At 45.3% G+C, this 144,179-nt stretch overlaps 1 protein-coding gene across 1 annotated transcript; it reads left to right on the top strand.

The window, feature by feature from the left end:
• Positions 1-5,321: 5,321 nt before the first annotated feature.
• Positions 5,322-80,573, top strand: ALDH8A1 (aldehyde dehydrogenase 8 family member A1). Its single transcript, XM_077292820.1, has 7 exons — positions 5,322-5,508; positions 26,748-26,895; positions 28,339-28,494; positions 28,574-28,723; positions 46,077-46,333; positions 79,444-79,605; positions 80,054-80,573. Exons 1-7 carry the CDS (start codon positions 5,371-5,373, stop codon positions 80,504-80,506), a joined length of 1,464 nt encoding a protein of 487 aa, XP_077148935.1. The 5' UTR covers positions 5,322-5,370; the 3' UTR covers positions 80,507-80,573.
• Positions 80,574-144,179: the final 63,606 nt, after the last annotated feature.

The following is a 144,179-nucleotide window of genomic DNA, read 5'->3' on the forward strand; positions in this document are numbered from 1 at the left end:
GGGTATTTGTTGCTGGAAGGGGGCACTTGGGATATTATATCCTTCAAAGGCCCATACATATCGTTGTACAGTAGGGGCATTACTACTTTCTGTGGGATACTTTAATTTTGGGGGGGTGGGAGTAATCCTAGTAATGACACAATTGATTAAATATTGGGGTCAGGGGTCCACACTGCAGGTGCACACAGAGTGGGGAGTTTTTGTAGGTTGGGAATAGATGGGGACGGCGCTAGAAATGTGAGAAGTCAAAAGTACCTTTGTTGTAATCTGTGCAGACGAGTCCCGGATGGAGAAGTTGTCATGTCGGTCTGGGCCAGATAGAAATGTGAACAATCCGAATCAGAAAGAACCTCATGTGTAAGTTACTATATATAACTGTACTGTATTCACTTGTTCTGCGGAACTGGTATCTACCAATATACGGTTACTGTTAGGTTGTAATATTGCTCTTTTTAGGTAACTTTTTGTTTTAAATTTAGTAGCAGCTAAGTGTAATTCAGTCATAGTAAAGGGTGTATGGTGGTATCATTGGTCTTTGTATAGAATGTAGTTTCATATAGAGGTAATGGTGATATTATAATAATATGTATTCGCTGTGTAGTGGTGACAGTAGCAGGCACTGCCGTATTGTATGTATGTTTGTAAGTAAGCTCCGTTATGGCACCATATCTAAGCAGTAAACTTGGTTCTAGTACTGTATCAATGTAGTAATCTAGATTATGGTACCATATGTATGCCGTAATCTCGGTTCTGCTCCAGTTTCTATGTAGCAGGCTTGGTTCCATGTATTAGACTTATTAAGCTTGGTTCTGTTCCCTTATCTCTGTAGTAAGCTCTGTTCTGCTCCCATATTTCTGTAGTAAGCTCCGTTTTGCTCCCATATCTCTGTAGTAAGCTCTGTTTTGCTCCCATATCTCTGTGGTAAGCTCGGTCCTGCTCCCATATCTCTGTAGTAAGCTCGGTTCTGCTCCCTTATCTCTGTAGTAAGCTCTGTTCTGCTCCCATATCTCTGTAGTAAGCTCGGTTCTGCTCCCTTATCTCTGCAGTAAGCTCCGCTCTGCTCCCATATGTCTGTAGTAAGCTTGGTTCTGCTCCCTTATCTCTGTAGTAAGCTCTGTTTTGCTCCCATATGTCTGTAGTAAGCTCCGTTCTGCTCCCATATCTCTGTAGTAAACTCGGTTCTGCTCCCTTATCTCTGCAGTAAGCTCTGCTCTGCTCCCATATGTCTGTAGTAAGCTTAGTTCTGCTCCCATATTTCTGTAGTAAGCTCTGTTTTGCTCCCATATCTCTGTAGTAAGCTCGGTCCTGCTCCCATATCTCTGTAGTAAGCTCGATTCTGCTCCCTTATCTCTGTAGTAAGCTCTGTTCTTCTCAAAAAATTTCTGTAGTAAGCTCTGTTCTGCTCCCATATCTCTGTAGTAAGCTCTGTTCTGCTCCCATATCTCTGGAGTAAGCTCGGTTCTGCTACCATATCTCTGCAGTAAGCTCCGTTCTGCTCCCATATCTCCGGAGTAAGCTCGGTTCTGCTCCCATATCTCTGTAGTAAGCTCGGTTCTGCTACCATATCTCTGGAGTAAGCTCGGTTCTGCTCCCATATCTCAGTAGTAAGCTCGGTTCTGCTGCCATATCTCCGGAGTAAGCTCGGTTCTGCTCCCATATCTCTGGAGTAAGCTTGGTTCTGCTACCATATCTATGCAGCAAGCTCCATTCTGTTCCTATATCTATGAACCAGCCTGTTTTTAAAGCCTGTTATCTCTGCTACTTATATGCAGTGGCCAGAGATTATTAGGGAAAAGGAGGGCCACCGCAACTGAAGGGCCACTGCCTCATGATTGCCCCCCAGGCTGAAAAATGCTAGCCAGCCCCTGGTGGTCAGATACAAGTCAAAGAAGTTGGAGCCAGTCGTGAGCGGAGATGCCAGAGACGCAAGACAGAGAAACAGGTCAGAGGACAAGTGTAATAATTAGTGTTGAGCATTCCGATACCGCAAGTATCGGGTATCGGCCGATACTTGCGGGTATCGGAATTCCGATACCGAGATCCGATACTTTTGTGGTATCGGGTATCGGTATCGAAACAACATTAATGTGTAAAATAAAGAATTAAAATAAAAAAATATTGCTATACTCACCTCTCCGACGCAGCCTGGACCTCACCGAGGGAACCGGCAGCGTTGTTTGCTTAAAATGCGCGCTTTTCCTTCCTTCCGTGACGTCACGGCTTCTGATTGGTCGCGTGCCGCCCATGTGGCCGCGACGCGACCAATCACAGCAAGCCGTGACATAATTTTCAGGTCCTTCTAGGCATTCAGTATTTTAAAATTACGTTCCGGCTGACCGCGACGCGACCAATCACAAAGCCGGAACGTAATTTTAAAATACTGAAGGACCTGAAATTACGTCACGGCTTGCTGTGATTGGTTGCGTCGTGGCCACATGGGCGACGCGACCAATCACAAGCCGTGACGTCACGGGAGGCTGGACACGCGCGCATTTTATTTTTATTTTAATTCTTTATTTTACACATTAATATGGTTCCCAGGGCCTGAAGGAGAGTTTCCTCTCCTTCAGACCCTGGGAACCATCAGGGATACCGTCCGATACTTGAGTCCCATTGACTTGTATTGGTATCGGGTATCGTATCGGATTGGATCCGATACTTTGCCGGTATCGGCCGATACTTTCCGATACCGATACTTTCAAGTATCGGACGGTATCGCTCAACACTAGTAATAATTATAGGGGATAACTCAGGAGACGTTTGCGTGGAACAAGACAACTACAGGACACAGTTTTATGAGTGGTAAAGTCTATATTTTCACACGGTGATTCAAACAGGTGCAGAGAGAAACTCAAGTCCACAACACTTGGTGCAAATAATAAATGCAGCTTAGCAGTCTATAGGAAACTTCAGAGGAAAATGCAAACAAACAGAAAGTCTATGAAGCACAGTTATTCTTGAGGAAACTTGAGACGAATCAATCCTTGTCTTAGTCCAAACACAGATAAATATGCTTATAAGGCAGTTCAAATCATATCTTAGCTCAACCAGGGAGGCCTGGTTAATAGTCTCAGGTTATTGCAAAGCAGCAGCAGCTTACATGTCCAGCAAATGCAGATGGAAGTAAACACGAGCAGCAGATGAAGAAGGATTACTGGAAACTTGTGTGTGCAGCAGGAACTCAGAGCAGAGTAGCAGGATCACCACACAGGTTCACAGGAGCAGGTGTATAGCCAGGGAGTAATCAGAGGTCAGGAGCTGGATGCAAGGCAGAATACTCTAGCGCAGACTGAAGGCTGGGGTGGAGTTTTATAGCAGGAAGACACAGTGCACATGAGACCAAAGACGCCATCTTGGAAAAGGGCAGTAATGCACAAAAGGTAAAAAATGTTCAGAGTTCTGACAACAAGCCGGGTCAGATACCAAGGTCACAGCACGGGGCACATACAGCAAGACGAACTGGAAAGCAGGAATGGATAGGCAGGGGAATAGAGTAAATGGGCAGAGGACAAATCAGGGTGTAACAGGGTCAGTCACTCAAGCCAGGGTCAAGAACTATAGCTGACATTGCCTGCAGACAGACGTGGACTGAAATAGCAAACAGATGCCAAAATGAGGCAAAGAAGGTTAACCACGCATGACCAGACCAGGGAGAGAATAGCAAGAAACAAACCCAGGCTGGATCATGACAATTTGTATGCTAGCTTTCTGACTGAGCACTCCGCCCTTCACCATGACGTGATTTTAATTACAGCTGGTTCCTGCCAATCCATAAATGTAGGCTTTACTGAGAGAGGTGTCCACATTCACCCATGCATTCAGACATTAGCCTTAGAGAGGTGTTCACACTGGTCAGGGACCCATCAGACTCATGAGGCCACCTTGACGTTGGTTGATGGGCAGACATTATTTGGCCAAATTTTGTGCATAGCGTCTCTGTATTTTTCATGTATTTTTCCTATTATTCAAAAGCCATTTTTGCTGTTCACATTTCATATATTTCACATAGATATGCTTTAACACGATTGAGTGCAACCATTTTCGTATATTGTAATATGTGATCTGTTCATGATGTGGCAGTATTTGTTCCTTGTATGTGGTATTATTCAGTCACTATGTGGTGGTAATATGTGGTCTGATCATGTCGTGGTGGTATTTGTTCCTTGTAAATGGTATAATTGGTCACAATGTGGTGTTATATGTGATTCAGTCAAGGTGCGATAGTATTTGTCCCATGTATGTATTATTATTGGTCATTTAAAAATGGAAAAATAAAACTTTACCTAAAATTGTATTGGATATTTTAACGAATATTTAATAAGTTACAGTAGAGTAGAGAACGGCCAAAAGAGTCTACCTTGTCATGGTAGCTGATTAAAAAATCTATTGGCCAAAACAAAAGCTGCTGGCTTTTTATGTGATCTGGTGATGGGAACTGTTAATGTGTGATTGGTGAGGACATGGTGCAGAAGTGGCGTTTTTTCAAGAGAGGGTGGTGGGACTGTGGAAGGTTTGAGGGGTGGAGGCAGGGCTAGGGTGGAGCCTGGGTGGAGTTTCAAAGGGGCCCCGAAAATTTTGCCAATGTGGGGCCCCAAAATTCCTAGTGGCAGCCCTGATAATGTCACTGGTGATCACTGTATTACCTGTACATTGACACTATATATACAAAGCTCCTGTGTATAATGTCCCTGGTGATCACTGAATTACCTGTACACTGACACTATACACTGCATACTATGTACAGATCTCCTGTGTATAATGGCACTTATGGTAATATTAGTATGGTGGGTTTTTTATTAGTGATCAGTATTGTAGTATTCGGTCACTATGTGGTGGTAATATGTGATCTGGTCATGGGTGTGACAGTATTTGTCTTTTGTATGTGGTATTATTGGTCATTTTAAAAATGAATGTGACACATTCCCTTAAAGAAAAATAAATAAAATCCACCTAAAAAAGTATTTACCTTGTCGTATTAGCGGCTTAAAAATTATTTTAGCCAAAACAAAAACTGATGGCTATGTATGTGATATGGTGTTTGGTGTGAACTGTTAATGTGTGACTGGTGAGGACATGGTGCAGAAGTGGAGTTTTTCCAAGAGTGGGAGGTGGCACTGTGGAAGGTTGGAGGGATGGAGGCTGAGGTGGGGTGGAGCTTGGGCAGATTCTCAAATGTTGCCAGTATGGGGCCCTGAAATTACTATTGGCAGCCCTGGTTACGTCTGGAATAGGTGAAAGTGCAACTGATATTTCCCAGTTGTTTATTTGCAGAGTTAGGAGGAGTTTCTCCTGATGAACTTTACAGTCCAAATTCCAGAGTAATTTATCTGTATTCTATAGCTTGGGACAGTACATAACTTTCCTGCTATCATGGAAACGAAAAAGACTTTTCTGCAGCTACAAAATTATATTGGTGGGAAATTTGTCCCAAGTAAATTGTACATAAATTCATATGATCCTTCTACAGGCGAAGTCTACTGCAAAGTGCCAGATAGTGACGAGGAGGAGGTGAGCAGACCGACCAGAAATCTATTTCATGTCTATTTAAAGTGATGCAACCTTACATACCAGCAAATACACTGGGCCAAAGCTCTAATTATGTTTAAGCGCCTTTTTCTGCCGTCTGTAGATCATATATAATTATATTTTGTTGACTTTCCTAACTACATGCACATCAAGTCAACTCTACAGACCATGTGTGAAGAGATTATTTAATAGGTGTATCCCTTATGTTTATATAGTACCATAATCCATAGCACAGTGAGGTTCATATGCTAAGTGACAACCAACCATTGCTAAATTTGTTTGTTGGTCCTAGTGCACACAGAATAAGACTAGATTATACAATGATCGTCTGGTGGGCTTCTCTATGGGCCTTGACACGAAAGTCACTAGATTTGTTCACTTGCTGCTAGAACTTGTTTTTTTGGGATTATCAAATAATCTTCTAGTCCTCATTAATACATTTTCTGTGCAATGATAACCACATAGAATTTCAAGTAATAACATTTCATAAGCTGCTGTTCTGCTAGCTGGAAGGGGTGTGTGCATCTTGTTTTATGATTCAGGGGTGGACATTTAATTGGTGCAACCTGTGTGGACCACAAGGGTCCAAGGGGTAAGGGGGCCCACTTCTACCTCCTAAACAGCTGGAATTGTGCAGCATTATGATGAGATATTGGACTGCAAAGGGCAGTTATTTTCTGTCTGTATCCCCCAGTGGTATGGTTGAATGTAACTTACGATTCTCACGTATTACAAGACCACCGTTTCACAAGCTGAAATTACGCATTCTCCAATTGGGAAGCAAAAAAAAAGCGGCTGCCCCAATGATAACTAATGGAAAGGTATCTTCAGGATTATACCCTGGTCATTGATGTTTGATCAGGGGAAGGTCCGATCTCCAGGCTCTTGCGAGTGCGGCTGTATCTGTAGGAGTGGCTGTGACTGGTAATATATTTCATCCCATTCATGTGAATGCACAGAAGACCCAATGTGACAACTCACAATGAAGTGGCTGTAGTACCTAAAAGAGTACACAGCACTTTATTTTTACTTATATAGCAGCATCATATTCCACAGCACTTAATACACATATTATCATAAATGTCTAGATTGGGGTTCAAAATCGAAACTCATTATTATTGCCTGGATTCATTAAGACTTGCATCACATATGCCTGTCTAATTGAGGGGCAAGCAGGAATAAGATGTGATGAATTCATTAAGATATACACATCACTCAATTAATATGGTGCATCTTCTCAGTGATGTGCATCTCTTTGTGCCTCACTGGAGCTGGAGTAATATTTGTGCTGTAAGAAACGCTGCCACTTTCCACGAACTTGATGGACAGGTGTAACCACACACCATCCCATCCCTGCTTTTTTCCAGCCCCACTCATTTTGTTTGAGCGTCTTGAAACTTGTGAGAAAATTACAGAAGTCACAATTTTTTTCACAACTTCTTGCAGCTATTCAAAATGTTTTATGTCGGTTTTCTGGCGAAAATACTTAAGTATTGGATTCAAAGACTTTGGGCTCATACTTATCACCGTTAAAAAAAATTAAATATAAATATGTGAGATGTAATCAGTGCATTGCGTGTGTAGCTTAATGTACATGTATTTAATTAAATATCTGGAAAAAAAATGGCGTGGGATACCCCGAAATTTTATTAATCATTAGAAGGAAAGCGGGCAATTGGAGGATGATGCTTAAAGTCTGGGAAGGGGGTAATAGACATGGAGCTTCCCAGGCTATTAATATCAGCTCACATCTGGATACTTAGCCTTTACTGGTCTAAAAATGGGGGACCCCCCAAAAAAAAGATGTAGGGTCCCTCTATAATTAATAACCAGCAAAGGCTCGGCAGACATCTGTGGACTGATATTGATAGGCTAGGAAAGGGCAATGGATATTGGCCCCCTCCCAAACTAAAAACATCAGCTCTCAGCCGCCCCAGAAAAGGCACAGTCCATAAGATGTGGCAATTCTGGCACTTAGCTTCATACTTCCCACTTGAGTTTATGTCAGTAGTAGTGTTGAGCGATACCTTCCGATATTTGAAAGTATCGGTATCGGATTGGATCGGCCGATATCCCAAAAATATCGGATATCGCCGATACCGATACCCGATACCAATACAAGTCAATGGGACACAAATATCGGAAGTGATCCTGGATGGTTCCCAGGGTCTGAAGGAGAGGAAACTCTCCTTCAGGCCCTGGGATCCATATTCATGTAAAAAATAAAGAATAAAAATAAAAAATATGGATATACTCACCCTCAGACGAGCCCTGGCTGTCACCGCTGCAAGCGTCTGCCTCCGTTCCTAAGAATGCAGAGTGAAGGACCTTCGATGACGTCGCGGCTTGTGATTGGTCGCATGACCGCTCATGTGACCGCTCACATGACCAATCACAAGCCGCGACGTCATATCAGGTCCTACACTCACTGCATTCTTAGGAACGGAGGCTGCCGGTTGCCCTGCTGAGGTCCAGGAGCCGTCCGAGGGTGAGTATATCCATATTTTTTTATTTTTATTTATTTTTATTCTTTATTTTTTACATGAATATGGCTCTCAGGGCCTGAAGGAGAGTCTCCTCTCCTCCAGACCCTGGGAACCATACGCACAGCACACGCCTGGGAGCTTATAGGAACTTCCGATTCCGATTTCCGATATCACAAAAATATCAGAACTCGGTATCGGAATTCCAATACAGCGAATATCGGCCGATACCCGATATTTGCAGTATCGGAATGCTCAACACTAGTCAGTAGTAATTCTAACCCCATAGTCATATTGTAAATAACAAACACCCTGAATAAAGTACTTTATTTGAAATAAAGACACTAAAAAATTTTTTTTATTTACAAATACAAAAGCAAAGTTATACTCACCTTGACACTTAATCCACTGAATCCCAACTGTAAAAGAATTAAATTAATAAACAACTGTATATCTCACCTGTCCCCGACGTGAAGATAATCCTCCGATGCCCATGTTCCCTGTAAAAGAGTAAAAAAAAACCCCACCAGCCATATTAGTCACCTCTCCGACGAGAGGAAAATCCATTGGTGAGTCTAGCTCTACTACATTTACTTGGGACGCTTAACTTTGGCATGATGTGAGCGTTCAGCGAGTCAGTCAGGAGAGACAGTGAGCTGCGTGGTGACATCAGGACGAGCTATGTGGGAAAGTTCTCACGCTCATGCTGGTGAGGTGAACAGAGTTCATTGGGTATGAACTCTGCTCAACTTTCTCATATCACCTTGAGGCACTCAACTATGCTGAAATGCGCAGCACACTGTTTCTGCTGGATGGCATGCTGAATGCGCACATCACGCCAGTGTTCAGCATGCCAAGTAGATGTAGCAGGGCTATACTCTTCAAGGGACAAATGGATTATCATCTTATTTTCGTAGAGGTGAGGAATATGGTTGTTTATTTTTTTACTCGTTTACTCGTTGGGTGAAGCCATTTATTGTCAAACTACTGGGTTTTCTCTTTTTAAATAATAATGACAACCCAAAATATTCAAATGACCCTGGCCAAAAGTTCACATACCCTGGTGATTTTGGCCTGATAACATGCACAGAAGTTGACACAAATGGGTTTGAATGGCTACTAAAGGTAACATCCTCACCTGTAACCTGTTTGCTTGTAATCAGTGTGTGTGCATAAAAGCAGAGTTTCTTGGATCCAGACAGACTCTTGCATCTTTCATCCAGCCACTGACATTTCTGGATTGTGAGTCATGGGGAAAGCAAAAACATTGGCGAGGGATCTATGGGAAAAGGTAGTTGAACTGTATAAAACAGGAAAGGGATACAAAAAGATATCCAAGGATTTGATAATTCCAGTCAGCAGCATCCAAACTGTGATTAACAAATGGAAAATCAGGGGCTCTGTAAAAACAAAACCACAATCAGGTAGACTAACAAAAATGTTGTCCACAACTGCAAGGAAAATTGTTCGGGATGCAAAGAGAAACCCACAAATGGCATCAGCTGAAATACAGGACTCTCTGAAAACTAGTGGTGTGGATGTTTCAAGATGCACAATAAGGAGGCACTTGATGAAAAATGGGCTGCATGGTCAAGTCGCTAGAAGAAAGCCATTGCTGCGCAAATGCCACAAAGTATCTTGCCTACAATACACAAAACAGCACAGAGACAAGCCTCAAAATGTCTGGAACAAGGTAATTTGGAGTGATGAGACCAAAATAGAACTTTTTGGCCACAACCATAAACGTTACCTTTGGAGAGAGGTCAACAAGGTCTATGATGAAAGGAACACCATTCCTACTGTAAAGCACGTAGGTGCATCGCTGATGTTTTGGGGATGAGCGACCTACAAAGGCACAGGAAACGTGGTCAAAGTTGAAGGAAAGATGAATGCGGCACGTTATCAGCGAAAACTAGAGGCAAATTTGCACTTATCAGCCCAGAAGCTGTGCATGGGACACACTTGGACGTTCCAACATGACAATGATCCAAAACACAAGGCCAAGTTGATCTGTCATTGGCTACAACAGAACAAAATGAAGGTTCTGTAGTTTTCATCTTAGTCTCCTGACCTCAATATCATTGAGCCACTCTGGGGAGATCTCAAGTGTGCAGTTCATACTAGACAGCCCAGGAATTTACAGGAACTGGAGGTTTTTTGCCAAGAAGAGTGGGCAGCTTTGCCATCTGAGAAACTAAAGAACCTCATCCACAACTATCACAAAAGTCTTCAAGCTGTCATTGATGTTAGAGGGGGCAATACACGGTATTAAGAAATGGGGTATGTGCACTTTTGATCAGGGGTATTTGGATGTTTTGGTTTGTCTTCATGGTTTAGAAATAGAAAACACAGTAGTTTGACAATAAATGGCTTCACCCAACCACTAACCATGAGTGGAGAAAAAGTTTTGGTGTTATCATTCATATTCTCTGAAAAAAGGGCAAGAAAGCCAACATTTTGCCGGGGTATGTAAACTTTTGAGCACAGCTGATATATATATATATATATATATATATATATATATATATATATATATATATATATATATATATATCCAGTGCGTATGGAAAATATTCAGACCCCTTTACTTTTTTCACTCTTTGTTTCATTGCAGCCATTTGGTAATTTCAAAAAAGTTAATTTTTTTTCTCATTAATGTACATTCTGCACCCCATCTTGACTGAAAAAAACTGAAATGTACACATTTTTGCAAATTTATTACAAAAGAAAAACTGAAGTATTCAGACCCTTTGCTCAGTATTGAGTAGAAGCACCCTTTTGAGCTAGTACAGCCATGAGTCTTCTTGGGAATGATGCAACAAGTTTTTCACACCTGGATTTGGGGATCCTCTGTCATTCTTCCTTGCAGATCCTCTCCAGTTCCATCAGGTTGGATGGTGAACGTTGATGGACAGCCATTTTCAGGTCTCTCCAGAGAAGTTCAATTGGGCTTAGGTCAGGTCTCTGGCTGGGCCAGTCAAGAATGGTCACAGAGTTGTTCTGAAGCCACTCCTTTGTTATTTTAGCTGTGTGCTTAGGGTAATTGTCTTGTTGGAAGACCTTCGGCCAAGTCTGAGGTCCAGAGCACTCTGGGAGAGGTTTTCATCCAGGATATCTGTGTTCATGGCTCATTCATGTTTCCTTCAATGACAACCAGTCGTCTTGTCCTTACAGCTTAAAAACACCCCCATAGCATGATGCTGCCACCACCATGTTTCACTGTTGGAGCTGTATTGGGTAGGTGATGATCAGTGCCTGGTTTTCTCCACACATACCGCTTAGAATTATCACCAAAAGGTCTATCTTCATCTCATCAGCCCAGAGAATCTTATTTCTCATAGTCCGGAGTCCTTCATGTGTTTTTTTAGCAAACGCAATGCGGGCTTTTACTCTCACCAAGGCTCTTCTCCCACGATTGCTCAGTTTGGCTGGACGGCTAGGTCTAGGAAGACTTCTGGTTGTCTCAAAAACGTTTTCCATTCCATTTAAGGATTATGGAGGCCACTGTGCTCTTAGGAACCTTAAGCACTGCAGAAATTCTGTTGTAACCTTGGCCAGATCTGTGCCTTGCCAATTCTGTCTCTGAGCTCCTTGGCCAGTTCCTTTGACCTCATGATTCTCATTTGGTCTGACATGCACTATGAGCTGTGAAGTCTTATATAGACAGGTGTGTGCTGGAACACCCACCAGGGCCGTGGGGGATACTTAAAGGGGATGTGTCATGGTGGCGGCGACCCGGTCGGTGGCCGTGGGCCCCCAAGTAAAAGGGAATGTCTTTAAAAGGATTTTGTGAAAAAAGTTTGTTCGTGACGCCACCTGTGGTATTCGGTCAGGGATGACCGACGCTGCTTAAAGGGGTCCTCTGGGGTGATGTTGTGGCAGCAGGGATGGCATGGATTCCCATAGGTGAAGTTGGATCCCCAGGGCTCCCGGTGTATAAATAAAGATGGTGAATGATGTACCAAGAAATGGAGGACACAGGGTTGCAGTCGCTCTACTTCTTTACTGTCAAATTCAGGCAGCCACAGTCCAGGGTACCAGATCATGGATGCAGGTGTGGTACGGCCGGCTTGGAAGCAAGTTGGGAGTCCCCCTTACCAGGTGGGGTTAGACGCCTTCCCTCTAGTGCTGTGGTGTATTCCCTCTCTGCCTTAAGCCTCTCACAAGGTCCTCACGTTTGTTCTGTCCTCCAAGTTGGTAGGACACTAGCCGTACGACAGGTAGCTCGAGCCTTTTTACAGAGTCTCTATCATAACCCGGGCACTATGCACTATTGTGTCCTCGGGTGTAAGGGTGGACAGGTGACTTGTAATCCAGCTGTCCTGCCGGTTTCTGCTGTGAAACGTGGAGTCCTTCACAACCCCGGTCTTCCGGCTACCGGTGTCTGCACTCAGTGGGGAGTTACCTCAGTCACAGCTAACCCCCCAGTTCTTCACTCTCCTGCGCTCCACTTCCCCTACATGCTCACTACAATCTGTTCGGCTTTATCTTCTGTCTCTTGCCAGGAGTTGCAGCACCTTCGTGGCTGCATGGCCCCTCTCGTCTCTTCTCCTCTGTCTCTCTGACAGACTGACGAACTCACTTTCCCTCCAGACCAGAATATATATAGGGGTGCCACCCACAAGCTGGATCAGAGCTTACCCTTCTGGCCTGGAGTACGAACATGTATGATTGTGAATACCTGATAAGAAAGATCGATCCTTGCTTATAAGCGTGACATCACTCTCCCCATGAGGAAAGCAATGCCACTGTAACAACCAGGAACCTGGGGTGTTACAGTGCCTTTCCAAATCAAGTCCTATGAGTTTAATTAAACACAGCTGGACTCCAATGAAGGAGTAGAACCATTTCAAGGAGGATCACAAGGAAATGGACAGTATGTGACTTAAATATGAGTGTCTGAGCAAAGGTTCTCAATACTTATGACCATGTGATATTTCAGTTTTTATTTTTTACTAAATTTGAAAAAAAAATTACATTTCTGTTTTTTTTCCAGTCAAGATGGGATGCTGAGTGTACATTAATGAGAAAAATAAATTAACTTTTTTTGAAATAACAAAATGGCTAAGGGATCTGAATACTTTCCGTACCCACTGTGTATATACATATATATATATATATATATATATATATATATATATATATATATATATATATATGTATATATATATATATATATATATATATATATATATATATATATATATATATATATATATATATATATATATATATATATATACAGTGCCTTGCGAAAGTATTCGACCCCCTGGAACTTTTCAACCTTTTCCCACATATCATGCTTCAAACATAATGATACCAGATGTAAATTTTTGGTGAAGAATCAACAACAAGTGGAACACAATTGTGAAGTTTACCGAACTGTATTGGTTATTTCAAATTTTTGTGGAAATTCAAAAACTGAAAAGTGGGGCGTGCAGTATTATTCGGCCCCTTTAACTTAATACTTTGTTGCGCCAACTTTTGCTGCGCTTACAGCTGCAAGTCGCTTGGTGTATGTCTCTATCAGTTTTGTACATCGAGAGACTGAAATTCTTGCCCATTCCTCCTTGGCAAACAGCTCGAGGCCTGGACTTTGACTTGGCCATTCTAACACCTGGATACATTTATTTGTGAATCATTCCATTGTAGATTTTGCTTTATGTTTGGGATCATTGCCTTGTTGGAAGACAAATCTGGTTCCCGGTCTTCGGTCTTTTGCAGACTCCAACAGGTTTTCTTCAAGAATGGTCCTGTATTTGGCTTCATCCATCTTCCCATCAATTTTAACCATCTTCCCTGTCCCTGCTGAAGAAAAGCAGGCGCAAACCATGATGCTGCCGTCACCATGTTCGACAGTGGGGATGGTGTGTTCGGGGTGATGAGCTGTGTTGCCTTTACGCCAAACATATCGCTTGGCATTTTTGCCAAACAGTTAGATTTTGGTTTCTTCCACGTTTGGTGTGTCTTCCAGGTGGCTTGTTGCACACTTTAAATGACACTTTTTATGGATATCTTTGAGAAATTGCTTTCTTCTTGCCACTCTTCCATAGAGGCCAGATTTGTGCAGTGTACGACTGATTGTTGTCTTGGAGACAGACTGTCCCACCTCGGCTGTAGACCTCTGCAGTTCATCCAGAGTGACCATGGGCCTCTTAGCTGCATCTCTGATCAGTCTTCTCCTTGTTTGAGATGAAAGTTTAGAGGGACGGCCAGGTCTAGGTAGATTTGCAGTGGTATGATACTCCTTGCATTTCAATATGATCGTTTCCACAGTGCTCCTTGGGATGTTGAAAGTTTTGGAAATCATTTTGTAGCCAAATCTGGCTTTAAACTTCTCCACAACAGTATCACGGACCTGCCTGTTGTGTTCCTTGGTCTTCATGATGCTCTCTGTGCTTCAAACAGAACCCTGAGACTATCACAGAGCAGGTGCATTTAAACGGAGACTTGATTACACACAGGTGGATTATATTTATCATCATTAGGCATTTAGGACAACATTGGATCATTCAGAGATTCACAATGAACTTCTGGAGTGAGTTTGCTGCACTGAAAGTAAAGGGGTCAAACAATATTGCACGCCCCACTTTTCTGTTTTTGAATTTCCACAAAAGACCTGAGACTGGGACGCAGATTTGTCTTCCAACGAGACAATGATCCCAAACATACAGCAAAATCTACAATGGAGGTGTTCACAAATAAATGTATCCAGGTGTTTGAATGGCCAAGTCAAAGTCCAGACTTCAATCCAATTGAGAATCTGTGGAAAGAGCTGAAAACTGCTGTTCACAAATGATCTCCATCAAACCTCACTGAGCTTGAGCTGTTTGCCAAGGAAAAATGGGCAAGAATTTCAGTCTCTTGGTGCACAAAACTGATAGAGACATACCGCAAGCGACTTGCAGCTTTTCAGTTTTTGAATTTCCACAAAAATGTAAAATAAGCAATAAATTTCGTTCAACTTAACAATTGTGTTCCACTTGTTGTTGATTCTTCACCAAAAATTTACATTTGGTATCTTTATGTTTGAAGCATGATATGTGGGAAAAGGTTGAAAAATTCCAGGGGGCCGAATACTCTCGCAAGGCACTGTGTGTGTATATATATATATATATATATATATATATATATATATATATATATATATATATACACACACACACTGCTCAAAAAAAATAAGGGGAACACTTCACCCTGTCACGACATGCGCCGTACTAGCATGTCATGTCTCCCCCTCTGATGTGGGCCCCGGTGGTGAGCTGTCAGGACTCTGAACATTTTTTACCTTTTGTGCATTACTGCCCTTTTCCAAGATGGCGTCTTTGGTCTCATGTGCACTGTGTGCACCTGCTCCTGTTAACCTGTTTTAGAACACCTCATGAAGGGAAACATCACAGTAAAAATAACATGAAATCTAATATTAAAATACTGTGATATATACGGACATAACTGCAAAATGTCGCAAGAATCAATAACAAACAAAGAAAAAAACGCGACAAAAGATTCACATAGCCAGAATGTATAAATATAATATAAATTTTAATTAACATTACCAAATACAGTTAACACCAGGAGGAGAGGGGTAAAGAGGACACCCACTCGCACATGTCCAGAACCGGAAGCCCACAGGAATAACAGTAAGAAAGCAAGTAGGTATTATCAAGATATCATCATTAGTCTATTGCATACCTGCCCATTTGGTCAAATACTAGCACATCCCAAAGAGAAATATACAAATATACAAACAATATTATATAAAGCAGCTAAAACAGAGCTGACAATATTACCAATGTGGATGGGAATCCTGTGGGCTGAGTTCCTGCTGCACACACAAGTTTCCAGTAATCCTCCTTCATCTGCTGCTCGTGTTTACTTCCATCTGCATTTGCTGGACATGTAAGCTGTTGCTGCTTTGCAATAACCTGAGACTATTAACCAGGCCTCCCTGTTTGAGCTAAGATATGATTTGAACTGTCTTATAGCATATCTATCTGTGTCTGGACTAAGACAAGGATTTATTCTTGTCAAGTATCCTCAAGAATAATTGTGCTTCATAGACTTTCTGCGTGATTGCATTTTCCTCTGAAGTTTCCTAAAGACTGCTAAGCTGCGTTTATTATTTGCACCAAGTGTTGTGGACTTGAGTTTCTCTCTGCACCTGTTTGAATCACCGTGTGATAATATAGACTTTACCACTTATAAAACTGTGTCCTGTAGTTGTCTTGTTCCACGCAAAGAGTCTCCTGAGTTATCCCCTATAATTATTACATGAGCCCACATCAAAGTCGCAACATGTCAGCTGTTTTGTACAGCTGACATGTGCACGCAATAGCGGTGGATGAAATTGCGATGGAGGCTATTGAATCGTGCCAAAAGTAAAAAAAAAATGTTTTTAAAAATATGAAAAAAATAAAATAAATATAAAAGTTTAAATCACCCCCCTTTTGCCCCATCCAAAATAAAACAATAAAAAAATCAAACCTATACATATTTGGTATCGCCGTGTTCAGAATCGCCCGATCTATCATTAAAAAAAGCACTAACCTGATTGCTAAACGGCGTAGCGAGAAAAAAAATTTGAAACCCCAGAATTACGTTTTTTGGTCACCGTGACATTGCATTAAAATGTAATAACGGGCGATCAGAAGAATGTATCTGCACAAAAGTGGTATCATTAAAAACGTCATCTCGGCACGCAAAAAATAAGCCCTCACCCGACCCCAGATCACAAATAAAGGAGACGCTACGGGTATCGGAAAATGGCACTTTTTTTTTTTTTTTAGCAAAGTTTTGAATTTTTTTTCACCACTTAGATAAAAAATAACCTAGACATGTTAGGTGTCTATGAACTCGTAATTGCATGTAGAAAAGCCGCGGAGACACCATTTCTCAATGCAAGCAATGAATGAACCGTGTCTCCGCGGTGTTGGATGTTTTGATCTCCACGAGGTCGTTCATCCTTACATTTATAGCCTTTTCACTAGGCACTGCTCCTAATAGCCAGTTTCCTACTCCACACTGATGAGGGGCAAATACCCCGAAACAGCTGTCTGTGGATGGATACCATGTTTTGGCATAGGTGGTTTTCCTTTATTGGATGCTGCCCTTCCCGTGGTTATTCCTTCCCGGTGAAAGACCTGGCTATTCATTGCTTGCATTGAGAAACACGTGATGGTGTCTCCGCGGCTTTTCTACATGCATTTGCATATTTCCCATAAGGGATGGGGGCAGTGTTCTGGATCACTGCGTTGAGAAACACGTGATGGTATCTCCGCGGGGTTGGATGTTTTGATCTCCACGAGGTCATTCATCCTTACGTTTATAGCCTTTTCACTAGGCACTGCTCCTTATAGCCAGTTTCCTACTCCACACTAATGAGGGGCAAATACCCCGAAACAGCTGTCTGTGGATGGATACCATGTTTTGGCATAGGTGGTTTTCTTTTATTGGATGCTGCCCTTCCCGTGGTTGTTCCTTCTCGGTGAAAGACCTGGCTATTCATTGCTTGCGTTGAGAAACACGTGATGGTGTCTCCATGGCTTTTCTACATGCATTTGCATATTTCCCATAAGGGATGGGGCCGTGTTCTGGATCACTGCATTGAGAAATATGTGATGGTGTCTCCGCGGTGTTGGATGTTTTGATCTCTACGAGGTCATTCATCCTTACGTTTATGAACTCCAATTAGGCAAGACAAGAAAGAAACAGGCTAGATCTATAATATAAAGGATCACCACACACCAATATAGCTATAATAATGAAAACACAACTTTATTCAAGTACCAATAAATATACAGCAAACCACATACATGTTTTAAAAACAATTAAAAAGGCATAAACTTAGCCATTTAACAAATACCCACAATAGGGTTAATAGCCCACACTATAGTAACCAAAATGTCTGTGTACATATATATATATAGTGATTGTCTTAATAGATGCTAAACTGCATGGACAGCATAACCCTTTTTAGCAAATAGCCAATGGTATTGCACAATAACTGCAAACCCCTATGAGCGAATATACCTAATTGGGGGTAAGAAAATACCTACACCCCAATAGCCACATGGTTTAAGAAAAAGCAGGTGTAGATAATAAAGAAACCACAAGGGCTACGCAAATCCCTGGTCTACTAAGCAGTACAGCATGCCTAGATGAAGACAAGGCCAAATAACAACCAAATAACAAATCCACTTAATAGTGCACTGATATACAATTACCAATATGTCCAGCAAACCCCTAATACATGGTTGAATCCTGCGGCTGGACTGGCTCTAAGTGTGGGCTACACAAACACCCAACGCGTGTCGCCACCTGCTGGTGGCTTCGTCAGGGGTAATGTGAATGCATACAGTCTGCTGTTTAAATATTAACACCGTAAAGGTTATTACCTGAGTCAGCTGTGTAGCTGAAGGTTCCACCGCGTGGAGCTACAGGCGGCAGCCATTACAAACAGGAGCGCATGCTCCAACGTATCATGGGCGTAAACATGATGAGGCAGAGTTGCCAAGGCTGCATGACGCTCCAAGCAAGAACGCCTATTCAGGCGTGTTGCAGGCGTCGTCATACTGAAGCAGAGTAGCCAAGGCTACAAGACGCTACAAGCAGAAACGCCTATTCAGGCGTGTTATGGGCGTCGGCATATTGAGGCAGAGTTGCCAAGGCTACAAGACGCTATAGGCAAGAACGCCCAGTTAAGCGTGTTTGTGAGCGTCGTCATACCAAGGCAAAGTAGTCAAGGCAACATGACGCTACAAACACAACCACCTATTGGGGCGTGTTATAGGCGTCGACATACCCAGGCAGAGATGCCAAAGTTACAAACATACCGCTACAGACTGAAGCGCGTGCCCCAGCATATCGTCCGCGTCAGCCTATGAAACTGACTGTCTAGAGGGCTACTTGAAACATGTTATCAAATGGCAACGCTACATTGATGATGTTGTATTTCTCTGGACAGGCACCCTGGAGGAATGTCAAGGGTTTGTCGAGATACTAAATGACAATCCATGGAACATCAGACTGACCTCGCAATACTCACAAACAAAGATGGAATTCTTGGACTTGGAACTGTCTATAAAAGGCAACAGGATTGTGACCTCGCTGTATAGAAAACCTACGGCTTCTAACAGCCTTTTACATTTCACCAGTTTTCACCCCAACCATCTAAAGAGAGGAATCCCTAAAGGCCAGTTTTATAGAGTGAGAAGGAACTGCACTCGGCAGGGGGACTTCCTGGAGCACTCTCGGGATCTTACTTCGCGGTTTCGTGAGAGAGGCTACCCGCATAAGGTAATAGCACGGGCCTTTGGGGCAGCCAGAGATAGCAGTAGGATGGGCCTTTTACAGCCTAGGACTAAAGCGACTGAAAAGCCGCTTGGGATTATCACATCCTATAATAATCAGTGGCAGGACGTGAGACAGATTTTGTCTAAATATTGGGGTATTTTATTGAGCGAATCTAGGCTTAATCCCCACATTGCCACCCAGCCTAGTTTGATAGCCAGAAGAGCAAGGAACCTTAGGGACCGCCTGAGTCATAGTCACTTCCAGCGCCCCACTAGAAAATTGAACAGGGGAACGAGACTCAATGGCACATTTCCATGTGGGACTTGTAATATCTGTCCGTTTGTCCTGGGTGATGTATCTGTTTTGTCCTCTTTATCTCTACAGATCCCTACTAAATCCTACTTCAATTGCAAATCACGCAATTTGATTTACGCTTTGATTTGCCCCTGCCTTAAAATCTACGTGGGCCAAACAACTCAGGAATTAAGAAAACGTATTCAGCAGCATTTTTCAAATATTACTACAGCCAAAAAAGACAAGACGAAGGGGAAGAATATTACTTCGGTGGCTTCACATTATTTGGTGGAACACAATTCTCAGTGGAAGGGCACCAGGATATTGGGACTGGAGGAAGTCTTATCGAACATTAGGGGTGGGGATATCTCTTCGGAGCTCCTGAGACGAGAGTCTAGATGGATCTTCAACTTGAACTGTCTCACCCCTTTTGGCCTCAATGAAGACCTTCTATTTACTGGTTTTTATAAATAGACTACTTCATTCTACAACCTATATTGGCCAGTCATTGTGTATTTTTTGATATTTTGGTAGCTCTTCTGGTTTGGAATCCATTTTTGATTTGATTATTATTGGGATTTTGGGCTCTGTATGTATATACAAATGTTATTGTATTTCATATAATGATAGTTTACTGTATGTGCATATGCCTTTTTTTTTTTTTTTTTTTTTTTTTTTTCTCTTGCATGGACAGCATAACCTTCCATTAGGACCCTGGATACATTGTACAATTGGTTTTTGTGTTAGGGGTTGCCTCATTAATGAACAGCTTACCATTTTATATGGACACAGAGTGCCAGTGGGTTGTCCGGACAACCTGTGGGTTTGGTCTATTTGGCCATCTGTACTTTTTTATTAACATTTATTCTCTATATAAAAACAATATAAATAATTTTATATATGCCCAGGTTTCGTCTATACTTTGCCCTATTGGTTTGGATTTACATCAGTGCTGTAGTTTTAGGTGTTCGTCATCTTTCATTTGAGAGGTATTGGTCTGACTTCTTTTTTTGTTCATCCAGGTATAAGATGTGTCCGTTATAGGTACTTAGTTTACCCCTTTTCTGGTACTTAAATGACGGTCCAGGATATAATGTGCTATTGCATGATTTATATATATTCTTTATAATCTTTGCATTTTAGCTCAGCTTGGCATTGTCCTTGTTGAGCATTACTTGGTCCAGGGTTATCAACGTCAAGAACCATGTTTGGCTATCAGCGTTCTATTGTAAACACCGCGCATGCGCATATTATATACGTTGTGAAAATAACGATTGGTGTTAGGGGCTTCTAATGTACTATATCTTGCTCTGCTACCAGCGTACGCTGGAGCACTGCACCTTTAAATTGTTGTTTGCCTACAAAAATTATGTATGAACAGTTCAGAGAGTCAGGATCAAGCTCTCCTATATCACTAGTAAAAAAAGGATACGGAACTGTCTGCCGGTTTATGCGCGCGTGCGCCTGAGTACTAGCGTCATGTAACCTTGGCAACTGTATGCTTAATAGGCTAGCACCTTCGATATGTGTGAGCATGCGCTCTAGTCTGCAGCGCTATATGTATATCCTGGGCAAACTCAGTCTCAGTATACCTATGCCCATAATACGCCTGAATAGGCGTTTGTGCCTTCAGTAGTGCCATGGTAACTTTATGTTTCATAGGCTGACGCGGACGATATGCTGGGGCACGCGCTTCAGTCTGTAGCGGTATGTTTGTAACTTTGGCATCTCTGCCTGGGTATGTCGACGCCTATAACACGCCCCAATAGGTGGTTGTGTTTGTAGCGTCATGTTGCCTTGACTACTTTGCCTTGGTATGACGACGCTCACAAACACGCTTAACTGGGCGTTCTTGCCTATAGCGTCTTGTAGCCTTGGCAACTCTGCCTCAATATGCCGACGCCCATAACACGCCTGAATAGGCGTTTCTGCTTGTAGCGTCTTGTAGCCTTGGCTACTCTGCTTCAGTATGACGACGCCTGCAACACGCCTGAATAGGCGTTCTTGCTTGGAGCGTCATGCAGCCTTGGCAACTCTGCCTCATCATGTTTACGCCCATGATACGTTGGAGCATGCGCTCCTGTTTGTAATGGCTGCCGCCTGTAGCTCCACGCGGTGGAACCTTCAGCTACACAGCTGACTCAGGTAATAACCTTTACGGTGTTAATATTTAAACAGCAGACTGTATGCATTCACATTACCCCTGACGAAGCCACCAGCAGGTGGCGACACGCGTTGGGTGTTTGTGTAGCCCACACTTAGAGCCAGTCCAGCCGCAGGATTCAACCATGTATTAGGGGTTTGCTGGACATATTGGTAATTGTATATCAGTGCACTATTAAGTGGATTTGTTATTTGGTTGTTATTTGGCCTTGTCTTCATCTAGGCATGCTGTACTGCTTAGTAGACCAGGGATTTGCGTAGCCCTTGTGGTTTCTTTATTATCTACACCTGCTTTTTCTTAAACCATGTGGCTATTGGGGTGTAGGTATTTTCTTACCCCCAATTAGGTATATTCGCTCATAGGGGTTTGCAGTTATTGTGCAATACCATTGGCTATTTGCTAAAAAGGGTTATGCTGTCCATGCAGTTTAGCATCTATTAAGACAATCACTATATATATATATGTACACAGACATTTTGGTTACTATAGTGTGGGCTATTAACCCTATTGTGGGTATTTGTTAAATGGCTAAGTTTATGCCTTTTTAATTGTTTTTAAAACATGTATGTGGTTTGCTGTATATTTATTGGTACTTGAATAAAGTTGTGTTTTCATTATTATAGCTATATTGGTGTGTGGTGATCCTTTATATTATAGATCTAGCCTGTTTCTTTCTTGTCTTGCCTAATTGGTGTTTGTCAGGTCTATATGTGATCCCATGAACCGTGGTGCCCCCTTTACTTTATTTATATACGTTTATGAACTCGTAATGACCTGGAGAATCATAATATCAGGTCAGTTTTAGCATTTAGTGAAGCTAGCAAAAAAGCCAAACAAGTGTGGGATTGCACTTTTTTTTGCAATTTCACCGCACTTGGGATTTTTTTCCCATTTTCTGGTACAAGACATGGTAAAACTAATGATGTTGTTCAAAAGTACAACTCCTTCTGCAAAAAATAAGCCCTCACATAACCATATTGATAGAAAAATAAAAAAGTTATGGCTCTGGGAAGGAGGGGAGCGAAAAACGAAAACACAAAAATGAAAAAGGGCCACGGCGGGAAAAGTAAATTAAACTTCTGTGAAATCAAACTGTCCACTTAGGAAGCAACACTGTTTGACAATCAATTTCACATGCTATTGTGCAAATGGAATAGACAGCAGATGGAAATTATTGCCACTTATCAAGACATACTCCATAAAGGAGTGGTTCTGCAGGTGAGGACCATAGACCACATCTCAGTACCAATGCTTTCTGGCTGATGTTTTTGTCACTTTTGAATGCTGGTTGTGCTTTCACACTCGTGGTAGCATGAGATGGACTCTACAACCCACAAAAGTGGCTCAGGTAGTGCAGCTCATCCAGGATGGTACATCAATGCGAGCTGTGGCCAGAAGGTTTGCTGTGTCTGTCACCGTAGTGTCCACAGGCTGTAGGCACCACCAGGAGACAGGCCAGTACACCAGGAGATGTGGAGAGGGCCGTAGGAGGGCAACAACCCAGCAGCAAGACCGCTAACTCAGCCTTTGCGCAAGGAGGATCAGGAGGAGCACTGCCAGTGCCCTGCAAAATGACCTACAGCAGGCCACAAATGTGCATGTGTCAGCACAAACAGTTAGAAACCGACTCCATGAGGATTCCACAGATGGGGGTTGTGCTCACAGCCCAAAACCACTCAGGACGATTGGCATTTACCACAGAACACCAGGATGGGCAAATTCGCCACTGGCGCCCTGTGCTCTTCACAGATGAAAGCAGGTTCACACTGAGCACATGTGACAGATGTGACAGAGTCTGGAGACAACGTGGAGAGCGATCTGCTGCCTGCAACATCCTTCAGTATGACCGGTTTGACAGTGGGTCAGTAATGGTATGGGGTGGCATTTCTTTGGAGGGCCGCACAGCCCTCCATGTGCTCATCAGAGATAGCCTGACTGCCATTAGTTACCGAGATGAGATCCTCAGACCCCTTGTGAGACCATATGCTGGTGCGGTTGGCCCTGGATTCTTCCTAATGACTTCATGTGGTTGGAGTGTGTCAGCAGTTCCTGCAAGATGAAGGCATTGAAGCTATGGACTGGCCCACCTGTTCCCCAGACCTGAATTCGATTGAACACATCTGGGACATCATGTCTCGCACCATCCACCAACATCACGTTGCACCACAGACTGTCCGGGAGTTGGCGGATGCTTTAGTCCAGGTCTGGGAGGAGATCCCTCAAAAGACCATCCGCCTCCTCATCGGGAGCATGTCCAGGCATTGTAGTGAGGTCATACAGGCACAAGGAGGCATCACACACACAACTGAACATCATTTCCTTGTCTTTGAGGCATTTCCACGGAAGTTGGATCAGCCTGTAATTTGATTTTCCACTTTGATTTTGAGTATCATTCCAAATCCAGACCTCCATGGTATATTCATTTTGATTTTGATTTACATTGATCATTTTTATGTTTTATTGTTCTCAACACATTCCACTATGCAATGAATAAAGATTTGCAACTGAAATATTTATTTTGGTGATATCTAGGATGTGGTATTTTAGTGTTCCCTTTATTTTTTTGAGCAGTATATATATATATATATATATATATATATATATATATATATATATATATATATATATATATATATATATATAGTGCCTTGCGAAAGTAACAAACTCACTCCACAAGTCCATTGTGGATCTCTGAATGATCCAATGTTGTCCTAAATGCCTATTGATGATAAATATAATCCACCTGTGTGTAATCCAGTCTCCGTATAAATGCACCTGCAAATGCAGAGAGCATCATGAAGACCAAGAAACACAACAGGCAGGTCCGTGATACTGTTGTGGAGAAGATGAAAGCCGGATTTGGATACAAAATGATTTCCAAAACTTTAAACATCCCAAGGAGCACTGTGCAAGCGATCATATTGAAATGGAAGTAGCATCATACCACTGCTTGCAAATCTACCAAGACCCGGCCGTCCCTCTAAACTTTCATCTCAAACAAGGAGAAGACTGATCAGAGATGCAGCCAAGAGGCCCATGATCACTCTGGATGAAGTGCAGAGATCTACAGCTGAGGTGGGACAGTCTGTCCATAGGATAACAATCAGTCGTATACTGCACAAATCTGGCCTTTATGGAAAAGTGGCAAGAAGAAAGCCATTTCTCAAAGATATCCATAAAAAGTGTTGTTTAAAGTTTGCAACAAGCCACCTGGGAGACACACCAAACATCTGGTCTGGTCAGATGCAACCAAAATCGAACTTTTTGGCAGTAATGCCAAACCATATGTTTGGCATAAAGGCAACACAGCTCATCACCCTGAACACACCATCCCCACTGTCAGACATGGTGGTGGGAGCATCATGGTTTGGGCCTGCTTTTCTTCAGCAGGGACAGGGAAGATGGTTAAAATTGATGGGAAAATGGATGGAGCCAAATACTGGACCATTCTTGAAGAAAACCTGTTGGAGTCTGCAAAAGACCTGAGACAGGGATGGAGATTTGTCTTCCAACAAGACAATGATCCCAAACATAAAGCAAAATCTACAATGGAATGGTTCACAAATAAACGTATCCAGGTGTTAGAATGGCCAAGTCAGAGTACAGACATCAATCCAATCGAGAATCTGTGGAAAGAGCTGAAAACTGCTGTTCACAAATGATCTCCATCAAACCTCACTGAGCTCAAGCTGTTTGCCAAGGAAGAATGGACAAGAATTTCAGTCTCTCGATGTACAAAACTGATAGAGGCATACCCCAAGCAACTTGCAGCTGTAATCGCAGCTGATGAAATGTCAGGTTTTCAAGGAGATGGGTGCGTAAAAATCGGACAGCACATGCTTGATCCACGTGTTGTGTGATTTTTCCCTCACACCTATTGACTTGCATTGGCGAGTCTTGTCCGATACATGAGGACAATCACAGCATGCTGAAATTTTTTTCTCAGTCCAATCTGAGCTGAGAAAAATATTGCATATGAGCAGGGACTAATAGAATAATGGTCAGAGTTCAATCCATATTTTTATCTGATTACACTCTTCAATTTTTCTCGCAAAAGAGTATGAGCCCTTTGGGGAAAATTGGTTTAGCCAAAGGAAACCCATACAAACCCATTGCATATATTGTCCACAATGGGATTTGAACCCAGGACCCCAGCGACACAACGCAACAGTGCTATCTATTGTGCTTCCCAGAAATGTTTCACTGGGTATCTGAGGTCAGTCTCTCCGCTGATCACAAATTGATAACCTATTCTAATAAAATCTGTAATTATAGGATTTATTATTATTAATTTTAGAGCACCATTGATTCCATGGTGCTGTGCATGAGAAGATGGTACTGTATATACAAAATACAAATATAAATTACAATTAACAAGCTAACAATGACAGACTGGTACAGGGGGGAGAGGGCCCTGCCCATGTGGGCTTACAGTCTGCAGGATAATAGGGAAGAAGACAGTAGGTTGGGGGAGCTGTGGCAGCTTCAGTGGTGGAGAGGTGGGTTATTGCAGGCTGTAAGCTTTCCTGAAGTGATGGTTTTCAAGTACCATCTGAAAGTTCCAAATTTGGAGGATAGTCGTAAGTGTTGGAGAACAGAATTTCAGAGGATGGGGATACTCGGGAGAAGTCTAGCAGGCAATTGGGGGAGGAACATATGAGTGTGGAGGAGAGAAGGGGGAGGACCAGAGATTACGTATGGAGAGATTAGTTTGGAAATACATGGAGAAGATCAATTATATACTGCTTTATAGGTCAATGTCAATAGTTTGAACTGGATACGTTGGAGAATTGGGAGCCAATGGAAGAATTTGCAGAGGGGAGAAGTGGATTAGTCAGGTAGCAGAGTTAAGGATGGACTGGAGTCTTAGCAGGGAAGCCACAGAGCAGGATGTTGCAGTAGTTGAGGTGGGAGATGATGAGGGCATGCACTAACACGTTTCTAAGAAATACGCTGACAATAACGTATGGGTAATTCATCCTGAACAGGTTGGTGCTGCCGTCAATGCTGCCAAGGCTGCGTTTCCCTTATGGTCTTCTTGGAGCCCCCAGGACAGATCAAGAGTTATGAATAAGCTAGCAGACCTTATTGAAAACCAATTGGAGGAGTTTGCACAAGCAGAATCTAAAGACCAAGGTGACAAAGGATGTTTCTTTTGTATAGACCTGTAGTTTTTAATAAGCTTTACCGGTCTGTAGTCATATAAACTCTCCATGTATGATGAATGCCAGTGTTAGGACTCCATGTGCAAGCTGATAGTCTGTTCATTGCGCCGAAGAAAAAAATAAAGCATATATTCCTATCCTGACCAATAAGGCCTGTCCAAGAAAATACTGTATATGATTGCCTAGATGATTATGGCATTGAACGAGCACTACCAACATCTCATGTGGGGACAATAGGAGAAAATGAATCTGTAGCACATGTACACTCGGAGTATTTGCTTTGTATACCAGCAGCACTGTCCCATGTGATGGCGAGATCGGAGTTCCCCTTTAAGACAAATCACATACAAACATTATGTTATGCTTTACTGGAATTGAGCATTGAACTAAGAAGTGCATTTATCACTATATATCGTGTTTAATGAAACTATGCTGCATGATTAAGCCCCATCACATAAGGTAAAACACTTCTCTTGCAAATACATTTTAAGGTATTGTAATGGGTCACAAATGAGTCACACAAGAATTCTTTATGCCTGCAAAATCCCAAACAGGGAAAGTTAGCTTGTATGCTAAAGGAAATGAGTTTGCATAAAAACTGAGTTGGTTTGCACTAAATCTACTAAATTGAAAAGTGCATGGGTATTTCCTAAAGAAGCAGTTTACACGCCTCTGCCTGTACTGTACAACAGCCATTTCCTCTCAGAGGTACCTGCACCAAATGCAGAGAGTGCTTTTCTATGCTTCACCCATCCATCTACGAAAAGATAGAAAATTCTAGGTGGCCCCATTTCCCAGAAACCACATCATAAAAAAGGCAACTGTCAAAAATATCAAGAGGCAATAAGCAAAAACTTAGATATTCTACTTGGTACATTGTTTCACTGGTTAGAAGAATATAAAGTTCTCGTTTATTACTGAAATGTACAAATTATTTTCTGACTGAATAGTCTTAGCCTTTTTCAAAAAGATGTTCTGCAGCAGCTGAGCTGATGTACCTGAAGTAGTTGTCCTAAAATCTCAGCCTATTTCGTATCCAAATCCAAATAATGCTGCCTGTGGCTCCATTCCAAGCCTATGGGACATGCTGCTCGGCACACATACTCAACCGCAGGATGTCACTCGGGGATCAGTGGGTGTGATTACATCGCTCTCATAGTGTAGACGGCAGGGACTGTCCACTAACCCCAATGCCCCCCAGATGCCTGAAAACGAGTAGCTGCAAGGATAATAGACTTAATTTTCTCACGACAGGTTCCCTTTATATGGTATCCCATGTTGTCCCTTGTGTGGTCATTACACTTCAGACTTTATGGTGGCATCTTATGGTCATAAAAATAATCCTACTGGACCTCAAATTGTAACATTTTCTACTGGTCCTTATAAAAAGTGAATTCCTTTTCTTACTTTTCAGGTAAAACTATTACATTTGCACGTACAGTGGACATACCACGTTCTGTGTACAACTTCCGGTTCTTTGCCTCATCCATCCAGCATCACACCACAGAATGCACACAAATGGACCACCTGAACTGCATGAATTACACTGTGCGCACCCCCATTGGAGTTGGTAATATCTACAAACCATTGGTTGGCTTGGATCTCAATCATTTCATGCTGTCATTCCTAACTGCATTTCTTCCTATCAGCTGCCCTCATCAGTCCTTGGAACCTACCCTTATACTTACTGACCTGGAAGATTGCCCCCGCTATAGCGTGTGGAAATACTGTTGTGGCCAAGCCGAGTGAGATGACCTCAGTTACAGCATGGATGATGTGCAAACTCCTGAGTGAAGCAGGTACTGTTGGTATTGGAATATGAAGAATTGTACCTTTACCATAACAACTGTGATAAAGTTGTACACTCTCAAAATGACCTTATGCATAGCAGAAAGCAGGGACAAGGACAAATTGCAAAATGGAAGGTGAGGGGTTTCATTAAAACAAGTCTTTCGGTCTCAGATAACCAGTTTCCTAGCTGCAGTTTGCTTTAAAAAAACAAAACGGTTCTTTACTCAACCTCCCCAGGTCCTTTGCCATTCAACAGATACCCATAATAGGGTTAATAGCCCACACTGTATTAACCAAACAAATGTATATATATGTAAAGTGGTTTAATACATCCTAAACTGCATAGACAGCATATCCTTATTTTGCAAATGGCCAATTGTAATGCAAAATAACTGCAAACCCCATAAGCACATGTGCAGAAATGGGGGTAGATAAAGTGCTTAATGCATACACCCTAATAGCAAAATAGCTATGAGAACAGTAATAAGTATAAATAAAGCAGAAGCCACAAAGGGCTACTCAGATAACTAGTCTACTAAGCAGTTTAGCATACCTAAACAAGGATAATGCCAAATGGCAACCAAATAACCTAACCACTTGATGGTAAACTAATATACAATTACCAAGATGTCCAGCAATCCCTAATACGCGGTTAAATCCTGCAGCTGGACTGGCTCTAAGTGTGGGCTACACAAAAGCCCAACGCATGTCGCCACCTGCTCGTGGCTTCGACCCCTGACGAAGGGAGGAATGCATTTAAGGGAGGACACAATGACTGTCTGAAAAAAGTCCGAAGAAATGAGGCTATGAATGAGCACGTAGAGGGCCCCCTCATATATTCGGTGACCGGCTTCTGATTACAAGCTGTGACCTAAAGGACGCACCATTGGGTGAGATTGTTCCTATTTATTTTTAAAAAAATACCTGAAGGTATTATTGGTAATGGTTTGAGCCCTTATGAAAAAAAAGGGATATAGTGGCTCACCGTTATAGTTATTTGGCTGCGCGGATAGCGCTATTTGCAGTAGTTTGCACAGTGTGATTTCTAAATATATATTTTTTGTTTTTTGTTTGGTGTTTTTGAGCCAGTAGGCTCTTTTAAAGGATTATATTAAAAGTTAAATTTTATTTTTTAACTACTATTCCGCCTTGCTTATGGACATACTTTATTGATTGGTGGTACCAGACTAACGAGAGAACAAGCTGAACCACTAACCATGTCCACAATGTTCACACTAAATTTATTCAGATTATTCTACCTAAAAGTGAAGTAATAGCTGGCGACAGTCCTAGTTTTCTGATGTCAGAGGGGCATCAATACCAGAGTTGTGCGAATTTTTCAAAATTCGGTTTCGATTATGATCGGCGGCGAATATTATTCTTGCAATATTCACTGAACACAGCCGAACATCATTGCAGTCAATGGTTGTAGATATGAACGAATATGTTCAGAATCGATCATCTAACATAAATTCAGCACGAATAGGGTACCAATATGACGTGAATATGGCAAATTCAGATTAGGTGACAATTCTGAACATATTTGCTCAACTCTAATCAATACGCTGAATGTATCTTATCCCCTTTAAAGGAAAACCTAGGCATGACACTTATTAAAGGATATTGTGTAAAGGATATACGGTCTTATTCGAGCATGCTCGTGTGTTATCTGAGGATCTTAGGCGTGCTCTTATATTATATTCGAGTCTGTGCAGCTGCATGATTTGCGGCTGTTAGCTTCAACACATGTAGGGATTGCGCCTTCCTCGCATGTGTAGACAGCCACAAATCATGCAGTCCCAGGGACTCAAACATAATATACGATGTTGGATTTTTTGTGGAGTTCAATCGTTAAAAAGTCAATCAGGCCAAACAACAGATGTACATTCCATCAATAGAAGCCCATGGCAGGTTGCAGTTAATTACAGACCAGGCAGAGATCAATTTATTGACTTGTCTTCTTAGGGTATTTTCACACTTCCGTCTTTTTTGGTCCATCGCAATCTGTTGTTATGGGCAAAAAAACGGATCCTGCAAATGTGCTTGCAGGATGCGTTTTTTGCCCATAGACGTGAATAAGCGACGGATCACGACGGATGGGCACACGTCGCATCCGTTATGCGACGGATGCGTCATGTTTTGGAGGACGCAACGCACAAAAAAAGTTCGCCCCCACCTCCCTGCTCATCACACTGGGCAGCGGATGCTTGTAAAACTGAATCCGCTGCCCACATGCTGACTTTAGCGCAACGTCCGTCGGTACGTCAGGCCGACGATTTGCGACGGCCCCGTACCGACGGAAGTGTGAAAGTAGCCTTAGCTTGGTGTTCACAGAACAGTGACTGGCATGTTGCTCAGGAAATGACCAACAAGTGCATAATTGGGGACTGTGCATTGTGCTATATGGAACATGATTCCTTCCTTCAGCAAATAATCTAAAACCTAATCTAAAAATAGTTCACCCGTCTATAGTGACATGGAGACTGAAAGAGTCAAATGTTTCCACTTCTTGTTCACTCATACATAGCTACTAGAGATGAGCAAATATTTCAATGTTCGGGTCAAATTACGATCGACAAATTTGCAATATCCGTCGATTTATTTGTTGAATATTCGCCGAACATAACCGAATGCCATTCAAGTTAATAGGAGGCAAAAACAAATGGATGCAGAACAACTAATAACAGCCCAAAAAGCTGCCAAAACTCATCAAATTATGGGGAGACACCAGGAAAGTGTCCTCAATTCACCCACAGTACAAATTGTAGCCTGGCACTGCAGCAATCAGCCATGCATAAGGTATCGGGGTCTGGGACAGCATTTACAGCTTTCAATTGAATATCACAGTATAACGAGGTGGGTGAGGGATCAGTGTAGGCCTCCTTTGCTGGGAGCCCTGATACCACATGGAACAACTCAACCTGCATTCATGCTCAGCCACACTCAGGTGGCACAAATATCATATAAATTTCGTAGACTACTATTGTCAGAAAAATCTACGTACTGTAACACGGGCAGTTGACTCCAAGGAAGAGGAAGCCTGATGGTCTCGGTGGCCTACTACTACAGGCATTACAAAAATTATTGGCAGACACCACCAAAGTGGCATTAATTTCACCACAGTGTAGATAGTATAATATGGACTGACAGATCTTCCACTAAGCCCAGTCTAGCAGCTGGACACCCAACCAGGAGTGTTCACATTTCCTTAAAATATTGGCATACACTACCAAAGTGGCATCAATTTCACCACAGTATAGATAGTATAATAGGGACTGACAGGTCTTCCACTACACCCAACCCAGCAGGTGGACATCTAACCAAGAGTGTTTACATTTAAACAGATGAGGGCCTGACATCACTGAAGTGGCATAAATTTCACAAGAATAGAATTAGTATAATTGGGACCGATATGTTTTCAGTCAACCCAGCAGATGTAGACCAACCATGACTGTTCACATTTCCACAAATTTGTATTAACATCTGCAGCAGCAGCAACAGCAGGCATAGGAGCCACACTAAAGATATCACAGAGTGCAGTTATGCAACACTAATGCAGCATACTAAAAAATGCAATATCACCTATTCTGTACAGTCTGAAATTGGGGTGCAAAAGTCATTGGAGATCCATCACTTGTTCATCTTGATAAAAGTTAGGCTGTCTACACTTTCAGGGGACAGCCTGCTGCTCTTATCCATCAGGATACCACCAGCAGCGCTGAAGACACGTTCTGAGAGAACGCTGGCTGCTGTTATAATAAAACCTCCAATGTGTGTGAGGCGAGCTCAGGCCACTCATCCCTTTTGGAAGACCAAAATGTGAAAGGGTCCAAACCCTCCCTGATGGTATTGATATTCAGTTCTAGATACTCCTGAACCATTCTCTCCATTCGTTCACTACGTGTAAGACTTGGACTCTGTTGTGCTGGTGCACGAGATGGTCTTAAAAAAGTGTCAAAGGACTCACAGAAATTGCTTCTTCCACTTACACTACTGCTGCTTCTGCTAATTTTTTGTCATTGACGAATTGACATGCTGGAGGTTGGAAGTCTAGAGCTGTGATGCGAACTGTGTCTTGGGGAAAAGCTCTCTTAAGGTTGTGTAAAAAAGTGTTTCGATACTCCAGCATTCGCGGGTCCCTTTCCAGGGCGGAAAGCACCTGGCAAAATTTTGTTTTATAATGTGGATCTAACAGAGTGGCAACCCAGTAGTCAGCACTATTTCTAATCATAGATTGTGCAGCAAGAAGGCACTCATATGTCGGGCTCTACCATGAGGTCCAAACCCATGCTGTGTAACACTGATGTTTGTTTCCTCCATCCCCTCTCGCAAACCACGAACAACAGAGAGGGGAGGATTATTCTCTTCATCTCCTGACAGTTGCTCGTCCATCACCTCTTCCTCCTCAATTTGTTCCTTGGATCATGCACCTTCACTAACAGTTTGTCTGTTATCACCAGCCCCCCTCGATTGCAGTCATCCACCCTCCCTTGGCACCAGCCTGTGTGACGACAGTCTGGAACTTAGAGACAATGTTATCCCTTCTGCATTCTTCTCTGCTTCCTTCTCTTCTTCTGGGACCTCCAGCTCAGGCTATTTAAAGTCTGCTCCAGCATATAGATGACCGCAATAGTGATGCTGATGACAGCGTCATCAGCGCTAACCATCTTAGAAGTCAGAAACGATGCAGAAGGGTGCAGTGTTCCTTGATCTGTGCCCTCTCTGTAAACTGGATATGCTGTCATGTCGGACGCTGTTCAGACCAGGTCGTCCGACAGACAGCGGTAATTCCGCTTTTGACCACTATTTACTCATTGGCGTCTGCTAGATTTTGTCTAGCTGTTCCGGGGTTAATTTACCTGATCCTCGGATTGGAAGCTGGGCCATTTCCATGGCCTTTAAATAGTTCTGATCATTGGGCGTCGACGATTATAGCTTCTGTCTTGCGTTGTTATCTCGGTCTGGAGTGGAGAGCTGGTGGTTGGAGATTCGTTCCTGGTGGTGTATATTCCTTCATCTTATTTACTCCTTCCTATATTTGTGTTTATTTTGCCCTGCACATTTATAGTGTATTCCTGAGTGTCTGCGGCGTGGTGTATATTTTCCTTTATCCTTGTCTGTGCTAACTGTGGGTATTTAAGTATTACCTCTTCACTGGGTGGTGGGTGGAGGTTTCAGCCTAGGGCTGAGCTCAGGAGTTAGGCCGGGGTCACACTAGACCGTAATACGGACGAGTGCTATGCGATAAAAAATCGCATAGCACTCGGCCCAATGTTAATCTATGGTGCAGCTCCCATCATCCGATATTTTCTCCACCGTATTTCGGATCCGAGGGAACTCGCATCAGGCTGCGATTGTCAGCGTATCTCGGACGAAACTCGCCAATGCAAGTCTATGGGTGCGAGAAAAAATCGGATTACACACGGACCATGCGTGTGCATTGCGAGAAATACGCAGTGGTGTTCTATAGAAAAGCCGGTAATTCAATTGCCGGCTTTGCATTTCTCCTTCACAAACCCAACAGGATATGAGACATGGTTTACATACAGTAAACCATCTCATATCCCCCTTTTTTTGCATATTCCACACTACTAATGTTAGTAGTGTGTATGTGCAAAATTTCAGCGCTGTAGCTGCTCAAATAAAGGGTTAAATGGTGGAAAAAATTGGCGTGGGCTCCCGCGCAATTTTCTCCGCCAGAGTGGTAAAGCCAGTGACTGAGGGCAGATATTAATAGCCTAGAGAGGGTCCATGGTTATTGGCCCCCCCTGGCTACAAACATCTGCCCCCAGCCACCCCAGAAAAGGCACATCTGGAAGATGCGCCTATTCTGGCACTTGGCCACTCTCTTCCCACTCCCTGTAGCGGTGGGATATGGGGTAATGAAGGGTTAATGCCACCTTGCTATTGTAAGGTGACATTAAGCCAGGTTAATAATGGAGAGGCGTCAATTATGACACCTATCCATTATTAATCCAATTGTATGAAAGGGTTAAAAAACACACACACACATGATTTAAAAGTATTTTAATGAAATAAACACAGCGGTTGTTTTAATAATTTATTGCTTTCTCAATCCATCAGCAACACCCTCGCTTGGCAAAATAATAAACGCACAAGATACATACCTTCTGATGTCCTATCACGTCCAACGAGGTAATCCATCTGAAGGGGTTAACTAATATTACAGGCACTGTATGTAAACCATGTCTCATATCCTGTCGGGTTTAGGCAGGAGAAATGCAAAGCCGGCAATTGAATTACTGACTTTTCACAGATATCGCGCTGAATGAAATATAAATACAGAATATATATATATGTGTCTCAATGACATATCTCTATATATATATACTGTATATATGTTTTCCAGAACATTTGAGCACATAAATCCATTAGATGTCGGTTTTGCAAGCTTGCGAGAAAATCTCGGCATACGGATGCCATACGGATGTCACACGGATCATTTGATGCGAGGAAATCGCATCCTCGCACTGCACACGGATCACTGTTTTTGAAACATTTGTGCGATTCTCGGCCGTGAAAAACGGACCGTTTTTTTATACGTTAAGTGTGTCCCCGGCCTTAGGGTGAGGTTCGAGGCCTGAACATGCACACCATCAGTGTAAACTTCAGGTAGAGGGTCAGTCAGGATTTCCCTAGTCTTAGGGAAATTGCAGGAGCCCGGGTTATTAGCTCTCGCTCACCAAGTCTCTCCCTGACATTATAATCAGCCCAACAACAACAACAACAAAAAAAAAGAGGGGTTTCTTTTTTTTTTTTTGTCATGGATCCCATGACTTCCATAACCCGCCAGTTGGAGGCGCTGTCCCTACAGGTCACTGAGTTGAGGGGGGCAGTGCAGCAACAGGGACTAGCAGTGTCCAATGTGCAAGCTGGAGCGACAGGAAGAGTTACTGAGCCTAAATTTCCATTGCCTGAAAAATTTGCTGGGGAACGCAGTAAATTTGTTTCTTTTCGTGAAGCTTGCAAACTATATTTCCGTATGCGCCCGATATCTTCGGGTAATGAGGCTCAGCGTGTGGGCCTGGTGTTGTCATTGTTAAGTGGGGATCCCCAAGCGTGGGCGTTTTCTTTGCCATCTGATTCTGCGGCATTTGTCTCTGTGGAGAGTTTTTTTTCTTCTCTTGGGAAAATCTACGATGAACCTGACAGAATGGCTCTGGCAGAATCTAAGATACGCTCTATTCGCCAGGGGGAGCGAGTAGCAGAGGATTACTGTTCTGAATTCCGCCGCTGGGCGATCGATACCCAATGGAATGATCCAGCATTGCGGAGTCAGTTTATACATGGGATTTCTGGAAGGGTTAAAAAAGCCCTTCTGATGTACGAGACTCCTACTTCTCTGGATTCCGCTATGAGTCTGGTTGTCCGCATTGATCGCCGTTTGCGTCAGGGGGAGCATGAGACACCGCCTATGGGAGAGGGTTTAGGTTCACGTGAGGTTGCTGCAGGTGAGCCCACGGAGCCTATGCAAATCGCAGGGGTGTCACATGTCAAGCATCGAGCCCCTGAGCTCAGGAAGCAGGGATCCTGCTTTTACTGTGGTAAAACTGGTCATTTTATTAACATCTGTCCTCTGCTGCCTAAGAAAAACGCAACGGCGGAAAACTTCTGAGCTCAGAGGGTGTGGAGGAGACCAGTCTGAGCTTATGTATATCCTCCATGGTGGTTTCTCAGTGCATGCTCCCTGCTAAGGTTTTTGTTGCTGGCAGTGAGCTGCCAATTACTGTTTTTGTGGATAGTGGTTCAGCCACAAATCTCATTGATGAGGGGTTTGCGCGCACAGCAGGTTTTAGGATTGAAAAACTGTCTCATCCTACCCGCGTGGTCACCATCAATGCTGCTCCTCTCTCTCAGGGGGAGATTACTGAATTTGTGGCTGAGGTGAAACTCCACATTGGAGTTCTACATTCTGAGCGGGTTACATGTAAGGTGCTCAGGAATCTTCCTGCTCAGGTGGTTTTGGGTTTTCCTTGGTTGTCTATGCACAACCCGGTAATTGACTGGAAAACTCAGGACATAATTCGGTGGAGCGAGTTCTGCCAGGAGAATTATGTGTGGCTGCGGTGACTTCAAGTGTTCCGGAGTCACTTCAGGATTTTGTGGATGTGTTCTCTGAGAAGGGTTGTTCAGAGTTGCCGCCACATCGTCCTTATGACTGTTCTATCAGGTTTAAACAAGAGGCCAAATTACCTAAAGCAAGGATGTTTAACATCTCTGGTCCGGAGAGACAAGCGTTAAAAGATTACATTGCGGAAAGCTTGAGCAAAGGGCACATCAGGCCGTCATCCTCGCCGGTGGCAGCAGGGTTCTTCTTTGTGAAGAAGAAAGATGGCGGATTACGCCCGTGTTTGGATTTCAGGGAGTTGAACCAGATTACGGTTCGTGATCCATACCCTATGCCTCTGATACCAGATTTGTTCAACCAGGTGGCAGGTGCTAAGTGGTTCACCAAGCTTGACCTCAGGGGGGCGTACAACCTCATAAGAGTCCGTCAAGGTGATGAGTGGAAGACGGCTTTTAATACCCCTGAGGGTCATTTTGAAAATTTGGTGATGCCGTTTGGGTTGACTAACGCACCTGCAGTGTTCCAACATTTCATCAATGATGTGTTCTCGCCTGTTTTGGGGAAATTCGTTATCGTGTACCTAGATGACATTCTCATATATTCTTGCGACCGTGAGGCTCATTTAGATCATGTCAGGCAGGTGTTACAGCTTCTCAGAGAGAATAAGCTGTATGCTAAACTTGAGAAATGTGTATTTTCTGTTCAAGAGTTGCCTTTCTTGGGTTATATTGTGTCTGCTTCTGGTTTTAAAATGGACGCCGCTAAGGTGCAGGCGGTGCTGCATTGGGAACGTCTTGATAACCTGAAAGCACTTCAGCGGTTCCTTGGGTTTTCTAACTACTATAAGAAATTTATCAAGGATTTTTCCATCATTGCTAAACCGCTAACTGACATGATTAAAATAAAATGGGTACCAATTTCTCTGTTTGGCCTGGGGCTGCTGTGCCCGCATTTGAATTTCTTAAGAACAGTTTTGTTTCAGCCCCCATTCTTGTGCAGCCAGACGTATCTAAACCATTTGTAGTGGAAGTCGATACGTCTGAGGTTGGTGTGGGGGCGGTACTATCTCAAGGCTCATCTTTGAGTGGTTTACGTCCGTGCGCCTATTTCTCCAAGAAACTGTCGTCCGCCGAACGTAACTACGATATCGGCAACAGGGAGTTGTTGGCAATTAAGTTGGCCTTTGAGGAATGGCGACACTTCTTGGAGGGGTCGGTCCATCAGGTAACTGTTATTACCGATCATAAGAATCTGCTGTATTTGGAGTCAGCCAAGCGTCTGTCCCCCAGGCAGGCTCGCTGGGCATTGTTTTTTACGCGGTTCAATTTTGTGGTCACTTACAGACCGGGGTCTAAAAACACTAAGGCGGATGCTCTGTCCAGGTGTTTTCCGGGGGGAGAACCTCGGGAGGATCCAGTACCCATCCTCCAAAAGGGTGTTGTGGTTTCGGCTCTCACTACCGAGGTTGAGGCTGAGATTGCCGAGGCTCAGGAGGAGGTACCATCTGAGCTTCCTGTCAACAAATCTTTTGTTCTGCTTCATCTCCGCCTAAAGGTTTTGGCGGAGCATCATGATGCCGTCCTGGCTGGTCACCCAGGGGTTAGAAGTACCTTGGAGTTGGTGTCATGTCAGTTCTGGTGGCCCAAGATCCGACAGGACGTGGTCTCATACGTGTCAGCTTGTACCACGTGCGCTAGGGCTAAGACGCCCCGCTCCCGTCCTGTTGGCACACTACTTCCTCTTGAGGTACCTAGTAAGCCATGGACGGAAATCTCCATGGATTTCATCACTGATTTGCCCTCATCAGCTGGAAACACGGTCATCTTGGTGATTGTTGATCGTTTTTCTAAAATGTCGCACTTTGTGTCTTTGCCTTCATTGCCTAACGCTAAGACTCTGGCTCAGGTATTTGTGCAGGAGGTGGTCAGACTTCATGGGGTTCCGTCTGACATCATGTCTGATAGGGGGTCTCAGTTTGTGGCAACATTTTGGAGAGCGTTTTGCTCACGGCTGGGAATCAAGTTATCTCATTCTTCGGCGTTTCATCCTCAGTCAAATGGTCAGACTGAGTGTATGAACCAAAATTTGGAACAGTACTTACGCTGCTTTGTCTCTGATAACCAGGAGGAGTGGTCTACCTTTCTTCCTTTGGCTGAGTTTTCCATCAATAATCACCGCAAGGAGTCATCTGAGGAGTCTCCCTTTTTTTGTGTTTACGGGCTACATCCTCAATTTTGTACCTTGAGTCAGAGGGGCTCTTCCGGCGTTCCGGAGGAGGACCAGTTAGGAACACAATTGTCATCAGTCTGGAGGAGAGTTAAACAGCGCCTGTTGAGTGTGGGTGCTAGGTACAAACGTGTGGCTGACAGTAGGCGTGTGCCAGGTCCGGACCTGAGTGTGGATGACTGGGTGTGGTTATCCACAAAAAACATAACACTCAAAATACCGTCCCTTAAATTGGGTCCACGGTTTATTGGTCCATTTGGGGTCACTGCCGTCATTAACCCAGTTGCGTACCGATTAGAGCTCCCTATGGTGTATAAGATACACAACGTGTTCCACAGGTCTCTTCTAAAGAAGGTGGTGGGTTCTGTGGACGCGGCGCCTATGCCACCTCCAGTCTTGGTGGATGGTAATTTGGAGTTTGAAGTCTCCAAGGTGGTTGACTCTCGTGTAGTGCGTCGCACTTTACAGTACTTGGATCACTGCCGTGGTTATGGGCCTGAGGAGAGGTCCTGGGTACCAGCCTCGGACGTTCATGCTGACCGGCTGGTCAGGTTGTTTCACCGCCGTCATCCGGACAAGCCGTGAGGGCCCTGGGGTCCCTCGTAGAAGGCGGGGTACTGTCATGTCGGACGCTGTTCAGACCAGGTCGTCCGACAGACAGCGGTAATTCCGCTTTTGACCACTATTTACTCATTGGCGTCTGCTAGATTTTGTCTAGCTGTTCTGGGGTTAATTTACCTGATCCTCGGATTGGAAGCTGGGCCATTTCCATGGCCTTTAAATAGTTCTCCTGATCATTGGGCGTCGCCGATTATAGCTTCTGTCTTGTGTTGTTATCTCGGTCTGGAGTGGAGAGCTGGTGGTTGGAGATTTGTTCCTGGTGGTGTGTATTCCTTTGTCTTATTTACTCCTTCCTATATTTGTGTTTATTTTGCCCTGCACATTTATAGTGTATTCCTGAGTGTCTGCGGCGTGGTGTATATTTTCCTTTATCCTTGTCTGTGCTAACTGTGGGTATTTAAGTATTACCTCTTCACTGGGTGGTGGGTGGAGGTTTCAGCCTAGGGCTGAGCTCAGGAGTTAGGGTGAGGTTCGAGGACTGAACATGCACACCATCAGTGTAAACTTCAGGTAGAGGGTCAGTCAGGATTTCACTAGTCTTAGGGAAATTGCAGGAGCCCGGGTTATTAGCTCTCGCTCACCAAGTCTCTCCCTGACATATGCGTTAAGTCCGTGCTGCATTGGCCCAGGCTGTTCAACATGACATACTGCCTCAGGGCTCGTTGCTGCCACAGTCACTGCAACATGTGTAGAGTGGAATTTCACCGTGCTGGCACATCGCATATAAACCTGCTAACTGGCATGGAAAATGCAAGTCGATGACCTGAGGGGTATGAACGGCTGAAATGAGCACACAGCTTCTGTGCTTGCTTAAGCAGCTCACCCAGGCCAGGATAGTGGTAGAGAAAACGCTGTATAACCAGGTTGAGGACGTGAGCCATGCAAGGCACGTGTGTGAGCTTGCCTCGCCGTAGGGCAGCCACCACCTTTGCACCTTTGCAGGTTCAGCAGAGACAGGCATTGATCAAACTCAGCCTGGAGAGCTGTCCACAACTCTTCAGCTGTATGACTATGATCTCCAAGGCATATCAATTTTAACACTGCCTGATTGTGGTGAGCCCTGGCTGGGAAGTACGGAGGTGGTGGGAATTTGCTCTTCACTGTTGGAACGCGCATCACATTAAGGCAGAGATTGAGGGCGCTGGTGGAGGTGGAGGAGATAGAGAAGGAGGCAGAAGCAGTGGAGGAAGTGTTCAATGTAGAGGTTTGTCCTGCAAGCCTTGAGGATTCCAAGACTTGTGGAGCAGCGCCTGCCTCCACAGCCACCAGAGTCACCTAGTGCCCAGTCAGCGAGATGTAATGCCCTTGACCATGCTTACTCGTCCAAGTGTCTGTGGTGAAATGCACCCTGGCAGATATAGATTTAGTCAAAGAACAGGTGATATTGTCTGTGAAATGCTGGTGTAGCACAGGCACAGCTTTCTTAGAAAAGTAATGGAGACTGGGCAATTGGTACTGGGGGACTGCGACGGCCATCAGCTTTCGGAAACTGTTTGTATCTACCAGGCGTAAAGGTAGCATTTCCGTGACCAACAGATTGGAGATGGTGGAGTTCAACCTCTTAGCTTTGTCATGCATAGGAGGAAATAATCTTTTACGTGACCACAATTGTGAGGGTGGAGTATGGTGAACCGGACAAAGTACTGGACCATGAGAGAGGTGCAGGCAGAGATGATATGGTGGATTGAGAAAGTTGTGGTGTGCTCGTTCTCTGAGATCGGTCAAAAACAGCAGGTGTGTCCACTTCCGTTACAGCTGACAGCAGGCTTTCAGTAAGCGTTACAGGAGTGGGTAAAGAAAACAAGATTCTGTGGTCGATGACATGCATCTCAATAGTTGGCTCGGTAACAGAGGAAGAAGCAGCAGATGCAATTGATGGGGCGATTGATGGTTGTTGAGGTTCGCTGGTCCGCATTTTAGTGCAGTGGGATTCACTGAGTAACGCATGTGAAGGTTCATATGTAGCGCCCCCACTGCCGCAGGGCCGAGGGGTACCCGGTACCAGGCCTCTAAGTCTCTGCTCTGGGGTTGTCACGGTGGCTAGGCCCCGGTCCGTGACCCTGCCGAGGGGCGCACAGTCCAATGATAGAAGTGGATGGTGGTAGTGCGGTGTTGCGGTGCAGTGCCGGTCGCAGTAAATAACAAGGACACAGGGGTGCAGTCTCTTTTACCTTTACTGAAGATCTCTGGGTCCTCAGTCCGGATTCCGGATAACCAGGCTGCGCAAGTCCAGCCGGTCCAATGGCACCTCCAGAGTTCTCTTTGCAGGTGGAAATCTGTGCCTACCTGCTAGCGCTATGTGTTGCGGTCCTTCCCTGCTGTGCTTACGGAAAGTCCCCACAACTGTTGTGTCTGTTTCTTAAGTTCCCTCACAACTCGATTAGATGATGTTCTGCTAATCCTCCGTCCCTCCCTGATGTTACGGTTAGGACGGCACCCGTTTGACGGGTAGGCTCGGAGCTCTTCCGGGACCCTAGAGTCGCCCCTCTCCACAAGTTGCCCCCCAAGACTGCATAGGTGATTTAGGTGAGACAGCCCGCCTGAGACTGACTGTCCTGCCGTTGGTTTGAAGTATTGCTTGAAGCTGAATTTATAAATACTTCCTCGGCGTTCCGGCCGCCGGTTGTGCGCCTCAGTAGGATGTTGCCTCAGTCTTACAGCACGACTCCTACTGGTATTCTCCTTGTTGCTTTGATCTCGTTTCTCACTCAGCACAATCTATCTCGCTTCTAATCCTTCCTTGGGTACCGCCGCTATACTGAGCAGGCACGGTCCCGTTACGTTCTCTCAAGTTGCCAGGCCTCTGTCAGGATCCCACCCCTGACAGGGACCCTACCGAATCTTCCCCTACAACACCCTCTGCCACAAGGTGTTGCCTGGTTCCAACCCAGTCAGCTTTCTCTCTAACTTCCTGCCTGACCCCCAGTTTTACCAGTATGTGAGGAGTGGCCTAATGAATAGAACCCTTAGCTCCCCCTGGAGGCCCGGCTGTGAAATGTATTGGTGTCTGTGATACCTGGTTAGATGAACTCCTTCAGTGCCATCAGACGTACCATGGCTCCCCTTAGTGGCGGAGCCACAGTACTGCAACGACCAGGACTCTGGGGCGCTGCACTTACATGTAGTAGTCAAATTATTACACTTTTTACCTCTACTCAGTTTTTTTTCAAAGTTGGCAGATTACGTGCGTTGGCTCATCCATTGCAGTGTCAAAAAAGGCCCAGGCTAGGCAACACTTGCCACTCCTGAGAGCTGCAGACCCGTGGACGCTGCTGGTCACAGCTATAGTTGTGGCTGAGGATGCATTGCTCATTGTGGCTGCATGATTACATGTCTGCAATGTACAGCACAATATAACCTCCACATCTTCCTCCTCTGATGAACTACCCAGCTGTGTGCCTCTATGTTCACGCCAACTGGGATCTAACACCTCCTCATCATCATCCTCTGTGTTATCACATTTCTCGCCCTTGAAGTCGCCCTCCTTTTCTTCCTGCCCTGACAGCACAATACAGTCCGCGTGAGCCTCAGATATCTGAATTTCAACAGGATCACCTCCCACCCCCAGGGGTTAACGTCTGATGATGAGGGTGAGGTTGCTGCTCGGACCCTACTTCATCCTGTCCTGGATTCAAGCTAAAAACAATTTGGGTATCGGTGCAGATTTCCTCCTCTTGACTCTGTGAAGCTGTAGGGTACACTTCACACTCACCCATATGTGGTTCCGTACAGTAAGTTGTATGGTTGGAGAGTTGGGATGTGGGGGAGCAAGGGGAATTTGGGTGCAACCTCTGTGGACTGAACTGGGTGTGAAGTTGAGGTGGAGGAAGAGGAGGAGAGACCACTTGAAGCTGCGTTGCCATCCACTCGAGCACATGCTCTTTCTGGGCCTCATCAACAAGGCGTTCCGCTGTACATCTGGCAAAGAAAAGTAGTGGAGTATCCCATCAAGTAACAGAAGTTATCAGATGTCTTTGCATAGGACGTGACATTGTTGGTTCACTAGTGTTTACACAAATGTTACCCCTACCCCACGTATACCTTGAACACCAAGCCTAATTGCCCTTCCATCAAGGCCTCGCTTTTTCCTAGTCATGTTGCTCAGATAGTGTGGTAGGAGCACAGTATTAACAACAAAAAAATTAGATTTTTAACTCTGCAACAGCTCTGCAAACAGCTGAATTTCATCGGCGGTAAATTACAAGTTGAAATATGGCGTGCTGAATCGCAGTCACAGAAGAAAGAATTGTTTGAGTGTGGATGAAGCCTGTATGACAAAGGAGATATTCTACAGACAATTTGAAAGTGAGATGTTGTCTAGTGTGTGAAGTTAGTAACAGAAGAATTTTTGGTGGCCTCTGGATAAGGCCTCCGTAACACACTAGATGCTGCAAACAATTTGAAAGTGAGATGTCCCTTACTGTATGACGTTAGTAATAGAAGAATTTTTCTGAGGCCTTTGGATCAGGCCTCTATAACACACTAGATGCTCTAAATAATTTGAAATTGAGATGTCCCCTACTGTATGATGTTAGTAACAGAATAATTTTTGGTGGCCTCTGGATCAGGCCTCTATAACATGCTAGATGCTGCAAACAATTTGAAAGTGAGCTGTCCCCTGCTGTTTGATATTAGAAACAGAACAATATTTTGGTGGCCTATGGATCAGACCTCTAACACACTAGATGCTACAAACAATTTGAAAGTGAGATGTCCCCTACTGTATGAATATAGTAACAGAAGAATTTATACACACACACAGCAGGGAGTATAAACGGAGTAGTAACATTTCGACCCTGCCTCGGGTCTTTCTCAAACTGCGTTTTCTAGATAGTGTGCAAAATAAGAAGTGTGGTCCCTTTAAGGGCTCCTATTGTTGTGTTGTCAGGACGTCCTGCTTCTGTGGGCGTGTGAACATCTGCAGGACAGCATAGAGGGTGGCAGGACTCTATGTCCATCTTTTCTAGCATATAGGCACTCCTTCCCCGCACACAAGCATGTCCCCTGAAGATTTTGCTTGGATGAAACGCGTTGGGACGAAATAATAGGGAGAGTGCAGGGCATTTCTATACACAGGGGTAGTTGTGGACTGCCCTTGTAAGGGCAGGAGCATTGGGGATAGTCTATTGGTAGCCCCATAGGGATTGACATAGGGACTGTCTTCTCTTCGCCTTCTGGATATCTGCTTAACAAGGGAATATCCGGTGTTTCGTTGCCCTTCCTGTGGAATTGGTGAGACCGTTCCTTTATTATGCTTACAAGTATCAGCAGGCATTTCTTACAGTGTATGCCACAACTGTTCTATTGTTCTTAAATGCAACTGAGTGTATGGTAACTGCTATTGTTGTAACAAACAAACAGTTTCACAGTCTTTTTATATACCATACCTCAGTAATATGTATCTCGTCAGCATTTTTGTAGTCGGGATCCTTTTAATCCTGTGAGGGGCTTATCAGTCTCTAAGGACCATTATACCTTATGGTTGAGACTTTGCCCCAATTTGTGTGTTTGTTCACTTGGGTGATTTGTTTTTTATGGTACTTTGAAATATTAAAAGTTATGTTTTATATTATCCCTTTATGCTGAATTACGGTATATTGCACTTTACAATTAAGCGGGGACATGTACAAACAATAAATTCGGTACGAGTTAAGACAATTTAAACAGTGACATTAAGAGTGAGGTCCCTGCTCGCAAGCTTACAAACTACAATCGAAAGATGAGAAAAAGAGGTTAGATTATACTCACCCAGGGGCGGTCCTGGTACGATGTGCGTCGCGGTCCGGTCTGGGGCCTCTCATCTTCTTACGATGATGTCCTCTTCTTGTAGTCATGCTCCGGCGCAGGTGTACTTTATCTGCCCTGTTGAGGGCAGAGCAAAGTACTGCAGTGCGCAGGCGCCGGGAAAGGTCAGCGAGGCCCGGCGCCTGCGCACTGCAGTACTTTGCTCTGCCCTCAACAGGGCAGACAAAGTAAGCCTGCTCTGGAACCGCAGCATGAATACAAGAAGAGGCGTCATCGTAAGAAGATGGGAGGCCCCGGACCACCCCTGGGTGAGTATAATCTAACCTCTTTTTCTCATCTTTTAGGATACATTGGGGGCTTATCTACAGCATTCCAGAATGCTGTAGATAAGCCCCTGATGCTGGTGGGCTTAGCTCACCTTCGATTTTGGGGGTGACAGGTTCTCTTTAAAGGGAATCTGTCAGATGATTTTTGTGTAGTATAGTAATAGTATCCTGAAATACTGCTTGGGCAGCTCTTTCAGGATATGTAACTTATTTCAAAATTGCTACTTTCTCATGATGCAAACCCCAGCACTTGGGCAAGCGATACAGCTATGAGCAGTGCTGTTCCAGGTGGAAGTTTTTCCTTGTGCTTCCTGGTGATTACATTACATTTAGCATTGTACATTTGTATTACAGGTGTCCCACCAGGAGTTGTTAATATAGTGTTTGGAACAGGCCCAAGTGCAGGGGAGGCTCTGGTCTGTCATCCTGATGTACCCATTATCTCCTTTACTGGTAGTACTGTGACTGCTCAGCGCATAATAGAAAAGAGCGCCCCCTTCTGCAAAAAGCTGTCATTAGAACTCGGAGGGAAGAACCCAGCTATTGTGTTTGATGATGCAAACCTAGAAGAATGTGTTCCTATTACCGTTAGTTCAAGTTTCTCCAATCAGGTAAGTAACATGTATAGTTAGTTATAAATGAAAATTCATCATCTCTGTCAATATAAAACATATATATTTATTTATAAGCGAACATAAATAAGTATATGCATATATAAATTTTTACCTGAACAATGAAACGTTCAGTGCATTGAGAGCCCTAGAGAAGTTTAATATGAGATCTTTAATAAATAATATGCTTCCTCACCAATAAAAATTTCTAAGGAGGCTTTTGAATCCAACCAGGTTAAAAATCTAAAGTACAAAAAAATAAAATAATAATAATAATAATTCACCACATGGCAGAGAACCAACATTATTGAATGAGTACAAGAGTACCCTCAAAGCATGGAAGAGAACCCCTGCTGTGGTGATATCACAAGATTTCACGATGGAGCAAAAATTTGGTGCGTTTTTAGACGTTTTTAAAAAAGTCGGGTAAAGTTATTTTTATAGACTTTTTTTTTTTTGCTCCAAAATCTTGGCACATCTTAAAAAAGCCATTCCATTATTTTTTTTTACTCCCTTAACCCCCTGTAAATGTTAGTTCAGTTTCAGTATGTTAATATACTAACCCCTCGCCATTCTGCTCCACTTCTGGGTCACAGTACAACAATTCAGACTCTCTTGACTTATGGCCCCAAATCATTAAACCAGTATGAATGTCAGTCTTGATGAGGTTTGGTGGAGTCAGATACTCCTGATTCTTCAAGAGACAAAAATGAATCAGGAGCATTTGACAAGTGGTGTGTGCCTCCGTGCACCTTGGACAAATCTTACTCCAGTCAGGGACAGGGACTCCAGTCAGGGACTGGAGTTAGATTTCTAGGGTAGGATATGCCATAACTTGTTATGATCCAAGAGAGAGAAACTGGAGATGAGACAAAGAGAAAATAGAGTCTTATCTGTGTAATAATGTAGAAATAAATGGACGATTACACTTACCTAGGTGGGTTGTGTTCACACAACCATCTTAAGGCTTAAAGCTGCTGCAGACCCGCGAGGAGATAAATACATATAACTGGAGAAAGTCGCCAACTTTTTGCTCAATCTTGAGTTCCGTAAAAGTTTTACAACTTATGAAAGTGATTCACTTCAGATTTCTGAAAAAAAACACTTTTGATGAATCGGGGCGTGTGTGTGAGGCAGAAGTCTCTTTTATTATGTAACCCAATTGAATCTTGTTCAGATGCCTCATTGACTTACATTGTAAAAGCCAATTCTGGGTCACACAGAGCGCAGTATGACCCTGAGAGTCTAAACTACCATGATGTGACTCAGAGGAGGAGCGGATTGGTGCTGGATACTGGAGAAGTCAGCGATCAGTGAGTATATTTACACTTGGACACTACACTAACATTTACACAGTTTTAGGGAGTAAAAAAATGCATGTAAGTGTTTCTTAAGAGAAGCCCTCCTATTAACTTTTGTTTTTGTACATGTACGTGTAGTATAGTGTGTATCTTAATATAATCACCTACCACCGTCTCCTCTGGTATCCAGCGCCATTCCTGACCTTCTCTGCGCTCTGCGTGACATGGAAGTGGCTTTTACAGTAATCCAGATAGTCTGAAGTGTGGTGACGTCACTCAGAAGAGGACCAGAATGGTGCTCGATCCTGGAGAAGACCAAAATAGGTGGGAATGTTAACACACATGCAAGACTACATACACATATACACAGATTTAGGGGAAAAAAAAGGGCAATGGGAGTGCATCTCTAAGGCCGGAGTCACACTAGAGAGAAATACGGACGAGTGCTATGCGTGAAAAAAAATCGCTCAGACCAATGATAATCTATGGGGCAGCTCCTATCATCAGTTTTTTATCGCCCGTATTATACGTATGTGCGAGAGAAATCGCAGCATGCTGCGATTTGCACCGTGTATCGGCCGAGACTTGCCAATAAAAGTCTATGAGTGCGAGAAACTTGCACACCACACGGACCATCAGTGTGACTTGCGAGAAATACGCACCGGTGTCCTTTCGAAGAGCCGATAATTCAGTGTGGTGTACAGTAAGATCACACTGACAGGTTAGAATAGAATAGATAAAATAAATGTCTACACATAGTATAGGAATATATATATATATGTCATTGACACACATATATTTATATTTCATAGAGAGTTAGGTAGCAGAATAGTCGATAATTCAATTGTCGGCATCTGTAAAATCATTGTAGAACCCAACAGGATATGAGACATGGTTTACATACAGTAAACCATTGCATATCCGTTAGATTTATACATATGTCACTGACTTATAGTGTTAGTAGTGTGTGTGTGTAAAATTGTGGAGCTGTAGGTGTAAGTGTAGGTTTTCCATCTTTATTGCACTCTCAATCCAAGCGAAGCCCTCATTCTTCTGTAAAAAATTTTAAAAAAGCAACAGTATCCCATACCTGTCCGCCGTACAGTCAAGTCCCACGCTGCAATCCATCTCAAGGGGTTAAATAACATATAGAGTGCTCTCAGTGGGAGAGACAAAATAGGAATCTTGTGGGTGTGATACCTTTTTATGGCTAACAATTAGCCATTAAACAGTTAGCCGTTAAGAGTCGTTAACATTAACAGTTAGCCATTAAAAGGTATCACACCCACAAGATTCCTATTTTGTCTCTCCTACTGAGAGCTAGGGTTGAGCGACTTTCATTTTTTTAAGATCGAGTCGGGTTTTGGGAAACCCGATTTTGTCCAGAGTCGAGTCGAGTGCAGTCGGCCGATTATCGCTAAAAGTCGGGGATCGACCGAAACACGAAACCCAATGCAAGTCAATGGGGAAGCATAGTCGGCAGTGAGTGGAGGCCAGGAAAACACCTACAGTGCCCATTTTAATGCCAAAAACATCCATTCTTGTTTCTGAAGCTTGTCAATCTTAATTAACTTTATAATAATAGTTGGGCATTGGAAATTGGGGGTCATTTGGCCAAAGTTGTGGGGGGAGTAGGGCTGGCTCAAGTTTTTCGTGGGCCCAGGAAACGCGGACTACGTCACGGCGGTGGAGCAGGGAGAGGTAAGTATTTCAACGTTGCAAGTGCTGTGATCCTGAGCAAGCAGGGGGGGCCCACTCGTTCGCATTGGCACTGGCACAGGGCCCCTCAAAGTACGGCGGTGTGTTTGCATGGCGGGGGCGCCTCCCACCAGCAGCGACACTTTTGCGTACTCTGAGGGGCCCTGTGCAAGTGACGTCGCCAACGAGTATGCCCCCCCCACCTGATGAAGGAACCTGCACTTTCATCTGCACCTTCCTCTTTGTCCCTGTGTAAGGTGGTATAACATGCAGGAAGGGGAACCTTACTTTCAGCAGGGTCAGATTCTGGCTGTGTAGAGTGCAAGGGGAATGTAGTGGTCTAGGTCAATGTACCAGCAGACTCATCTAGCAGTGGCTGGGCAATGGGCAGGATGAAGAGGAAACAGATATAGGGCCAAAGAATAAAGTAGGCTAAATGCAGTTCAAAATTGGTAACAGGACTAAACAGGCGGCATTGCTTTGTTCAGTGGAGTAGCAAACCCAAGAGCAGCAGACACTGTTTCAAGGGCCCAACCACACTAGTAGGCCAAATGCAGTTTAATATCTGATAGTATAGGCCGAAAGCCAGAAGGTAGAAGCTCAGCTTTATTCAGTTGAGGACAACACCAGGCAGGGGCAGACACTGTTAGTAGGCCGGAACCACCAATTTTTAAAAAAACAGCAGTTAATCAGAGCCAGAAGGTAGAAGCTCAGCTTTATTCAGTTGAGGACAACACCAGGCAGGGGCAGACACCGTTAGTAGGCCGGAACCACCAATTTTTTAAAAACAGCAGTTAATCAGAGCCAGAAGGTAGAAGCTCAGCTTTATTCAGTTGAGGACAAACACCAGGGAGCAGCAAACAGAGGTATTAGGCCCCATCCAGCAATTTAAAAAAAAAAAAAAAAAAACTTAATCAGAGCCAGAAGGTAGAAGCTCAGCTTTATTCAGTTGAGGACAACACCAGGCAGGGGCAGACACCGTTAGTAGGCCGGAACCACCAATTTTTAAAAAAACAGCAGTTAATCAGAGCCAGAAGGTAGAAGCTCAGCTTTATTCAGTTGAGGACAACACCAGGCAGGGGCAGACACCGTTAGTAGGCCGGAACCACCAATTTTTTAAAAAACAGCAGTTAATCAGAGCCAGAAGGTAGAAGCTCAGCTTTATTCAGTTGAGGACAACACCAGGCAGGGGCAGACACCGTTAGTAGGCCGGAACCACCAATTTTTTAAAAACAGCAGTTAATCAGAGCCAGAAGGTAGAAGCTCAGCTTTATTCAGTTGAGGACAAACACCAGGGAGCAGCAAACAGAGGTATTAGGCCCCATCCAGCAATGTAAAAAAAAAAACAAACAAAAAAAAAACTTAATCAGAGCCAGAAGGTAGAAGCTCAGCTTTATTCAGTTGAGGACAACACCAGACAGGGGCAGACACCGTTAGTAGGCCGGAACCACCAATTTTTAAAAAAACAGCAGTTAATCAGAGCCAGAAGGTAGAAGCTCAGCTTTATTCAGTTGAGGACAACACCAGGCAGGGGCAGACACCGTTAGTAGGCCGGAACCACCAATTTTTTAAAAAACAGCAGTTAATCAGAGCCAGAAGGTAGAAGCTCAGCTTTATTCAGTTGAGGACAACACCAGGCAGGGGCAGACACCGTTAGTAGGCTGGAACCACCAATTTTTTAAAAACAGCAGTTAATCAGAGCCAGAAGGTAGAAGCTCAGCTTTATTCAGTTGAGGACAAACACCAGGGAGCAGCAAACAGAGGTATTAGGCCCCATCCAGCAATTTAAAAAAAAAAAAAAAAAAAAAAAAAAACTTAATCAGAGCCAGAAGGTAGAAGCTCAGCTTTATTCAGTTGAGGACAACACCAGGCAGGGGCATACACCGTTAGTAGGCCGGAACCACCAATTTTTTAAAAACAGCAGTTAATCAGAGCCAGAAGGTAGAAGCTCAGCTTTATTCAGTTGAGGACAACACCAGGCAGGGGCAGACACCGTTAGTAGGCCGGAACCACCAATTTTTTAAAAAACAGCAGTTAATCAGAGCCAGAAGGTAGAAGCTCAGCTTTATTCAGTTGAGGACAACACCAGGCAGGGGCAGACACCGTTAGTAGGCCGGAACCACCAATTTTTTAAAAAACAGCAGTTAATCAGAGCCAGAAGGTAGAAGCTCAGCTGTATTCAGTTGAGGACAACTTGAATTAGGGACTGCAGACAGACTTAGCAGGCTGTCCCCTGTGTGGACCATGCATCCAATACATTAACCCATTGCGCCACAAAGGACACGTAACCTTCCGTGGCCATGCCTACAGGTCCATGTGTCTGTTGTCAGGTGTACCTTTGGACTCACAGATTGACAGAATGCAAGGACAATGCGGTCTTTAACATGCTGGTGGAGGGGTGGGATGGCTTTTCTCGCAAAAGAATTGTCAACTGGGTAGCTCATAGCGTGGTACAGCGTAGTCCATCATGGCTTTATTAATATTAAAAAAAATAAAAAAATAGGCTCTATGCACTGTAAATTAGGTTCCAGGGGTACACGAGCAGCAGTGGTCTGGTCAGTGGAGGCCTAGTGGAAGGAGGGACCGCAGACAGGCTTCGAAGGCCTAACACAAAAAAATGGGCTGGCTGTAGGCACTTTATAATTGTTTCCAGGGGTACACGGGCAGCAGTGGTCTGGTCAGTGGAGGCCTAGTGGAAGGAGGGACCGCAGACAGGCTTCGAAGGCCTAACACAATAAAATGGGCTGGCTGTAGGCACTTTATAATTGTTTCCAGGGGTACACGGGCAGCAGTGGTCTGGTCAGTGGAGGCCTAGTGGAAGGAGGGACCGCAGACAGGCTTCGAAGGCCTAACACAATAAAATGGGCTGGCTGTAGGCACTTTATAATTGTTTCCAGGGGTACACGGGCAGCAGTGGTCTGGTCAACGGAGGCCGATTGTAATGAGTGTCTGCCAGTTAGTAGTCAAAAACAACAATTAAATGTGAATGTCTCGCATTAAAACAAAACAAAAACACTAAAGGGTGCAATCATTAGGTTCAGGGGTGGGATCCTCTGCGTTGTTTCAGACCTACTAATTTAGCGCAAAGTATTTACTGTGGTAAATAGAGGACACTGCCCTTGACTATGTTAAGTACCATCATACATGTCAACACAATGGTATTGTCAGTGGCAGGTATGGAAGGATGTCAGCGCATAGACTAAACATTGGTGGAAGTGTGAGAGATAACTGTGGAAGTGGTAGAGCAATGTTTGACCTGGGGGTGGGTGAACTCTCTTGTGGCCGGCGGTACAGGCCCAGGGCCCCTCATGTTACAACAGTGTGTCTGACGTTGGGTGCGCACCACCACCGCCAGAGACACTTTATTGTACTATGAGGGACCCAGTAGCAATGCCGTCGACCAAAAGCAAGCACACCCACCTCTTCAGACAAACAGCAGTCTCACGGGTGCTTGCGCCAAGTCGCGATACCACGGCCCCGTGTGGGGAGTTTGGCTGTTGTGAAATTGGATTCTGGGCTCCCCCGGTGGCCACTTGTGGAATTTAACTTGTGTGCATCATCCCCTCTGTTCACCTGCTCCTATCAGGATGTGGGAGTCGCTATATAACCTTGCTCCTCTGTCAGTTTCATGCCGGTCATCAATGTAATCAGTAGCCTTTCTGTGCATGTTCCTGCTACTAGACAACTCCCAGCTAAGTTGGACTTTTGTCCTTGTGTGTTTTTGCATTTTGTTCCTGTTCACAGCTGCTGTTTCGTTACTGTGTCTGGAAAGCTCTTGTGAGCGGAAATTGCCACTCTGGTGTTATGAGTTAATGCTAGAGTCTTAAAGTAATTTCTGGATGGTGTTTTGATAGGGTTTTCTGCTGACCATGAAAGTGCCCTTTCTGTCTTCATGCTATCTAGTAAGCGGACCTCGATTTTGCTAAACCTATTTTCATACTACGTTTGTCATTTCATCTAAAATCACCGCCAATATATGTGGGGGCCTCTGTCTGCCTTTTGGGAAAATTTCTCTAGAGGTGAGCCAGGACTGTCTTTTCCTCTGCTAGGATTAGGTAGTTCTCCGGCTGGCGCTGGGCATCTAGGGATAAAAAAACGTAGGCATGCTACCCGGCCACTTCTAGTTGTGCGGCAGGTTTAGTTCATGGTCAGTATAGTTTCCATCTTCCAAGAGCTAGTTCTCGTATATGCTGGGCTATGTTCTCTCGCCATTGAGAATCATGACAGTTTGACCGGCCAAAAAAAAGGGTTAAATTACTGGCTGAGAAAGGAGAGAAAAAAAAAGTCTGCTACAATTTTTTTTTTTTTTTTTTTTCCCTCTAGTTCTGAGTGTGCTCTTAATTGAATCACTTTCTAGTCTGCCTATACTGCAGCCTTCCTCTCTTCCTCTCCTTCTAATCCTTGAATGGCTCTGTGTTCACCTGTTTCAAATGGATCTTCAGAGTGTAGCTACAGGTTTGAATAATCTCGCCACAAAGGTACAAAATTTGCAAGATTTTGTTGTTCATGCACCTATGTCTGAGCCTAGAATTCCTTTGCCTGAATTCTTCTCGGGGAATAGATCTCACTTTCAAAATTTTAAAAATAATTGCAAATTGTTTTTGTCCCTGAAGTCTCGCTCTGCCGGAGACCCTGCACAGCAGGTCAGGATTGTAATTTCCTTGCTCCGGGGCGACCCTCAAGACTGGGCTTTTGCATTGGCACCAGGGGATCCTGTGTTGCTCAATGTGGATGCGTTTTTTCTGGCCTTGGGGTTGCTTTATGAGGAACCTCATTTAGAGCTTCAGGCGGAAAAGGCCTTGATGTCCTTGTCTCAGGGGCAAGATGAAGCTGAAATATACTGCCAAAAATTCCGCAAATGGTCTGTGCTTACTCAGTGGAATGAGTGCGCCCTGGCGGCGATTTTCAGAGAAGGTCTCTCTGATGCCATTAAGGATGTTATGGTGGGGTTCCCTGTGCCTGCGAGTCTGAATGAGTCCATGACGATGGCTATTCAGATCGATAGGCGTCTGCGGGAGCGCAAACCTGTGCACCATTTGGCGGTGTCTACTGAGAAAACGCCAGAAAATATGCAATGTGATAGAATTCTGTCCAGAAGCGAGCGGCAGAATTTTAGACGAAAAAATGGGTTGTGCTTCTATTGTGGTGATTCAACTCATGTTATATCAGCATGCTTTAAGCGTACTAAGAAGCCTGACAAGTCTGTTTCAATTAGCACTTTACAGTCTAAGTTTATTCTATCTGTGACCCTGATTTGTTCTTTGTCATCTATTACCGCGGACGCCTATGTCGACTCTGGCGCTGCTTTGAGTCTTATGGATTGGTCCTTTGCCAAACGCTGTGGGTATGATTTGGAGCCATTGGAGGCTCCGATACCTCTGAAAGGGATTGACTCCACCCCATTGGCTAGTAATAAACCACAATACTGGACACAAGTGACTATGCGTGTTAATCCGGATCACCAGGAGGTTATTCGCTTTCTGGTGCTGTATAATCTACATGATGTTTTGGTGCTGGGATTGCCATGGCTGCAATCTCATAACCCAGTCCTCGACTGGAGAGCTATGTCTGTGTTAAGCTGGGGATGTAAAGGAACTCATGGGGACGTACCTTTGGTTTCCATTTCATCATCTATTCCCTCTGAGATTCCTGAATTCTTGTCTGACTTTCGTGACGTTTTTGAAGAACCCAAGGTTGGTTCACTGCCTCCGCACCGGGAGTGCGATTGTGCCATAGACTTGATCCCGGGTAGTAAATACCCTAAGGGTCGTTTATTTAATCTGTCTGGGCCTGAACACGCTGCTATGCGAGAATATATAAAGGAGTCCTTGGAAAAGGGACATATTCGTCCTTCGTCATCTCCCTTAGGAGCCGGTTTTTTCTTTGTGTCTAAGAAAGACGGCTCTTTGAGGCCGTGTATTGATTATCGACTTTTGAATAAAATCACGGTTAAATATCAATATCCGTTACCACTGCTTACTGATTTGTTTGCTCGTATAAAGGGGGCCAAGTGGTTCTCTAAGATTGATCTCCGTGGGGCGTATAATTTGGTGCGAATCAAGCAGGGGGATGAGTGGAAAACCGCATTTAATACGCCCGAGGGCCATTTTGAGTATTTGGTGATGCCTTTTGGTCTTTCAAATGCCCCTTCAGTCTTCCAGTCCTTTATGCATGACATTTTCCGCGATTATTTGGATAAATTTATGATTGTGTATCTGGATGATATTCAGATTTTTTCGGATGACTGGGACTCTCATGTCCAGCAGGTCAGGAGGGTTTTTCAGGTTTTGCGGTCTAATTCCTTGTGTGTGAAGGGTTCTAAGTGTGTTTTTGGGGTTCAGAAGATTTCCTTCTTGGGATACATTTTTTCCCCCTCTTCCATCGAGATGGATCCTGTCAAGGTTCAGGCTATTGGTGATTGGACGCAACCCTCTTCTCTTAAGAGTCTTCAGAAATTTTTGGGCTTTGCTAACTTTTATCGTCGATTTATTGCTGGTTTTTCTGATGTTGTAAAACCATTGACTGATTTGACTAAGAAGGTTGCTGATGTTGCTGATTGGTCCCCTGATGCTGTGGAGGCCTTTCGGGAGCTCAAGCGCCGCTTTTCTTCCGCCCCGGTGTTGCGTCAGCCTGATGTTGCTCTTCCTTTTCAGGTTGAGGTCGACGCTTCTGAAATCGGAGCTGGGGTGGTGTTGTCGCAGAGAAGTTCCGACTGCTCCGTGATGAGACCTTGTGCTTTTTTTTCCCGTAAATTTTCACCCGCCGAGCGGAATTATGATATTGGGAATCGGGAGCTTTTGGCCATGAAGTGGGCTTTTGAGGAGTGGCGTCACTGGCTTGAGGGGGCCAGACATCAGGTGGTGGTATTGACTGACCACAAAAATTTAATTTACCTTGAGTCTGCCAGGCGCCTGAATCCTAGACAAGCGCGCTGGTCGTTGTTTTTCTCTCGGTTTAATTTTGTGGTGTCTTACCTACCGGGTTCTAAGAATGTTAAGGCGGATGCCCTTTCTAGGAGTTTTGAGCCTGACTCCCCTGGTAATTCTGAGCCCACAGGTATCCTTAAAGATGGAGTGATATTGTCTGCCGTTTCTCCAGACCTGCGGCGGGCCTTGCAGGAGTTTCAGGCGGATAGACCTGATCGTTGCCCACCTGGTAGACTGTTTGTTCCTGATGATTGGACCAGTAGAGTCATCTCTGAGGTTCATTCTTCTGCGTTGGCAGGTCATCCTGGAATCTTTGGTACCAGGGATTTGGTGGCAAGGTCCTTCTGGTGGCCTTCCCTGTCACGAGATGTGCGAGGCTTTGTGCAGTCTTGTGACGTTTGTGCTCGGGCCAAGCCTTGTTGTTCTCGGGCTAGTGGATTGTTGTTACCCTTGCCTATCCCGAAGAGGCCTTGGACGCACATCTCGATGGATTTTATTTCGGATCTGCCTGTTTTTCAGAAGATGTCTGTCATCTGGGTGGTGTGTGACCGTTTCTCTAAGATGGTCCATCTGGTTCCCTTGCCTAAGTTGCCTTCTTCTTCCGAGTTGGTTCCTCTGTTTTTTCAAAATGTTGTTCGTTTGCATGGTATTCCGGAGAATATCGTTTCTGACAGAGGGACCCAGTTCGTGTCTAGATTTTGGCGGGCATTCTGTGCTAGGATGGGCATAGATTTGTCTTTTTCGTCTGCTTTCCATCCTCAGACTAATGGCCAGACCGAGCGGACTAATCAGACCTTGGAGACATATTTGAGGTGTTTTGTGTCTGCGGATCAGGATGATTGGGTTGCTTTTTTGCCTTTGGCGGAGTTCGCCCTCAATAATCGGGCCAGCTCTGCCACCTTGGTGTCCCCGTTTTTCTGTAATTCGGGGTTTCATCCTCGATTTTCCTCCGGTCAAGTGGAATCTTCGGATTGTCCTGGAGTGGATGCTGTGGTGGAGAGGTTGCATCAGATTTGGGGGCAGGTGGTGGACAATTTGAAGTTGTCCCAGGAGAAGACTCAGCTTTTTGCCAACCGCCGTCGTCGTGTTGGTCCTCGGCTTTGTGTTGGGGACTTGGTGTGGTTGTCTTCTCGTTTTGTCCCTATGAGGGTTTCTTCTCCTAAGTTTAAGCCTCGGTTCATCGGCCCGTACAAGATATTGGAGATTCTTAACCCTGTGTCCTTCCGTTTGGACCTCCCTGCATCCTTTTCGATTCATAATGTTTTTCATCGGTCATTGTTGCGCAGGTATGAGGTACCAGCTGTGCCTTCCGTTGAGCCTCCTGCTCCGGTGTTGGTTGAGGGTGAGTTGGAGTACGTTGTGGAAAAGATCTTGGACTCTCGTGTTTCCAGATGGAAACTCCAGTATCTGGTCAAATGGAAGGGATACGGTCAGGAGGATAATTCTTGGGTCACTGCCTCTGATGTTCATGCCTCCGATCTTGTCCGTGCCTTTCATAGGGCTCATCCTGATCGCCCTGGTGGTTCTGGTGAGGGTTCGGTGCCCCCTCCTTGAGGGGGGGGTACTGTTGTGAAATTGGATTCTGGGCTCCCCCGGTGGCCACTTGTGGAATTTAACTTGTGTGCATCATCCCCTCTGTTCACCTGCTCCTATCAGGATGTGGGAGTCGCTATATAACCTTGCTCCTCTGTCAGTTTCATGCCGGTCATCAATGTAATCAGTAGCCTTTCTGTGCATGTTCCTGCTACTAGACAACTCCCAGCTAAGTTGGACTTTTGTCCTTGTGTGTTTTTGCATTTTGTTCCTGTTCACAGCTGCTGTTTCGTTACTGTGTCTGGAAAGCTCTTGTGAGCGGAAATTGCCACTCTGGTGTTATGAGTTAATGCTAGAGTCTTAAAGTAATTTCTGGATGGTGTTTTGATAGGGTTTTCTGCTGACCATGAAAGTGCCCTTTCTGTCTTCATGCTATCTAGTAAGCGGACCTCGATTTTGCTAAACCTATTTTCATACTACGTTTGTCATTTCATCTAAAATCACCGCCAATATATGTGGGGGCCTCTGTCTGCCTTTTGGGAAAATTTCTCTAGAGGTGAGCCAGGACTGTCTATTCCTCTGCTAGGATTAGGTAGTTCTCCGGCTGGCGCTGGGCATCTAGGGATAAAAAAACGTAGGCATGCTACCCGGCCACTTCTAGTTGTGCGGCAGGTTTAGTTCATGGTCAGTATAGTTTCCATCTTCCAAGAGCTAGTTCTCGTATATGCTGGGCTATGTTCTCTCGCCATTGAGAATCATGACATTTGGCCATTTAGGGAGGTGTAAACATGTCGTATGCTGGACAATCAGCTGCAGAAAATTAGACATTAGAAAAGTAATTCACAGTAGTCCACAGGCAAGAGCTTTTCATAGGAAAGCTAGGTGTCAGCCGGGCAAGGTGGGGCAAAAGATTTCGAAATCCAGTTGTGGTTCATTTTAATGAATGTTAGATCGTCAACATTTTGGGTAGCCAGACGAGTCCTTTTTTCGGTTAATATTGAACCTGCAGCACTGAATACTCTTTCTGATAGGACACTTGCTGCCGGGCAAGCAAGCTCCTGCAATGCATATTCTGCCAATTCTGGCCAGGTGTCTAATTTTGATGCCCAGTAATCAAATGGGAATGACGGTTGAGGGATAACATCGATAAGGGATGAAAAATAGTTAGTAACCATACTGGACAAATGTTGTCGCCTGTCACTTTCAATTGATGCAGCAGTACCTGTCCTGTCTGCCTGCGGTCATAGCAAAATCACTCCACAACCTGGTCAGAAAACCCCTCTGTCCAACGCCACTTCTGATGTGTGCACCCCTAACACTCCTAGTCTGCTGCCCCCTGGAGCTCGTGTGAGAACGATCACGTGCGCTGTGTGCCGGGAATGCCTGAAGCAAACGGTCAACAAGAGTTGATTGTTTGGTTGCTAATATTAGTTCCAAGTTCTCATGTGGCATAATATTTTGCAATTTGCCTTTATAGCGTGGATCGAGGAGGCAGGCCAACCAGTAATCGTCATCGTTCATCATTTTCGTAATGCGTGTGTCCCTTTTTAGGATACGTAAGGCATAATCCGCCATGTGGGCCAAAGTTCCAGTTGTCAAATCTCCGGTTGTGATTGGTTGAGGGGCAGTTTCAGGCAAATCTACGTCACTTGTGTCCCTCAAAAAACCAGAACCCGGCCTTGCCACGCAACCAATTTCCAGTGCCCCCGGTAAAGCTTCCGCATTAAAAATATACTCATCCCCATCATCCTCCTTGTCCTCCACCTCCTCTTCGCCCGCTACCTCGTCCTGTACACTGCCCTGACCAGACAATGGCTGACTGTCATCAGGGCTTTCCTCTTCCTCTGGTGCAGACGCCTGATCCTTTATGTGCGTCAAACTTTGCATCAGCAGACGCATTAGGGGGATGCTCATGCTTATTATGGCGTTGTCTGCACTAACCAGCCGTGTGCATTCCTCAAAACACTGAAGGACTTGACACATGTCTTGTATCTTCGACCACTGCACACCTGACAACTCCATGTCTGCCATCCTACTGCCTGCCCGTGTATGTGTATCCTCCCACAAAAACATAACAGCCCGCCTCTGTTGGCACAGTCTCTGAAGCATGTGCAGTGTTGAGTTCCACCTTGTTGCAACGTCTATGATTAGGCGATGCTGGGGAAGGTTCAAAGACCGCTGATAGGTCTGCATACGGCTGGAGTGTACAGGCGAACGTCGGATATGTGAGCAAAGTCCACGCACTTTGAGGAGCAGGTCGGAGAACCCAGGATAAGTTTTCAATAAGCACTGCACCACCAGGTTTAAGGTGTGAGCCAGGCAAGGAATGTGTTTCAGTTGGGAAAGGGAGATGGCAGCCATGAAATTCCTTCCGTTATCACTCACTACCTTGCCTGCCTCAAGATCTACTATGCCCAGCCACGACTGCGTTTCTTGTTGCAAGAACTCGGACAGAACTTCCGCGGTGTGTCTGTTGTCGCCCAAACACTTCATAGCCAATACAGCCTGCTGACGCTTGCCAGTAGCTGGCCCATAATGGGACAACTGGTGTGCAACAGTGTCATCTGCCGATGGAGTGGTTGGCGGACTGCGGTCTGTGGAAGAGCTGTAGCATCTGCAGGAGGACGAGGAGGAGGAGGGGGTGCGAACGCCTACAGCCAACTGTTTCCTAGACCGTGGGCTAGGCACAACTGTCCCGAAATTGATGTCCCCTGTGGACCCTGCATCCACCACATTCACCCAGTGTGCCGTGATGGACACATAACGTCCCTGGCCATGCCTACTGGTCCATGCATCTGTAGTCAGGTGCACCTTTGTACTCACAGATTGCCTGAGTGCATGGATGATGCGCTGTTTAACATGCTGGTGCAGGGCTGGGATGGCTTTTCTGGAAAAAAAGTGTCGACTGGGTAGCTCGTATCGTGGTTCAGCGTACTCCATCAGGGCTTTGAAAGCTTCGCTTTCAACTAACCGGTAGGGCATCATCTCTAACGAGATTAGTCTAGCTATGTGGGCGTTAAAACCCTGTGTACGCGGATGCGAGGATAAGTACTTCCTTTTTCTAACCAGAGTCTCATGTAGGGTGAGCTGGACTGGAGAGCTGGAGATCGTGGAACTTTCTGGTGTGTCGGTGTACATGGCAGACTGAGAGACGGTTGGAGACGGTATTGTTTCCGCCGGTGCCCTAGATGCAATATTTCCTCCTACAAAACTGGTGATTCCCTGACCCTGACTGCTTTTGGCTGGCAAAGAAACCTGCACAGATACTGCCGGTGGTGCGGAAAATGGTGGCCTTACAGTGACGGAAGGGATGTTGCGTTGCTGACTAGCTTCATTGGCCGAGGGTGCTACAACCTTAAGGGACGTTTGGTAGTTAGTCCAGGCTTGAAAATGCATGGTGGTTAAGTGTCTATGCATGCAACTAGTATTTAGACTTTTCAGATTCTGACCTCTGCTTAAGCTAGTTGAACATTTTTGACAGATGACTTTGTGCTGATCAATTGGATGTTGTTTAAAAAAATGCCAGACTGCACTCTTCCTAGCATCAGATCCCTTTTCAGGGATTGCAGACTGAGCTTTAACCGGATGGCCACGCTGTCCTTCAACAGGTTTTGGCTTTGACACGCGTTTTGGGCCAGATACGGGCCCGGCAGATGGAACCTGTTGCGATGTTGATGCCTGCTGCGGCCCCTCCTCCACCTCCGCTTCTGAACTACTGCCGCCTGCACCCTGTTCCCTCAATGGCTGCCAATCGGGGTCAACAACAGGGTCATCTATTACCTCCTCTTCGAGCTCGTGTGCAACTTCGTCTGTGTCACTGTGTCGGTCAGTGGTATAGTGTTCGTGGCAGGGCAACATAGTCTCATCAGGGTCTGATTGTGGATCAGTACCCTGAGAGGGCAATGTGGTGGTCTGAGTCAAAGGAGCAGCATAGTACTCTGGCTGTGGCTGTGCATCAGTGCACTCCATGTCAGAATCTACTTGTAATGGGCATGGCCTGTTAAGTGTTTCACTTTCTAAGCCAGGGACGGTATGTGTAAAGAGCTCCATGGAGTAACCCGTTGTGTCGCCTGCTGCATCCTTCTCTCTTGTTGTAGTTTTTGCTGAAGAGGACAAGGAAGCGACTTGTCCCTGACCGTGAACATCCACAAGCGACGCGCTGCTTTTACATTTACCAGTTTCAGAAGAGGAGGCAAAAGAGCTAGAGGCTGAGTCTGCAATGTAAGCCAAAACTTGCTGTTGCTGCTCCGCCTTTAAAAGCGGTTTTCGTACTCCCAGAAAAGAGAGCGTTCGAGGCCTTGTGTAGCCAGACGACGAAACTGGCTCCACAGCTCCAGACTTAGGTGGAATATTTTTATCCCCATGACCACCTGATGCTCCACTACCACTACCATCATTACCAGCTGACAATGAACGCCCACGACGACCTCTTGCACCAGACTTCCTCATTGTTTTAAAATCTTAACCAAAGTAACTTTATTTGTTGCTGTCAAACAACTTACACGGTGAGCTATAACTTCAGTATGATTTCAATATCCCTTAACAGGTTGGTGAGACCACAAGGAAAATCAGGCACAATGTTACACACTCTGTTTTCTGTGGCACCAAATCACAGAGATGCCACACACGCAGGACTGTCACTCAAGCACAAATGTCAATATTAATCTCCCACTGTTTTCTTTTTTTTTTCTTTTTCAGGGAGACTTTAGAAACCAAATAATAAAAAATAAATAGGCTTTCTATGGCCCACTGAGTGAGAGATGGCACACACAGGAGTCAGGAGTGGCACACAAGCAGAAAGGGCAATATTAATCTCCCACTGTTTTATTTTTTTTTTCTTTTTCAGGGAGACTTTAGAAACAAAATAATAAAAAATAAATAGGCTTTCTATGGCCCACTGAGTGAGAGATGGCACACACAGGAGACAGGAGTGGCACACAAGCAGAAAGGGCAATATTAATCTCCCACTGTTTTATTTTTTTTTTCTTTTTCAGGGAGACTTTAGAAACAAAATAATAAAAAATAAATAGGCTTTCTATGGCCCACTGAGTGAGAGATGGCACACACAGGAGTCAGGAGTGGCACACAAGCAGAAAGGGCAATATTAATCTCCCACTGATTGATGTAGTGATTTTTTTTCAGGTAGATTTTAGAACCCAAATCAAGCAAAAAAATAAATAGGCTTTCTATGGCCCACTGAGTGAGAGATGGCACACACAGGAGTCAGGAGTGGCACACAAGCAGAAAGGGCAATATTAATCTCCCACTGTTTTCTTTTTTTTTTCTTTTTCAGGGAGACTTTAGAAACAAAATAATAAAAAATAAATAGGCTTTCTATGGCCCACTGACTGAGAGATGGCACACACAGGAGTCAGGAGTGGCACACAAGCAGAAAGGGCAATATTAATCTCCCACTGATTGATGTAGTGATTTTTTTTCAGGTAGATTTTAGAACCCAAATCAAGCAAAAAAATTAATAGGCTTTCTATGGCCCACTGAATGAGAGATGGCACACACAGGGATGGCACTCTAGTAGAAATGCCAATCTTAATCTCCCACAAAAAAAAAAAAAAAAGAAACTGTCCTACAATTACTATCTCCCTGCAGTAATCTCAGCCAGGTATGGCAGGCAGCAATAAGGAGTGGACTGATGCACAAATTAAATAAAAAGTGTGGACAAACAAAAAAGATAGCTGTGCAGAAAGGAAGGAACAAGAGGATATGTGCTTTGAAAAAAGCAGTTGGTTTGCACAGTGGCGTACACACGGCAATACAGCTATCAGGGAGCCTTCTAGGGCAGCCCAATGAGCTACAGCGCTGAGAGAAAAAAAAAATGTAGCTTCCACTGTCCCTGCACACCGAAGGTGGTGTTGGACAGTGGAAATCGCTACAGCACAAGCGGTTTGGTGGTTAATGGACCCTGCCTAACGCTCTCCCTGCTTCTAATGAAGCGGCAGCAACCTCTCCCTAAGCTCAGAGCAGCAGCAGTGAGATGGCGGTCGGCGGGAACGCCCCTTTATAGCCCCTGTGACGCCGCAGACAGCAAGCCAATCACTGCAATGCCCTTCTCTAAGATAGTGGGGACCAGGACCTATGTCATCACGCTGCCCACACTCTGCGTTCACCTTCATTGGCTGAGAAATGGCGCTTTTCGCGTCATTGAAACGCGACTTTGGCGCGAAAGTCGCGTACCGCATGGCCGATGCAACGCTGGGATCGGCTCGGTTTCACGACTTTTGAAAATGAACGACCCGTTTCGCTCAACCCTACTGAGAGCATTCTATATATTATTTTCTACTGGCTAACATGGTACCAAACCACTTTTTTTTCGTTTAACTGAAGGGGTTAAATAGTTTACAACCGGGAGCGGTGCTAATGCTACCGCCCCAATTGTAAACCACTGTGTAATGAATGAAAAGCTGCCTTCGCAGCCTCCCCGCCTGACCAGACATGAACTCATTAGCGTGGGAAAGTTTCTGATCATTTTCCCATGCTGTCTAACGGATATGCACTGGTTTACTGTATGTAAACCATATGTCATATCCTGTCAGCTTCTGCAATGATTTGACAAAAGCCGACTATATATATATATATATATATAGACTGTATATATGTTTTCACAAATATTTGAGCCCATGGATCCATTATATGTCCATTTTGAAAGCCGGTGAGAAAATCTCGCCATACGGATGTCACACGGATGCTTAGATGCGAGAAAATCGCATCCTCACACTGCACACGGATGACATACGGATCACTGTTCAGGGAACATTTCTGCGATTCTCGTATTTGTAAAATGGACTGATTTTTTTATATGTTGTGTGTGACTCCAGCCTAAGACACAGCCTCATTTTCCATCCAATCACAATAATAACTCCACCACTAGAGTCTAGAATCTATTTAAGGCCAGGTTTTCCTCAACTCCGTTGTGGTGCAGTTTAGCAATGGCATAGTGTGATCTTTGGTTGGGTGATGTGTCACAGCCAACATTACCATTTAGCCTAAGACTTAAAGCATAACCGTCATTTTAATTTTTATTTCATAGAACAAGAGTAATCATAAAAATAATTAACTTTGTAATATATCTTATCAGAAAAATATTCCTTCTCTGCCAAAAATGATTCGCCATTATCAAAAATCTCAATTCTGAGGTAAAATTTGTATTCAGTGAAGACCGACTTTCCAATTACTGAGATAGGAGATGGCGGCTGCTACGTATATGAAGCGCCCCAGGGTCCTGGACGTTGCAGTAATATCATTCTCCTCTAGGGGGGAGTGATGTTACATCTGAAGGCAATAAAGGAGATCTCTTTACCAGGTATCACAAAACATACAACACACTTCATACTCCAGTCCACCAGGGGGAGCTATGCTCCTATTTATTAGGGCAGTCTTGACAATTAGGTAAAACTGGTGGTCTGGATAGAACATTAGGCAGATGCTGGCTGAGCTTCACTCAGGTAGTTGGTCCCTGACAGGGGCGGGATCCTGTCAGAGGCCTAGATAGAAGGCCACGGAGCTGCGCCTGCCCCACGTGCGGCAGCTGTTGTGAACTCTGTTCTCGAGCTCCCTCCTGTGGTCAGGAATGGTATTTCTGTGAGTTCTGTCCGTGGGTTCCCTCTGGTGGCTGAAAGTGGAGCTGCTGGTCTGGAGGTGGCTTCCTCAGCTGCATCGTTTAAGACTGGGCTGGTTCCTCTATTTAACTCTGCTCAGATCGTTACCTGATGCCAGTTGTCAATGTATATGTACTGGTTCAGATTTCACTTGGATCTCCTGATGACCTGTCTACTTCAGCAGAAGCTAAGTCCCTGTTAAGCTCATTTGTTGTTCATTTGTGTGCTGAATATATTTCTGAGTACCTGCTAAGTTTTGTCCAGCTGGCTATCATGATATTGTCTCGCTAGCTGGAAGCTCTGGGTTGCAGAGTGGCACCTACTGCGCCGTGAGTCGGCGCGGGGGGTTTCTTGCTCACTCTGCGTGGCTTTTTGTAGTTTTTTGTGCTGACCGCAAAGATCCCTTTATCTATCTTCTGTCTATTTAGTAAGTCGGGCCTCCTTTGCTGAAACCTGTCTCATTCCTGTGTTTGTGCCTTCCTCTTAACTCACAGTCAATATATGTGGGGGGCTGCTCTTTTCCTTTGGGGAATTTCTCTGAGGCAAGGTGAGGCTATATTTCTCTTTAGGTGTAGTTACCTCTCAGGCTGTGTAGAGTCGTCTAGGCAGAGTCAGGTACGATCCACGGCTAATTCTAGTGTGTGTGATAATAGATTAGGGCTGCGGTCAGCAGAGCTCCCACTTCCCAGAGCTCGCTCTATTTTGCAGTTTTGACTATCAGGTCATTCCCGGTGCTCCTAACCACCAGGTCCAGCCATAACAGGCAGCTTCCAGAAAGAGACACGAACAGAGAACTGTATTGTGGAGAGTGAGGAGAAGTCATAGCAAAAGGAGAGGAAACCAGAAGGAGTTCTGCCCTACACAGGCTGCCTCCTTCTGAGGCGCAGGATCTCGGTAGCCGGAACACCGAGGGAGCAATAGTCCTTTATGCCTCGCTCCAGAGACCGGCAGGACAGCTAATTTCACGTTACCTACCCGCCATATACCCAGGAGGCAAGGTGGCACCCACGAGAGGCTGGGGCGTGATAGAGTCTCTGTAAAAAGCCTCAGGCCACTGGTCATATGGGTTTGTCCTATCCATCCGGGGGACAGAGAGAGACACAACATCTAGAACATCTACTACAGTTGTGAGGACCTTATGAGAACCTCAGCAGTAAGGTACTACAACACCAAGGCGCTAGAGGAAGGCTACTGATTTCCACCTGGATAGGGGGACCATGGATTTGCCTTCAGACCGGCCGGACTCTGCTTGCTCTGTGATCTGGTGCTCTGGACTGTGGATGCTGAAGCCTTCAGTAAAAAGGTAAAGAGACTGCAACCTTGTGTCCTCGTTCTTCACTGCGCCTCTCACCATCCACCACCCACACACTGGGAAGCCCTGGGGACATACTTCACCTGTGGGAAGGTATACCATCTAGCTGCCATAACATCACCCCAGCGGACCCCTAAGCAGCGTCGGTCATCCTGACCGAATACCACAGGTGGCGTCACGAACATTTCCCCTTTAAAGACCTTTTCCTTATTACAACGGACCTCCCGAGGGCCACGGACCGGGTCAGCCACCATGACATCCCCCTTGAGAACCGAAGGGCCCGGTACCGAGTACCCCACAGCCCTTGGGAGCGCTCCATATACAATTCTATGTAGACAGAAAGAGGGAGGAGCTAGAGATAGAGCTCCTCCTCCTCTCCTTCCTATCTAGATAGCATCTCCTCAGTAGCAGCCGCAATCTTGTATTTCAGTAATGGGAAAGTATGCCTTCACTGAATATAGATTTTAACCTCAGAATTGAGAATTTTGATAATGACAAATCAATTTTGGCAGAGAAGGAAGCAATTTTTTCTTATAAGATATATTACAGAATGGCTTATTTTTATGAGTACTATTGATTTATTAAATACAAATTAACCCTTTACCACTTAGACAGGTAGTTACGTCTAAAGTGGCCTCCCACTGTTTGCTGCGGGCTCTGGTGATGAGCCCGCAAGCTTTTCCGGCATATCAGCTGATTTCGTCAGCTGACATGTGCCCGTAACAGCCACGGTTGGAATCGTGATCTACCAGCCATTGTTAACATGTTAAATGTCTCTGTCAATCTCTGACAGCGACATTTAACACGATGGAGCCAGTAGCACGTCACTAATTCCACCCGTGTCACATGACGACGGGTTGCCGCTGGTTTGGCATGACAACCAAGGGTCTGCAGGAGAAGCCTGTGGTTGTCATTTGCTGGATTGCTATGAGAGCCGCCCAGCAGTCGGTGCTCATATCAAGTGAGAATTTCTGCTACATAGAGCAGGGCTGCAGCACATGAAGACTGTTAAAGAAAGTAAAAAAAAAAAAGTTTTAAAAAATATTTAGAAAAAAAGAAAGTTTAAATCACCCCACATTCAAAATAAAACAATAAAAAAAATACACATACTGTATTTGGTATCACCGTTTTCAGATTCACCTAATCTATCAATATATAAAAATAATTAATCTGATCGGTAAATAATGTAACGAGAAAAAAATCAAAACGCCAGAATAAATTTTTTTGGTCGCCGCAACATTGCATAAAAATGTAATAACGGGCGATCAAAAGATCGTATCTGCATCAATAAAAACGTCAGCTCGGTGTACAAAAAATAAGCCTTCACCCAATCCCAGATCACGAAAAATGGAGATGCTATGGGTCTCAGAAAGTGGCGACTTTTTTTTTAGAAACTTTGTATTTTTTTTATTCACTACTATTTTACTGTTACTGTTGCTATTTTCCCTGCGGTCAATCAGCAGCCACTTCATTCTCTCCTCCTTCTGATGTAATTTACACCTAGAGGAAGTCAGCGCAGCTCTCTCACCTCTTCCGGATATCAATTACATTAGAAGTAGAGAAGAGTGACGTGGCCAATGATTGCCCACAGGGAACGCATGGCATAAGAATGTCACATGAGCCTCGGGAAAGCCAATGTCGACACCGCTGGAACAGCTGCGGCACTGGAGGTGAGTCTTATTATTTTATTGAAAGGTGAGAGGGATACAGAAGGGGTTGTCCAAGCAGTTACAACACAATTAATGTGCAATAAATTAATACAAGAAGTACAAAAATATCCCTAACATGCTGTAAGATAGAAAGACATGTAATAATGACAAGTCAGACAAACACTGTTATAATGCCTATTTGTATTAAGCCGGGGTCACACTTACCAGTACAATGTGAGAAGCTTTCACGAGTCTCTCACATCAATACCCGGCACTTGGGACTGGAGTGTGTGGCTGTATGTATTTCTATGCAGCTGAACGCTCCGGTCCCGAGTGCCAGCGGCAGTGCCGGGTATTGATGCCAGAGACCTGTGCGAGTTTCTCGCATTGCATTCGGAAGTGTGATCCCAGCTTTACACTGATGCTTTATCAGCGTTTTCTCTACAAACTTAGGTTTTTTTTCAGCGCCCCAGAGTCCTGGTCGTTGCAGTATTGTCGCTCCTCCACCAGGGGGAGTGATGGTATGTCTGATGGTACTAAAGGAGTTCACCTGACCAGGTATCACAGTCACACACTACACTTCACACTCCGGCCACCAGGGGGAGCAAAAGGTTCTATCTATTAGGCCACTCCTCACACTCGGGTAAAACTGGGGGTTGGATAGGAAGTTAGAGAGAAGCTACCTGGGTTTGACCCATAGAAGACCTGTCAGGCAGACAGAGAGAGAGAAGGAGGAACATCTGAGCTGCAGACAGAGGTCCCTGTCAGGGGTGGGATCCTGACAGAGACATAGCAAGAGACAGAACGTTACGGAGCTGCGCCTGCACCTCATTGCGGCAGCATCCTAAGAAAGGACAAGAAGCGAAGTATATTGTGGAGAAGTGAGAAACGAGATCACAGCATAAGGAGATAACACCGGGAGGAGTCCTGCCTTAAGATCGGCAACATCCTTCTGAGGCGCGTAGCTGGTGGCCGGAACACCGAGGAAGTAATTGGCTCTACGCATTACTTTGAAACACGGCAGGAAAGTTCAATTCCAAGTTGGCTGCCCGACCTTAATACCTAATGAAGACAACGGAGGCAAATTGTGGGAGAGGGGTGTCACTAGGGTCCCTATAAAGTAGCTCCAGGCCTACCCCGTCATACGGGTTGTCCTAGCCATACCATCTGGGGGACGGAGAGAGAACATCAGAAATATACACGAGAGTTGTGAGGACTATCCCGTGGTGCTCAGCAGGGAGGTACTACAACACACAGGCGCAAGTAGGAAGGCTACTGATTTCCACCTGCAAAGGGAACTCTGGATGTGCCTTCGGACCGGCCGGACTTGGCCTGCCCTGTGAACAGTGCTCTGGACTGCGGACGCTGAAGTCTTCAGTAAAAGGTAAAGAGACTGCAACCCTGTGTCCTTGTTATTCATCGCGCCTAACAACATCCACCATTACCACCTACTCATCAAGGGAAGCCCTGGGGACATACTTCACCTGTGGGAAGGTATACCATCTAGCTGCCATTCCATCACCCCAGCGGACCCCTAGCAGCGTCGGTCACCCTGACCGAACACCACAGGTGGTGTCACGAACACTTGACAAACTACACCTTTGATTGGGGCCCCTTAGCAGGGCCACGGACCGGGTCGGGCCACCGTGACATCCCCAGAACCGAGACAGAGGGACCCGGTACCGAGTACCCCACTGCCCTGCGCCTGGGGGCGATCCATTTATCATTGAGGTCAAAGTTTGACAGACTGTGAAACTCCTTGAAATGTCCATCGGTATTTTCATCAGTTCAGATCAAATGCATAGCAGTACCTATTTGTACCACAAGATGGTGCTACTCTGCAAAACATCCAACACACTACTACCTTGAGAAACCTTATGCTATACTTGAGTTTGAGATTTGCTGATGATGGATGTGCTAGGGAGAATACATTTAAATAGTCATTGTAATTTCATTAAACGTTCCACAAATCAATAGGCAAATATAAGAAACACACCATCCACTCTGAAAAACAGCTCCAGCACAGTGAGATCTCTGGTTAAATCTCCTTTTCCGTGCTGATACATTCACTTCTCTCTGTGTGCTACAGATCTCAGCATAAGTGAGTGCGCTATATGATTTGCCAGAAAACATTTGCATGGGATACCATATACAAAATTCTCGCACAAATGTGGACCAATGATTACAAACAATATTTGTTATTTTGCATACCCAAAATGTAATTTTCCTAACAAATTAATTCAAGCCTTGTTTCAAAAATGAATACGCCCCAATAAAAATCTTAGGCTACAAAGATCTATTTACCAGGAATTCAACCACAGGTAAATCTAATTCTTCATTTTACAGGTGTCCAGCAGACACTTGACTGTAAAAGGCCAGTAATTAACAAAGAAAATTCTGTCCCATTTCATGCTGTCTGCAATGGCACCGCATGGAAGAGAAGTGTCACAAGATCTAAAAAAGAAAATAATTTTTTGGGACAAGAAAAGTGAAGACTACAAGAAGATCAGCAGTTGTTTGTTTATCAGTCAGAATAGTGGAGCAAAAGTGATACTAAAATTAAACAAAAATGAAAATGTAACTATTTCACAGAGCAGTCCAGGCCCATCATGGACGTTAACACCTAAACAGAAGCATCTTTTGATCTGAATGGTTGGAAAAAAAAAAATCGACATGCAAGTTCAATGCAGTTAGCTAAAGAAGTAGAAAGATGAAATGGGGTGAGTGTTCCATGTGACACAATATGGCATGCATGGGTGTCATCCACGAAGAAGCCCACCTACAATTTGCCAGGACCCATACTGAAAAATATAAAGACTACAGGGATGCTAAACTCTGGAGTGATGAGACCAAGATAAATACTGTTTAACCCCTTAACAACCGCAGAAACGCCTTTTATCGGCGGCAGTTAAGGGTACTTATGCCACAGCACCACTTTTTAACAGCACTGAGGAATAAGGGTATAGCGTCCCACAGAGTCAGAATTTCTTCAGGGTCTCAGCTACCAGGGGAAGCTGAGACCCCAAGAAATATGATTTGGATGGGTTTTTACTACCCCGGTGTTGCTATCACCGTTACTAACGGTATAACAGCGACCGCAAACAGAAAAAAAAGTCTGTTTTTCCATTTAAGGGTATGTTTCTATGTGGCGTATTCCTAGTGCTTTGGATGCAGGAGACACCTGCCCCTTCCAATGCGCTACCGGCTTTTGTACGTGCGATGATTACATAGTTACATAGTTACATAGTTATTAAGGTTGAAGGAAGACTTTAAGTCCATCTAGTTCAACCCATAGCTTAACATGCCCTAACATGTTGATCCAGGGGAAGGCAAAAAAACCCCATGTGGTAAGAGTAAGCTCCACCATGGGGAAAAAAATTCCTTCCCGACCCCACATACGGCAATCAGACTAGTTCCCTGGATCAACGCCTTATCAAGGAATCTAGTATATATACCCTGTAACATTATACTTTCCCAGAAAGGTATCCAGTCCCCTCTTAAATTTAAGTAATGAATCACTCATTACAACATCATACGGCAGAGAGTTCCATAGTCTCGCTGCTCTTACAGTAAAGAATCCACGTCTGTTATTATGCTTAAATCTTCTTTCCTCCAGACGTAGAGGATGCCCCCTTGTCCCTGTCACCGGTCTATGATTAAAAAGATCATCAGAAAGGTCTTTGTACTGTCCCCTCATATATTTATACATTAACATAAGATCACCCCTTAGTCTTCGTTTTTCCAAACTAAATAGCCCCAAGTGTAATAACCTATCTTGGTATTGCAGACCCCCCAGTCCTCTAATAACCTTGGTCGCTCTTCTCTGCACCCGCTCTAGTTCAGCTGTGTCTTTCTTATACACCGGAGACCAGAACTGTGCACAGTATTCTAAGTGTGGTCGAACTAGTGACTTGTATAGAGGTAAAATTATGTTCTCCTCATGAGCATCTATGCCTCTTTTAATACATCCCATTATTTTATTTGCCTTTGTAGCAGCTGCCTGACACTGGCCACTGAATATGAGTTTGTCATCCACCCATACACCCAGGTCTTTTTCATTGACGGTTTTGCCCAGAGTTTTAGAATTAAGCACATAGTTATACATCTTATTACTTCTACCCAAGTGCATGACCTTACATTTATCCCCATTAAAGCTCATTTGCCATTTATCAGCCCAAGCTTCTAGTTTACATAAATCATCCTGTAATATAAAATTGTCCTCCCCTGTATTGATTACCCTGCAGACTTTAGTGTCATCTGCAAATATTGAAATTCTGCTCTCTATGCCCCTACAAGGTCATTAATAAATATGTTAAAAAGAAGAGGGCCCAATACTGACCCCTGTGGTACCCCACTACTAACTGCGACCCAGTCCGAGTGTGCTCCTTTAATAACCACCCTTTGTTTCCTATCCCTGAGCCAGCTCTCAACCCACTTGCACATATTTTCCCCTATCCCCATTATTCTCATTTTATGTATCAACCTTTTGTGTGGCACCGTATCAAAAGCTTTTGAAAAGTCCATATACACTACATCTGCTGGGTTCCCTTGGTCCAGTCCGGAACTTACCTCTTCATAGAAGCTGATCAAATTAGTCTGACATGATCGGTCCCTAGTAAACCCGTGCTGATACTGGGTCATGAGGTTATTCCTCCTCAGATACTCCAGTATAGCATCCCTTAGAATGCCCTCCAGGATTTTACCCACAGTAGAGGTTAAGCTTACTGGCCTATAATTTCCGAGTTCAGTTTTTGTCCCCTTTTTGAATATTGGCACCACATTTGCTTTACGCCAGTCCTGTGGTACAGACCCTGTTATTATGGACTCTTTAAAGATTAAAAATAATGGTCTATCAATGACTGTACTTAATTCCTGCAGTACTCGGGGGTGTATCCCATCCGGGCCCGGAGATTTGTCAATTTTTGTGATTTTTAGACGCCGCCGTACTTCCTGCTGGGTTAAGCAGGTAACATTTAATTGGGAATTTTTATCACTAGTCATATTGGCTGCCATGGGATTTTCTTTTGTAAATACTGATGAAAAAAAGTCATTTAGCATATTGGCTTTTTCCTCATCCTCATCCACCATTTCCCCCAGACTATTTTTAAGGGGGCCAACACTATCATTTTTTAGTTTCTTACTATTTATGTAGTTAAAGAATATTTTGGGATTATTTTTACTCTCTCTGGCAATGAGTCTCTCTGTCTCAATCTTTGCTGCCTTGATTTGCTTTTTACAGAATTATTTAATTTTTTGTATTTATTTAATGCCTCCTCACTACCTACTTCCTTTAGTTCTCTAAATGCTTTCTTTTTGTCACTTATTGCACCCCTTACAGCTTTATTTAGCCATATTGGTTTCCTCCTATTTCTAGTATGTTTATTCCCATACGGTATATACTGTGCACAGGTCCTATCCAGGATGCTAATAAACGTCTCCCATTTTCTTTTGTGTACTTTTATGTCTCAGGATATCGTCCCAGTTAATTGCACCAAGATCCTCTCTCATCTGTTGGAAATTTGCCCTCCTGAAGTTTAGTGTCCTTGTCACCCCTCTACTACACATCTTATTGAAGGATACATGAAAACTTATTATTTTGTGATCACTATTCCCCAAGTGACCCCCCAACCCTTATATTTGATATGCGATCTGGCCTGTTGGTTAATATTAGGTCTAGCAGTGCCCCCTTCTTGTTGGGTCCTGAACCAGTTGTGAAAGGTAATTGTCTCTCATAGTTGTCAAAAACCGATTACCTTTACTGGAACTGCAGGTTTCTGTTCCCCAATCTATTTCAGAGTAGTTGAAGTCCCCCATAATAATGACTTCTCCTTGAGTCGCAGCTTCATCTATTTGCTTTACGAGGATATTCTCCATTGCTTCCATTATTTTTGGAGATTTATAACAAACCCCTATCAGTAATTTATTATTTTTTCCCCCTCCCCTTATCTCCACCCACAGGGACTCTACATTTTCATTAGATTCACCTATATTATCACGTAGGATGGGTTTAAAGGTCGATTTTACATACAGACACACCCCACCCCCTCGCTTATCTGTACGGTCATTTCTGAAAAGGCTATAGCCCTGCAAGTTAACAGCCCAGTCATGGCTCTCATCCAGCCATGTTTCAGATATCCCCACCATATCATAATTATGTTCCAACAACATTAGTTCTAATTCGTCCATTTTGTTGGCGAGGCTTCTGGCATTAGTATACATGCACTTGATGTTCCTCTCTGTATGTGCATATACGCAGGTTTGCCACCTGCGTCTTTGTTCGCATGGTGGATATGGGATTTCATAAAATCCCATCCACTATGCTGTAACATCTGGACGGATTGGACACTGTGGCTGTACGCAGCATCCAATCTGCAGCAAATACGCCACTTGGAAACATACCCTAATTTCTCTCTCCTCTGATGTGATCGCACATCAGAGGAGAGAGAAATAAGGTCCACCGATCATCCCTCGGTACCTCCATTGACCCTGCAACCACCCCCCGTGAAGTCCCCAGGGCCACCGGCGTTGTCTTCCGAGAGAAAATGGCGAGCACATTCGCAGTGCGCCCGCTGAGATCTGCCAGCCGGCACCCAGCAGCGATAGGAAATTTTTCCTATTTGTTCATTTTGATCACTGTGATAGACCCTATTACAGTGATCAAAATTTAAAAATAGTAAATCAACCCCCCTTTATCACCCCCTTAGTTAGCTAAAAAATAATAAAATTAAAAAAATGTATTTATTTCCATTTTTCCATTAGGGTTAAAGTTGGGCTAAAGTGAGTTGAGCTAAAGTGGGTTGGGCTAAATTGAGTTGGGCTAAAGCAGTGTTTCCCAAACTCCAGTCCTCACGGACCCCACAGGTCATGTTTTCATTTCCATAGTGTTGCACAGGTGAGAGAATTCCTGAGGGCTTGATGAAACTTCCACCACCTGTGCAATACTAAGGAAATCCTGAGAACATGATCTGTGGGGTCTGTGAGGACTGGAGTTTGGGAAACACTGGTCTAAAGTTAGGGTTAGGGTTGGGCTAAAGTTAGGTTTAGAGTAGGGCTAATGTTAGGGTAAGGATTGGGCTAAATTTAGGGTTAGGGTTGGGCTAGGGTTAGGGTTGTGGTTATGGTTGAGATTACTGTTAGGGTTGGGATTAGGGTATAGTTTTGGGATTAGGGTTAGGGTTGGGGTTATGGTTGTGGTTGGGGTTATGGTTAGGGTTGGGATTACGGTTAGGGATGTGTTGGGGTTAGGTTTGGAGTTAGAATTGGGGGGTTTCCACTGTTTAGGTACATCAGGGGTCTCCAAACGTGACATGGCGCCACCATTGATTTCTGTCAATTTTACATTCAAAAAGTCAAACGGTGCTCCCTCCCTTCTGACCACTGCCATGGGCCCAAACAGTGGCTTTTTCCCACATACAGGGTATTGGTGTGCTCAGGAAAAATTGCACAACAAATTTTGTGGTCCATTTTCTCCTGATACCCTTGTGAAAATAATTAAAAAAAAAATGATTACAAAGTACATTTTTTGTGAAAAAAGTAAAATGTTCATTTTACTTTCCACATTGCTTTAGTTCTCGTGAAGCACCTGAAGGGTTAATAAACGTCTTGAATGTGGTTTTGCGCACCTTGAGGGGTGCAGTTTTTTAGAATGGTTTAACTTTTGGCCATTTTCTGTTATATTGACCCCCCCAAACTCACTTCAAATGTGAAGTGGGCCCTAATAAAATGGTTTTGTAAATTTTGTTGTAAAAATGAGAAATCGCTGGTCAATAGTGTTGAGCATTCCGATGCTGCAAGTATCGGGTATCGGCCGATACTTGCTGTATCGGAATTCCGATACCGGGATTCCGATACTCTTGTGGTATCGGGTATCGGGTATCGCAACAACATTAATGTTAAAATGTGTAAAAGAGAGAATTAAAATAAAAAATATCGCTATACTCACCTGTCCGACGCAGCCGGGACTTCAGCGAGGGAACCGGCAGCGTTGTTTGTTTAAAATTCGCGCTATTACTTGGTTACGTGAATTCCCGGCTTGTGATTGGTCAGGTCGGCCACGTTGCCGGGACGCGGACCAATCACAGCAAGCCGTGACGAAATTACGTCACGGCTTGCTGTGATTGGTCCGCGTCCCGGCAATATGGCCGCCCTGACCAATCACAAGCCGTGACGTCACGGGAGGCTGGACACGCGCCCATTTTAAAATGAGCGCGTCCAGCCTCCCGGCTTGTGATTGGTTGACCGCGGCGCAACCAATCACAAGCCGTGACGTCACGGGAGGCTGGACACGCGCCCATTTTAAAATGAGCGCGTCCAGCCTCCCGGCTTGTGATTGGTTGACCGCGGCGCAACCAATCACAAGCCGTGACGTCACGGGAGGCTGGACACGCGCCCATTTTAAAATGAGCGCGTCCAGCCTCCCGGCTTGTGATTGGTTGACCGCGGCGCAACCAATCACAAGCCGTGACGTCACGGGAGGCTGGACACGCGCCCATTTTAAAATGAGCGCGTGTCCAGCCTCCCGTGACGTCACGGCTTGTGATTGGTCAGGGCGGCCATATTGCCGGGACGCGGACCAATCACAGCAAGCCGTGACGTAATTTCGTCACGGCTTGCTGTGATTGGTCCGCGTCCCGGCAACATGGCCGACCTGACCAATCACAAGCCGGGAATTCACGTAACCAAGTAATAGCGCGAATTTTAAACAAACAACGCTGCCGGTTCCCTCGCTGAAGTCCCGGCTGCGTCGGAGAGGTGAGTATAGCGATATTTTTTATTTTAATTCTTTCTTTTACACATTTATATGGTTCCCAGGGCCTGAAGGAGAGTTTCCTCTCCTTCAGACCCTGGGAACCATCAGGAATACCGTCCGATACATGAGTCCCATTGACTTGTATTGGTATCGGGTATCGGTATCGGATTGGATCCGATATTTTGCCGGTATCGGCCGATACTTTCCGATACCGATACTTTCAAGTATCGGACGGTATCGCTCAACACTACTGGTCAACTTTTAACCCTTATAGCGTCCTAACAAAACAAATATGTTTCCAAAATTGTGCTGATGTAAAGTTTACATGTGGGAAATGTTATTTATTAACTATTTTGTGTGACACCACACTCTGATTTCAGGGTACAAAAATGAAAAAGTTTGAAAATTGCAAAATTTTCAACATTTTTTGCCAATTTTCCGTTTTATTCATAAATAAACGCAAGCTATATTGAAGAAATTTTACCACTAACATGAAGTACAATATGTCATGAAAAAACAGTCTCAGAATCAGTGGGATACGTTGAAGCGTTCCAGAGCTGTAACCTCATAAACTGACAGTGGTCAGATTTTAAAAAATTGGCTTGGTCATTAATTACCAAATTGGCTTTGTCACTAAGGGGTTAAACTGATGCCTTGAAAACTACATGGCATCTCAGAGATGAGGTGCATAAAGAAAACTGCATTGTGCCTACAGGGAAATATGGTGATGGTAGTGTTGGTATGTGTAGCGGCATGAGTGCCTCTTGGGTCGGGGAGCTACATTTAATTGATGGTTCCATGAATTCACAGATGCACTGCTCTATAGTTAAAGAGAAGATACTAGCTCCTCTCCATGCCCTTAGTAGATGTGCAGTTTTCCAACATGAAAATGATTGAAAACCCATATTCTAAGGCCTCTGTTGCATTTCTGAAGAAGAGCAGGGTGAAAGCTATACTTTTTATTCCTAAAGATAAATGTATTTAGTTATGATATTCTGTAAATAAGAAGCAACTTTGTAATATAAATCTTACTTTTTACTATTTGGATGACATTTTCTTACGATTCTTTTGCCAATCAGTATTGTTGTTACGTATGACTTTAAATACACTCCTCAACATTGAAATTGCATAACCAAAAAGAAAAAGTCATGGATTTATGAAAATCACAGGACAGATAGACACATTATTGAAATGCAAATTATGAAAAAATAGGAAACAATATTTTCAAAACATCTTGATTTACTCAGTATTGGGCACAAGAGCCACACCTAGGAATACCTGCACTTACTCACCTTGGCTACTATTAGTGAGGTTATTGATGGTTGTCTGAGGAATGTGTGGCACCCCAGGAGTTCGGGTACCACAGTAGTGCTGCCTTCCTTTCGGGGAGGGTAGTGCTATGCCTGGAGACAAGAGGGATCCTTTTGCCAGGTAATCTCACACACAACACCTTCTGACTCCAGGCCAGAGGGGGAGCTCTTAACCTGGTTTTAGGGCAGCTTCCCTGAATAAAGATCCTGGTCACATCATCCCTGCCATATACCTTGGGAGCCCTGGGGACCCCACTTCACCTGTGGGAAGCGTCACCATCCAGCCGCCATACCATCACCCCAGAGGACCCCTTTAAGCGGCGTCGGTCCCTACTGACCAAGAACCACAGGTGGAGTCCCGAAAATAGACTTTCACAATACCCCTAAAAAGACCGTTCCTCTTTAATTAAGTCCCAGGGCCACGGACCGGGTCGCAGCCACGGTGACATTCCCTTTAAGAGCAACCGGACCCGGTACCGAGTACCCCACTGCCCTGATGGAGTACTAAATGAACAAGGGTGCACAAATCATCAAGACCCATTGCTGGCAGCTGCCTTTGCAATTGCCGACCAATGATGTTGCAGATGTTCTTGATGGGAGACAAGTTTGGAGATATTGCAGGCCATGGTAGCACGTTTATGCCAAGCAGGATGCTTATCATAGCACAGACAACATGCAGTCTAGAATTTGTGTTGAAAAACATACATTTCTCCAAAGTGTCCCAGGAGCCACTTTTTAACACAACTATGCCAGGTCTCATGATGCGTGGTAGAACATTCATTCCTCAGACAACCATTAATAACCTCATTGATAGCCAGTTTATGAAAGTGCGTCTATTTCCACTGGTCGCGCTAATCATTTGCATATCAGTAACATATCAATCAATCCTGTGATTTCCATAACTTCATGACTTTACTTTCTTGGTGTTACAATTCCATTGTTGATGAGTGTAGAAGCTTCTAGTACATTCCTGCAGCATATCCTGAGCTTATTCTCTTGGTGATATACATGTTTTGCAGGGGGAGATTTGTCTTTGCACAAGCAGGATTTACGTTCAGAGGTCAATTTATGATGAATTTCTGCAGAGTTTTGTGGAAGCGACAAGAAAATGGAAGGTGTCTGTTCCCTCTGATCCCACAGCCAGTATGGGAGCTTTGATTAGTGAGGTGCATATAGCAAAGGTAAATGTTACTTTATAGTGCTTTTGATTTATGGAATATGAATGTGTTCTTTAGGTGTAATACATACATCGTTATAAGGCCATGTTCACACATTCAGTATTTGGTCAGTATTTTACCTCAGTATTTGTAAGGCAAAACCAGGAGTGGGTGAAAAATGCAGAAATGGTGACGCGTTTTTATTACCGTATATTTTTCCCCTGACTGTTCCACTTCTGTTTTTGGCTTACAAATACTGAAGTAAAATACGGTACTGGACGTGTGAAAGTGGCCTAATACTGTTATTTTATGTGGCGTTGCGGCTTTTGGTACTTTCAGGCACCAGGGATCAGATACAAATCTTGCATCTGCACCTTATATAGCTATTTCCCTAAATATTTGCCTGCATTAGGATCCATACTTCGTCCCCATCTTGTAAAGCTAAAGTCTGTACTACATGATCTTTCTCCAGGTGAGGAGCTATGTAAAGAAGGCTTTGGCAGAAGGAGCTACAGTTAACTGTGGGGAATGTGTGGATACCCTAAACATCCCACCAAATAACCAGGGTGGTTATTTTATGTTGCCTACGGTTATCACTGGATTGAAGGAAGAGTCCTGCTGCATGCAAGAAGAGATTTTTGGCCCTGTAACATGTGTGGTTCCATTTGATACAGAAGAGGAAGTGATTGAAAAAGCTAATGGTGTCAAATATGGCCTAGCTGCAACTATTTGGACAAGAGATGTAGGCCGCACTCACCGTGTTGCCAAGAGACTTCAGTCAGGTCTGGTATGGACCAACTGCTGGTTAGTGAGGGACCTTAATCTACCATTTGGTGGTATGAAGGCTTCAGGCCTGGGAAGAGAAGGGGCAAAGGATTCATATGAGTTTTTCACTGAAGTAAAAACTGTTACAATAAAACACTGATCTATCGATTTTACCTGTATCATATCAGACAAGAAATAAAAAGCTCAGAATAATTCAATTTACAAACTCTATTTTATTATTTATACAGATCAGCCACAACATCAAAACCAAACTTTTGTGTAGGTCCTTATTATACCACCAAAATATCTCTAAAACATTGAGGCATGGACTTCACAAGACCTATGCTGATATCCTTTGTTATCTGGCACCAAGACATGTGTCTGTATCGGGTACATGCCAAAGTACCATGCACATATCCATATCCACACGCAAAGTTTCCCAGAAAATTTTGCCTGGAGTATAGCAAACTTTCTTTTATATCATGTGCATTGCTGCACAGGTTAGAACCTCTACATATCCTCTGTCAGAGATTAGCAGTGGCTTTTTAGTGGTTAATCCCTTCATGACCTTGTGATTTTCCTTTTTCGCATGTTCATTTTTTCCTTTTCTTATTCAAAGAGGCATAACTTTTATTTTTCTGTCCACAATTCCACAATTATTTTTGGGATCGTTTATTTATCATGTTTTCTATATGGTAAAACTGACATGACAATGTGACTACCCCGGGTCAGTTCGAGTATGCAGATACCAAACATGTATAGGTTTTATTTGTAAGAATTTTTTTTTCCCCGCTTATGTTGCCATTTTCTGAGACCTGTAGCATTTTAATTGCTCAGGATCTGGGGTTGTATGAAGGCTTATTTTTTGCGCCCCAAGCTGTTGTTTTTATTGATATCTGTTTGGGTTAGATATATTGTTTTGATTGCCTCTTATTGCATTTTATTGCAAAGTTGCGGCAGGCAAAAAAACATAATTCTGCTGTTTTAATTTGTTTACCATTATGTCATTTACCGATCTGATTAATTTATTTTATATTTTGATATATCTGACTTTTACGAACGCAACAATATCCAATATATGTATTTTTTTAAAAACTTGTTTTATTTTTAACCCATTACTGACCGCCGATACACATTAAAACGGAGGCCGGTAAGGGCCTTATTGGTTCATCGCCATTTTAAAACTGTGATCGGGAATAAGTGTGTAGTGCCCTCCAGAGTCCGAAAATCTCCAAGGTTTAAACTATTGGGGGCAGCTGAGATCCTGGTAAAACAAGATCAGGGACGGTTTGTCAGGTCCACGATCACGTGATCGCCATTGTTCAATAAATAACTGTGATCACATAAAAAAAGCATTCCCCAATTAAATTGTTTCTCTCTCTTCGGACATACATGTCTCTTCTGACATACATATTAGAGGAGAGAGAAATTATGTCTGCAAGTCCCCCCTCCCTGATACCTCTGCCATCCCCTTATCCCTCCTGCTCCACGGTTGGGTTTATAGGTTAGGGTTGGGCTTAATGGGTTAGTGTTGGGCTTATTGTTAGGGTTGAGATTGGGGTTGGGCTTTGGAGTTGGAGTTAAGGTTAGAGTTGAGGTTAGGGTTGGGGTTTGCTTTAGGGCTGGGGTTAGGGCTTTTTCAAAAGTAAAAAAGATGTTTTGCGGCTGTTAAACAACAATATAAAAAACATGCTGGAATGGCATGACATACACTACCAATCCCTGCATGTTTGTTTGTCTAACAGCTGTGAAACATGCGGGGCGGTGACTTGCACATATCCCTTGAGCACCCGCGATACTCGGTGCATACCCGAGCACCTGATGCAAAGTACTTGCACTCAACACTTATGACGACATATTCTATAAGATGAACTAATGTTATGAAATTCTATGTAATACCTTTGGGTTAAAAATCCATACTTGTGGGGAGTTCCACTGTTTAGGCATATCAGGCGTTCTCCAAATGCGACATGGCGTCCAGTCTCAATTCCAGCTATCTTTGAGTTCAAAAAGTTAAATGGTGCTCCTTCCCTTCTAAACCCTGATGTGCATAAAACTGTAGAAAGTAGTTTTCACCCACAAATAGAGCATCAATGTACTCAGGAGAAATTGCACAACAAATTTTGAATTTTGGGTTTAGTTTTCTCCTGTTTACCTTGTAGAAGTAAAAAATTTGGGGCTAAACTAAAGTTTTTGTGAAAAAAAATGTTTGTTTTTCCTACCACATTACATTAATTCCTGTGAAGTACCTGAAGGGTTAATACATTTCTTGAATGTGGTTTTGAGGTCTTTGAGGGGTACAGTCTTAAGAATGGTGTCACTTTTGGGTATTTTCTGTTATATATCCCCCAAAAGTCACTACAAATGTGATGTGGTCCCTAAAAAAAATGGTTTTGTAAATTTTGTTGGATGAATTAGAAAATTGCTGATCAACTTTGAACACTTCTAACTTCCTAAGGAAAAAAATATGTTTCAAATGATGCAGATGTAAAGTAGACATATTGGAAATGTTATTTATTAATTATTTTGTGTGGTATAACTGTGCAACGGTTTCAAACTTTTTGGCAAATTTTTGATATTTTCATAAACATATGCAAATCATATTAACCAATATTTACCACTAACATATGTCACAAAAAAACAAATCTCAGAGTCACTGGGATCCGTTGAAGCGTTCCAGAGTTATCACCACATAAAATGACACTGGCCAGATTTCATAAGTTTTGCCTGGTCATTAAGGTCAAAATTAGTTCCTTCACTAAGGGTTTAACTTATTAATGACAGCCAATACGTCTTTTAACTGACCTGAGATATAAGAGAATAGCCTCCGCATACAGGTGACAATCCAGCAGCTGTCGGCTGTACACTATAGCTGACAACTTGCTGTATCTGCCACGATCAGTGTTTGCAGATGCTTAGATGCTTAGATGCTGCTGTCAATAGTGACTACATCATTATAAATGTAACAAAAAAGGGAAAACACCAACAGCCATAAAAGTCCCATAAAAAGTAGATTTTATTAGTACAAATAATTAAAACCACCAGACAGGTCAAGCAGTATGGCACAGGGAAATAGGCACATGCTAAACACTGCCAAACATCACGGACCAGGACACCAACCCATAGCCTGACCACATGCAGTGGTAGGATGTATTATAACAAATACCCATGACTACTAAGAAAAATACACTAGTGCAGTGCCACAGCATGGGAATCATGTGAATATCATAGCAGTATAGCTACCATATCAGCATATTTCACATACCTAACACATGCAGGATAGTCAGACAGGATAGGCGACCGGACCCGACCCTGACGTGCGTTTCGGAGCGGACTGCTCCTTCATCAGGGGGTGAGTTAATATATATAATGTGTGCATTATATACCGCCATCGGCGGAAGTGTGTAGTCCACCAGGACGCTGCACCTGAATGCCGTGCAGCGCGTGCGACATCCAAGATGGCCGCCGGCACCGGAAGCACGCAGGGCCCCATGTGATCCCATGCCGGACGGCAAGAAGGAGCTCTCACACCACCCAGCGCGCAGGCGCATGCGCACCCAGCTGGAAACAACATCCACGCCATATTGAAAAAGGGCACAATAGGAAAACATTACAAAAAGTGCAAGAAAGAAGAAAACAACAATAAAACCATAAATAAGGGTACAAAAAGTGATGGCAATATCCCACAATCACCAATGTATAATCTTAACAGTTCATCAATATTAGCATATAGTGATAGATTAGAAAACAGCACAATACTGTGTTACAGCATCACAGAAAATCTATACTAGCACTATTAAATGCAGATATCACATAACAACTTATATAGTGACATCCCATATCATATATATATATTGTACCCATATGGTTAAATCCAGCATAAATATACCAGTTGACAAATACATATAAATACTAACACTGGAAAACAATGAAAGCAACCTATATAAAAAAAATAGATAGCCGACTGTAGATGTTGACCCGCTGAAGCACTTGATTGAAGAATCATCCAGGATACATAGAGACTTCAATATTCAAGATGTCAAAGTGCTATATAAAAATAATACAAATAAAATGAACACACACAGAAACAACATAGATGTGCATGATAAAAACCAGGCCGAGAGTCACGCAACCCACGGGACACACAACAAAATGTGGATCACAAAAATGGGGCGAATGAAATATTCTCATTCAACCCATCAGGGTGGATGGTGCGTAAGGTCCATATCCACCTTGTCTCCAATTGAGCAAGGGGTTTGGAAAGTGCACCCCTCTGATGTCAATATTAAGGAGATCTATGCCCCTTACCCTCAACAACGCTGCATCACAGGAGTGGAAGTCCCTAAAATGTCTGGGCAATGTTTTAAGTGTAGTAACATCCTTACATTCCGCTGTGTACTGTACCCTAGTACTGGCGGATCAATGGGCAATGGTCTTCCACCTGGATCGCTACACACCGGTATTGCTTAGAATCATCATCGCCGCTATATTTAGCGGCTGCTTCCAGCAGGAGAATCACTTTCCCTGACGAAGCTGCCCAGTACAGCGATACGCGTGGGATTCTCCCACACCTTCCTTTCATTGCCCATTGATCCGCCAGTACTAGGGTCCTGCTCATGACAGCCATCGGACATGTAATTACTCTGGCTCTTCATCCCTCTTGGTGAGCCGACTTATTTTTGCTGGTTGTTCTTTCTGGTTGTACCATTGCCCGGGCAAAATCTTCAGTATTTGGGCAAATTGTGACCCTGATTTATATCTATTTTTTTGCCCTTAGGTGCCTTACTATTGGTATAACCCATAGACCTTGTGTCTCTTTATATATTTTTTCCAGTGTCATATGTTACGTCTTAGTCACAAGGCTCCATTGTTACAGCACTCATCTGACATAGGTGAGACCCTGTTTAGGTTGTTCCATGAGTGGGGACGCCCACTGGTTATTGGGTTCTATGGTGTTTATATCTATATGTACATTCCAAATATACCAGCCATAAGTACCTATATTGTTTACATCTACATGTACTGCATTGTATATATTTATATACACTTTTTCATTATCCTTGGCTGCTTTTGGTTACATATCTAGTGGAATGGTGTGTTTTTTTTGTGTGATCCTTACGGGATTTGTTTTTAATGGTTTTATATCTTGTATGTTTTTGCCTTACAATAAAGTTGTTATTTGCTATATATTCAGGTGTGCACACATTTATGTAGTGGCTTTTCTTGTCTTGTTTCACATTGCAGTTTTCATGCTTTGTGTAGCACCCTGGTTCCAATATTTATACAAGTGTTGTGCGCCGGACATATTCCTTTATCTTGGGGATGATAAGATGTGACAAACCTTATCTGATTGTTAGTTTTAGACCTTGTCATACCATTCCTATAGAGAAGGTTATCCCGATCAGAATGTTTCGCTCGATGATAGGCTTTTTTCAAGCTACGTCCACTATACCCCCTTGATAAAAATCGTAACCTTAGCTCCTTGGCACGAACCTCAAAATCCTGTTCGCTGGAGCAGATGCGTCTCAAGTGCAAAAATTGGCCAACAGGAATGGCCTTAATCATATGGGAAGGGTGGCACGATGAGGCATGCAGGAGGGTATTAGTAGCAGTAGGCTTACGGAAAATATCCGTTTGAATCATACCCCCTGCATCCTTACAAATCGTGACATCCAGGAAGTCAATCTTCCTCGTATCCCACACCGGGGTGAGGCGTATATTCAGGTCATTGTTGTTTAAAATGGAGATGAATTGCACAAGGTCAATGGAGGTGCCCTGCCAGACAAAGAAGATATCGTCGATATAACGTGTCCATAAAAGGACACACTCAATCGACCCCTGTTTGTCGGACAGGAATAGGTCCTTCTCCCACAGACCCAGGAACAGATTCGCATAGGAGGGCGCAAAGGCCGCCCCCATGGCTGTCCCCTGGGTCTGTAGGTAAAAGGAACCCTTAAACACAAAAAAATTGTGTGTAAGAGTGAACTCAAGTAGCTCCAGGATGAGATCCCTCAAAGGTAAAGCAAGAGAAAACAGAGGAGTCTTGCACAAATCTTTCGTTCCTGGGCATTGTTATTGACTCCGTTAACTGGGAGTTTCGGTTACCTGAAGAGAAAGTGGTTGGATTGAGAAGCGAAGTGGCTCGGGCGCGTCGCTTAAAAAAGTTACCGTTGCGGGAGGTTCAGTCCCTCCTCGGTAAATTGAATTTTGCCTGCAGGATCATCCCGGTGGGGAGGGTTTTTTTGAGGAGGCTAGCTGGCGCCACGGCTGGGTGTTAAGGCCCGCATCATTTTGTTCGCCTGTCTAGCAAACATAAGGCTGATTTGGAGGTGTGGGACAGTTTTTTGGCACGGTATAATGGCCGTTCGTTGTTGATGGAGGACGTGGTGGGCAATGCTGACCTGGATTTGTTTACCGATGCTTCAGGCGGTGTTGGTTTTGGCGCCTTTTTTGGTGGCCGGTGGTGTGCCACTAGGTGGCCTGACGAGTGGTTTGCGTCGGGGTTGGTGAAGAACGTCACTTTGTTGGAAATTTTTCCTATCCTGGTTGCAGTTTACTTGTGAAAGGAAGATTTGCGCAATCGGAGGGTTCGTTTTAATTGTGACAATATGGCAGTTGTGTGTGTCATAAACAGTTTGACTGCTTCTTCTCCTCCGGTTGTCAGGGTTCTCCATCAGTTGGTGTTGTTCTGCATGTCTATCAATGTGTACATTACGGCGGCTCATGTGCCCGGAGTGGAGAATTCTGTGGCTGACTCTTTGTCTTGGTTTCAGTGGGAACGGTTTCGGTCTCTGGCCCCGGATGCGGAGGAGATGGGTCTGGACTGCCTGCCGGAGCTTTGGAGCATGGTATCCGGGCTGCAGGACCTTTGATTCACGCATCTTTAGCGTCCAGCACGTGGTCGGCATATCGGTCGGTATGGTGTGATTGGGAATCTTGGTTGGTGTCCGGCGGGGCTACTAACGGGGGTGAGGACCAACTGGGTGCTTTGTTGTTGTGGTTGAGACGCGGCGCAGAAGAGGGGTGGTCGGCTTCAAAGGTGGATAGAGTTCGGGCGGCTTTGGCCTTCGGGTTCCAGCTTCGAGGATTGCGGGACTTGACGAAAATGTTTCTGGTACGGCAGGCGGTAAAAAGTTTTAAAAGAAAGGTGGGGCAAGGTGATCTCAGGCTCCCAGTCTCTTTTGGCTAGTTGGAACAGGTGGGCACGCGTTTGAACGGGATTTGCTTATCCAATTTTGAAGTGGCTCTCTTTCGTTTAGCCTTTTCCCTGGTATTTTTTGGGGCCTTGAGGGTTGGGGAGCTGGTGTCTCCCACCATGTTTAGCCGAGGGGGGCTTTGGGCCAAGGATGTGGTGCTTATTGAGAGTCGTTTACATTTTTGGTTACGTCGGTCGAAGACTGACCAGGCGGGAAAAGGTAAACGTGTTGAGTTGGGCTCGGTCCCTGGTTCGCTCATGTGTCCTGTTCATTATTTTCAGGTTTTTACTAGCCTTCGGCCGGCTATGGATGGTCCTTTGTTGTGTCATGAGGATGGATGTTTTTTATCCAAATTCCAGTATGTTGTGGTTTTTCGAAAAGCTTTGTCGGGGCCGGGTTTAGACGCTTCTCGTTTTGCGTCGCACTCATTTCGTATCGGGGCCGCGACTGAAGCGGCTTTGTGGGGGGTTGGCCCCTGAAGTGGTTCGGAGGATAGGGAGATGGGAGTCTGGGCATTACAAGAGCTATGTTAGACCATGAAGGCCCGGGGTTTTTCTTGTACCCCTGTGTTTGTTGTGTCATTTGTATGGACTCTAAGTTGTTTGTATTTTTTAGGTCAAAGTCCTCTGTTGGTTTGGATCATCGGCTGTTATGATCCTAGTGGCTTAGGATCACAAATCTAACCAGCTAAGTAGAAAATAATAGGACGAGCTCTGGGGATGTGGTAAATGGACTAACCGCAAACCTGATCCTAACCGCACACACTATAGTGTTATGATCCTTAGTGGTTGAGGATCACAAATTACTCCAGCTAAGTAACATACATAGGACAAGCTCTAGGGAGGTGGCAAACTGGACTGACCGCAAATCTGAACCTATCCAAACACACTAGAAGTAGCCGGTGAACGTGCCTGAAAATCCTAGACGTCTCGAGCCAGCCTGAGGAACTAACTACCCCTAGAGAGAAAGAAAGACCTCTCTTGCCTCCAGAGAAATAATCCCCAAAGATATTGAAGCCCCCAACATATAATAACGGTGAGGTAAGAGGAAGGCACATACACAGGGTGAAAACAGATTCAGCAAATGAGGCCCACTAATACTAGATAGCAGAAAATAGCAAAGGGGTCTGTGCGGTCAGCAAAAAACCCTTACAAAATATCCACACTGAGATTTCAAGAACCCCCGCACCAACTAACGGTGTGGGGGGAGAAACTCAGTCCCCTAGAGCAACCAGCAAGCGAGAAAATCACATTTTAGCGAGCTGGACTAAAAACATAATGAATGCTGATAATCAAAAAATGATCAAATAAAAACTTAGCTTGTCTTGGAGAGACTGGGAGCAAGGTAGTCACAAGGAATCTGAAGAGCACTGAATACATTGAGAGCAGGCAAGGAACTGAGTATCCAGGTGAGCTAAATAGGAAACCAACCAAGGATAACGAACCAGCTGATGCTGCCAACCTGCAGAAAGACAACACTACACAGTACCGCTTGTGACCACTAGAGGGAGCCCAAAAACAGAGTTCACAACAGTACCCCCCCCTTGAGGAGGGGTCACCGAACCCTCATCAAGACCCCCAGGGCGATCAGGACGAGCCGCGTGGAAGGCACGAACCAAATCGGCCGCATGAACATCAGAGGCGACAACCCAGGAATTATCCTCCTGACCATAGCCCTTCCACTTCACCAAATACTGAAGCCTCCATCTAGAGATACGAGAATCCAAAATCTTCTCCACCACGTACTCCAATTCGCCCTCGACCAGCACCGGAGCAGGAGGCTCAACAGAAGGAACCACAGGCACCACATACCTCCGCAACAAAGACCTATGGAACACATTATGAATGGCAAACGATGCTGGGAGATCCAAACAAAAAGACACCGGGTTAAGGATTTCCAAGATCTTATAAGGACCGATGAAGCGAGGCTTGAATTTAGGAGAGGAGACCTTCATAGGAACATACCGAGAAGACAGCCACACCAAATCCCCAACACGAAGTCGGGGACCCACACCGCGGCGGCGGTTGGCAAACCAGAAGGCTCAACCTGACCCGAGGAAAAACGAGGATGGAAACCGGAATTGCAGAGAAAAGGCGAAACCAAGTACTCAAATTGGCCTTCAGGCGTATTAAATGCTGTTTTCCATTCATCTCCCTGCTTAATGCGCACAAGGTTATACGCACCACAGAGATCTATCTTGGTGAACCAACTGGCACCCTTAATCCGAGCAAACAAATCAGACAATAGTGGTAAAGGATACTGAAATTTGACTGTGATTTTATTCAGAAGACGATAATCTATACAAGGTCTCAAAGAACCGTCCTTCTTGGCCACAAAAAAAAATCCTGCACCAAGAGGGGAATAGGATGGGCGAATATGTCCCTTCTCCAAAGACTCCTTTATATAACTCCGCATCGCGGCATGCTCTGGTACAGACAGATTAAAAAGTCGTCCCTTAGGGAATTTACTACCAGGAATTAAATTTATAGCACAGTCACAATCCCTATGAGGGGGCAGGGCACTGGACCTGGGTTCATCAAATACATCCTGGTAGTCAGACAAAAACTCAGGGACCTCAGAAGGAGTGGAAGAAGCAATAGACACCAACGGAGCATCGCCATGAATTCCCTGACAACCCCAACTTGACACAGACATAGCTTTCCAATCTAAAACTGGATTATGAGCCTGCAGCCATGGCAGACCCAAAACGACAACATCATGCAATTTATGCAGAACAAGAAAGCGAATCACCTCCTGATGTACGGGAGTCATGCACATGGTCATTTGCGTCCAATACTGAGGCTTATTCTCAGCCAATGGCGTAGCATCAATTCCCCTCAGAGGAATAGGAAATTCCAAAGGCTCCAGGACAAAACCACAGAGCCGGGCAAACGACAGATCCATCAGATTCAGGGCAGCACCCGAATCCACAAAAGCCATAACCGGGTAGGATGACAAAGAACAAATCAAAGTAACAGACAAAATAAATTTAGGCTGCATAGTACCAATGGTGACAGGTTTAGCGATTTTTTTTAAGCGTTTAGAGCATGCTGAGATAACATGAGTAGAATCACCACAGTAAAAGCACAACCCATTTTGACGTCTATGACTTTGTCGCTCAATTCTGGTCAGAGTTCGGTCACATTGAATAGACTCAGGTCTCTGTTCAGAAAATACCGCCAAAGGATGAGCAGATTTGCGCTCCCGCAAACGCCGATCCACCTGAATGGCTAAAGCCATAGAATCACTCAGACTTGTAGGAGTGGGAAACCCCACCATAACATTCTTAACGGCCTCAGAAAGACCTTCTCTGAAATTTGCAGCCAGGGCACACTCATTCCATTGAGTAAGCACCGACCATTTCCGAAATTTTTGACAATACACCTCTGCTTCATCCTGACCTTGAGAGATAGCCAGCAACACTTTTTCTGCCTGATTCTCAAGATTAGGCTCCTCATAAAGCAGTCCAAGAGCCAGAAAAAATGCATCTACATTAAGCAATGCAGGATCTCCTGGCGCCAGAGAGAAAGCCCAATCTTGAGGGTCGCCACGCAACAAGGAGATAACAATTTTAACTTGCTGAGCGGAATCACCAGAGGAACGAGGTCTCAGAGATAGAAATAACTTACAATTATTCTTAAAGTTTAGAAACCTAAATCTATCACCAGAAAACAACTCAGGAATGGGTATCTTTGGTTCTGACATAGGGCTATGAATAACAAAATCCTGAATACTTTGCACCCGTGCAGTCAGATGATCCACACTAGAAGTCAGAGTCTGAACATTCATGTCTGCAGCTGAGCTCAAAACCACCCAGAGTTCAAGGGGATGAAAGAAGCTAAACAGACTGCAGCAAAGGAAAAGCAGGAGGAGAAAAACAAAATGTACTCAGGTCTTCTTTTTATCCCACTTCTGCGATGCATTAAACACTTTTTGGCCTGCTCTACTGTTATGATCCTTAGTGGTTGAGGATCACAAATTACTCCAGCTAAGTAACATACATAGGACAAGCTCTAGGGAGGTGGCAAACTGGACTGACCGCAAATCTGAACCTATCCAAACACACTAGAAGTAGCCGGTGAACGTGCCTGAAAATCCTAGACGTCTCAAGCCAGCCTGAGGAACTAACTACCCCTAGAGAGAAAGAAAGACCTCTCTTGCCTCCAGAGAAATAATCCCCAAAGATATTGAAGCCCTCAACATATAATAACGGTGAGGTAAGAGGAAGGCACATACACAGGGTGAAAACAGATTCAGCAAATGAGGCCCACTAATACTAGATAGCAGAAAATAGCAAAGGGGTCTGTGCGGTCAGCAAAAAACCCTTACAAAATATCCACACTGAGATTTCAAGAACCCCCGCACCAACTAACGGTGTGGGGGGAGAAACTCAGTCCCCTAGAGCAACCAGCAAGCGAGAAAATCACATTTTAGCGAGCTGGACTAAAAACATAATGAATGCTGATAATCAAAAAATGATCAAACAAAAACTTAGCTTGTCTTGGAGAGACTGGGAGCAAGGTAGTCACAAGGAATCTGAAGAGCACTGAATACATTGAGAGCAGGCAAGGAACTGAGTATCCAGGTGAGCTAAATAGGAAACCAACCAAGGATAACGAACCAGCTGATGCTGCCAACCTGCAGAAAGAAAACACTACACAGTACCGCTTGTGACCACTAGAGGGAGCCCAAAAACAGAGTTCACAACACTATAGGCAGCCGTGGAACGTTTCCTGAAATCCTAGACGTCTCTTCACGGCCTGACAAACTGACTACCCCTAAAGAGAAAGTAAAGACCTCACTTGCCTCAGAGAAATCCCCCAGAGATATAGAAGCCCCCCACAAATAATAACGGTGAGTTAAGAGGAAAAGACAAACGCAGAGATGAAACAGGTTAAGCAAATGAGGCCCGCTAACGCTAGATAGCAGAAAATAGCAAGGGATCTGTGCGGTCAGTAAAAAACCCTATGCAAAAATATCCACGCAGAGAATGCGAGAACCCCCACACCAACTAACGATGTGGGGGGAGCAACTCAGCACCCCAGAGCACCAGCAAGCAGGGGAATCACATATTAGCAAGCTGGACAAAAACTCATCATATACTAGGAAACATCTTGAACACAGATGAGCAAAAATAAGCAAACAGAACTTAGCTTCTCTTGGAGAGACTGATAACGGATGTAGACAGGAGCAATCAGAATAGCACTGAATACAACGGCAACAGGCAAGGAATGAAGGACCAGGTGGATTAAATAGGAAACCTAACTAGCAGATGACGAGACAGCTGATCCTGCCAGAAACCTGCAAAATAACAAAAAGAGCCACCAGGAGGAGCCCAAAGAGAGAACTCACACAGTACCACTCATGACCACAGGAGGGAGCCCGGAAACAGAGTTCACAACAGTACCCCCCCTTGAGGAGGGGTCACCGAACCCTCACCAGAACCCCCAGGGCGATCAGGGTGAGCCACATGGAACGCACGAACCAAATCGGCCGCATGAACATCAGAGGCGACAACCCAGGAATTATCCTCCTGACCATAGCCCTTCCACTTAACCAAATACTGAAGCCTCCGTCTTGAAATACGAGAATCCAAGATCTTTTCCACCACATATTCCAATTCTCCCTCAACCAGCACTGGAGCAGGAGGCTCAACAGAAGGAACCACAGGCACCACATACCTCCGCAACAAAGACCTATGGAACACATTATGGATGGTAAACGATGCCGGGAGGTCCAAGCGAAATGATACAGGGTTGAGGATTTCCAAAATTTTATAAGGACCGATAAAACGAGGTTTAAACTTAGGAGAAGAAACCTTCATAGGAACATAACGAGAAGACAACCACACCAAATCCCCCACACGAAGTCGGGGACCCACACAGCGACGACGGTTAGCAAAGCGCTGAGCCTTCTCTTGTGACAACATCAAATTGTCCACCACATGGTTCCAAATCTGCTGCAACCTATCCACCACAGAATCCACCCCAGGACAGTCAGAAGACTCAACCTGACCCGAGGAAAAACGAGGATGAAAACCAGAATTACAAAAAAAAGGCGAAACCAAAGTAGCCGAACTAGCCCGAATATTAAGGGCAAACTCGGCCAATGGCAAAAAAGTCACCCAATCATCCTGGTCAGCAGAAACAAAACATCTCAAATAAGTTTCCAAGGTCTGGTTAGTTTGCTCGGTTTGGCCATTCGTCTGAGGATGGAAGGCCGACGAAAAAGACAAATCAATGCCCATCTTAGCACAAAAGGACCGCCAAAATCTGGACACAAACTGGGATCCTCTGTCAGACACAATGTTTTCAGGGATGCCGTGCAGACGAACCACATTCTGAAAAAATAACGGAACCAAATCGGAGGAAGAAGGCAACTTAGGCAAGGGCACCAAATGGACCATTTTAGAAAAACGATCACAAACCACCCAGATGACAGACATTCTCTGAGAGACCGGAAGATCCGAAATAAAATCCATGGAAATATGCGTCCAAGGCCTCTTAGGAACCGGCAAAGGCAAAAGCAAACCACTGGCACGAGAACAGCAAGGCTTAGCCCGAGCACAAATCCCACAGGACTGCACAAAGGAATGCACATCCCGCGACAAGGAAGGCCACCAGAAGGATCTAGCCACCAAATCTCTGGTACCAAAAATCCCAGGATGACCCGCCAACACTGAAGAATGAACCTCGGAAATAACTCTGCTGGTCCATCTATCTGGGACAAACAGTCTCTCTGATGGACAACGGTCAGGTCTATCCGCCTGAAATTCCTGTAACACCCGTCGCAAATCTGGGGAAATGGCAGACAAAATTACCCCCTCTTTGAGGATACCAACCGGCTCAGAAACTCCAGGGGAGTCAGGCACAAAACTCCTAGAAAGAGCATCAGCCTTCACGTTCTTCGAACCAGGAAGGTACGAGACCACGAAATCGAAACGTGAGAAAAACAACGACCAACGAGCCTGTCTAGGATTCAACCGCTTGGCCGACTCAAGATAAATCAAATTTTTATGATCAGTCTAGACCACCACACGATGCTTAGCTCCCTCTAGCCAGTGTCGCCACTCCTCAAATGCCCACTTCATTGCCAACAACTCCCGATTACCAACATCATATTTTCGTTCAGCCGGCGAAAATTTTCTTGAAAAGAAGGCACATGGCTTCATCACAGAGCAATCAGAGCTTCTCTGTGACAAAACAGCCCCTGCTCCAATTTCAGAAGCATCAACCTCGACCTGGAAGGGAAGAGAGACATCTGGCTGACATAAAACTGGAGCCGAAGAAAACCGGCGCTTCAGCTCCTGAAAGGCCTCAACGGCCGCAGGAGACCAGTTAGTCACATCAGAACCCTTCTTGGTCAAATCCGTCAAAGGTTTAACCACACCAGAAAAATTAGCAATGAAGCGACGGTAAAAATTAGCAAAACCCAAGAACTTCTGAAGACTCTTAACCGATGTAGGTTGAGTCCAATCATGAATAGCCTGGACCTTGACTGGGTCCATCTCAATAGAAGAAGGAGAAAAAATAAAGCCCAAAAAGGAAACCTTCTGGACTCCGAAGAGACATTTGGAACCCTTCACAAACAAGGCATTGGCACGCAGGACCTGAAATACCATCCTGACCTGCTTCACATGGGATTCCCAATCATCTGAAAATACCAAAATATCATCCAGATACACAATCATAAATTTATCCAGATATTCTCGGAAGATATCGTGCATGAAGGACTGAAACACAGAAGGGGCATTAGAAAGTCCAAAAGGCATCACCAAGTACTCAAAATGGCCTTCGGGCGTATTAAATGCTGTTTTCCATTCATCGCCCTGTTTTATACGCACAAGATTATACGCACCGCGAAGATCTATCTTGGTGAACCAACTAGACCCCCTAATCCGAGCAAACAGATCAGACAACAATGGCAAGGGATACTGGAATTTGACCGTGATTTTATTTAGAAGGCGATAATCTATACAGGGTCTCAACGAACCATCCTTCTTGGCCACAAAAAAGAATCCCGCACCAAGAGGGGACGAGGAGGGGCGAATATGTCCCTTCTCCAAAGACTCCTTTACATAGCTCCGCATAGCGGCATGCTCTGGTACAGACAAATTAAACAGTCGTCCCTTAGGGAACTTACTACCAGGAATCAAATTTATAGCACAATCACAATCCCTATGAGGAGGTAGGGCACTGGATTTGGGCTCATCAAATACATCCTGGTAGTCCGACAAAAACTCAGGGACTTCAGAAGGAGTAGAGGAAGCAATTGATACCAAGGGAGCATCGCCATGAATTCCCTGGCAACCCCAACTCAACACAGACATAGCTTTCCAATCCAGGACTGGATTATGAGCCTGCAACCATGGCAGACCCAACACGACAACGTCATGCAAATTATATAACACAAGAAAGCGAATCACCTCCTGATGTGCAGGAGTCATACACATGGTCACTTGAGTCCAGTATTGAGGTTTATTCTTGGCCAATGGTGTAGCATCAATTCCCTTCAATGGAATAGGGAACTGTAATGGCTCAAGGATAAAACCACAGCGCTTGGCAAATGACAAATCCATCAGATTCAGGGCGGCACCTGAAGCTACAAAAGCCATAACTGAGTAGGATGACAGAGAGCAAATCAAAGTAACAGACAAAATGAATTTAGGCTGTACAGTACCAATGGTGACAGATCTAGCAAAGTTTTTTGTGCGCTTAGAGCATGCTGAGATAACATGAGCTGAATCACCACAGTAAAAGCACAACCCATTCTGACGTCTATGATTTTGCCATTCAATTCTGGTCAGAATCCTATCACATTGCATAGACTCAGGTTTCTGTTCAGAAAACACCGCCAGATGGTGCGCAGGTTTGCGCTCCCGCAAACGCCGATCAATCTGAATGGCCAAAGCCATTGACTCATTCAGACTCGCAGGCGTGGGGAACCCCACCATAACATTCTTAATGGCTTCAGAAAGACCTTCTCTGAAATTTGCAGCCAGGGCACACTCATTCCATTGAGTAAGCACCGACCATTTCCGAAATTTTTGACAATACACCTCAGCTTCATCCTGACCCTGAGAGAGAGCCAGCAAGGCCTTTTCTGCCTGGTTCTCCAGATTAGGTTCCTCATAAAGCAATCCAAGCGCCAGAAAAAACGCATCCACATTCAGCAATGCAGGATCTCCTGGCGCCAGGGAGAAGGCCCAATCTTGAGGGTCGCCGCGTAACAGAGAGATAACAATTCTAACTTGCTGAGCGGAATCACCAGAGGAACGAGGTCTCAAAGAAAGAAATAATTTACAATTATTCTTAAAATTCAGAAACCTAGATCTATCTCCAGAAAAAAACTCAGGAATAGGTACTTTTGGCTCAGACATAGGACTGTGAACAACAAAATCCTGAATGCTTTGCACCCTTGCAGCAAGATGATCCACACTAGAAGTCAGACTCTGAATATCCATGTCTGCAGCAGAACTCAAAGCCACCCAGAGATTAAGGGGAGGAGTGAAGCAGGACAGACTGCAGAGCAGAAAAAAAAAATTGAACTCAGGATTTCTCTTATCCCACTTTTGCGATGCATTTAACACTTCTGGCCTGTTGCACTGTTATGATCCTAGTGGCTTAGGATCACAAATCTAACCAGCTAAGTAGAAAATAATAGGACAAGCTCTGGGGATGTGGTAACTGGACTAACCGCAAACCTGATCCTAACCGCACACACTATAGGCAGCCATGGAACATTTCCTGAAATCCTAGACGTCTCTTCACGGCCTGAGAAACTGACTACCCCTAAAGAGAAAGTAAAGACCTCACTTGCCTCAGAGAAATCCCCCAGAGATATAGAAGCCCCCCACAAATAATAACGGTGAGTTAAGAGGAAAAGACAAACGCAGAGATGAAACAGGTTAAGCAAATGAGGCCCGCTAACGCTAGATAGCAGAAAATAGCAAGGGATCTGTGCGGTCAGTAAAAAACCCTATGCAAAAATATCCACGCAGAGAATGCGAGAACCCCCACACCAACTAACGATGTGGGGGGAGCAACTCAGCACCCCAGAGCACCAGCAAGCAGGGAAATCACATATTAGCAAGCTGGACAAAATCTCATCATATACTAGGAAACATCTTGAACACAGATGAGCAAAAATAAGCAAACAGAACTTAGCTTCTCTTGGAGAGACTGATAACGGATGTAGACAGGAGCAATCAGAATAGCACTGAATACAACGGCAACAGGCAAGGAATGAAGGACCAGGTGGATTAAATAGGAAACCTAACTAGCAGATGACGAGACAGCTGATCCTGCCAGAAACCTGCAAAATAACAAAAAGAGCCACCAGGAGGAGCCCAAAGAGAGAACTCACACAGTACCACTCATGACCACAGGAGGGAGCCCGGAAACAGAGTTCACAACAGTCGGCCACTCTTTCATTTATTGGGGCACGAGGCGAGCGGATGTTCGGCGGGATGGACGTCAACTCGGTTTTTCAAAGTACGTGGCCGTGGTCAGGTGGTTGGGTTTTAGGGGTTTGTGTTGGAGTGGGGTTATGTAGGAGGTACACAATGGTATTAGGCTGGATAGATCTCCTGACATTTTAGTTTTTCACATGGGGGGCAACGATTTGGGGGTTCGCCCTTGCCGTGAATTGATACGTGATATTAAACATGATCTGCTGAGACTATGGGTGTCTTTCCGAGATTTGCTAGTGGTGTGGTCAGATATCGTCCCGAGGAGGTGCTGGCGACATGCCAGATCTGTGGACAGGATTGACAAAGCCAGAATTAAGGTAAATCGGGCGGTATCTAGCTTTGTCGTCAGGAACAGAGGTCTGTTTATCCGTCATTTTGAATTGGAAAAGGGGGGAGATGAATTTCTCCTGGGAGACGGTGTCCATTTAAATGCGGTGGGCATCGATTTGTGGGCTCTCGGATTGCAGAGCGGTATTGCAAGTGCCTTAGCGGTCAAGTTTGGGGGGGCCTTGGGTACTTGAGGTGTTCAAGTATCTCTCGTTGTGGCGGTGGAAGGGGTCCTTGGAGTTGGTACTAAATTGGCCTGGGGGATCCATCGGGATACGGATTCTTCAGTTGGTGTAAAGTTTGGTTTTGGGTCTGGTGGTTTGGGGGAATCTTGGCAACGGTGGGCCGGATTCCCAGGTGTTAAGTGGACAATGGTAACCCTTCGGGGTATTTTGGTGCTCCCGAGCCAGGTGGTAGCGGCTGGGAGTAAATTATGGTCTGGTTTCTGTCCACTCTATATTATGGTTTACCACCAGTTTGGAGCTTCAAGGACCTCCCCACGTTACTTCACCGTTATGTTTTGTATGTTTATAATAAAGGCCACTGTGGCCAATTATTATCCAAGTTTTGAATCCTGTCTTTATTAGGTTGGGGTCTATTCGGGAATTTGGGGAGGGGGCCTAAAGATAGGGGAATCCGACTGAGCTATCGAACAATACCAATGTCATGCCCAGTTACATAGTAAATTGCCCAGTGATGTAGTATATTGCCCAGCCACATAGTATATTGCCCAGTAACGTAGTATATTGCCCAGTGATGTAGTATACAGCACAGAGCCACGTAGTATATTGCTCAGCTACGTAGTATATTGCCCAACCACGTAGTATATTGCACAGCAACGTAGTATACAGCACAGAGCCACGTAGTATAGTGCCCAGTTACGTAGTATATTGCACAGCGACGTAGTATACAGCACAGAGCCACGTAGTATATTGCCCAGTGACGTAGTATATTGCCCAGTGAAGTAGTATATTGCCCAGCCACATAGTATATTGCCCAGTGACGTAGTATACAGCACAGAGCCACGTAGTATATTGCACAGCGATGTAGTATACATCACAGGGCCACGTAGTATATTGCCCAGCCACGTAGTATATTGGCCAGTCACGTAGTATATTGCCCAGCTACGTAGTATATTGCCCAGCCACGTATGTCACAGGTTAAAAAATAAAAAATAAACATATACTCACCTTCCGAGGGCCCCTTGTAGTTCTGTCACCTCCTTCTCGCGCAGGCGCGCAGGACCTGCGATGACATCGCGGTCACATGACCGTGTCGCGGTCACATGACCGTGACGTCACGGCAGGTCCTTCTCGCGCAGGCATGCAGGACTTGTGATGACGTTGCGGTCACATGACCGTGACGTCATGGCAGGTCCTTCTCGCAGACCATCCTTGCCCCCGGATCCTGCCACTTGCATGGACCGGTCACCGGAGCGTCGCGAGGAGTGGGAAAGGCGGCGGAAGGTGAGTATATAATGATTTTTTATTTTTAACATTAGATGTTTTTACTATTGACGCTGCATAGGCAGCATCAATAGTAAAAACTTGATCACACAGGGTTAATACACAATGACAGAAAGACAGACAGACAGAAGGACAGACAGATGGACGGAAGTGACCCTTAGACAATTATATAGTAGATGAGATCTGCTAGGACAGTATCTAACCCATTTCAAGCTCTTTAACATAAGCACATCCTTCCTAATGTCAAATTTCAATTGGTAAATAGATTATTATTATTTATTATAGCACCATTTATTCCATAGCGCTTTATATGTGAAAAAGGGTATACATAATAAAAACAAGTACAATAATCTTAAACAATACAAGTCACAACTGGCACAGGAGGAGAGAGGACCCTGTCTGCAAGGGTTCACAATCTACAAAGGATGGGTGGGGATACAGTAGGTGAGGGTAGAGCTGGTCGTGCAGCAGTTTGGTGGTTACTGCAGGTTGTAGGCTTGTAGGAAGAGGTAGGTCTTCGGGTTTCTTTTGAAGGTTTCCATGGTAGGCGAGAGTCTGATATGCTGTTGTATGGAGTTCCAGAGTAGGGGAGATGTACGGGAGAAATCTTGCATACAATTCTGGGAAGAGGAGATAAGAAGGGAGAAGAGAAGGAGATCTTGTGAGGATCAGTGCCTGCATGCAGGTAACTACTGGGAGACTAGGTCAAAGATGTATGGAGATGACAGGTTGTGGGTCGCTTTGTATGTAATGGATAGGGTTTTTAACTGGCGTCACTCGGTAATGGGGAGCCAGTGGAGGGATTGACAGAGGGCCGAGGAATAGTGGGGGTATAAGTGGATTAGTCAGGCAGCAGAGTTTAGAATAGATTGGAGGGGTACGAGAGTGTTAGCAGGGAGGCCACAAAGTAGGAGGTTGCAGTAGTCAAGGTGGGAGATGATGAGTACACGGACTAGGATTTTTTAAAATTCTTGGTTGAGGAATGTACAGATCCGGGAAATATTTTGGAGTTGAAGTTGCAGGAAGCGGAAAGGGCTTGGATATGTGTTTTGAAAGAGAGATCAGAGTCAAGGATTACCTCAAGGTAGCGAGATTGTGGGACTGGGGAGAGTGAGCAGTCATTTACTTTAATGGACAGGACCGATGGGGGGTCAAGTGAGATGTGGGAAAGATGATGAATTCTGTTTTGTCCATATTAAGATTTAGAAATCTAGCGGAGAAGAAAGATGAAATAGTGGACAGACAATGTGGGATTCTGGTTAGTAGGGAGGTGATATCTGGTCCAGAGAGGTAGATCTTTGTGTCATCAGCATAGAGGTGATACTGCAAGCCATGAGATTCTATGAGCTGTCCCAGGCCAAAGGTGTAAATGGAGAAGAGCAGGGGCCCTAGGACTGAACCTTTCAGGACTCCGACAGATAGGGGGGTGAGATGAGGTGGTGCGTGAGTGGGAGACACTGAATGTTCGGTCTAATAGGTATGACGATATCCAAGATAGGATCAAGTCTGTGATGTCAATAGATGAGATGGCCTGTAGCAATAGGGAATGGTCCACTGTGTCAAAGGCAGAGGACAGAGTAGTGTCGCAGAGTAGTGTCGCTTGGCTTTGGCAGTTGGTAGGTTATTGGTGACTTTAGTCAGGGCAGTTTCAGTGGAGTGATTCGGTCAGAAGCCAAATGGTAATTGTTGAAGAGGGAGCAGGAACAGAGGTGGGAGGACAATTCGAAATGGACGTGTTGTTCCAGTAGTTTTGAGGCATAAGGGAGAAGTGATAAGGGGCAATAGCTAGATACAGAGGATGAGTCAAGAGAAGGGTTTTTGAGGATGGGTGTGATTGAGGCATGTTTGAAGCATGAGGGGAAAACACCAGTTGTTAGTGATAGGTTGAAGAGATGGGTTAGGATTGGGATGAAGACCGTGGTGAGGTTTGGGATGAAGTGGGATGAGATCAGGTCAAGTGCACAGGTGGTGAGATGTGATCTTGAGAGTAGAGCAGAAAGTTGATCTTCTGTAATGGTCGAGAAGTTGGTTTTGGAGGAGGAGGGCTGAGTAGTTAGGAAGAGGGGTTGTGGAGGTTGTAAGCCAAAGCTTTTTCTGATGTTTTCAATCTTCTGCTTAAAGAATGAGGCAAAGTCTTCAGCTGAGATGAGTGGTAGGGAGGAGTTGCTGGAGGACGGAGGAGAGAATTGAAAGTGTTGAATAGCTGTTTAGGGTTGTGAGACAGGGAGGATATGAGAGATGAGAAATAGGTTTGTTTTGCTGTGGCGAGTGTGGCCTTGAAAGTAGTGAGGGAATGCGATGAAGTGCTCTTTGGAGTGGGATCTTTTCCATCTCTGCTCAGCAACCCTGAAAGCCTGTCTCAGTTCTTTGGTCATGATGGTATGCCAGGGTTATCTGTTGATTTTGTGAGCTTTGGTATGTGTGAGAGGGGCGACCGATTTGAGAGTTGCAGCTATTGTGGTGTTACATAAAGCGGCAGTAGCGTCCACATTGTTTAGGAAACTTACCGTATTTTCTGGTGAATAGGACGACTGGGCGTATAAGACGACCCCCAACTTTTCCATATAAAATATGGAGTTTGGAATATACTCACTGTATAAGACGGGGGTCATCTTAAACACCCAGCAATCTTATACGGCGTGTGCAGTGCAGATGGTTCCCAGGGTCTGGAGGAGAGGAGACTCTCCTTCAGGCCCTGGGATCCATATTCATGTAAAAAAAGGAATAAAAATAAAAATATGGGATATACTTACCCTCTGACGGCCCGCGGCTCTCAGTGGTGCAAGCGGCAGCCTCTGTTCCTAAGGATGCATTGAGCGAAGGACCTTCGATGACGTCACGGTCACACGACCGGTCACGCAACTGTGACATCATCGAAGGTCCTTCGTTCAATGCATCCTTAGGAACGGAGGGCGCTGCTTGCACCGCTGAGAGATGCGGGCTGTCGGAGGGTAAGTATATCCCATATTTTTTATTTTTACTCTTTTTTTACCATGAATATGGATCTCAGGGCCTGAAGGAGAGTCTCCTCTCCTCCAGATCCTGGGAACCATACAGGACCAGTCCCTGCACATGCCGTACCCGGCGTATAAGACGACCCCCGACTTTTGAGATGATTTTCAGAGGTTAAAAAGTCATCTTTTACGCCGGAAAATACGATATGTCTGTAAGAGGGAGAAGGGATTCAGAAAGTGAGTGTGGATTGGGGTGTTTAAGATTTCTGTGAAGGTGTGCAAGTTTGTGGAGTGGGGATTGTGGACCTGGAGAGGAGAGGTAAGAGAATGTAAGTAGGTTGCGGTCCGAAAGAGGGAGAGGTTATTTACAGAGGTTAGATAGGGAGCTGAGGCGGGTGAAGATGAGGTCCAGTGTGCGGCTATCTTTGTGAATGGCTGCAGTAGACCATTGAGCGAGGTCAAAGGAGGAAGCGAGAGATAAACGTTTAGTAACAGCTGAGAGGGAAGTGTCAATGGGTATGTTGAAGTCACCCATGATGATAGTGGGGATGTCAGCGGAGAGGAAATTAAGTAGCCAGGTGGTGAAGTTGTTTAAGAAGGAGGTGGCTGGCCCTGGGAGGGCAGTAAATGACAGCCAGTTGGAGGAAGAGTAGATGCGCACAGAGTACACTTCAAAGGAAGGGAGGGTAACAGAGGGTGGCAGTGGGATTTGGGTGAAGGAACAGTTATCTGTCAGGAGAAAACCAACTAGAAAACCAACTCATCCGCCATGATTGCTCCTGGGGCAGGGAGTGTGAGAAAGGTGGAATCCACCATATGAAAGTGCAGCAGGAGAGGCTGTGCCAGAGGGGGGTGAATCAGGTTTCAGGGATTTTGAAGAAGGAAAGTTTGTTAGTAATAAAAAGCTCATGGATGTAGGAAAGTTTGTTGCAGACAGAGCAAGTGTTCCATAGAGCTCCTGTTAGAGGGACTGGGGAGGTCGGGGCTGGGCAGATGGATATAAGGTTAGAAGGGTTACGGAAAGCAGTGATAGAGTGTGGATGGGAGGTAGAAATGACTGTGGGGTTGTCGTGAGGAGTACCAGGATTTGGAGAAATATTACCGGCAGTGAGGAGGAGCAGAGAGATTGTAAGGTGGGAGCAGGAGAGGGCATGAGGGGGCTTTCTGTGTTTGGAGACAGAAGATTGTATGTTGGTTGAGTAACAGTTCTGAGGAGGAGGTGAGATGGATGGGGAGGAAGGAGGGAGAGTGTTATGGTTCTCAATGGCAAGAGAACATAGCCCAGCAAACATACGAACTAGCTCTTGGAAGGATGGAAACTAAACTGACCATGAACTAAACCTGCCGCACAACTAACAGTAGCCGGGTAGCGTAGCCTGCGTTTTATCCCTAGATGCCCAGCGCCGGCTGGAGGACTAACTAATCCTGACAGAGGAAAATATAGTCCTGGCTCACCTCTAGAGAAATTTCCCCGAAAGGCAGACAGAGGCCCCCACAAATATTGGCGGTGATTTTAGATGAAATGACGAACGTAGTATGAAAATAGGTTTAGCAAAATTGAGGTCCGCTTACTAGATAGCAGGAAGACAGAAAGGGCACTTTCATGGTCAGCTGAAAACCCTATCAAAATACCATCCTGAAATTACTTTAAGACTCTAGTATTAACTCATAACATCAGAGTGGCAATTTCAGATCACAAGAGCTTTCCAGACACAGAAACGAAACTACAGCTGTGAACTGGAACAAAATGCAAAAACAAACAAGGACTAAGTCCAACTTAGCTGGGAGTTGTCTAGCAGCAGGAACATGCACAGAAAGGCTTCTGATTACAATTTTGACCGGCATGGAAGTGACAGAGGAGCAAGGCTAAATAGCGACTCCCACATCCTGATGGAAACAGGTGAACAGAGAGGATGATGCACACCAGTTCAATTCCACCAGTGGCCACCGGGGGAGCCCAAAATCCAATTTCACAACAGTACCCCCCCCTCAAGGAGGGGGCACCGAACCCTCACCAGAACCACCAGGGCGATCAGGATGAGCCCTATGAAAGGCACGGACCAAATCGGAGGCATGAACATCAGAGGCAGTCACCCAAGAATTATCCTCCTGACCGTATCCCTTCCATTTGACCAGATACTGGAGTTTCCGTCTGGAAACACGGGAGTCCAAGATTTTTTCCACAACGTACTCCAACTCGCCCTCAACCAACACCGGAGCAGGAGGCTCAACGGAAGGCACAACCGGTACCTCATACCTGCGCAATAATGACCGATGAAAAACATTATGAATAGAAAAAGATGCAGGGAGGTCCAAACGGAAGGACACAGGGTTAAGAATCTCCAATATCTTGTACGGGCCGATGAACCGAGGCTTAAACTTGGGAGAAGAAACCCTCATAGGGACAAAACGAGAAGACAACCACACCAAGTCCCCAACAAAAAGCCGAGGACCAACCCGACGCCGGCGGTTGGCAAAAAGCTGAGTCTTCTCCTGGGACAACTTCAAATTGTCCACTACCTGCCCCCAAATCTGATGCAACCTCTCCACCACAGCATCCACTCCAGGACAATCCGAAGATTCCACCTGACCAGAAGAAAATCGAGGATGAAACCCTGAATTACAGAAAAAGGGAGACACCAAGGTGGCAGAACTGGCCCGATTATTGAGGGCAAACTCCGCTAAAGGCAAAAAAGCAACCCAATCATCCTGATCCGCAGACACAAAACACCTCAAATATGTCTCCAAGGTCTGATTAGTCCGCTCGGTCTGGCCATTAGTCTGAGGATGGAAAGCAGACGAGAAAGACAAATCTATGCCCATCCTAGCACAGAATGCTCGCCAAAATCTAGACACGAATTGGGTACCTCTGTCAGAAACGATATTCTCCGGAATACCATGCAAACGGGCCACATTTTGAAAAAACAGAGGAACCAACTCGGAAGAAGAAGGCAACTTAGGCAGGGGAACCAAATGGACCATCTTAGAGAAACGATCACACACCACCCAGATGACAGACATCTTCTGAGAAACAGGAAGATCCGAAATAAAATCCATCGAGATGTGCGTCCAGGGCCTCTTCGGGATAGGCAAGGGCAACAACAATCCACTAGCCCGAGAACAACAAGGCTTGGCCCGAGCACAAACGTCACAAGACTGCACGAAGCCTCGCACATCTCGAGACAGGGAAGGCCACCAGAAGGACCTTGCCACCAAATCCCTGGTACCAAAGATTCCAGGATGACCTGCCAACGCAGAAGAATGAACCTCAGAAATGACTTTACTGGTCCAATCATCAGGAACAAACAGTCTACCAGGTGGGCAACGATCAGGTCTATCCGCCTGAAACTCCTGCAAGGCCCGCCGCAGGTCTGGAGAAACGGCAGACAATATCACTCCATCCTTAAGGATACCTGTAGGTTCAGAATTACCAGGGGAGTCAGGCTCAAAACTCCTAGAAAGGGCATCCGCTTTAACATTCTTAGAACCCGGCAGGTAGGACACCACAAAATTAAACCGAGAGAAAAACAACGACCAGCGCGCCTGTCTAGGATTCAGGCGTCTGGCGGACTCAAGATAAATTAGATTTTTGTGGTCAGTCAATACCACCACCTGATGTCTAGCCCCCTCAAGCCAATGACGCCACTCCTCAAAAGCCCACTTCATGGCCAAAAGCTCCCGATTCCCAACATCATAATTCCGCTCGGCGGGCGAAAATTTACGCGAGAAAAAAGCACAAGGTCTCATCACGGAGCAATCGGAACTTCTCTGCGACAAAACCGCCCCAGCTCCGATTTCAGAAGCGTCGACCTCAACCTGAAAAGGAAGAGCAACATCAGGCTGACGCAACACAGGGGCGGAAGAAAAGCGGCGCTTAAGCTCCCGAAAGGCCTCCACAGCAGCAGGGGACCAATCAGCAACATCAGCACCCTTCTTAGTCAAATCAGTCAATGGTTTAACAACATCAGAAAAACCAGCAATAAATCGACGATAAAAGTTAGCAAAGCCCAAAAATTTCTGAAGACTCTTAAGAGAAGAGGGTTGCGTCCAATCACAAATAGCCTGAACCTTGACAGGATCCATCTCGATGGAAGAGGGGGAAAAAATATATCCCAAAAAGGAAATCTTTTGAACCCCAAAAACGCACTTAGAACCCTTCACACACAAGGAATTAGACCGCAAAACCTGAAAAACCCTCCTGACCTGCTGGACATGAGAGTCCCAGTCATCCGAAAAAATCTAAATATCATCCAGATACACAATCATAAATTTATCCAAATAATCACGGAAAATGTCATGCATAAAGGACTGAAAGACTGAAGGGGCATTTGAAAGACCAAAAGGCATCACCAAATACTCAAAGTGGCCCTCGGGCGTATTAAATGCGGTTTTCCACTCATCCCCCTGCTTAATTCGCACCAAATTATACGCCCCACGAAGATCTATCTTAGAGAACCACTTGGCCCCCTTTATGCGAGCAAACAAATCAGTCAGCAGTGGCAACGGATATTGATATTTAACCGTGATTTTATTCAAAAGCCGATAATCAATACACGGCCTCAAAGAGCCATCTTTCTTAGACACAAAGAAAAAACCGGCTCCTAAGGTAGATGACGAAGGACGAATATGTCCCTTTTCCAAGGACTCCTTTATATATTCTCGCATAGCAGCATGTTCAGGCACAGACAGATTAAATAAACGACCCTTAGGGTATTTACTACCCGGAATCAAATCTATGGCACAATCGCACTCCCGGTGCGGAGGTAATGAACCAAGCTTAGGTTCTTCAAAAACGTCACGATATTCAGTCAAGAATTCAGGAATCTCAGAGGGAATAGATGATGAAATGGAAACCACAGGTACGTCCCCATGCGTCCCCTTACATCCCCAGCTTAACACAGACATAGCTTTCCAGTCAAGGACTGGGTTATGAGATTGCAGCCATGGCAATCCAAGCACCAACACATCATGTAGGTTATACAGCACAAGAAAGCGAATAATCTCCTGGTGATCCGGATTAATCCGCATAGTTACTTGTGTCCAGTATTGTGGTTTATTGCTAGCCAATGGGGTGGAGTCAATCCCCTTCAGGGGTATAGGAGTTTCAAGAGGCTCCAAATCATACCCACAGCGTTTGGCAAAGGACCAATCCATAAGACTCAAAGCGGCGCCAGAGTCGACATAGGCATCCGCGGTAATAGATGATAAAGAACAAATCAGGGTCACAGATAGAATAAACTTAGACTGTAAAGTGCCAATTGAAACAGACTTATCAAGCTTCTTAGTACGCTTAGAGCATGCTGATATAACATGAGTTGAATCACCGCAATAGAAGCACAACCCATTTTTTCGTCTAAAATTCTGCCGTTCACTTCTGGACAGAATTCTATCACATTGCATATTCTCTGGCGTCTTCTCAGTAGACACCGCCAAATGGTGCACAGGTTTGCGCTCCCGCAGACGCCTATCGATCTGGATAGCCATTGTCATGGACTCATTCAGACCCGCAGGCACAGGGAACCCCACCATAACATCCTTAATGGCATCAGAGAGACCCTCTCTGAAATTCGCCGCCAGGGCGCACTCATTCCACTGAGTAAGCACAGCCCATTTACGGAATTTCTGGCAGTATATTTCAGCTTCGTCTTGCCCCTGAGATAGGGACATCAAGGCCTTTTCCGCCTGAAGTTCTAACTGAGGTTCCTCATAAAGCAACCCCAAGGCCAGAAAAAACGCATCCACATTGAGCAACGCAGGATCCCCTGGAGCCAATGCAAAAGCCCAATCCTGAGGGTCGCCCCGGAGCAAAGAAATCACAATCCTGACCTGCTGAGCAGGATCTCCAGCACAGCGAGATTTCAGGGACAAAAACAACTTGCAATTATTTTTGAAATTTTGAAAGCAAGATCTATTCCCCGAGAAAAATTCAGGCAAAGGAATTCTAGGTTCAGATATAGGAACATGAACAACAAAATCTTGTAAGTTTTGAACTTTCGTGGTGAGATTATTCAAACCTGCAGCTAAACTCTGAATATCCATTTTAAACAGGTGAACACAGAGCCATTCCAGGATTAGAAGGAGAGAGAGAGAGAAAGGCTGCAATATAGGCAGACTTGCAAGAGATTCAATTACAAGCACACTCAGAACTGAGAAAAAAAAAAAAAAAATCTTCAGCAGACTTCTCTTTTCTCTCCTTTCTCTGTCAATTAATTTAACCCTTTGGGCCGGTCAAACTGTTATGGTTCTCAATGGCAAGAGAACATAGCCCAGCAAACATACGAACTAGCTCTTGGAAGGATGTAAACTAAACTGACCATGAACTAAACCTGCCGCACAACTAACAGTAGCCGGGTAGCGTAGCCTGCGTTTTATCCCTAGACGCCCAGCGCCGGCCGGAGGACTAACTAATCCTGACAGAGGAAAATATAGTCCTGGCTCACCTCTAGAGAAATATCCCCGAAAGGCAGACAGAGGCCCCCACAAATATTGGCGGTGATTTTAGATGAAATGACGAACGTAGTATGAAAATAGGTTTAGCAAAATTGAGGTCCGCTTACTAGATAGCAGGAAGACAGAAAGGGCACTTTCATGGTCAGCTGAAAACCCTATCAAAATACCATCCTGAAATTACTTTAAGACTCTAGTATTAACTCATAACATCAGAGTGGCAATTTCAGATCACAAGAGCTTTCCAGACACAGAAACGAAACTACAGCTGTGAACTGGAACAAAATGCAAAAACAAACAAGGACTAAGTCCAACTTAGCTGGGAGTTGTCTAGCAGCAGGAACATGCACAGAAAGGCTTCTGATTACAATGTTGACCGGCATGGAAGTGACAGAGGAGCAAGGCTAAATAGCGACTCCCACATCCTGATGGAAACAGGTGAACAGAGAGGATGATGCACACCAGTTCAATTCCACCAGTGGCCACCGGGGGAGCCCAAAATCCAATTTCACAACAGGAGAGATGACCAGTTCCATACTAGGTGTAGGGATTACGGGGGTTAGTAGAAAGTTAAGTATTATAGGGGTGAGAGTATAAACAAACCATAACATTGTTTAATGTGACTATATATCCGGGTACCTTCAGTTCCCTTCTGGCTAAATTCTAGATTAATTCATAGATGGCAACTGTTCTTTACTGCTGTGCTGTCACACACAATTTGTAATGTTTTTTTTCAGTGTTTTATTGCTTTCTCTCCTTATCTGTGTTGTTAAAATGTCATTATCCAGATGTACCCCCAAAATGCTGCTGCATTTCCTGTCTCTACTTTTACACAGATTATGATTGTCCCCCCCTGACTGGATGGCTATACCATGAGGTATGATAGCTGCAAAGCATTATGGAGAGGGCCACATGATCGTACCTAAAGTCATGTCAGCCTTCCTTGGCTGATGCAGTTTTATGCCATGTGTAAAATGGCGTAAACCAATTTTGATGAATCGTACAAATCCATCTAATCGATTCACTCATCTCTATTGTTTATTCACTGCTAAAAAAAATTGACAGCAAGAAGAAATTTTAAAAACGCTAAAGAATTTCCATGGCACTCTAGTATAGCGAATCAGTTAAAGAGGTTGTCCACTACTCTGACAACACCTCCTCAATCACAATGTTTTCCCCAAGTAAAGTAATAACCCTTAAACTCAGCTCTGGTGCTGGAACTATTCCAGCAGTGTCATCACTGGTTCTCCCAGGGCTCTCTTGACATTGTTATGCCAGACAATCCCTGTTACCAATCAACGGCTCCCTCACTGTTCCCTCCTTTGGACGTAACTGCTGCTGCAGCTTCTCTCTCACTTCCTCTGGATGTCTGATTTGTCCAAAGGAGAAGAAAGTGAAGTGTCACTGGCTACAAGGATCGTGTGACATAACAAAGCCAGTTGCGACGCTGCTGGAACAACGCTTGCACCGGAGGTGAGTTTAAGTGTTATTAAAATGAGGCTGCCTCATTTTAGTATGATATATGCGCCTTATAATTGGCTGTTTAAATACATACCATGTGTCATCAGTTACTATTGGCTATTGATTCGTTATGCTTGCCTCTATATACTCACTTTTCTACTGCTTTTGTAACGCGTCCCTGACGAAGCTAAGGTGAAACGTGCGTAGGTGCGCCAGGGCCACAAAGCACATTTTTGTACTCTGCTCTGTGATATACAGTATGCTACAGGCACTGAGAAGCACACTAAACATCTTACAAGCTGTACTATACAGCTCTGGCAAAAATTAAGAGACCACTGCAAAATGTTCAGTATGACTGATTTTTCTCTTTATAGGTATATTTTTGAGCAAAATGTAAATTTTCTATTATTCTATAACCTTCTGACAACATGTCTCCGAATTTCCAAGCAATAAGTTTGGGGTTTTTTCCTGAAAAGGAGAAATGGTCAAAATTAGAAAACAAAACTCCAGTGCTTTCAGACCTCAACTAATGCAAAGAAAACAAGTTCATAATCATTTAGAAACAACATTACCAATGTTTTAACTCAGAAAGAGTTCAGAAATCAATATTTTGTGGAATAACCATTATTTTTAATCCCAGCTTTCATGTGTCTTGGCATGCTTTCTACCAGTCTTTCACACTGATTCTGGTGCAAAAATGTAAGCAGTTCTTCTTTGTTTGATGGCTTGTGACTATCCATCTTCCTCTTGATTACATTCCATAGGTTTTCAATGGGGTTCAGGTCTGGAGATTGGGCTGCCCATTACAGGGTTTTGATGTGGTGGTCTCTTAATTTTTGCCAGAGCTGTATATTTGCATATCTGGTTCTCCATTGTGTTACTCTTCTTTTTATGGAATATTTTTTTGTTATTTATTGATTTACTTTAAGAAAGGATCTAGTTTTTATGAAACCTCAGAGCATCATTTTGGCGCTTTTTGTTTGGACAACTTAAATGACTCATTCATTCATGGGCTCCAGAGCTGTTGTATTCTCTGCCTCTATGATAGTAATTGATTTATGCATTTATCCTCAAGATGATTTTCTACTATAATTCTGTTTTAGTAGTTCTTTTACCCGGCATATGAATAGATACCACATCAAGGCTTTTAATCTTAACTGTGTTGGTAAATGAAGAGCTTTCAGCACTTGTGCAATGTCTATCATTCTGCAGTATATATTCCAGCACAATCAGTAAGGGTTTTGAAAAGTAGCATTTCCCATCTAAGTACATTGACCTGGCAATAGACCCCTCTATCTTGGCATGCTCCTGCAAGTGAGATCATCTCCGAGGGCTGCAGATTAACCACCATTCTCGTGACAATAGCCCTCTTATCTTAGAACATGGAGGTATGACCCTGCACAGGAAGATACTCCTTTATCTATTCATGGGATGGGTGGGGAAGGAAAGGAAACTCATGAAGTGATGCCAGGAATTAAACTTGTTGAAACACAAGTAGAAATGTTCATGGGATCCCTGCTCATATGTATCAGTATCTGTCAGGTTACAACCTTGATAGGAAGTCAGAAAGCCAAATATCTGTCCAAGCTTCCCGAAATGTTTCCGAATGTCTTCCAGTGTATTCTCAGAAGGATCTCTGAGTATAGATATTCTTTCCTCACATGAAAGGAAACTGCATTTGTGAAGATAATAAATACACCCCCCCCCCACAAGACCCAGAATTACATGTCCATCCTAATTTTACATAATGTAATGGTGAATGTAGTAAAATTATTTATTTAATTAATTATTTTGGACATCATGTATCTGATGTACTTTAGGATATATTTCTCTTTGATAAGTCTGTATGGTGAATCAAATTTTCCATGTATATATCTTAGCAAAGGACTATTGTTATCTTTATTATGAAGCCCTCTTTTGGAAAAACATAAGTGGTTTAAACATGCAATTTTGCGTTTGTTTTTAAAAATCTATGTTGTTCTCAAGAAGATTTTAATTTTGCTTACTGCTCACTATCTAGGTTACAATCAGTCAGCAGTGGTCGGTTTCCTAAACAAGGAGCAGAGCACTTACAAGTTCTTTTTCTATAGAGCTTGTAAGCACTGCTCTGAAGCTGGCTAGACCTGGTCAGGTTCATCGCTACAACGCTCCTCGGAGTCTTCAAAGGCAAAGCTGTACTTTGGAGAGCTGTTGTGAACTCTATTTCTGGGCTCCCTCTTGTGGTCACAAGTGGTACTGTGTGAGTGCTGTCTTTCTGCAGGTTTGTGACTGGCATCAGCTGTCTCGTTATCTGTGGGCTGGTTTTCTATTTAAGCTCACTTGGACTCTCAGTCTATGCCTGCTGTCAATGTATTCAGTGCTATTCTGATTCCTTCTGACTACCTTGCTCCCAGTCTCTTCAAGAGAAGCTAAGTTTCCGTTTTGTTCATTTTTTGATCATCAGTGTTCTATTTGTTTCTTGTCCAGCTTGCTAATATGTGATTTCCCAGCTTGCTGGTAGCTCTAGGGGGCTGAGTTTCTCCCCCCACACCGTTAGTTGGTGTGGGGGTTCTTGAATTCTCAGCGTGGATATTTTGGTAGGGTTTTTTGCTGACCGCACAGTTCGCTATCTGTCTTCTGCTATCTAGTATTAGCGGGCCTCATTTGCTGAATCTGTTTTCATTCCTACGTGTGTCTTTTCTCCTTACCTCACCGTTATTATTTGTTGGGGGCTTCCTATATCTTTGGGGTTATTTCTCTTGAGGCAAGTGAGGTCTTGCTTTCTCTTTAGGGGTAGTCAGTTTCTCAGGCTGCGTCGAGACGTCCAGGATTTTAGGCACGTTCACCGGCTACCTTTAGTGTTTTTGGATAGGATCAGGTTTTGCGGTCAGTCCAGTTACCATCTCCCTAGAGCTCGTGTCTATGTTTAGTTGCTTAGCTAGTATTTCCTGTGATCCCCAGCCACTGGGATCATAACAGTACAGCAGGCCACAAAAGTGTTTAATGCATCGCATGAAGTGGGATAAAAGAAGTCCTGAGTACAATTTTTTTTTTTTTTCCCTCCTTTGCTGCAGTCTGTCTAGCTTCTCTCATCCCCTTAATCTCTGGGTGGTTTTGAGCTCAGCTGCAGACATGGATATTCTGAGTCTGACTTCTAGTGTGGATCATCTTGCTGCAAAGGTGCAAAATATTCAGGATTTTGTTATTCATAGCCCTATGTCTGAGCCAAAGATACCTATTCCTGAGTTGTTTTCTGGAGATAGATCTAGGTTTCTGAATTTTAGGAATAATTGTAAATTGTTTCTATCTTTGAGACCTCGTTCCTCTGGTGATTCCGCTCAGCAAGTTAAAATTGTTATCTCCTTGTTACGCGGCGACCCTCAAGATTGGGCTTTCTCTCTGGCGCCAGGAGATCCTGCATTGCTGAATGTGGATGCGTTTTTTCTGGCGCTTGGACTGCTTTATGAGGAACCTAATCTTGAGAACCAGGCAGAAAAGGCTTTGCTGGCTATCTCTCAAGGTCAGGATGAAGCTGAGGTGTACTGTCAAAAATTTCGGAAATGGTCAGTGCTTACTCAATGGAATGAGTGTGCCCTGGCTGCAAATTTCAGAGAGGGTCTTTCTGAAGCCATTAAGAATGTTATGGTGGGGTTCCCCACGCCTGCAAGTCTGAGTGATTCAATGGCTTTGGCCATTCAGATTGATCGGCGTTTGCGGTAGCGCAAATCTGCGCATCCTCTGGCGGTGTTCTCTGAACAGAGACCTGAGTCAATGCAATGTGACAGAATTCTGACTAGAATTGAGCGACAAAGTCATAGACGTCAAAATGGGTTGTGCTTTTACTGTGGTGATTCTACTCATGTTATCTCAGCATGCTCTAAGCGCTTAAAAAAAATCGCTAAACCTGTCACCATTGGTACTATACAGCCTAAGTTCATTTTGTCTGTTACTTTAATCTGTTCTTTGTCATCCTACTCGGTTATGGCTTTTGTGGATTCAGGTGCTGCCCTGAATCTTATGGATTTGTCATTTGCCAAGAGCTGTGGTTTTGTTCTGGAGCCTTTGGAATTTCCTATTCCACTGAGGGGAATAGATGCTACGCCATTGGCTGAGAATAAGCCTCAATATTGGACTCAAGTGACCATGTGCATGACTCCTGTACATCAGGAGGTGATTCGCTTTCTTGTGCTGCATAATTTGCATGATGTTGTAGTTTTGGGTCTGCCATGGCTGCAGGCCCATAATCCAGTTCTGGATTGGAAAGCTATGTCTGTGTCAAGTTGGGGTTGTCAGGGGATTCATGGCGATGTCCCTTTGGTGTCAATTGCTTCTTCCACTCCTTCTGAGGTCCCTGAGTTTTTGTCGGACTACCAGGATGTATTTGATGAGCCCAGATCCGGTGCCCTGCCTCCTCATAGGGATTGTGATTGTGCTATAAATTTGATTCCTGGCAGTAAGTTCCCTAAGGGACGACTTTTTAATTTGTCTATACCAGAACATGCCGCGATGCGGAGTTATATAAAGGAGTCTATGGCAAAGGGACATATTCGCCCATCCTCCTCCCCTCTTGGTGCAGGATTCTTTTTTGTGGCCAAGAAGGATGGTTCTCTGAGACCTTGTATAGATTATCGTCTTCTAAATAAAATCACGGTCAAATTTCAATATCCTTTGCCATTATTGTCTGATCTGTTTTCTCGGATTAAGGGATCCAGTTGGTTCACCAAGATAGATCTTCGTGGTGCGTATAACCTTGTGTGTATCAAGCAGGGGGACGAATGGAAAACAGCATTTAATACGCCCGAAGGCCATTTTGAGTACTTGGTGATGCCTTTTGGACTCTCTAATGCTCCTTCTGTGTTTCAGTCCTTTATGCATGACATTTTCCGAGAATATCTGGATAAATTTATGATTGTGTATCTGGATGACATTTTGGTCTTTTCTAATGATTGGGAGTCCCATGTGAAGCAGGTCAGGATGGTGTTTCAGGTCCTGCGTGCTAATGCTTTATTTGTGAAGGGCTCAAAATGTGTCTTCGGAGTACAGAAGGTTTCCTTTTTGGGTTTTATTTTTTCTCCTTCTACTATTGAGATGGACCCAGTCAAGGTCCAGGCTATTCATGACTGGACTCAGCCTACATCTGTTAAGAGTCTTCAGAAGTTCTTGGGTTTTGCTAATTTTTACCGTCGCTTCATCGCTAATTTTTTTGGTGTGGTTAAGCCCTTGACGGATTTGACTAAGAAAGGTTCTGATGTGACTAATTGGTCTCCTGCGGCAGTGGAAGCCTTTCGGGAGCTGAAGCGCCGGTTTTCTTCAGCTCCAGTCTTATGTCAGCCTGATGTCTCTCTTCCTTTCCAGGTCGAGGTGGATGCTTCTGAGATTGGAGCAGGGGCTGTTTTGTCGCAGAGAAGCTCTGATGGCTCTGTGATGAAGCCTTGTGCCTTCTTTTCAAGAAAGTTTTCGCCTGCCGAGCGGAATTATGATGTTGGTAATCGGGAGTTGTTGGCTATGAAGTGGGCATTTGAGGAGTGGCAACATTGGCTCGAGGGAGCTAGGCATCGTGTGGTGGTCTTGACTGATCACAAAAATCTGATTTATCTCGAGTCTGCCAAGCGCCTGAATCCTAGACAGGCTCGTTGGTCATTGTTTTTGTCCCGTTTCGATTTCGTGGTCTCGTACCTGCCTGGTTCCAAGAACGTGAAGTCTGATGCCCTTTCTAGGAGTTTTGTGCCTGACTCTCCGGGAGTTTCAGAGCCGGCTGGTATCCTCAAAGAGGGAGTGATTTTGTTTGCCATTTCCCCAGATTTGCGACGAGTGCTGCAGAAATTTCAGGCTGATAGACCTGACCGTTGCCCACCAGAGAGACTGTTTGTCCCAGATAGATGGACCAGCAGAGTTATTTCCGAGGTTCATTCTTCGGTGTTGGCAGGTCATCCTGGGATTTTTGGTACCAGAGATTTGGTGGCTAGGTCCTTCTGGTGGCCTTCCTTGTCACGGGATGTGCGTTCCTTTGTGCAGTCCTGTGGGATTTGTGCTCGGGCTAAGCCTTGCTGTTCTCGTGCCAGCGGTTTGCTTTTGCCTTTGCCTGTCCCGAAGAGGCCTTGGACGCACATTTCCATGGATTTTATTTCAGATCTTCCGGTATCTCAGAGAATGTCTGTCATCTGGGTGGTGTGTGATCGTTTTTCCAAAATGGTCCATTTGGTGCCCTTGCCTAAGTTGCCTTCCTCCTCCGATTTGGTTCCTTTATTTTTTCAGAATGTGGTTCGCTTGCACGGCTTCCCTGAAAATATTGTGTCTGACAGAGGATCCCAGTTTGTGTCCAGATTTTGGCGGATTTTTTGTGCTAAGATGGGCATTGATTTGTCTTTTTCGTCGGCCTTCCATCCTCAGACGAATGGCCAAACCGAGCGAACTAATCAGACGTTGGAAACTTATTTAAGATGTTTTGTTTCTGCTGATCAGGATGATTGGGTGACTTTTTTGCCATTGGCCGAGTTTGCCCTTAATAATCGGGCTAGTTCTGCTACTTTGGTTTCGCCTTTTTTCTGCAATTCTGGTTTCCATCCTCGTTTTTCCTCGGGTCAGGTTGAGCCTTCTGACTGTCCGGGGGTGGATTCTGTGGTGGATAGGTTGCAGCAGATTTGGAACCATGTGGTGGACAATTTGAAGTTGTCACAGGAGAAGGCTCAGCGCTTTGCCAACCGCCGTCGCGGTGTTGGTCCCCGACTTCGTGTTGGGGATTTGGTATGGCTGTCTTCTCGGTATGTTCCTATGAAGGTTTCCTCTCCTAAATTCAAGCCTCGCTTCATCGGTCATTATAAGATTTTGGAAATCCTTAACCCGGTGTCTTTTCGTTTGGACCTCCCAGCATCATTTGCCATTCATAATGTGTTCCATAGGTTTTGTTGCGGAGTTATGTGGTGCCTGTGGTTCCTTCTGTTGAGCCTCCTGCTCCAGTGCTGGTTGAGGGCGAATTGGAGTACGTGGTGGAGAAGATCTTGGATTCTCGTATTTCCAGACGGAGGCTTCAGTATTTAGTTAAGTGGAAGGGCTATGGTCAGGAGGATAATTCCTGGGTTGTCGCCTCTGATGTCCATGCGGACGATTTGGTTCGTGCCTTCCATGTGGCTCATCCTGATCGCCCTGGGGGTCTTGATGAGGGTTCGGTGACCCCTCCGCAAGGGGGGGTACTGTTGTGAACTCTATTTCTGGGCTCCCTCTTGTGGTCACAAGTGGTACTGTGTGAGTGCTGTCTTTCTGCAGGTTTGTGACTGGCATCAGATGTCTCGTTATCTGTGGGCTGGTTTTCTATTTAAGCTCACTTGGACTCTCAGTCTATGCCTGCTGTCAATGTATTCAGTGCTATTCTGATTCCTTCTGACTACCTTGCTCCCATTCTCTTCAAGAGAAGCTAAGTTTCCGTTTTGTTCATTTTTTGATCATCAGTGTTCTATTTGTTTCTTGTCCAGCTTGCTAATATGTGATTTCCCAGCTTGCTGGTAGCTCTAGGGGGCTGAGTTTCTCCCCCCACACCGTTAGTTGGTGTGGGGGTTCTTGAATTCTCAGCGTGGATATTTTGGTAGGGTTTTTTGCTGACCGCACAGTTCGCTATCTGTCTTCTGTTATTTAGTATTAGCGGGCCTCATTTGCTGAATCTGTTTTAATTCCTACGTGTGTCTTTTCTCCTTACCTCACCGTTATTATTTGTTGGGGGCTTCCTATATCTTTGGGGTTATTTCTCTTGAGGCAAGTGAGGTCTTGCTTTCTCTTTAGGGGTAGTCAGTTTCTCAGGCTGCGTCGAGACGTCCAGGATTTTAGGCACGTTCACCGGCTACCTTTAGTGTTTTTGGATAGGATCAGGTTTTGCGGTCAGTCCAGTTACCATCTCCCTAGAGCTCATGTCTATGTTTAGTTACTTAGCTAGTATTTCCTGTGATCCCCAGCCACTGGGATCATAACAGAGAGCATACAATTCAGGCCAGTAGTGCAACGAGTCCCTGTTCTGAAATATCAGTCAGTCGAAAGAGCAACACTCCACCCAGCAAGCAGGTTGTCTTCCGCACACCATTAACAGTCACAGGACTGCCTCTTTATAACAGTAATGGCCACAGGTCTACTTTAAAGCTACAGGACCAACAATAACATTAAACCCTTCCCTACCTGTGACGCCACGTAGGCGTCATGAAAGTCGGTGCCAATCTGACTTGTGATGCCTATATGTCGTCATGGTGGGATCGCGTTCCTGCAGGTTGGATGAACAGGTTAATTGAAATATCACTCACCCGACCTGCAGGTTCAGGGGGAATTGTACTTGAGCCCAGGAGGGGAGGCTTGGCCCCCCCTGTGGCTACGATGGCTTCTGGTGACCTTTTTGTCACCCCCCCAGTTCTGATTGAAGCTAGCGTCCATGTGACACTAGCTCTCCAATCAGATGCGGAGGGGAGGAGTAAACTATGGCTGCCTTGCTCTCCAGCATCTTCTCGTCTGTGGGAGCTGGAGACCAAGGTGCCTGCTTGCTGCCCTGCCACTTACTCACTGCAATCACCACCGCCATCGCCCCCGCTAGGTAAGGTAATAATAATAATAATAATAATAATTTTTATTTATATAGCGCCAACATATTCCACAGTACTTTACAATTAAGCGGGGACATGTAGAAACAATAAATTCAGTACGAGTTAAGACAATTTAAACAGTGACATTAGGAGTGAGGTCTCTGCTCGCGAGCTTACAATCTACAAGGAAATGGGGGTACACAATAGGTGAAAAGTGCTTGTTATTTCAGGTCTGGCAATTATAATAAATAGGGATTTTCATACAAAGCTGCATGATCTGGTGATCAGCCCGTGTGTTTAAGTGCAATAGTCAAGTATCAAGTGCAGTTATCATGTGCATGGAGGGTGTGGAGACAGATGAAGTAGGGTGCAGATTCAGAATAATATTTGGAAGGAGGGAACAGGGCAAAGTTAGTTTACTGAGTAGTAGATGTGGTAGGCTTGTTTGAAGAGATGGGTTTTCAAAGCGCGCTTGAATAGGTTGGGGCTAGGTATCAGTCTGATCGCCTGGGGAAGTGCATTCCAGAGAGCTGGCGCAGCACGAGAGAAGCCTGCTCCCCTGATCGCCCCCTTGATCACCCCCTGCCCCCCTGATCACCCAGCTGATCTCCCCCCTGCCTCGCTGGTCTCCCCCCTGCCCCGCTGATCTCCCCCCTACTCCGCTGATCTCCCCCCTGCCCCACCAATCTCCCCCTGCCCCGCGGATCGCTCCCTGCCCCGCTGATCTCCCCCCTGCCCCACTGATCTCCCCACTGCCCTGCGGATCACCCGCTGCACTGTGGATCACCCCCTTACCCCGCTGATCTCCCCCCTGCCCCGCTGATCTCCCCCCTGTCCCGCAGATCTCCCTCCTGCCCTGCAGATCCCCCCTGCCCCGCTGATCTCCCCCCTGCTCCGCTGATCTCCCCCCTGCCCCGCTGATCTCCCTGCCCCACTGATCTCCTCCCTGCCCCGCTGATCTCCTCCCTGTCCTGCTGATCTTTCCCCTGCCCTGTGGATCACCCCCTGCACTGCGGATCACTCCTTTACCCCGATGATCTCCCCCCTGCCCCACGGATCTCCCCCACCCCACTGATCTGCCCCCTGCCCCGGTGATCCCTCCTGCCCCGGTGCTCACCCCCTTGCCCCAGTGATCACCCCCTTCCGCCCCAGTTTTCCCATTAGGGTTAGAGTTGGGTTAAAGTGAGTTGGGCTAAAGTTAGAGTTAGGGTTGGGGCTAAAGCTTCAGAAGTATGGAAAAGAACATCTAAATATGACTGATTAATTTTGGAAACAAGTGTTGTGGACTGATGAGGTTAAAATAGAACTCTTTGGCCACAATGATCAAAGGTATGTGTGAAGTAAAAAGGGCACAGAATTTCAGGAAAATAACATCTTGCCAAACATTGAGCATGGGGGGGATCAATCAAGCTTTGGGGTTGTGTTGCTGCTAATGACACGGGCAACATTTCACAGATAGAGGGAAAAATGGATTCAATGAGATTTAAACAAATTCTTGATGCACATGCAGTGCCCCAGAGTCCTGGTCGTTGCAGTAATGTCGCTCCGCCGCTAAGGGGGGTGATGTTACGTCTGACTGCACTAAAGGAGTTCACCTGATCAGGTAACACTCGCACTACACTTCACACTCCGGCCACCAGGGGGAGTGGTTCTATCTAGTAGGCCACTCCTCACACTCTGGTAAAACTGGGGGTTGGACAGGAAGACAGAGAGAAGTAACTGGGAAGAGCTAGAGAGAGGACCTGTCAGGGATGGGATCCTGACAGATTCCTAAAGAAAGGACAGGAAGCGAAGTTTATTGTGCCGAGTAAGAAAACAGGAATACAGAAAAGAGGCAATAGAACCAGAAGGAGTTGTGCTGTAAGACCGAGGCAACATCCTTCTGAGGCGCAAACAGTCGGTGGCCGGAACGCCGAGAAAGTAAGAGACTTTAAGCAATACTTCAAACCACGGCAGGACAGCCAATTATAGGTTGGCTGTCTCACACATATCACCTAAGCAGACAACGGAGGCAGCTGCGGGAGAGGGGCGACTCTAGAGTCCCAGAATAACTCCAGGCCTACCCCATCATACGGGTGCGTCCTGCCATATCATCTGGGGGACGGAGAGAACGAGCATCAGAGACAGACAGAAGCAGTTGTGAGAACTATCCCGGGGTGCTCAGCAGGGAAGGACTACAACACACAGGCGCTAGAAGGTAGATGCTGATTCCCACCTGTGAAGGGGACTCCTGATGTGCCTTCGGACCGGCCGGCCTCAGACAGCCCGGTTAACAGTGCCCTGGATTGGACACCTGAAGCCTTCAGTAAAGAGGTAAAGAGACTGCAACCTGGTGTCCTCGTTATTTACTGCACCGCACCACCACCACCATCCACATCTATTATTGTACGCCCCTCAGCAGGGTCACGGACCGGGTCTAGCCACCGTGACAACCCCAGAGCAGAGACTCAGAGGCCCGGTCCCGGGTACCCCTCGGCCCTGCGGCAGTGGGGGCGCTACAACTTGGCATCACGAACAGGATCTACTTAAGCCTGAAGAATCGGGTCATGTGTGCCTTGGAACTGTGATTTATTATGCTTGGACTGTGACTTATTGACTGTGCATTGTATTTGCGCCAAGAGTTCCCGCCACAATTCGCCATCGCCACGCACGGAGGGAGGAGCCTCAGCTTCGTGGGCGGAACCGGTCGAAAAGAAGCGCGGAACGAGAAAGCGCGGAAGGTGCCAATCCCAGAAGAGGAACTCCGACCTCCAGCAGGTTAGTGGGAGGAAGGGACAGCCATGTCCGAGTCGGGAGGAGAGGAGGTGGCGGCCGCAGCTGTGGACGCAGGGGCAGCTCCGGTCCCCGCAGCGGGTGAAGCCGCGGCCCTAATACCACCACTGGCAGCCCCGGAGCCCGCTGCCCCCATCGGCCAGTTGGACACTGCCGCTACCAAAAAAGGCCATAATGCCCTTCTCTATGCCATACCTGCCCGGAGCGGCCTGGCTCCCACGACACTCCGGGGAGTCGCATACCTTCACTGACTTTAAAGAAGGGATCTGCAGCCTGTTCGAGTTCTATCCCCTGACAGAGCCTCAGAAGGTCCATATGATAACCGGCCAACTCTTTGGAGCGGCTCTGAGAGAAATGAAGTCCTGGCCCGCCGCGGATAAGGGGACAGCACAGCAGGTTTTTGCAAAGCTTAAAGCCACCTTCGATACCCGTACAGCTACGGAAATTAAATTGACTTTCTATGGATGCAAACAGAGACCGCAGGATAGCTTACGGGACTATGCCCTTACTCTCCAGGAGGCGATGCGGGCCATTAAGCAGAGTGACCCCGACAGCATGCAGGATGAGGATAAACTCCTGAAGGAGCGGTTCATTGAGGGGCTCCTGTGCAGTCACCAACGGAGCCAATTGCACTTCCTGGCCATGCAAAATCCAGACTTGACTTTTGCGCAATTCAAGGATAAAGCTATCCAGGCATTGCAGGAGCGACAGCCTAGCCGTGCAGCACCTGCCAGGCATCCCGCTCTCACATACCACCAGGAGGTGGTGTCGGATGTCCCATTCACCGCCGAGGCCGATGCCCAGAGCCTAGAAGATGACTCCCCTGCAGGACTCCGCCTCCAGATGCAGGAGCTGACCAAGAGCGTTGCTGCCCTGGCCCGGATGGTGCAGTCCCTACAGGAGGCCCCCAAGGAGAAGATCCAGCTGGCCTCCCGACCGGAGGATGTTCCTTGGATGCGACAGAGGAGGACTCCGCCGACCAGAGGCCGGGCCGACGATCGCTTCCATCAGGATGGACGACCCATCTGCCGCCGCTGTCATCAGGTGGGCCACCTTGCAAGGTACTGTCCTTTAATCGAGCAACCCCTGGGGCAAAGGGCCAACCCCCAGGAGTAGGACGGTCAGGCCCACAGCATTGGAGAGCCAAATACATTGGAGGGCGACCAGTTCTTCCTGTAGTGGTTGACGGCATCCCCCTGAATGCTTTGCTGGACACCGGTTCTCAGGTGACGACTATGCCTTACATACTCTATAAACGGTATTGGGAGGACACCGATATTACTCGTGGCCCTGATGACAATTTCACCATCATAGCCAGTAATGGTCAGCCATTGCCACAAGTGGGGTATAAAGAGGCCACCATCAAAGTGGGGCGGGTGGAATTGAAAGCCCAAGGAATTGTAATTGTTGATATTGACCGCCAAGAATGTAACTCCATGATGACTATCGGTACTAATGTTATAAAAAATTGTCTTGCAGAAGTTATTGTTTTGTTGCAACAGGTAGCAGAAACCGCTGGCCACAGTGAACAACGTGCCCTGCAAAAAGAAATCAGAGCTCTGATGCAGAGACAGCAGGTAGAGCTGAATGGTGGTGAGATTGGTCGTGTCACTGTGAGTGATTCAAACCCCATCGCGGTACCCCCCAGGAGCGAGATGTTAATATGGTGTCGGGCAGCCATAGGCCTCAGGGGTAAAGACTACCAGGCCTTGGTAGAACCCGTGTATTCGGATAATAGGCCTACTATCCTGACAGCTCGGGGGGTGGTTGACGTCCACCAGGGGAGGGTGCCCGTACGTCTCCTCAATTGTGGGGAGGAAGAAGTTCACCTTACCAAGTATGCCACGCTCGCCAAACTGTTCGCTGTCAATAATAATGTGATACAGACACCTGAACCCTTGGTCCCGTCAAACGTGGCAGAGGACAACGGTTCTGCAGGGCACTCAAAAGATTGATGTCGGGAATTGCATGTGGGCACTGACTCTACCCCATCCCATCAAAAACAAGGGGCTTACAGGGTGGTTCACAAGTACGAGCAGGTATTCAGCAAACACCCCTTAGATTTTGGGCAGGTGAAAGGGATCCAACATCACATCCCCACGGGAGATCACCGACCCATAAAAGAGAGATACCGCCCTGTACCCCCAGCTCATTACCAGTGTGCCAAGGACATGTTGCGAGAAATGAAGGAGGCTGGGGTGGTGAGAGACAGTTGTAGCCCCTGGGCAGCTCCATTAGTCCTGGTTAAAAAGAAGGATGGTACAATGAGGATGTGTGTTGATTACAGGCAGTTGAATCGTATTACACATAAGGACGCATACCCACTGCCCAGGATAGAGGAGTCTCTGGCTGCCTTAAAATCTGCTAACTACTTCTCTACCTTAGATCTCACCAGTGGGTACTGGCAGGTTCCCGTGGCGGAGGCGGACAAAGAGAAGACGGCCTTCACGACACCGATGGGTCTCTGCGAATTCAACTACATGCCCTTTGGATTGTGCAATGCCCCGGGGACGTTCCAGAGGATGATGGAGTGCTGTCTGGGGCACAAGAACTTTGAAACCGTACTGCTGTATTTGGATAATGTCATTGTCTTCTCCAAGACCTACGAAGACCATTTGAAACACCTGGCTGAGGTATTTGAAGCCCTGTTCAACTTTGGCTTAAAGGTGAAACCGTCCAAATGTCATCTGCTGAAACCTAAAGTGCAGTACCTGGGCCATGTGGTGAGCGCTGAAGGAGTGGCCCCAGACCCCGGCAAGGTCACGGTGATCCAGGATTGGCCGAAGCCCAGCAACCTCCACGAAGTCCGGCAATTCCTCGGGCTGGTAGGCTATTACCGGAGGTTCATTAAGGACTTCACCAAGAAGGCCGCGCCCTTGCAAGACCTGTTGGTGGGCCAATCGAAGAAGACCAAGGGGAAGAACACCCCATTTGATTGGAACGAGGGGCTGGAAGGATCCTTCACTTGCTTGAAGTCGGCACTGACGGGAGAAGAGGTACTGGCCTACCCCGAATACGACCAACCGTTTGTGCTGTACACGGATGCCAGCAATGTAGGATTGGGAGCCGTGCTGTCCCAGGTCCAGAAGGGCAAGGAGAGGGTAATCGCTTACGCCAGCAGGAAACTTCGTCCCACGGAAAGGAACCCTGACAACTACAGTTCCTTTAAGCTGGAATTCCTTGCCATCGTCTGGGCCGTGACAGAGAGGTTCAAACACTACCTGGCCTCAGCGAAATTCACTGTCTTCATGGATAACAATCCGTTAACACATCTGGACACCGCCAAGCTCGGGGCCTTGGAACAGCGATGGATGGCCCGGCTGTCCAACTACAACTTCACCATCAAGTACCGGGCAGGACACAAGATTGCAAATGCTGATGCCTTGTCTCCCATCATGTGAGGAACAGGCACAAAATACCAACCGGGTGCCACGCTGAACCCCCTGCCCCACCACGGGTGGGCGGAAACCCAGGATGGTGACCCCGCGGTCCGTCGGGTGAAAGAGCTCTTGACGCAGGCAGGGTTGCATCCCGGCCCAGATGATCCACAGGAGACCCAACAGCTGTGGCGGGGGAGAAGCAAACTGCTTATCCATGATGGCAAGCTGTGCCGGAGGAGCATCAACCCAGAATTGGTGTGGCAGATAGTGGTACCGAGGCGGGATGCGCCCATGGTTCTGGGAGCCTACCACGATGGAGCCGGACACTTCGGATGGAGGAAGCTAGAGAGGCTGCTCCGAGGGAGGTTCTATTGGATTGGCATGAAGAGAGCCATTGAGAAGTGGTGTCGGGAGTGCGGTCCATGTAGCCTACGCAGGAAGGACTGTGACAGCCAACGGGCTCCCCTGCGGCCTATCATCACCAAACGGCCGCTCGAACTGGTCGCGCTGGAATATGTGAAGCTGACACCTAGCCGGTCAGGCTATATCTATGCTCTTACCATCGTAGATCACTACTCCAGATTTTTGGTGGTTGTACCTGTCAAGGATCTAACGGCCAGGACTGCCGCCAAGGCCTTCCAGCAGTACTTTTGTAGGCCCCATGGCTACCCGGAGAAGGTACTGACCGATCAGGGACCAGCCTTCGAAGCAGAAGTGTTCCAAGAGTTCTGCCAACTGTACGGGTGTAAGAAGATCAGAACCACACCGTACCATCCTCAAACCAATGGGATGTGCGAAAAGATGAACCAAGTGGTGATTGACTTATTGAAGACCTTGCCCGTAGAGGAACGGAACCTGTGGCCGACAAAGTTGCCTGACTTGGTGGATATATACAATCACATCCCAGTAAATTCTACCAACTGCACTCCAGCATACCTGATGCGAGGAAGGTCTAGCCAGCTACCCGTTGATATGGACATGGGGGTCCTAGTCCCCGAAGATACTTCACCGGATGCAGATTGGGATGTAGAGAGGCAGCAAAGGTACCGCAAAGTACAGGAGTGCGTAGAAAGAAGTCTCGCCTAGGCTAGGCAAAAACAAGAAAGGGACTACAACCAGCACGCTCCTGCGATTCCCCTGTCACCTGGTGAGCAAGTACTCAAACGAAAGAGGAGACTACACAAGCTAGATGACCAATGGGAAGCGGAACCGTATACCATCCTGCCATCTGATTTCGACAACACGAAGGTCTGTCTCATCAGCAAGGACGAAGGGGAGACCTCGACAGCGATATCCAGGGATCACCTTAAGATCTGCCCTGATAAATTGAGAGAGGGGGAAACGGCTCCAGGAATCTCCCCACCTGTGGAAAAGGAGAAGATGATCCACACTGTCCTTGGCGATTTTCCCCAGTCCTGGACTCAGATAAATCAAGCCATCGTGGTACCTGTTCTAATGTTCCAACAGCCGGACCCACCAGAAACAATGGTGGTACCAGATCATCCGGTCCCGCAGCCTCAGCAAGCTCAGCAGATCCGACCTGAAGATGCCATGCCAACCGTTGAACCGGCAAGTCCTCCCTCTGCTATCGGCGAATCTGTCGTACCCACTGTTGGTAGCAGCAGCCCTGAGAGCTCTAGCCTGCCAGTGCTACACAGACTCACTAGAAGTGTAGCTAGAAGGCAGTGCACCTCACCAGCGGTAGCAAGCACATTGGGCCCTGTTAGGCCAGTAGCAACCCCTGCGCTGCGAAGGTCTACGCGCAGCACTCAGAATCAAACTCCCCTCCGCTACAAAACTTGGAGGTATTAATGAGGGCTGCTATTTAGTTGAAAATGTTTGTGTGCATATCCTCTGTTACAGGTTTTAAAAAAATGGACAACGGAGTAATGGACAGTGAATTGCTCCAAAAACTTCTAAAAGGGGACCCCTTTGTTTACCCGGGGTCCCCACTGTTTCAATCACTGAACTGAGAGTCATAAACTGTGCATGACCTAACTTTCGCAACGTTCAAGAAGTCCTCACCTCCCATAAAGGGAAGCACTGTTATGTTTAATTGTTTATGATATTTCAAATTGTTGTGTGTTTCCTGTTAACATGTATTGTTGTTCTTGTTTTCCCAGTCCGGGAGTACTGGATTTAACCGGGGGGGAGTGCAGCGCCCCAGAGTCCTGGTCGTTGCAGTAATGTCGCTCCGCCGCTAAGGGGGGTGATGTTACGTCTGACTGCACTAAAGGAGTTCACCTGATCAGGTAACACTCGCACTACACTTCACACTCCGGCCACCAGGGGGAGTGGTTCTATCTAGTAGGCCACCCCTCACACTCTGGTAAAACTGGGGGTTGGACAGGAAGACAGAGAGAAGTAACTGGGAAGAGCTAGAGAGAGGACCTGTCAGGGATGGGATCCTGACAGATTCCTAAAGAAAGGACAGGAAGCGAAGTTTATTGCGCTGAGTAAGAAAACAGGAATACAGCAAAGAGGCAATAGAACCAGAAGGAGTTGTGCTGTAAGACCGAGGCAACATCCTTCTGAGGCGCAAACAGTCGGTGGCCGGAACGCCGAGAAAGTAAGAGACTTTAAGCAATACTTCAAACCACGGCAGGACAGCCAATTATAGGTTGGCTGTCTCACACATATCACCTAAGCAGACAACGGAGGCAGCTGCGGGAGAGGGGCGACTCTAGAGTCCCAGAATAACTCCAGGCCTACCCCGTCATACGGGTGCGTCCTGCCATATCATCTGGGGGACGGAGAGAACGAGCATCAGAGACAGACAGAAGCAGTTGTGAGAACTATCCCGGGGTGCTCAGCAGGGAAGGACTACAACACACAGGCGCTAGAAGGTAGACGCTGATTCCCACCTGTGAAGGGGACTCCTGATGTGCCTTCGGACCGGCCGGCCTCAGACAGCCCGGTTAACAGTGCCCTGGATTGGACACCTGAAGCCTTCAGTAAAGAGGTAAAGAGACTGCAACCTGGTGTCCTCGTTATTTACTGCACCGCACCACCACCACCATCCACATCTATTATTGTACGCCCCTCAGCAGGGTCACGGACCGGGTCTAGCCACCGTGACAACCCCAGAGCAGTGGGGGCGCTACACACACATAACACCATCTGTAAAGCTGAAGTTGAAAAGAGGATGGCTTCTACAAATGAATAATGATATTATACGCACATCAAAATCCATAATAGATTACCTCAAAATGCACAAGCTGAAGATTTCCAATGTCCCTCACAGCCCCCTGATCTGAACATCATTGAAAAACTGTGGCTAGACCTTAAAATAGCAGTGCACACAAGACGACCCAGAAATCTCACAGAACTGGAAGAATGGATGAAAATTAATCTAACAAGAATTGAAAGACTCTTGTCTGGCTACAAAAGAATTTACTTGCAAAATGGGCTGCTAATAGGTACTAACCATGCCGGGTGGTCATAATTTTGCATCAGCCCACTTTCCTTTTTTGTAATTTTAAAATGTAAAAAATGAATTTGTATGTATATATATATATATATATATATATATATATATATATATATATATATTTATATATTTAAATCTGCTTACAATTGGTGTAGAATGTATCAGTCTTAATAAGGTCTCTCAAAACTGTATCAGGAAGTTGAAGAACTTAATTGAAGAACCTCATATAATACTTGAAAAAATGAAAATCCCTTGGAAATGAGAGCAGAATTTTAGTATTGATTGTGTAATTACAAGAGCTAGTAGTAGCTAGATCTTCTTTAAACTAACAAGATCTAGCATGGCTTGTGTTACAGTAAGGAACAGAGTTGAAACCACTTAGATAAGATTTAATATAGAGAAGGCATCTGGCTTTTATTATACCTGGCAACAGTGAATCATCCCTGGGCATAACAATGTGTTGATATAACATCTAGATTCACATTCTGTCCCACGTTTTTCACAATCTATACAATCTATGGTTGTTAATGCTCACGAGGTACCATGTCTTTGAATTTCTAAGGATAATAATGCCACGTCACTTTTTTGCATGAAGATGAGAAGACAAGAATCCCACTATTCATTTGCTATATAACTGTTAACTGTATCAGCTAAAATTACACATAACTAGCATTTCTCCATTGGAATGGCACACATTTATGGAAGGGTTGATACAAGATTACCAGATTACATGCAATATTAGTCATAACACATACACTCACTGGCCACTTTATTAGGTACACCATGCTAGTAACGGGTTGGACCCCTTTTGCCTTCAGAACTGCCTCAATTCTTCGTGGCATGGATTCAACAAGGTGCTGGAAGCATTCCTCAGAGATTTTGGTCCATATTGACATGATGGCATCACACAGTTGCCGCAGATTTGTCAGCTGCACATCCCAAAGATGCTCCATACAAGGCAGGATGGATCCATGCTTTCATGTTGTTTACGCCAAATTCTGACCCTACCATCCGAATGTCGCAGCAGAAATCGAGACTCATCAGACCAAGCAACGTTTTTCCAATCTTCTACTGTCCAATTTCGATGAGCTTGTGCAAATTGTAGCCTCAGTTTCCTGTTCTTAGCTGAAAGGAGTGGTACCCGGTGTGGTCTTCTGCTGCTGTAGCCCATCTGCCTCAAAGTTCGACGCACTGTGCGTTCAGAGATGCTCTTAGGCCTACCTTGGTTGTAACGGGTGGCGATTTGAGTCACTGTTGCCTTTCTATCAGCTCGAACCAGTCTGCCCATTCTCCTCTGACCTCTGGCATCAACAAGGCATTTCCGCCCACAGAACTGCCGCTCACTGGATTTTTTTTCTTTTTCGGACCATTCTCTGTAAACCCTAGAGATGGTTGTGCGTGAAAATCCCAGTAGATCAGCAGTTTCTGAAATACTCAGACCAGCCCTTCTGGCACCAACAACCATGCCACGTTCAAAGGCACTCAAATCACCTTTCTTCCCCATACTGATGCTCGGTTTGAACTGCAGGAGATTGTCTTGACCATGTCTACATGCCTAAATGCACTGAGTTGCCGCCATGTGATTGGCTGATTAGAAATTAAGTGTTAACAAGAAGTTGGACAGGTGTACCTAATAAAGTGGCCAGTGAGTGTATATAGAAAGAGATGCAAAACTAATAGACACCATAAAATATTGCTCCATATTTACTAAATGTTAAAATCAAGGATTAGACACTCAAAAAGAATTCAAATTTGCAGCTTTAGAAGGAAATAGGTGCGAAGTGCTACCTAGTGAGCACCAACGGCACGATTTATGAAAATGATTTTGCAAGTTTACTGACATAAAAAAACCTTTCAAATGTAGCAAAATTTTAGGGTAACACAAATGTTTGCAAAAATGTTGCAACATTCAGTCAGCTCCACCTGATAGATTCACAAATTCATGGAAAGTTGTAGCTTACCATACACCTGAAAAAAAAATCGTCAAAAGTCGGCACTCCGTCTTCCTTAAAATAAATCCTTTATTATTGAGTCCATGTGCTTAGACCTTAAAAACAAGGGTATTCAAATATCTGATATCTTTTGGAAGTACCGTATATATTCGAGTATAAGCCGACCAGAGTATAAGCCGAGGCACCTACTTTTGCCACGGAAAACTGGGTAAGCTTATTGACTCGAGTATAAGCCGGATATGCATTGTCCCCTCATCCCTGTCCTGCTATGCATGGCTCCCCCTTCCCTGTCCTGGTATGTGGCTCCCCCTCTCCTGTCCTGGTATGAATGCCTCCCCATCCCTGTCTGCATGCCTCCCCTGTCCCTGTCTGCATGCCTCCCCCATTCCTTCCCTGCATGCATGCCTCCCCCATTCCTTCCCTGCATGCATGCCTCCCCCATTCCTTCCCTGCATGCATGCCTCCCCCATTCCTTCCCTGCATGCATCACCTCCCCCATTCAGTCCCTGTCTGCATGCCTCCCCCTTCTCTGTCCTGATATGAATGCCTCCCCCGTTCCGTCCCTGTCTGCATGCCTCCCATTTCAGTCCCTGTATGCATGTCTCCTTATTCCCTATCCCTGTGTGCATGTTTCTTATTGAAAAAAAAAACAAAAAACATCATACTCACCTACCTTCGCGCCCTCGGTGCTGGCACTGCATCTCATCCTGGCCGCCGGCGTCTGCCTGCAGCTCTTCCTGTGCTCAGTGGTCACGTGGTACCGCTCATTAAGGTGACGAATATGCACTCCACCCCTATTGGAGTGGAGACACATCCATATTCATCACATTAATGAGCGGTACCACGTGACCGCTGAGCACAGGAAGAGCTGCAGGCAGGCGCCGGCGGCCGGAAAGAGATGCAGTGCCAGCACCCAGAGCGCGCAGATAGGTGAGTATGTTGTGTGCGCCGGCTCCTGGCCCCTCCCCCACCGGCTTTCTGTACCGTGACTCATGTATAAGCCAAGGGGGGGTATTTTTAGCACAAAACAGTGCTGAAATATTCGGCTTATACACGAGTATATATGGTAAGATTCCTTATTCATAGCTCACACTACTGAGCACCTGGGATAAAATTAAAAAGGTGTGGTGAGCCGTGTTGCATTTTATCTTTAGATACACCAAAAATGTTATTCCACACCATGGGCCCTGACACAAGAAGGAGCACGCTAGTTGTAAGATGCTCCCAATTCATTAGTCGTGTGCATCTCTTAATGAATTAGGGGCATTTTACTCCAGCATGCCCATCATTAAGACTGGCATGCACAACACAATACATTCCCTATATGAGCAATAGTTAGTGCCATGGTAGATATATAGCACATGCTAGAAACCAGGATAAACAGACACCTGAAGCTCTTTTTTTGGCTAATCGATGTGCGAAACGTGCACCCTTTGTCTGGAGCTCCTGATTCCTTGCCTTTGCTTGGCAATATTATAAATACATTTGTCTCTTTTTCACTCTTTAGGTTTTTTTTGTGAAAAAAAAAACATTTTGGCAGATGTTTCATATTCATATTTTAATACTAAAAGAGAAAATAGCACCTACCTATACAAGGATATCATACAGTGCATTTTTGACAGAGGCAAAAGTGTTAAAGATATTACTTTATTATTTATTTATGCTTTCCGTAGGTTCTCTGATCTTTACGCTTTGAACTTCCATACAGTACCCTAGATGCATTTAGTTTGTGAATAACAGGAAGAGATGCTAAAGAAAAGTACTCAGGATTAAAGGAAATTATTTATGAAATCTAATTATTTTACTGTTTTAGTACTCTGAAAAGAAGACTCTAAACACATCTGCCTATTTTCTTAGGCTACTAAGGTGCCTACCAATTACTGCATACTGAAAAGTTGTCTCTTCCTTTCCCTCACACTAAAGGTACCTTCACACAAAACGACTTTGTAACGATATCGCTAGCGATCCGTGACGTTGCAGCGTCCTCGCTAGCGATATCGTTTAGTTTGACACGCAGCAGCGATCAGGATCCTGCTGTGATGTCGCTGGTCGCTGAATAAAGTCCAGAACTTTATTTGGTCGTCCGATTGCCGTGTATCGTTGTGTTTGAAAGCAAAAGCAACGATACCAGCGATGTTTTACACTGGTAACAAGGGTAAACATCGGGTTACCAAGCGCAGGGCCGCGCTTAGTAACCCGATGTTTACCCTGGTTACCAGCGTAAAAGTAAAAAAAACAAACAGTACATACTCACCTGCGCGTCCCCCAGCATCTGCTTCCTGACACTTACTGAGCGCCAGCCCTAAAGTGAAAGTGAAAGCACAGCGGTGACGTCACCGCTGTGCTGTTAGGGCCGGAGCTCAGTCAGTGTCAGGAAGCAGACGCTGGGGGACGCGCAGGTGAGTATGTACTGTTTGTTTTTTTTACTTTTACGCTGGTAACCAGGGTAAACATCGGGTTACTAAGCGCGGCCCTGCGCTTAGCAACCCGATGTTTACCCTGGTTACCCGGGGACCTCGGCATCGTTGGTCGCTGGAGAGCTGACTGTGTGACAGCTCCCCAGCGATCAAACAGCGACGCTGCAGCGATCGGCATTGTTGTCGCTATCGCTGCAGCGTCGCTTCGTGTGAAGGTACCTTTAGAGTAATCTAGCCACAGATGTTGAATATGAAGCAGCATGTCCCTTTTGTACTTGTTGATCCCGGTGTTTACTCATGATCCCTGACATACACCATAGACAACAGCTTTGTAAAACATATCAGGTACGATTTATTAAGGCTGGCGTTTTTTATGCCAGTTTTAACGAGACGTATGCAGGATTAAGATGTGCCCAATTCATAAAGACTGGCGCTCACCACTGAATTTGGCGCATCTTCTCAGTGGCATGTACCTCTTTGTGTCTCACCAGAAATGTTACTCCCATCACTTTTGATGTCTGCTTTTGATGATTCTGCAGGCACATATCCCTTCCTGTCTCCTTCTCACCATTTTGGTGGAGCTCCTCGAAATTGGAGTGGATGTGTCAAAAGTCACAAATTTTTTTAGCAAAAATTTTGCAATTTTACAAGAAATGTTTTACTCCAGAATGCTAGCGTAAAAACTTTGATGAATTGGACTCATTATATTTTTAACTTTGAGCAGCTTTTTATGTAGAAAAGTGAATTTACCTCATTCTAGTGATTTTTATTTAACTGTTTGTTGAATGCACAAAGAAAAAATGCCATCACTTACTTTACAAGAGGAGGTATGTCGTGAATGTTATGCAATCCAAGGTGGTGCAGACACCAAGTTACACACTAGTGCTTTGTTCTACGGTGCTATTATTACATTTTCTCATGTTTACTGTCTTCAGTAGTGTAGACTGAACATTGTTCTTGTGAAGTTCCATATAAAAATGTTCTTCATTTCTTGGGACTTTGCCAGTTAAGGGTTTCTATGCAAGGATGGAGTTAGGTGAGAGGTTATGTAAATGAAAGAAATACAGTCCTATAATGGTCTGATGAGAGACACAAGGGTGACGAATGTTGTCTTTGTTTAATATCTGTCCATCAGTCATAGTAAAGGTCATAACTAGGTTAAAGCAGGAAATCACATGGTGGCCTCATGACATTGTAGGATCCATGATTAGCGAGAGCACTCCTACTTCCTTACTACAATAACTTGACTTCTATTTTAAGAATCATGTGGGTAGAGAAATGAGAGATGACAGAAAAGATTCCCAGTTCCTGGTATGTGTGATCAATCTCTGTAAGGTTTTGATGAATAGTATGTTAAGAGAAAAAGAAAAAGCTTTGCAATACTGGGTTCAAGAGGCTTCAGTTTAGCATTATAGAAGCATATAGTGTCCATGACAGTCATAAGCTAAACATATTGTTATATACAGTAATTTCACTACGAGCTAAGGATAGGCTCAGGGCATATTATCCTTGTGGTCAAATAGGTAATTTGTGAATTAAAGGGCCACTGTCACCCCCCTCCAGCCGTTATAAATAGTGTTGAGCGATACCGTCCGATACTTGAAAGTATCGGTATCGGAAAGTATCGGCCGATACCGGCAAAGTATCGGATCCAATCCGATACCGATACCCGATACCAATACAAGTCAATGGGACTCAGGTATCGGACGGTATTCCTGATGGTTCCCAGGGTCTGAAGGAGAGGAAACTCTCCTTCAGGCCCTGGGAACCATATTAATGTGTAAAAGAAAGAATTAAAATAAAAAATATTGCTATACTCACCTGTCCGACGCAGCCTGAACCTCAGCGAGGGAACCGGCAGCGTTGTTTGTTTAAAATTCGCGCTTTTACTTGGTTACGTGAGGTCCCGGCTTGTGATTGGTCAGGGCGGCCATGTTGCCGGGACGCGGACCAATCACAGCAAGCCGTGACGAAATTACGTCACGGCTTGCTGTGATTGGTCCGCGTCCCGGCAACATGGCCGCCATTAACCAATCACAAGCCGTGACGTCACGGGAGGCTGGACATGCGCGTATTTTGAAAAGCGCGCGTGTCCAGCCTCCAGTGACGTCCCGGCTTGTGATTGGTTAATGGCGGCCATGTTGCCGGGACGTCACTGGAGGCTGGACACGCGCGCTTTTCAAAATACGCGCATGTCCAGCCTCCCGTGACGTCACGGCTTGTGATTGGTTAATGGCGGCCATGTTGCCGGGACGCGGACCAATCACAGCAAGCCGTGACGTAATTTCGTCACGGCTTGCTGTGATTGGTCCGCGTCCCGGCAACATGGCCGCCCTGACCAATCACAAGCCGTGACGTCACGGGAGGCTGGACACGCGCGCTTTTCAAAATACGCGCATGTCCAGCCTCCCGTGACGTCACGGCTTGTGATTGGTTAATGGCGGCCATGTTGCCGGGACGCGGACCAATCACAGCAAGCCGTGACGTAATTTCGTCACGGCTTGCTGTGATTGGTCCGCGTCCCGGCAACATGGCCGCCCTGACCAATCACAAGCCGGGACTTCACGTAACCAAGTAAAAGCGCGAAATTTAAACAAAGAACGCTGCCGCTTCCCTCGCTGAGGTCCCGGCTGCGTCAGACAGGTGAGTATAGCGATATTTTTTATTTTAATTCTCTTTTTTACACATTATTACATTAATGTTGTTGCGATACCCGATACCCGATACCACAAAAGTATCGGATCTCGGTATCGGAAATTCCGATACAGCAAGTATCGGCCGATACCCGATACTTGCAGTATCGGAATGCTCAACACTAGTTATAAACTAAAAGAGCCACCTTGTGCAGCAGTAATGCTGCATTCTAACAAGGTGGCTCTTTTAGTTTTAGGTTCAAGCATACCCCAAATAAAGCGTTTTTATACTTAGCCACAATTCCTGTCTCTAGCCAGGTAGGCGGGTCCTCACTCCCCAGCTTGGCCAGCTCCTCTGCCGTCACTCACATCTTCCTGCGCTTTCGGCGCTGCCCCCTCAGGGCTGTTATCGTTTCAAAACCGGCGCCTGCGCTGTGTACTGGTGTCCTGCGCAGACGCAGTAAGCTCTGGCCGTCTGATGTCCCGGCCAGGCTTGCACACTGCGCCTGCGCGGGCATTGCGGCCAGCCACCTTTGGAATCCCCGCCCCGCACTGTGCATAATGCATAACACATAGTGCGGGGCTGGGATTCCAAAGGTGGGTGGCCGCAATGCCCGCGCAGGAGCAGTGTGCAAGTCTGGCCGGGACGTCAGACGGCCAGAGCTTACTGCGTCTGCGCAGGACACCAGTACACAGCGCAGGCGCCGGTTTTGAAACGATAACAGCGCTGAGGGGGCGGCGCCGAAAGCACAGGAAGATTGGAGTGACGGCAGAGGAGCTGGTCAAGCTGGGGAGTGAGGACCCGCCTACCTGGCTAGAGACAGGAATTGTGGCTAAGTATAAAAACGCTATATTTGGGGTATACTTGAACCTAAAACTAAAAGAGCCACCTTGTTAGAATGCAGCATTACTGCTGCACAAGGTGGCTCTTTTAGTTTATAACGGCTGGAGGGGGGTGACAGTGGCCCTTTAACTTAAAAGACATAGGCGTTCCATACACCAGTCTTAATGAAGGGCTTGCTGAAGTACAATGCGCCAAGAAGCTTACACCACTTAATGAATTTGGCCCATCTTCTCTGTGGGTGCGTCTCCCAAGAAATGTTATTCCAGTCATAGACTGGAGTAATATTTCTGGAATAAGAAACACCTGTAATTTTTGTTGAATTTGACTGGCAGTTTTAGCCACTCTCTGGCTCCACCCTAGCTTCACCCATTTTAGGGGAGCTGCTTCAAACCGGCATGAAATCACCAAAAAGTCCAACAGTTTTGCACAGTTTTGCATTGTGCAAAAATGTTGTGACTTTTTAAAGCGTTGATGAGTGGGCCCCATAGACTCAAGAGGCAGTTGATTGTTTCTAAAGTGAAATTCAAATATAATTTGCACAGGTGATTTTAAATAGCAGAAGACTGCAAAGTAAGGGGTCAAGCCCATTTTTGCTCTCACTGAAGAGCTGGAGGAAGGTGAGTTTCAATGCTCCTTTAATTTGGTGTGGGTGCTGTGTGGTGGCCATTGTTTCTGTGTTTTTGTGCTGGTGGGGCAGTGTGGCCTGGAGTCATGGGGACTCAGTCTTGCAGCATGGGCGCTGAGGGGCTCCGCTCCGTTAGGGCGATAGGACCCACTACGAGATTTGCCATGACATGGCAGTGGGCTTCATACAGTCTGATCAGAATGTTAAACTAAGAACCTCATGCTCAGTTAAATTTTTACCTAGCGGCTTTAGATCAACGTATGATTTTTGGAGGTGCGGTTCATGCTCTTTTTTTGGTGCAAAATATACTTGTCTTCTGCGGGACCTTGTGGTGCAACGATCCACTAGAGATCCTCTAGTACACTGGTGGGTTATCTCACCATTCTACTACCCTAGAGGGTTAGTTCTCTTTTCGTACAGGGCCCATTGAGTTGAACTTAAAACATGTCGTTGCTGATCGTTCCTTCTTTAATTATGCATTATTAATAATAATAATAATAATAATAATAATCATAATCATAATTACAATTAAGTGGGGTCATGTACAGGTAATAAAGATATTACTGAACTGAATACCACATAGCTCAACAGTTACAAGAGGAGTGAGGGGCCTGTTTGCAAATTTACAATCTATAAGGAAATAGGAGGGACACAATAAATAGACTGTGTACAGTCCAACCTTCATTATGTTAAATAGGTGTCAAATATGCTGCATGAACCGATCACCAACCAACATCCACCTTAGTACAGTTATCAAGTGCTATTGGGTGCATGGAGGATGTGGAGACAGATGACAGGAGGGACCAGATTCTGAAAAGAAATTTAGAAAACGGGAACAAGGAAGAGTTAGATTAGTGAAGTGAGGTGATAGGCCTGTTGTAACACTAATGCCAGCGCCTCTGCATGATTCCTCTTTGGTCTCTATGCAGGAATGCTGACATACTCACCACACCGGCCACACGGTGAGCTCTACATCTCCTGCTTCCTGCCCTGCTCCTGTGCGTGCCGCACAGTCTTCCCGACAGTGCACCTAGTGCACGCACTCCATCATTCTGAAAGGGGCAGCATGTGTAGTTTGAAAATGCACCCCAATAGCGGGTAGGCATCTTGTATAAAAGGCACCCTCCCCACTAGTGAGGTGCATGACCAACCCCTGTAGTTCCCTACATACAGTGTGTGTGCAACTGTATGCAACCAAGTTCTCCATCCTAGTATCCCAAGTAGCTAGAACGTGAACCTGAACCCCTGGTCCTTGTGTGGCCAGGGCCTGAACCTGAAGCCGCACCTGGTGTTCCCTGAACCGGAATTGGTGGTACATGAACCCTGAAGCTGCACCAGCGCTACCTAAACCCTGAAGTCGCACCAGCGGTACCTGAACCCTGAAGCTGCATTGGCGGTACCCGAAACTGTAAGTGTTCTGACGGTACTTGAGCCCGTACCAGTGCCTGTCCTGGTTAGTGTTCTAGAGTCCATACTGTCTTAGCCTTTTACAGTATCCGAATCCAGCCCTGTCTGTGACTCTGTGTCAATATCCACTCAAGGATCCAGAATCTGTGTTGTCTGAACTGAGTCTGAATCCTGTCCTGCCAGTGACTCTGAATCCAGTCTGTGTCAGCGAACTTGACCCCTAGGATCAGCAGATGCAGTTCTTTTGCAGAATGGAAAGCACAGGTAGGGTGCTAGACAAAAATGAGGCAGGAGATGTAGGGTGGTGCAGAACTGTGGAGAGCTTTGTGGGTGAGAGAGATAAGTTTATATTGTATTCTATAGCGAATGGCTAACCAGTGCACTGACTGGCACAAGGTGGAGGCATTAGTGGAATGACTGCAAATAAATATGATGCTGGCTGCTGCATTTAGGATGGATTGGAGAGGAGAAAGTTTGATAAGGAGGAGGTAGATAAGTAGAGAGTTGCATTAGTCGAGATGAAAACAAAAAATTAATAAGAGCGATAGTAAGAGGGTTTGCAGTTTAAATTTGTAAAAAAAGATGGGATTCCGGAGAAGTTTTGAAGGTGCAGGTAACACAAGTGAGTGAGTGATTGGCAGCATGGTGGCTCAGTGGTTAGCAGTCCTCGGTTCAAATCCCACCAAGGACAACATCTACAAGGAGTTTGTATGTTCTCCCCGTGTTTGCGTGGGTTTCCTCCGGGTACTCCGTTTCCTCCCACACTCCAAAGACATACCGATAGGGAATTTAGATTGTGAGCCCCATTGGGGACAGCGATTATAATGTGTGCAAAACTGTAAAGCACTGCGGAATATGTTAGCGCTATATAAAAATAAAGATTACTATAAGATTATTATTATAAGGTAAAAAAGGAAAGCTCTGTGTCAAATAACCCCTTAACGACCGCCGATACGCCTTTTAACATCGGCAGTTAAGGGTACTTAAACCACAGCGCCGTTAATTAACGGCGCTGAGGAAAAAGTGAATAGCGCCCCCCAGAGTAGGATTTTCTCTGGGGTCTCAGTTGCTCAGGGTAGCCGAGACCCAAGAGAACATGATTCGGGGTTTTTTTGCCGACCTCCGGGTTGCGATCGCCGGCAATAAACCGTTTACCGGCGGTCGCAAAAAGAAACGCGATTTCCCATTTAATTTCTCTGTCCTCCGATGTGATCGCACATCAGAGGACAGAGAAATTGGGTCCCCAATCGCCCCCTGATACTCACCTGTCTCCCCCGGTGCTCCTCGTGGCTCCCGATGGGCGCCGCCATCTTGTTCCGGCCAAAAAATGGTGGGCGCATGGGCAGTGTGCCCACCGGCCGGCACCCGGAAGATCTTTGGGGTCTCGGCTGCCGGGGGTAGCTGAGACCCCAAAGAACATGATCGGGGTCAGTTTTTACCGACCCCCGTTTTGTGATCACAGGTAATTAACTGTTTACTGGCGGCCGCAAAAAAAAAAAGTGATGTGTGATTCTCTGTCCTCTGTTGTGATCGCACATCAGAGGACAGAGAAATAGGGGGATTCGGGGACCCTGTAATACGTATCGGTGTCCCTGGGTCCTTCTGCGTCCCCTCCTCGCCGCCGGCTTCTTCATCCGGTAAGAAAATGGCGGGCGCATGCGCAGTGTGCCCGCCATGATCTGCCGGCCAGCAGCTAGAAGAGTTGGGGCTAAATTTAGGGTTAGGGTTGGGGCTAAATTTAGGGTTAGGGTTGGGGCTAAATTTAGGGTTAGGGTTAGGGCTAGGGTTAGGCTTCTTTCACACTTGTGTCGGTATGGGGTCTGTTGTGAATTCCGCTCTTGGGCTCCCTCCGGTGGTTGTAAGTGGCACTTTTGTGAGTTCTGCTCTTGGGCTCCCTCCGGTGGTTTTGAGTGGAACTGCTGCTCCTTGGATTTAGCAGTCAGCAGCTGCTTCCACTGATCGTCTTTCTGGCACGGCTATTTATCCTGGCTCTATCCTTCAGCCTGGGCCAGTTGTCAATGGTTCCTGGTTGGATTCACATCTCTGCTTGGATTTCTCTGATATTCTGACCAGTTCAGCAAAGATAAGTCCTTGCTTGTTCTTTTGCTGTCCACATATTGTGGACTTAATCGTTCAGCTCTTTCTATGTTTTTTCTTGTCCAGCTTGTCAATATGGATTTATTCAGTTAAGCTGGAAGCTCTGGGAAGCAGATTTACCCTCCACACCTTTAGTCAGGTGTGGAGATTTTTGTAAACTCTGTGGTGGATTTTTCTAGTTTTTTTATACTGACCGCACAGTATTCTGTCCTGTTCTATCTATCTAGCTAGACTGGCCTCCTTTGCTACATTCTGATTTCATTCTGCGTATGCCATTTCCCTCTCCACTCACAGTCAATATTTGTGGGGGGCTGCCTTTCCTTTGGGGATTTTCTCTGAGGCAAGATAGCTTTCCTGTTTCCAGCTTTAGGGGTAGTTAGTCCTCCGGCTGTGACGAGGTGTCTAGGGAGTGACAGGAACATCCCACGGCTACTTCTAGTGTTGTGATAAGCTCAGGAACTGCGGTTAGTACAGGTACCACCTCCTCCAGAGCTCGTCCCATGTTGCTCCTAAACCACCAGTTCATAACAGCACCCCCCCTTGCCGACTGTTGTGAATTCTGCTCTTGGGCTCCCTCCGGTGGTTGCAAGTGGCACTTTTGTGAGTTCTGCTCTTGGGCTCCCTCCGGTGGTTTTGAGTGGAACTGCTGCTCCTTGGATTTAGCAGTCAGCAGCTGCTTCCACTGATCGTCTTTCTGGCTCGGCTATTTATCCTGGCTCTATCCTTCAGCCTGGGCCAGTTGTACTGTTATGAACTGGTGGTTTAGGAGCAACATGGGACGAGCTCTGGAGGAGGTGGTACCTGTAAACCATGTCTCATATCCTGTCGGGTTTGTGAAGGAGAAAGCAAAAGCTGGCAATTGAATTAGCGGCTTTTATGCTATCTAGCGCTGCATTAAATATAAATATACATATATAGGTGTCTCACTGACATATATATATGTATATATACCTATTCTATGTGTATATATCTACTCTATTCTAACCTGTCAGTGTGATTTTACTGTACACTGCGCTGAATTGCCGGCTTTTCAAAGGACACCGGTGCGTAAAAATCGGACAGAACTCGCATGGTGCGAGTGCTGTGCGATTTTTTTCTCGCACCCATTGACTTGCATTGGCGAGTCTCGTCCAAGAATCGCAGCAATACGCAGCATGCTGCAATTTTTTTCTCAGCCGACCCAGATTTTTCTCAGTCCGATTTCGGCTGAGAAAAAAATCGCAAATGAAAAGACACCTGTAACGCCCCCACTGTCGCAGGGCCGAGGGGTACCCGGTACCGGGCCTACGAGTCTCTGCTTCTGGGGGGTTGTCACGGCGGCTAGACCCCGGTCCGTGACCCTGCCGTGGGGCGCACAGTGAATGATAGGTGTAGATGTTGGTGGTGCAGTTGTGGGGTGCAGGTCGCGGTAAATAACGAGGACACCAGGTTGCAGTCTCTTTACCTCTTTACTGGAGATCTCTGAGTCCTCAGTCCAGAATACGGTTCACCAGGCTGCGCAAGTCCGGCCGGTCCAATGGCACCTCCAGAGTTCACTTCACAGGTGGAAATCGGTGCCTTCCTTCCTAGCGCTATGTGTTGTAGTCCTTCCCTGCTGTGCTTACGGAAAGTACCCCACAACTGTTGTGTCTGTTTCTTAAGTTCCCTCACAACTCGATTAAATGATGTTCTTCTAATCGTCCGTCCCTTCCTGATGTTACAGTTAGAACGGCACCCGTTTGTCGGGTAGGCCTGGAGTTCTTCCGGGACCCTAGAGACGCCCCTCTCCCGCAATCGCCTCCCAAGACTTCATAGGTGATATGTGTTAGACAGCCCGCCTTAGACTGACTGTCCTGCCGCTGTTTAGAGTATTGCTTGAAGCTGAATGTTATAATACTCCCTCGGCGTTCCGGCCACCGGTAGTGCGCCTCAGTAGGGTGTTGCTCCGGTCTTACAGCACGACCCCTACTGGAATTCTCCTATTGCTTGATCTCGTTTCTCACTCAGCACAATCTATCTCGCTTCTAGTCCTTTCTTGGGCCCCGCCGCTTCCCGGAGCTGGCGCGGACCCGTTACGTTCTTTCCAATGCCAAGCCTCTGTCAGGATCCCACCCCTGACAGAGACCCTACTGTCTCTTCCTCCACAACACCCTCTGCCACTAGGTGTTGCTTCGTCCAATCCAGTCAGCTTTCTGATCTAACTTCCTGCCTGACCCCCGGTTTACCCACTATGGTGGGGAGTGGCCTAATGAATAGCACCCTTAGCTCCCCCCGGAGGCCCTGCTGTGAAATGTATTGGTGTCTGTGATACCTGTTCAGATGAACTCCTTCAGTGCCATCGGACGCACCATGGCTCCCCATAGTGGCGGAGCCACAGTACTGCAACGACCAGGACTCTGGGGCGCTGCACTCCCCCCTGGTTAAACACAGTACTCCGGGACTGGGAAGAAAACAACAATACAAGTTAGCAAAAAGACATACAATTTTGTTGAGTGCAATGACAATAAGTATACTTGAACAGGCTTCCCTTTATGGGAGGTAAGGACACTTGAACGTTACAAACATGGCAAAAATATCATAGCTACATGCTATAATTTACTTCTGTTACCCAACCGGGCATTCTACTTAAGTGCAAAATTGTTGAACAATAATTTAACATTGCCTTTAAGGACTCACACTCTAAATCCACTAAAGACCTTCCTATAATCACATTATAAGGCACTTTAACTTTTTCATTCTCCTACTTTGAATCTGCAGGACCGCCTGTCCTATCGGCACCAGACCTACTGCCTCTCCTTTCTGTTACAGGACCGCCCCGTTCAGCCAGGGCCTACTGCCTTTTCAACTACTATACACAGTATAGAACATAACTTTTCTTTCAGTTTGAGAACACTGAGCCGGCTCTACTTGGCTCCTATAAGGACTCACCCACTAACCCTTACGGGTTCACTTTCTGTCCTTAGTAGCACATCACTAACTTTCGATGGGGAATGCAGGGTTTACCTTCTATCCCCCCCCTTTTCTTATCAACATTATCAACTATCTTCTTTTCACAACATTAAACTTTCTCATTACTCCCTTTTACTTTTTCTTTCAGAGAACATTATCAGCATTCCTTTACAATTAACTAATGGCATACATATAACTTTTACATGTAAATATTATCAGCATTTTCTTCCATTGACATTATTGCTACCGGTCTTAAAGCAATATCACCATTTACGTGCAACAAATGAACATCCCCTTTAAGAGGGGACCAAATCTCTGTGAGGTAGCACATCTTCTCAAGCTACCAGTCCATACTCATCAAAGGTTCCAGTGCGGTATCTTCGCAAAGAGTCCTTGTTTAAGTAAAACCAGTAGGGAGCGCCTTTAATAAGGTGCAAACTATATACAAAAGAGTTCGGATCATGCACTGTTCATGATTCAGCAGTTCTTGTT

This window comes from Ranitomeya variabilis, chromosome 2, assembly GCF_051348905.1.
Source record: "Ranitomeya variabilis isolate aRanVar5 chromosome 2, aRanVar5.hap1, whole genome shotgun sequence".
Lineage (NCBI taxonomy): Eukaryota > Metazoa > Chordata > Amphibia > Anura > Dendrobatidae > Ranitomeya > Ranitomeya variabilis.

Coding starts and splice junctions, on each gene's coding strand:
- ALDH8A1 (XM_077292820.1), top strand. CDS start 5,371: ATGGAAACGAAAAAGACTTTTCTGCAGCTACAAAATTATATTGGTGGG. Junction 28,724..46,076: donor CAAACTCCTGAGTGAAGCAG/GTACTGTTGGTA, acceptor TTTGTATTACAG/GTGTCCCACCAGGAGTTGTT. Junction 46,334..79,443: donor GTTCAAGTTTCTCCAATCAG/GTAAGTAACATG, acceptor CATGTTTTGCAG/GGGGAGATTTGTCTTTGCAC.